Below are 144,179 nucleotides of genomic sequence, written 5' to 3'. Positions count from 1 at the left end.
ATGTGCATATGGTTGTTTGGACTGGAGTTGGGTTGAGGCGGGTCCTGCTTTGTACTGTAGGCCATGATACCCAGGGCGGACCGGTTGTCCCGAAGGCCCAGCGAGTGGTCCAGATAGGTTGTAGGCCCCAAGAGGGCGGACCAGACGTGCCGAGGCTTGGAGAGTGGACCAGGCCGACTGAAGGCCCGGTACGGGCGGACCAGGCTTACTGTAGACTCAGAGAGTGGACCAGGTGGATTGAAGGCCTGGTGCGGGCAGACCAACGACACTGCAGACTTGATGTATATGGCTAGACTCGGAGGTTGGACCAAGTGGACTGTTGGCCGGAGCGGCGGACCAGTCACACAGTAGACCCGAAGTGCATGGTTGTTCTGTGATCGGATATGTTATGGCATGTTATGCGTGTATGGTATATGTGGTTGGTATTTTGGGGATATCTCACTAAGCTTTCGGGCTTACAGTTGTGATTTAATGTTTTTAAGGTTCTTCAGGAGACCATGGCAAGGCGAAGTCGTGATCGTACCGCTCCTCATGTTTATGTTGTGATGTGATTCTGGGAATACTATAAATTAATTGTATTGAAAACCCTTTTGTAATAATTTAATGAAATCGGGTTGTTTTTGAAAAGTTTAAATTGGTTGGAATTTTTCGGTCGGTACAAGATGGTATCATAGCCTTGGTTTGAGTGAATTGGAGGAACACTTGTGTGACTCCTGTCTCAAATCAGGGAGAGTTTTTAAAAGAGAATTCAAAATGATTTTCAAAATGAGTTAAAGGAGGACGCGGAGGTACGATCAGCCGGAGCCAGTAAGTAACCCCAAAATACCATACGTGATATTTGTTTTTGAGCTTTGATAGAACATCATGCTAGTGCTAGGCTAGGGATCTTCAGGATTTCATGATAATGTTGCCCGATTTATGATGCATGTTAGCCTAGGGATTCCTTGAGGGATATTTCCAGTGTTCCTCTAGTAGTGAGGATTGAGCGCTTGTTAGGTTTGTTCTTCACTAGGGTGTTGTGGTGATAATTGATATAAATATGGGTAGGTGTGGAAGGTAGTATGGGCCCGTACTACTGAAAGCATAGGACCCATACGCGTATCAAGTAAGCCACAACCTCTAGGGTTGGTTCGGGGGGGGGGGGGGGGGGGGGGGTTGGCTCCCGGGTTTGTGGGAAGTATCTGAGTTATTGCTGTGTTTTTCAGTATGGAGATTCCGAGGCATGCAGGGAGTGGATCCGGGTCAGGATCGGGAGTAGGAGAGGGAGTTCCGGGCGGGTCAGTACCGCCCGAGGTTATTGGTCAGATGAGCTCAGGCAAGTTGGATGCTAGGATTCGTGAGATCCTGCATGATGAGGTTGCTGCGTTGTTCCGGGCCGAGTTGCCAGAACTGTTTGTGTCGATCAAGACCGCCATGGTTGAGTATTTTGATGAGCGCTATGCAGCTCTCACAGAGACGGCTGCCGCCGCGGCTACATCGGCTGTAGCAGCGGCAGGGGGAGGAGCTGGTCGGGGTTTTCAGTATCAGGACTTCGATAATACGAAGCCTCCTACCTTTGATGGAGTTCAGGACCCGATTGCTGCTATGAGATGGTTATCGGACGTGGAGGGGTGTTTCTTCACGTGTTCATGCCCTGCTGATCAGAGGGTGAGGTGTGCTCTGAACCTGTTGAGGCTCGGGGCGAAGGATTAGTGGAGATAGACCATGGGATCATATTCGGATGCGTAGAGGGTTGCGGTTTCATGGGATTAGTTCAGAGAGATGTTCAGCACTCGTTATGTTCCACGGGTTGAGAGGGAGAGATTGGCTCAGGAGTTCCTTGAGCTGAAGCAGGATTCGAAATCGGTGACGGAAATCACCATGATGTTCACTGAGAGGGCGATGTTTTGCCCTGAGTTCGCTTCGGAGCAAGCTCAGATGTCCCAATATCTGAGTATGCTCAAGAGGGATATCAGACAATTTGTGTCTACGCAGAGGTGCGAGACCTTGTTGGAGTTGCAGGAGGCCGCCAGTTAGAGATTGAGTTGCAGTTGCGTGAGCTGAGGCAGGCTCCGGTGCAGTCGCAGCCGACGCCGAAACGGTCCAAGACCGTTGATTCTAGGGTGGGAGATCAGAGTAGCCACGCTTGTGGGAAGTGTGGGAGGGGTCACACCGGAGTTTGTAGGTCCGGTGGTGCATGTCGCAAGTGCGGGAAGGAGGGGCACTATGCAAGGGATTGTCGGCAATCAATGCCAGTTCGGGATCTGAGGATTTGTTATCATTATCATCAGGTTGGGCACTTGAGGGTCAACTGTCCATAGCTTGTTGCGGGATCGGTGTAGGCTCTAGCACCGGCCACTTTGAGGATCACGGGTGGAGGTCAGGGTGGAGCGGAGCCCCCAAGGGCTCAGGTTCGTGCTTTTCAGCTTACAGCAGAGGAGGTCAGAGTAGTACCGAATGCAGCTGCGGGTATGTTTTGATGTCTTGTTTATCTTGTGATTTTTGTGGAGTATTGTTTATCTGCTAGTCTCATTGTGTGGTTTTCGATTTGGTATCCGTTGTTCCTTGAGGGTATGGTATGGTTATGGGTTAATGTTGCGAATTTCGTTAGTTATCATTCATGGGGATTATTAGTGGAAATATTGCGTCTGGTTTGAAGGTTGGGTAGCATCTGCATTCTGAGGAGTGGTTAGCTGCAAATTGATTTTATTTCGAGCTCGAGATGATCGGTGTTGTATGTGATTTTATGAAGGTTGTTTGTGTGTGTGGGACGCAGTTCGCGTGTAAGTGTTTATGTTGTGTAAGGTTGTTGAGGGAGGTCGGCGATGGCGACCGGTGATTGATAATCAGTGCTATAAGTGGCGGAGAATTGGAAAATTCTCCGGAAGATCGATGAGCATGTGAGGTTGTTTAGCTGTTTGGGATTCAGCAGTGTTTTGTCAGCCAATAGCATAGGCTGGTATGAGTAAGTGGTAGACATGCGGGGCGGAATACAGACCAAGGGTACTTGATTGTGGAGGGCCTGGAATCAGGCCGGGATTGAGTATGTGTGATGGAGATAGAGTTCGGAACCCCTAGAGGGCTAGAACAATATGCATGGGAGGATTTCCCGGAAAGATAACTCGGAATGTTGAATGCTAGTTGAGCGGTCCGGATATACTGAAGGCGGTAGGCGTACCAGTCAGGCCGAAGGCTCGGAGGACGGTCCAGCCAGGCTGAAGGCCCTGGAGGGCAGTCCAGATTGGCTGAAGGTTCTGAGAGTGGTCCAGATCGGCTAAAGGCCTGGTAAGGAGGTCAAGTCATGCTGAAGACTGTGCAGGTATTGTTAGATCGATTCGAGGAAATGGATTGAGTATGTTGCGATGTGTTAGCATTAGAGGGTCTGGCCCCGGGTATTGATCTTGGTTTGTGGAGATGGTGCATGGACTCGAGATTCCTTGCGAGCAGATTCAGAGCATGTGTTGCAGGGATAGCGATTATGCTATAAGGGAGTGGTGTAGCGTTGGGCGAGCACCGTGGCACTTGTCGCAGTGACAAGGCGGCCAAGTGGATTTCCTTGGTAAGGAAAGAGAAAGGAATGTAGCTCCGAGAGGGAGTGTAAATTCTCGGTAGTGAAAGCGGCAGTGCAGAGTTATAACTGGAGTGATCCGATTAAGGTCTTTGAGTAGCATGATTGTGGCAGTGGTATGGAATCACATCCGGATGGGATGTCTGCTGAGGTCGCGGAAGGGATTCCGTGGGTGTAGAGCCAAGAGGCTCGGAAGGGGTGCAGGGTTGGAGTTTTGGATTCCCAGTTTCATTCTGATCAAGGAATTGTGTATGTAGTGGTGATTCATCCTGGGGGATGTTGGAGGTGTCGTCAGTGTGACGGGTTTTCCTAACCCGAGGGTGCTAGAGCTAGTGCAACATGTGCATGCGGTTGCAAGAGGAGAACTCATGGGAGTTGCTCTGAGGCTGAAGAATGTGTCATTCTGTCAGCATAGGATGGATAGAGTTGGACTCGGATCGGGAACCCGGTGGTTCAGGGTTATATCTAGCTCGTAAGAGTCAAGTGATTGTTGTGATCAGGATCGAGGCAAGTGCCATGGTGTGGTACTCGGTTGATAAGTGGGGAGCCTAATAGGTGTGGTTATCAGAAGGTAAAGCCGGTGGCCGGCTTGAGACGGTGGTCAGGACACCGCAAGAAAGGAGAAAGTAAGTTTCGGGTTTCGATGGTTGTGTCTTGAGGAACCTGGTCTGGTTAATGCCAGGTGGTGCGATGCGAGAGTAATTCTGGAGTTGAGTTGACGCAGGCTTCGAGGGCGAAACCTAATTTAAGTGGGGGAGAATTGTAACATCCAGGAATATCAAGAGTAAAGTTGAAGGGCTAAAAGAGTAAATTGGAAAGGGCAACTCGGCGAGTCCATGGGTGGACTCGGCGAGTAGGGTCTTGATTTTGGTCGCGTGTTAAGTGGCCAACTCGGCGAGTCGGCGGCTGGACTCGGCGAGTTGGTGCTGAGTGGAGAAAACCCTAATTTCGGAGGATGAGCCCTATATAAAGGACATTATATCCTCTCCCCAGCCTCCTTACCTTCCCTTGAAGTCCAGAAAACCCTAGAAACGCGATTGTGAAGGATTTGAGTGCAATTGAGCCTTGGAGAAGAGATTTGGAGGAAGATCTTGGAGAGTTAGGAGGCTTGGAGCAAGGGGCTTTGCTTAGATTCGGATTTCTTTGCTGTTGGGGCTTTCTTTTGAGGTATAATTTCATTCTTGGGCTGTTATTCTTCTATATTCATTATTCTTGGAATGTGTGGGAGGTTTGGCTTGTGGTATCTTGAGTTTGAAGAGTAGATCTGAGGTTGCTACCTCAGATCTGGAGTGGAGGAAGTCTAAAGTGCATTAAAGTCCCTGTTCTTGAGTATTTGGTGAAGCCATCATGTCCTAAACCCTAGCCCTAGAGTGTAAATTGCCTAGATCTCTTTGGATTCACGTAAAGTTTGCCACTTTACGTGATGGATGGGTTGTAGGAGGCTAGATCTACATTTTGGATCAATTGCATGGCCTGGAAGGTTTCTGTTTGGGATGAGATCTAGAGGCACTCGGTGAGTCACAAAGGTGTACTCGACGAGTTGCTTGAAGATGGACTGGAACTCGGCGAGTTGGAAGAACAACTCGGCGAGTAGGTTGAAGATAGCCTTGGACTCGACGAGTCTGTTCTTGGACTCGGCGAGTCTGGTCGTGAGGTCCAAGTTTCTTCGGGTTGAGCTGTGACTCGGTGAGTCAGGGGACGACTCGGTGAGTCAAGTGAGTAAGGACTCAGAGTTGCTGGACTCGGCGAGTCTCGGGGTGACTCGGCGAGTTGAGTCGCGGTTTGGGGAAGTGCTATGCATGGGGACTCGGCGAGTCATTGGGTTGACTCGACGAGTAGACTCAGTCAGGGGTTGACTTTGACTTTGTCCAAGGGTTGACCAGTTGATTCCGGGGGCATTTTGGTAATTGTTGGCTTTTGTTTTGAGTACAGAGTTTTGGTGATTGGCTAGTGTTGGAGATCTTATCAGTGGTCGGAGCAGCTCGGGTTTATCTGTTCGGTCGGCAGTTGTGAGGTGAGTTATCCTCACTATATCAACAGGGTCTAAGGCACCAAGGCCGACTACCCTTTATCGGATTGAGATCCGGGTATCTGTTGTTATGTTATTGCTTTGATATGTTGCATCTTGGTAGTTAGGATGGTTTATGCTAGAGACCTGGTTGAGGTCGGTATCCTGTTATGTAAGGTGATGCTACGCTAGTGACCGGTTAGGTCGGTATGCTGGCTAGGATGATGATATGTTATGTGATCTGCTTGATCGGCTTGTTGACTGTGAATTGTTATATGATTGTATGTTTATGTGCACATGGTTGTTTGGACTGGAGTTGGGTTGAGGCGGGTCCTGCTTTGTGCTGTAGGCCAAGATACCCAGGGCGGACCGGTTGTACCGAAGGCCCAGCGAGCGGTCCGGATAGGCTGTAGGCCCCAAGAGGGCGGACCAGACGTGCCGAGGCTCGGAGAGTGGACCAGGCCGACTGAAGGCCCGGTGCGGGCGGACCAGTCATACTGTAGACTCAGAGAGTGGACCAGGTGGATTGAAGGCCCGGTGTGGGCCGACCAACCACACTGCAGACTCGATGTATATGGCTAGACTCGGAGGGTGGACCAGGTGGACTGTTGGCCGTAGCGGCGGACCAGTCGTACAGTAGACCCGAAGTGCATGGCTGTTCTGTGATCGGATATGTTATGGCATGTTATGCGTGTATGGTATATGTGGTTGGTATTTTGGGGATATCTCACTAAGCTTTCGGGCTTATAGTTGTGGTTTAATGTTTTTCAGGTTCTTTAGGAGACCGTGGCAAGGCGAAGGCGTGATCGTACCGCTCCTCATGTTTATGTTGTGATGTGATTCTGGGAATACTATAAATTAATTGTATTGAAAACCCTTTTGTAATAATTTAACGAAATTAGGTTGTTTTTGAAAAGTTTAAATTGGTTGGAATTTTTCGGTCGTTACACCTTGGGCTCCAAAGCACCAGCGAAACTCTCAGATCACCTAATCTACATTATCCACATCCAATAGGGGTCTAAATCTCTCTTTCCCCCAAGGCTCGAAGCCTTATGATAACTGATCTTTGGGTCACAACCCTAAATTATGAAATGATTCGAAATAGGGTGTTACACCTAATTTGGCAATGGCCTAAAAGTTTCGAGTTCAGTACCTCTACATAATACATAACCAACCCAAGTGCAACATTTTAAACCAATAAAATTTAAAACCAATAATAAGATAGAGTTAAATAAAACTAAAACCATAGTTAGACCTACAACAGTTAAAACCGACAATCATAAATAGTTAAAGAAAAATAATTGTTACAAGTATGTAAGGATCAAGATACATAACAAATAGAAATATTGAGAAATTAAGATATAGAACTTGAGTGGACTCAATGATTGATTTTGAAGAAACCCAACTAAAAAAATCAATTACGAACATGAAATCGAGGGGAATACCTTCTTAAAACATCACATATCTTCTCCTTCTTTTGTTTATTCCCATAGTACGTCCTTTTTCAAGAAATCGGAAATTGATGGAGAGGCATATGAAGCATTTAGCCAGAGACTGATTTACATCTTTTCCATAAATATTGAGTAGAGTAACAACCATGCATAGAGTACTTGAGAAGGAAAATAACTCCAGCTCAAACATGAGAACTTGGCAGGTCAATAGAAAAATCTTGGTTCAAAAGATAACAATGATATCTCATATACTAATATCGGTGATTATTATTGATAAATTGATGTGAATGCATTTTTTTCAGCTGATATGAGTGTCTCAGCATCGTCAGACACCCATTGCATGTAAAGTTGTCATCACTCTAAATGGAATTTAAGGTGCGACTACTAGAAATTTATTACAAGAATGGATTTGGTTTTCTTTCATAGTAGGTGACATTAAGTCTAATCAAGATTATGTTTATATTGCATAAAGTTAATGAAAGAAGTTGAAGTGATGAAGGGATTAGGTTTGAAGCACATCACTGACATCAATCTGCTTGAATAACAACTGGTACATAACAATCATCAATTCCTTAAAATATTATATTTATCGTATTTCTATAACGTTATGTGATTTGGCTACTCAAGATAAATCAAAACTACAAAACCGACAACATAGAAATAAGATTGATATTTTCGAGTCTGGATCAAAAATATGTTGGTTGTTCATGGTTGCCATGTCTGGATTCGTATTATCCATGTTATGATATTAGAATTCCCTTCACCCCAATGAATGTTGAAAAGACATGCATCAGGTATCGTGAATGTTGAAATGTACCATTTTTGTGATACAAAACCTATAGTTAATATTTTAATAAATAATAACAACTTCCATTTATTACATATTGTTAAAATTATTTATAACCATCATGTATTCATTGTATTTCGTTTTTAGAATTGTTGTTATAATTGAATTATCCGACTCAACAACTAACTAGTGAGTTTTAACACCACCTTTCTATATTGGAATATCCATGTTGCTGGTGCTTCAGTCAACAGCAATGTACTGTACTTTTTTTTGGGTTTCCTGTCACATTGTATATTTTGAGCATGAAAAGGCAATGTACTTTGACTTTTTTTTGGTGAAAGGGCAATGAGCTTTCATTTTTTTTTAATTCTTGTCACATGTTTAAGTAGTCAAAAGAGCAATGTGCTTTAAGCTTCTTTTCTTTTTTTTATAAATTAATTTTATTGTTCATACTTTTAGGATTAAATAAAAACATTCAAATTTTTACTGTTTATATTTCGGAGTTTCTCATGGTGAAAACATATTTAATCTGTGTATCTCCAACATCACCTACTAAACAAAACAATGCAAAAAAAACAAACAAGAAAAAAAATTGGAAAACACGGGTTTTTTCACTAGCTGAAATTATGAGATCTCGATTTTGTTTTTGCAATGCATCATGCATCATACATGTAATAACAAGAACGTCTCAAACTACCCAGCGAAAATAAACCATTGCTTCTTCTTAAAGAATGCAAGAAGAGATTACATAAACCCTTGTAAAGACAAGACTATTTCAAATTATTTATAAATCCTTTAGAATCTTTCAAACCAAAAAACACCTCAGTTGAAGTTATTTGTTACAAGTTAATCACATGCTTTAGGGGACGGAATTCAATGCCTTCAAGAATAAACAGACAGAATTGGGATGGGATAACAAAGGGACGCACAAATTGAATCCTAAAATTATGTTCCCTACAACTGCTTGTGAACTCGTATAGTTCCATCATTAGCCATCCGTCTTCTCTCACACGGGCAACAGAGGAAATTCGATAGTCTGTCTCATTGTCCAATTTGTATTTGAAGGGCGCATGTGTCCCATAATCAGGATCAAAATGTTTGAAGACAAGGTTCATGGTGTATGCAGTATCGGGTGATAAGAATTGGGTGCTCACATTCACTTTGAAACAACTGTTTATTGAGCTCAGCAACACTATGAAAAACCTGCAAACATCACACAGCCACGCCACTGTAGGATTAGATTTTTACATTCAACTCATTCATACATAAGAATCATAATATGCAAAACAGATAATTAGAAAAATAATAATAACAACTTAAAAGGATATCAGACATACTTTTAACTTTTGAAACTATAAGAATATCCATCCCTTAAATAAAGTGAGCGATCTAGAAGGAAACAAAACAAAACAAAACATTTGTCCACAATGGAACGTACTTCAGATGCCCTTTGGTATTTAAATAAGGATTTTGCGATATCGATATTCAATGCATTATAAATGTGAATGCATTTCTTCATGTGTAAAACAACTCTTTTGCATGTGAGTTTTGGTGTTTTATTTCATTTGTAGAATAGTATCTAAAATTGGCAAATTAAAGAGGTTGCTTCGTTTCATGTTCTCTTCTTGGGTTGTTTTGGTTTGGTTCTTGGGTCGCCTTATATATTATGATGACTCGATGCTAATTTCTGTTTCTAGATAATTAATTATTGATTGTACAGTTGAAAGCATATGTATGTATTTATTGACCTCTGGTATGAGGTTGAAGATGGCCATTCGAGTCCCACATGCATTTTTCTGAAGATATCATTTCGATAACTTCACCCTTGTCATTCATTGATATCCTCCGCCTAACAAAACAATTGAATTTTAGATAACTACGGTAAATGAATAACATAATTAAGCTCAATAAGTCAGCCTTGATTCTATTGTGGGTTGGAAGCATATGATATGATTACGGTTTTTCCATCAGCAATGGGGAATCCTTTCAAGAAAAGCCTGTAAAATTGACTTTGAGAATTGTAAGTTAGGGGAACTACCGCAAGATCTGAAATCCATTTCATTTCTTCGAAGTCCAAATATTTCTTTCCGAGATCATTGAAATCCTCCTGTATAATTATTATTATTATTATTATTATTATTATTATTATTATTATTATTATTATTATTATTATTATTTTTATTTCAAGAAAAAATGTTGGAACAATAGATGGTAGATGTATGGAACTTGATACCACACTTACTAGTTGCTCAATTGCAAACTCAAGTTCTTTCACTATTTCAGCCATCCTTGGTCGTTTTATAGAATCATTGATAAGCGACAGCTGCAAAACAATCCAAAGAACTCGATCCATGTTCTTGTTTTAAACCATGGAAGATAATCTCATCTAATTTATTCTCTTCATAACACCTTTTCCATTTAGGTACTAAAATTTCAGTTATCTCACGGTTAGAGTACACATAACACAGTATGCCACACATTACTTCAAACAACACCACTCCAAAAGAGTACACGTCCGATTCTTCGGAGAGGAAGCCCGTTTCAATAGCCAATGGATCGCAATACCCAGGTGTACCAACAACATTTGACAAAAGATGTGTTTTTGACATGCCAAAATTAGAGACCTTAGCAGTCCAGTTCTCATCCAGAAGGATGTTTGAACTTTTAAAGTCTTGATGAACAACTCTTTGTCGCGTATCAGTCTCAATGGGCTGAGCATAAAGAAAACTTAGGGCACATGCAGCTTCAACACATATATTTAAACGATGTCTCCATGTCAGACTACTGTCATTAATTTAGATAGCGATCAAGACTCCCAAGAGATGCATACTCATAGATAAGGATACTCTTATCCCCTTAAATGCAAAAGTGCATTAGAGGCACCAGATTTTCATGTCTGTATTTGGAAAGCATCATCACCTCTTTCCAAAACTCAATATTCCATTGCCCAATACTTCCATCTAAGCACTTAAAAGCAGCCATCATTTTTCCTTCCAGTTCTCCTTTGTACACAACTCCAAACCCACCACGTCCGATTCGCTTGTGGTAACTGAAATTGTCGGTGGCTGATATTATATCCTTCAGCACAATTTTGAGGTGATCAAACTCCTCCATGAAAGACATTATTTATTTATAGGGGGGTCAAATCAATTCAAATAAATCTGCTAAAAATAAGTCAAGCAAGCCATTATAAAAATAAACAACACTAGCTCTAATACCAACACAGTTTAACAATTTTAAACATTAATAACTCCATATGTTCATTAGCTTTAACTACTTGGTTTTTTCACAATTCTGAATAACCAACTTCCAACAGGTTCAACACTAATCAGTAACACACTTTACCAAATTTTAACCGCTCAAAACTCAAAAGCAAACACCCAAATCATCAGCACAGCATAGACAAGAATGGGATCAAATACTAAAATCTAAGACAACTAGGTGTGCGCAACATGTTATTACATGTTATCACACCCAAATTGTCCACCTCATCATCCTAGTCACAATTTGATGTTATAACACCAAAGATAGAAATGGACAACACCAAATAACATGGGATAACACATACTATTTTCTATTTCTTTTTTTATTTTTTTGGATGTTTTAATTTCTATTATTCTAATTTGTTTTATTTTTTTTTTACTTCATATATTTCTGATCTGTTTTATTTTTTTAATTTATGACATATATCTATAAAAAACATATAAATTAATAAAACATAATAATTTCATTAAATAGTAAATTAAAAATACAAAATTAAAAAAAAAACATTACAAAGCAAAAAAAAAAAAAAAACCGATAAACTATTCTTCGTCCAAGTATTTGCTCTCGATCTTTGCCTTCATCCTCTGTATCACTTCAGCTCGTCTCGATGGCAAAATTTCTTCGTTTGTCGTAAGAATTTCCAAATCCTTCGATATGCGATTTTGTTCGGCTTCTTGACGAAGGAAATCCAAATACTCCCGTTGCAATTCATATCTTTTTTTTAAGATTTCCGTGTGGGCCTTGAATTTTTTTTTCATTTCGTCGTGCTCTCGAAGCCGACTTTCATTCTCCTCTGCATGTTGTTGAGCGCGCTTCGCTTTGTCGCGCCCCATTGATCGTCGTGGCGGAGAGATTTCCTCGATGTCGTCAAACTTGTCCGGGATCTCATCGGTGTCCGCGTTGAGGTCGATGTTCGTGTGTCCGTAGGAAACGTCAATCGAACCCGAACCACGAGATATCTTTGATTGTTGCTCCGATGATGTTGTCATTTTCATCCATTTTGGATCTTTCCTTACGACCTCCCAAATTTTTTTGTACTCAAATATGTGACCATTTTGCACGTGATATTCCTCCCTCGCGGCTCTAAACACATCGAACTCATTGGCACCACTTTGACGTTGTGAAGAAAGTTTGTTGTATATGGAATTGAATTTGGTGCACTTTCGGCTAATTTGAGTCCATTTGCCACTAAGCATATCGTGATTGCGATATGTGTCATTCTTGTTCAAAATTGTACGGAATTTGACAATCACGACTTCCCAAAAAGCAACTCTCTTCATATCGTTCCACAAAGTTGGTTGTTTTGAAGTCCCGCACCAAGCCACCGCCAACGCATGCTTTTCCTCCGGCGTCCACCATGTTGGAGGTGCTTTTGTTTTCTTGTCCCTGACAACGACCTCTTTTCCTTTCTTTTTTGATCTCCCTTTTTTCCTGATGCTTTCTTACTACCCCCAGCTTGCGTCTCGACAATGGTTTCTTGCGTAGGTGGGGGTTGTGTGACTCTTTGTCGCATGGGACCGAATGTGTTAAAAAGGTTTTGTTGAATGTTTGCACTTTGTTGCGAGGTAGAGAATTGTAATGGGGGTGAGGCAGAGAATTGTAGTGGGGGTGAGGTGGGATTGAAAAAATTGCCAAAATATGGAAGTTGTGGTGAATTTTAGGAGTTTAGAAGGTTTATGTATCCCTCATATCCCGCAAAACCTAATGGAATGGATTTGTTTGTGTTCGGAGGAGGAGTATTCGGGTTTTGATCCATAGTGGTTTTTGTGTTTTGAATGATAAAAGAAATAGAGATGGATATAGAGAAATAGATGTCTAGAATGAGGTATGTATTGATATAGTTTTAAAAAAAATAATTAGTAATTTTTTTTGAATTTACCATTTTTAAAAGGTAATATTACCATTTTTTAATGGATAAGAAATTGAAACGGTCGAAATATATGGCGTTAACATCCGTTACCATGGTAACGCATCATCGCGTAACGCCTGATAACGGGAGGCGGGAGGCTGGGGCGGTGTTTCCGCGTTATGGCGTTGTTATGGGCACTGCCACATCAGCGTAACGCCATATGGCGTTGCCCATACCGCACGGTCTAATGGCTACAAAACACAACTAAAATAAAACATGCACACACAAATAATGAAAAACAAGTTATGAATGGACAAATGACAATTGTATAAATCATCAAAATTTGGTCCTCAAAATCAAACATACACACATAGTGACACCGATAGTGATAGACTGATAGTCAGATGATACACATACACATCCATTAACTTCAGTTGTGTCTTTAAATTTCTATAACAAGCTATGAATGACTAATGAGTACACATCTCGGTGGGTAAAACTGAGATGATCTCACATACGCACACACACACAAATAGCTTATACATCATCAATCCATCATAAGGAAATATAGCTGGAGTTGCTTAATGACTCGCAAATATTAGGACTCAAGCTTTCAATACTGAGATACACATATAGCTAAACTTGCTTAACGACTCACAATATACAAACTCATAACAAACCCTTTAAGAGATCAAGATATAAACTCATAAGAACTCTATAATCCTAAAATACGAAGAGAGGGCAAGGGCTTCAATGGAATACGTACCTCAACAATCGTGGAATCGCACTACTTGAATTGAAGTAATTAATTTTCTTCAACGGTTTCTCTATATGGAATGCGATCTTCGAGGTCTGCAGCGAGGGGATCGCGGGAACGACACGTTAAGGCTATGCGGTACCTCTTAACGAAAACAAAAAGTTGTACCTCCTATTTTCTCTACAAAAAAATAAAATAATAAAAAAAATTGAAATGGTCCGCATTTATACCCTACCCTTTCTTTTTTGTATTCAGTTCGTCCTTAGATTTTGATTTTGTTATGGTGTAGGTCCCTGCCCTATAGAAATGACTATAATGCCCTAAATTTTTAATTTTCAATTAACTTATTTTTTTAAATTATTTATAATTTAGAAGAAAAAAAACATGAGGGATCAACTATTCTAAAAAAATGTTCATATCTCCTTGCCTCTCACACACATGTTTCCTCTCTACCTTCTTCAAAGTCGGCATCATGTCACAGAAAATCTCTGACGACCACTCCGTGTCCGGCGACCCCATGAAGATCAAGGTCAATGACACTAAGGTGGTTGGATCTAGAATCAAAGCCTGAGGAAATTATTGAACGACGTTGGGGTGAAATTATTGATTGACATCAGATTTGCAACCTGGCCCTTGATGAGGACCTCTCCATGCCCGATGTCGAAAAATTGCACATCTAAATCCTCTTCTGCAACCTGTCTCTCACCATCGAAGTTGTAAGAACCTGAAATTTAGTGTAAGTTGAATTTTAGTCAAATATTGACCAAAACGACAATCTGGTCAATTATGAGAATTAATTGAAAATATGAAGTTGTGACTTCATGAAAATGGCCAATAAGAGTTTAAGTCACTTATAAGAGGTTATATGAATAAGTTCATGAGAAGAAATGCATGAGAAGAAATGCATGAGAAGATGCATTTTAGCCAAAATGGTAAAATTTGTATTTTTATACTTTTTGGGCCAATTTTGTGACTTAATAGATGTGTAGAGTATGTTCCCACTTTCGCGTCGATATAAAGAACATCGAAAATGGGTTAGTAATGAAGGAGATATGAAGGTTTAAGGATTGAAGGAAAAATATCTAAATGTTGGAATGGAATCGGCCAAGGGCTGCTGTCACAACAAGAACCGCGACGTGGCGTTTGAATCTCCATGGTACAGTGGGTATCTACGTAAGAAGTTAAGGCAATCCACTTTGACCTGCGGTGCGGTATATGGGTGCCAAGAAGCAGTGGCCAAAGTAGAGTGCCCTTGAGGAAGAATACCCATGACACGGCAAGTAGATGGCCACGGTGTGGAAACTAAATGAGAGCTAATGGCCTCATGTCAAAAGGTTGCCACGATGCGGTTACACACTTAAAACACAGGGTTTAAGCCTATTAAAGCTCATTCTCGGCCCATTACTCTTCCAATCCAATGGAGAGCTGATAAGGGGCAACTTTGCAGCTAAGAAGGTGTTAAGGAGAGCTAGTGATGGTGGATGATGGTGATTTTGATCATTTCCATAATAAGACCATGTACCTGAGCATGTATGTATAATCAAAGCATGCGGATTTGTATAAGGAAAGACATGGGTATTATGAGTAATACCTAAAGAATAGATGAAGAAAGAATAGGATTATCTGTAATATAATCTTATGTATGGTCAAAGATGGTAAGGGTAATTGCTAACAATACATAAGAGAAAATAGAAAGAGTTAGAAGATGATTATAAGTAGTATAATCATAAGAGTAATAATGTATGTCTAGATACAGTTAATATTATGTTGAATGTTATATGGTACTAGACATAGATATAGATTAACTAATTAATGTATTAAGTACTATATGAAAAATAGAAGATCTCTTAATGATATAAAGAGATAGATTGTCCAAGGGACATGTATTATATGGTAGGTCACATAACAAAGAGAGAGAAATAGAGAAAGATGTTCCTTCAGGGACAAAGGATAGAGGTTCCTATGGGAATCGGAGTATGGTTCCTTCGGGGGTAAGAGATAGAAGGTTCCTTCGAGGACAAAAGATAGAGAACGTTCCTTTGGAAACAAGATTATGATACCTTCGGGAATGTGATGGAGGTTCCTTCGGGGATGAGATTATGATTCCTTTGGGCATAAGAAAGAAGGTTCCTTCGGGGACAAAATAATGATTCTTTCGGGGATAAGATAGATGTTCCTTCGGAGACAAGATGATTATTCCAATGGGAATGTGATAAAGTGTCACACCCCGAAACCGAAGGCGGAAACGTTCCGGGGTGGAAGACATCATGAATATCGCAACCAATGTACATAGTAAGCATAGTAAACACAAAGCATTACATTACATAGATTTAATTACATTTGTTTGAAACCAAAGTGTTACAAGTGTCATACATAAATATCATATGAACAAAAGTAAAGACGTGACTTCTAATGTGGACCTGAGAATACAAGCAGTTTGAAAATCAGCATAAAGGATCGCTGGGTACCTGTCTAATGTGGACCTGAGAATACAAGCAGTTTGAAAATCAGCATAAAGCTGGTGAGTTCATAAGAGGTTGTTTTCTGAAAATGTACAAGTTTCCTTTGGTTTTCCGAAAAAGTTCATTATCCAAGAAAATCCCATATTTTCTTATAAGAATAGTTTAGTTATCCGTTTGTTACACAATCCGGTTATGTACAGTTTGTTAACCCAGGAAAAACCCTTATTTTCCTTAAAAGTAAAGTTTAGTTATCCATTAGTTTCATGGTCTAGTTAAGTACAGTTCATTTGTCTCAGGAAAAACCCTTATTTTCCTTAAAAGCAAAGTTTAGTTATCGGTTTCTGAAAGTAATGTACAAGTATCTACCATACTTTATGTGTTCGTGATGTTTCCCGAAAACCTGTTTATCCTTGAAAAGTACATTAGTTTTAACACGTATATAAAACTAATAAGTAAGTATAAAAATATTCATAATCTAAATGTAACAACTCAAATTTTCAAACTAATTTTTTTCATTTTTAAAACATAAATATTTCCATTAAAAACCAGGGCATAAACAGTTTAATTATTCAGTCAATACAATTATTCAAACTCCCAAGATCATGAAACATTCTTCAGTGTGTATCGATCATGCCAGCGCCTTCCCACGGTCCTCGCTAGTACCTGAAACACATACATACATAACAACTGTAAGCATAAATGCTTAGTGAGTTCCCCAAAATACAACTTACGCACATACGCCTTTCCAGGCCCGATCTTCCGGTCCATGTGTCTCAGGGGACTTCCGTCCCTGCTGGGTAAACCTTCCGGCCTTACCCACGCCGACCTTCCGGTCCATCACACATCCTCCGGTCCATGTGTCTCAGGGGACTTCCGTCCCTGCTGGGTAAACCTTCCGGCCTTACCCACGCCGACCTTCCGGTCCATCACACATCATATCGCCTTCCGGCCCATAATACATAGCACATATAACATATAACATACCACATATAGCATACATATCACATATCATATCCGACCTTCCGGTCACACAGTCAACCCTTCCGGGTACAGTATAGTGAGAAGACTCACCTCGTAGGTGCTGAAAGCTAGCAACTCCTGAAATCACTCGCGCACAAACCAACGAGCTACAACCCTCCTATAACATTACATAACTCATTATCACTCATATCATCTAAGTGTGACTATCCCTAAGAAGTCAGACTTGGGTCAACTCTGGTCAACGGTCAACGGTCAACTCGACTGGACTCGGCGAGTACCATGGCGACTCGGCGAGTCTAGTCGTCCTCACAAATTCCTGAACATTCCCTTTCTACTCGTCGAGTATTCCTCTTGACTCGACGAGGTCCTCATGGAAGAATCGCGGGGCCACCCCGACTCCACTCGCCGAGTCTGATGAACAACTCGGCGAGTCCCAACAAATCTTCAAGCTACTCGCCGAGTCTGAAGAACAACTCGGCGAGTCCATGCCATGCAGACGAGTAACTGCTTCCTGAGATAGGTCTCGTCCCAAAGTACACATGCATGGGACCTTCTGGACCTCTAAGGGTCCTAATACAAGACTATAATCGTGGGGTAACAAAGCATTACTTCATCAAATCACTAAATGGGTTCTATAAACCCTAATTTCATAAATACATCAAAATAACAGATTTGGTCCGAGTATTACCTGGAAACGCACTCTCTGTGTCCCCCAAATCTCAGGACTCAATCCTCCTTGATATTCCTTTAGCCAAAACCCTCTTCTTCTTGCCTAACCAAATCTTCCAAGTTCCAAAGCTTTCTCCCTTGCTCTAGGCGTCCACAGCGATTAGGGTTCCTCTTAATTGACCAAAAGACTGAAAATGACGGCCTAAGAGGCGTTAAATACGATCCCAATTGAACGGTTAGGGTTTCTGCTGAACAGCGTCGACTCGCCGAGTCCATATCTGGACTCGTCGAGTCCAGTCGCGGACCCGCGACCAAGTCCGCGATCCTACTCGGCGAGTCTAGGCTCCAACTCGCCGAGTCCCCTCTTAAACCACCCCAAAACATAATTTTAATAATACCTGAGATTCCGGGCTGTTACAACTCAGTTACTCGTCTGCATGGCATGGACTCGCCGAGTTGTTCTTCAGACTCGGCGAGTAGCTTGAAGATTTGTTGGGACTCGCCGAGTTGTTCATCAGACTCGGCGAGTGGAGTCGGGGTGGCCCCGCGATTCTTCCATGAGGACCTCGTCGAGTCAAGAGGAATACTCGACGAGTAGAAAGGGAATGTTCAGGAATTTGTGAGGACGACTAGACTCGCCGAGTCGCCATGGTACTCGCCGAGTCCAGTCGAGTTGACCGTTGACCGTTGACCAGAGTTGACCCAAGTCTGACTTCTTAGGGATAGTCACACTTAGATGATATGAGTGATAATGAGTTATGTAATGTTATAGGAGGGTTGTAGCTCGTTGGTTTGTGCGCGAGTGATTTCAGGAGTTGCTAGCTTTCAGCACCTACGAGGTGAGTCTTCTCACTATACTGTACCCGGAAGGGTTGACTGTGTGACCGGAAGGTCGGATATGATATGTGATATGTATGCTATATGTGGTATGTTATATGTTATATGTGCTATGTATTATGGGCCGGAAGGCGATATGATGTGTGATGGACCGGAAGGTCGGCGTGGGTAAGGCCGGAAGGTTTACCCAGCAGGGACGGAAGTCCCCTGAGACACATGGACCGGAGGATGTGTGATGGACCGGAAGGTCGGCGTGGGTAAGGCCGGAAGGTTTACCCAGCAGGGACGGAAGTCCCCTGAGACACATGGACCGGAAGATCGGGCCTGGAAAGGCGTATGTGCGTAAGTTGTATTTTGGGGAACTCACTAAGCATTTATGCTTACAGTTGTTATGTATGTATGTGTTTCAGGTACTAGCGAGGACCGTGGGAAGGCGCCGGCATGATCGATACACACTGAAGAATGTTTCATGATCTTGGGAGTTTGAATAATTGTATTGAGTGAATAATTAAACTGTTTATGCCCTGGTTTTTAATGGAAATATTTATGTTTTAAAAATGAAAAAAATTAGTTTGAAAATTTGAGTTGTTACAATGGGGGGTGAAAGTGGGTTAGATCTGATCCCACATCGGCTGGGAAGGAGAACTAAACATTCCTTATAAGGGGTGTGGATACCTTCCCTATCACAACGCGTTTTAAAGCCGTGAGGCCAGCAGATCCCATAAGAACTCTGCAGTTAAGCGTGCTCGGGCGGGAGTAGTACCAGGATGGGTGACCCCCTGGGAAGTCCTCGTGCCGAGTGGCCCAAAGCGGACAATATTGTGATACGTGCCAGAGGGGGATGTTACACTAAATTGCGAGTTCCATAACCATACCATAGACTGGATAAGGCTCGAAACAAGGGCCAATATCTTTTTATGACTTTTGTCACCCTTGAACCTTTCAGTTCGACTTTAGCTAGCAGCCAGGTGCGGGGTTGTCAATCCCGTATAGATCTGTACACTCAAGTCACGTTCTCCCTCCAAGAGATTCTGGTTACGGGGGTAGTCCAACACTCTCGTAACTAGGGGGAGTGTTACAAGGACGTGTCTCCAATCTTAAGATTAATGAATTAAAAGACAATAAAACGGGAAATTCTGATTAATTAGTCCTTCACTCTCGTAACTAGGGGGAGTGTTATCAAGGTCTTGTCTAAAGTTCTAAGTTTAATGTTAGTATTCCTCCACTCTCGTAACTAGGGGAAGTGGTAAGGTTCTAAGTTTAATGTTATTATTCCTTCACTCTCGAATCTACGGGGAGTGGTAAAGCTCTTCTAAGTTTAACGTTATTAGTCCTGCACTCTTGTATCTACGGGGAGTGATATCAAGAACGTTTTAAAGTTTTAAGGTCATGCTTTTAACAATAATGATATGGAAGTTCATTTGTGAAATATAAAATATAACATTTTAAAACGAATTTCACAAATAATATTACGGTTTACTCTACAAGTTGAACGATTGGTTAATAAAGTTTTCTAGTGTTAAAAGCATACGGAATATGAAACATTTAAAATGAAATCATAAGTTTGAGAACAAGATTTCCTTATACTTTTGCTTGTATTCCCCCCTAAAAACATTTAAAACTTGGAAAAAGTAGTGGTATGAACTCACCAAATCGCGGAATGTGTCAGTTTGGATGCTAAACGTCAGTTCAAGGCTTGAAAACACGCGAGGTTCCTATGTAATGTGAAATGATACACAATTGTATCTAATTAGACTTTGAAACACTAATTAGATGAGATTATACACTCCAAGACGCGAAAACACTTCAAAATAAGTGTTTGGAGTGACCCGGGTGACATCTAGGGACGTATATGGCTTGGATATGGGGTTTACTCTTCAAGAGTAAACTCATAAGAGGGTTTACGGACCTAATGACCCACTCCACATGAGTTTACGGCCGTAAACTCATGGTGGGGTGTTCTATGGTGCCAAATGGTCTTATATCACTTGGGAAAATTAGCTAGGATCAATTCTAGGGTAAAGGAATGGATTAAACCAACATATGGACCATCTAATGGAGTTTACGGAAGTAAACTAAGAGCCTACAGCCGTAAACTCCCCCACACACCTTCCTTTGATGTTTTGGTGGTCCTAGGTAAATTAAAAGTGTTTCTAGCTAATTCTACAAGCCATAGAATGAATTTAAGACATCATTTGACCATGTTTTAGGAGTTTACGGCCTAAGAACCCATTATTGAGGGGTTTACGGCCGTAAGCTCCTATGGGTGTAGTTTTAGCATGTTTAAGGCCCTTAACTTGATTGTCGTTGCTTCTAAACTTTATTCCAAGGCTTATGGTATGTTAAAGTGGCATCTTAACACTTAAAAATGAGTTTACTCCCTATGAATAGTTGTTTACGGTCCAAGCATGTGCTTGGGCCATAAACTCATGTTTACACCCTAAGTGAAGAGTTTAAGGTGATCTAAATCCATGCAAATAACTCCTTAGGTCATTTCCAAGCTCCAAGAGTGATTTGGGAGGGTTTTAAGGCTCAAAACCCCCCTTTTATGTGAGTTCATGGCCTAGGGATGTTCTAGGACTGTAAACTCATGCTAATGGTCCTATTTCATAGATTAAACACGAATTTGAAGGCTAAGGATGTTATACTAGGAGCTAGGATAGTTACCTTGATGATTTGAAGCTTTTTTTGGATGATTTTGGCTCAATTTCGAGTTTTAGAGAGAGAGTAGAGAGAGAAAGTAGAGAGAGTGGAAAAGGATTTAAATGAGGTTCTCTCAAATTTATATATGCTTAAAGTTTGGGAGACGGTGGAATTCTACCGGATACTAACGTTAAGTGAGGCTTTTTGGTCGTACCCGATTTAATTGTTTTATAACTTGACGGAATAAAACTAAAATTTTCCAAATAATTATTTGGGGCGTTTTCATGAGTTTCTAACGTGTTTGGATACTAATTAAGTCATAATGGCAAACTCAAAATTAATGACTTAATTTAGAAACGAAACGAACATAATTCAAGACGACGAAATTTTAATGACGGAACAGGTTACGACGACGGAACGAACTTCGGGTTGTCACATTATCCCCCCGTTAGAGGAAATTTCGTCCTGAAATTCAAACTTTAGATGCGACTCGTGGATTTGGAAAGAGAATACGAATACTTTTGTTCTATCGGATCTTCATGCTCCCAAGTGAATTCGGGTCCTCGCATGACATTCCAGGCAATCTTTCACTTATTGGGATACAGCTTGTTTCATATGTTAAATCTCTCGATCTATGATTTCGATTGGTTCTACCATGAGGTTCATACTTTCGTTGATTTCGGTCTCATCGAAGGGATTACTATGGTTTCATCGGGTAGGCACTTCTTAAGGACAGAGACATGAAATATCGGATGGATGCTGCTAAGTTGTGAGGGTAGTCGGAGTTTGTAGGCTACGGATCGATCCTAATGAGGATTTCGAAATGTTCTATGTACCTCGGGTTAAGTTTCTCACGCTTTCCAAAGCGTATTATGTCTTTTAGGGGTAAAACTTTCAACAGGACACGGTTTCCAACGGAAGAGTACACCTTACTGTGTCAGAGTGGCTAGGGGTTTGGCAATCTTCGAAAAGTTTTGAATGAATCAACGAGAGTAGTCGACGAGACCCAAAATTTTCATAATTCTGTGAGTGTCTTCGGTGCCGACTAATTCTCTATCGCCTGGGTTTTAGACGGTTCCACGTGTATGACTTCCTAGTTTACCACGTGACCAGGGTTTGTTTACGAGGGTAGCTCCAGGAATTTGGTCGATGCGAAACTCGACCTTGACGTTCGGGAGGAATTCCTGGAAGCTTTTCGGGAAAGACACCAGGAAAAATTGCAGACATCGGGGATGCAACTTCTTGTTTCTCGATGGTCATATAGGCTAGGAATTTATGGCACTCCCTTCGGAGAAGCCTTTTGAGCTTTGATGTACGAAATGATGCAATGGCTGAAGCTAAGTTTATCATCATAGATTATAAGAGTTTGACAAGAGGGAAGGTTGAGATGGATAGATTTTTTAGAACAAAGGATATCAACACGATTGAGACTCAATCAATCCATGCCAATGAATACTTCAAAGTTCTTAATTGCAAAACCAGCATAAGATCGATAGGAAAAGGATGATCGTCGAGAGTAAGGGTTCAGCCTATGAATATATCACTAACGTCCTCTCTCTCGTTGTTAGATATCTCGACGGTAAATGTTTCAGTTACTAGTTGGGACTATGTTTAAAAAGATGTTCGAATGTATAGCTAAAAGATTATCTTTCAGTACTAGAATTGAAAAGGATTGCAAGCATAAGGGCTGTCGAGGAAGAATATACCTGTGGCAACGGTAGGATCAGCAGCTACCTCAACTTGTCCTATAGCTAGGACTCTTCCAGTGCTACCAGTTGTTGCTGTCTTGGGGCAGTTTCGCTTGAAATGCCCGACTTTGCCGTAACCGTAGCAGGCCGGACTAATGCCCGCTCCGGAAGCTTGGTTAGTTGATTGGGTTAGTGTCTTACAAGTTTTTGCAGTGTGACCCTTTGTGCCACAACTGTTACAAAGTACCTCTCGACATGGGCTGGAAGTGAGGTGATGATAGTTGCACTTGTTACACGGAGGGAGGGTACCAGCATATCTACTGGTAGGAGTTTGAGCTGTGGATCCGACGGTAGAGACATCAGTAGGGGCAGTAGCAGTGCAGATTGCCACTATTTGCTGCTTCTTCGAGGACTCCTGCGAAGGCTAACTATTCTTCTTCCAAAACTTTCTTTTCTCACCACTTCTCTCTGTCGGCTCTGGAGTGGTGGCTGCTTCCTCTAGGTCATCACTATGGTCGATCAGGATTTGCGCTAGACATTTGGCGCTGTCATAGGTGTCTGGCTTCGCAGCCAAGACATTTCCTTTGGTTTGTTGGGTCAATCCCCGGATGAACCTTTCTATCTTTTTACTCTCCGGGGTAACCATTCCCGGACAGAGTAGCGCCAAGTCATCGAATCTTGAAGTGTAAGCTGTGATATCGGAAACCTTCATCTTCAGGTTCCAGAGTTCGTGTTCTAGGTTCTGCATTTCACCCCGAGGGCAGTACTCAGCAAGCAGAAGTTCCTTCATAGCCTCCCAACCCATGTCATTGGCTACAGGTAGGGTTAGGGATTTGACTCAGCTGTTCCACCAAGTCAGGGCTTTATCGGTGAAAGTGCAGGCGGCGAATTTCACCTTATCCGATTCAGAGCAAGAACAAATTTTGAAAATAGATTCGGTTTCTCGAACCATCGGGTTAAGGAAATGAAACTTCCAGTGCCATCGAAGGATGTGGGTTTCGCGTTCATAAAATCTTTATAGGTACACTCTTTCCGGTGTCCCTGGCTACCTTCCTGAGTTTGGGACTGGGGACCACCTCCTGAACCACCGGGGTTCATTTGAGACATGGCGGCTACCACTGCGGCAGTAACAGCTGCCTGGAACATTACGGGATCAAATTGAGGAGGAGGTGGTGGCGGAGGGTTGTTGTTGTTCTTTGAGCTGGGTCTCTTTCTTGGAGGCATCTTGATCTAAAAAGACCAGGAAAGGGAGGACGGTAAGTCCTCTGAATTGTATCAAGAGATATGGAACAGGGGACATCTCATTAAAACATATATAGCATTCTATTAAGCGATAAAGCAGGAAAGAGTTATCAAAGCAGATAAATTATTGCTAAAGGAATGATTGAGGAGCAAAGTTGGGATGTGAATTTCTATAATGGATTTGGCTCGAGAAATACTCCCATAGTATTTCATGTCTCGCTGCAATGACGGCTCGTTGTTTGGGTATTGGGTAAGTTTTAGGCATGTCGCATACCACAGTCACTCCCAAGCACATGTTGGCAGTGTCTCGAATGAATATAGTTGGCCAGGATATATTGATCCTAGACACGACTACATAACTGCCCAGGTTTAACCGCAGCGTACAGCACCCATTTTACTTATGTTTTGTTCTACTTGTAGTTATGGATTTCGACGGTTAGGTATACTTGTATACTTTTGAAAATACTTATATTTTAAAGTATACTTTTAGTTCAGAGCACTTAGGCCCCTTAGTGTTTATAGTCTTATACCATGTAAGGTTTGGTCTACTAGTTCACTATAAACAAGGGCTCTGATACCAATACGTCACACCCCGAAACCGAAGGCGGAAACATTCCGGGGTGGAAGACATCATGAATATTGCAACCAATGTACATAGTAAGCATAGTAAACACAAAGCATTACATTACATAGATTTAATTACATTGTTTGAAACCAAAGTGTTACAAGTGTCATACATAAATATCATATGAACAAAAGTAAAGACGTGACTTCTACACTCCGTCTTCGCCAAAAGGATCGCTGGGTACCTGTCTAATGTGGACCTGAGAATACAAGCAGTTTGAAAATCAGCCTTAAGTCATATGACCAAATCATAATCATCATGCCATAAGACTTTAATCCTTAAGTCATAAGCCCTAATATCCAAGTCATAAGCCCTAAGCTATAATTCATAAGCCTTAATCCCTAAAATATAATCCATAAGCCTTGATACTAAGGCATAAGCCATAATACCTAAACCATAAGCCTTAAGCCATAAGTCATAAGTCGTAAGTCATAATTCATAAGTCATTAGCCATTAGGCGTGCCCTAGGCTAACCTAAATCATAAGTTATGAGACATAAGCCCTAAACCCTAACTCCTAAGCCATAAGCCTTACATATTGTAACACCCAATTCAAAGTACTTTTTTAGCTTAGACCCTTGTTGTGTTAATTTTTGGCACTTTGGTTCAAACGCCAGACGTTTGGCATAGAACGTTGGGCGTTCAAACGCCAGGTGTTCTATGATAAATGCCCGACGTTTGCACGCAGAGACTAAACCCTAATTTTTAGGGTTTGCACCCTATTTAAAGAACATTATGGTCTCAAAACCCTTCACCACTCCAACCTACATCCTCATTTCTCAGCAGAAGCCCAATGGATAAATTTTGGGCCTTGGGCCATTCAGGGTTTTTGGCTTCCTTGACTTATTGACTCTTTGACCTTTGACCATTGACTAGAAGTTTGAATAGGGTTGACCAATGGATATTTTGAGCCTTTTAGGAAATTGGGACTTCTTGGATTAGGCCCATGATGGGTTTTGGGCCCAATTTGGATATTGGACCATATTTGGCTCTTGTTACTATTGTTTTGGGCTTTGGATTTTGGGCTAAGAGAGGAAAGGGTAAAATGGATTTTTACCCTGAGTATTGGACAGTCGGACAAGGTTTCTGGCTATGGGTGGAGGGCCAATCATTTATTTGGTGTTATTTGATGTTGTTAGCGCGTGGATTTTCAGGATCGGCAATTCGAGATTTTGGTTTATGTTATTCAACAGCTTGAGGTGAGTCTCCTCACTATACTATGGGTCAAAGGCACCAATTTCGGCCCATTGGCTTATGAGATATAGGAAGACCAGGGGGTGGCTCTTAGAGTTTGTATGAAAGACCCATAGGTGGCTCCACACAAATTATATGAAAGACCAGGGATCAGACCATAACAAATAAGTAGATAGTTTACGTGTATAAATAGTATGATAGTTCTCTTTCTAAAAAAAGATAATATTTCCAAGTTTTATCGATTTTGATCGATTTCTACTTTTTCCAATTATAACCAATTTTAACCGAATTCCATTGATTTTGACCGTTTTTTACAGATACCCCCTTTTCCCATGTTGTCGACACCATTCTCCCTCGTCTACCTTAAATTAAAATTTCAGTTCCCTCCCCACACATAATCTTTCCCGCTGTTTCTTCTTTTCCCATTCTTTTTTTATTTTCAAGTATCGAAGCTCTAATTGAAAGAAAAAGGGTATCAGGAACCCTTTCTCGTTTCCCACCCCTTAGGTCCCTTGTCCACCACCACTACTCCATCTCCCCCATGTTCGATCACAAGCTTAGCGGTGGTCTTGTTTTATGGCTTCAACCCTAATTTCATATCTTCCAATTACATGAGAACCCAACACCATGAAATCCCTTTGAAACCAATAAACCCCTTTCAAATCGTTGTCGCCGGTCCACCACCCCTATTTGTCGATTACAGCTCCACCACCCCTTTTCGCTGACCACTGCTCCACCACCCACTCCGCCTCAGTAGGATAGACTTAGTAAGACAAAGCTCAACAAAAACCTACCTACAACGAATGACGAAGACTGAGGAGGAAGAATACTGACATTCTCTGTAACGCCCGTAGATCAGGGCTAGTCAATTTAGAGACGATAGGCGTCAAAAAATGAATTTTTGATGAAATATTATTTAGAATGAATAATCTTAACTAAGTTGTAGTATATGTTATAAGGATTCCGTACATATAAAGAACGCCGAAATCCGAGCTATAACAAAGAAGTTATGACCTGTCGAAGTTTCGCGACAGAACCGGCACGACACAGCGCGACGTAAAAAGTGAATTTACGTTAGAGGGATATTTAGCCTTAACAATCTAAACGAAAGTCATAGATTTTGTTAAACCATGAGCATGCATAAAAAGAACGCCCAAATCTGACTTCGTATGAGGAAGTTATGATTTTTCGAAGTTTCGACTTAACGGTATGCAGCCCGAATACTCGATTTGAGACCGGGGCGGTTTTTAGCCGAAACAATCTAAACTAGAATCGAAGATCTCGTAAATTGTAGTGAAACGATGAAAAGATAGGCGAAAACAGACATTGGATAAAGAAGTTATGATTTTATAACGGAGTTTTCCTATCCCGGCCTACTAAAAATAAATAATATAAAGTCAAATTTAGCCAACGGAGTCTAAACGAAAGTTGTAGAGCGTAGTCTCATCTACGCGTGGACATAAAGAACGTCGAAAACAAAGTTCGTATGAAGAAGATATGAATTTTCAAAGTTTATTAAATAATTAATATTTAAATTTAATTACTAAATCCGACATTATCCGAAGGGGAGTCATCGGACTTATCTGAAGTACGCCCAGCGTACCGCGAAGCATGACACGCCTCGCACTCGAGTTCTTCGGATGACGCATGCAGTGAAGATTTCAGAGGCTTACGCCCCACGTAAGGCAGTACGCCCAGCGTACTGCGAGGCTTCAGCCTCCTATAAATAGGATGCGAGGGTTCCGGGCTTATTTGCTCATTTCTCCTCGTTTTTGTGCCAAAGCACTGTGTGTAAACCCCCAAAGCCATCCCGACACCCCGGATCTCATATCCAAGTTAAGAAGGAAGTTTTACGCTCCCGAGATCCCGAGAAGTGCGATTCCCGAGCCGAAGCTCTGCCCACGAGAAGTTCGATTTTTGTGGAGATCTTCCAGATCTACCGAAGAATACTACTTATGCAAGTCGTAGTGTTGTCAGATCATCTTCTAATCAAGTGAGTGTGTGGTTACTTTCTTCTAACACATAATTATGAAGTATTTTATACGAAATACATGTTATGTGTATAATTTTGTTGTTATGTGTGTGAATGTATATTCACTTTCTTCTATCTCATAGATCTTATTTATTCTCTATGAAATACATGTTATGTGGGTGTGCCTCATCTGTTATGTGGAATAGGTAATGAATGAAAACGCTATATAGGTTTTAAACTATGTATAAAAATATATATTTTTATCTACTGATATGTTGGGTAGAACATGGGTAGATAGGTGATGTGTGATAAACAGATGAGAGGCCCCGATGTTGTTGTTGTTGATCTAGTTAGTAGCGGAGTATAGATTAGACCAAGAGGTTAGTTTTAGATCCGGGAGTATGGATCAGGTAAAGAGATAAAAACTTGTTATTAGTCCAGGAGTATGGATTAAGACTAAGTTAATTGTCCCTAGTCCGGGAGTATGGATTTGGCACAGTTATTGATCCGGGAGTATGGATCAGATCAGGATTAAGGTATAGTTAATTGTCCCTAGTCCGGGAGTATGGATTGGGCATAGTTATTGATCCGGGAGTATGGATCAGATCAGGATTAGGGTATAGTTAATTGTCCTTATTCCGGGAGTATGGATTGGGTATAATTATTGATCCAGGAGTATGGATCAGATCAGGAGGTTAGTTTTAGATCCGTGAGTATGGATCAGGTAGTTTTAGATCCATAAGTATGGATCAGGGGAAAAGGTTAGTTTTAGATCCGTGAGTATGGATCAGGTTAAAAGGTTAGTTTTAGATCCGTGAGTATGGATCGGGTGAAGAGGATAGTTTTAGATCCGTGAATAGGGATCAGGTAAAGAGGTAAATTTTAGATACGAGAGTTTAGATCGTGTCGTTGTGAGGATCGATGGGGTGGGATAAGAGTTGCCTTTATATGGTGAAATTATACAAGTTTGAATGCTCTATATTTATAAATCTATGATATAATATTGTGGGAGGAAAACCCTATCTGCTCCCCAGGCTCCCAAGCCTGACCCACTCAGTTTTCTTTGTATCACAGGTATCAATACGAAGACATATTTCACAGAGAGATTTAAAGGAGATATAAATCATTAGTGTAATTGAATATAAGTTCTGTTTATGCTTATATGTCTGTATCGGAACATGACATCCCGAGGTTTTATTAATAAATGAAAATACATTCTCTTTGAGAAATGTTTTGATAAGTTATTATCATATCTTGTTTTGAGAACAAATTCCGCAACTGTTTTCTTTAAAAGATTACTCTGATTTTATAAAACAAAGCATAAACAAATCGGTCTTTTCTGTCCGTGAAAATAGGGATGTCACAGTTGGTATCAGCGCATTAGTTTAAGCGAACTAGGAATTTGTAGGAAATTTCTAGACTTAAACTTAGAATGCTAAGTAATGATTGTGAGGAGTGTGTCTAAAATATGTTAGGTAGTACACCTAAATTGACACAAGCATTAGTTTATTTTAGGAATGATGCCTAAAATGCTTTTATGTGCTAAATGTTTTGTGTGATAGCTATATTGATGCTATTATTTGTTCGGATCCATGGTCTGTTGCCGACCGGATCTAGAGACCTTATGTGTTTAGGATTCTAAGTGTACGACTACGATATTAGAACTAGCATGTAAAAGTTTCAGGGTAATAAGGATGATTTAATTATCTATCGTGATTAAGGATCTGAATTCACCTTATTTGGTGTGTAGATCAAAAATGGTAAGAACCAGAAGTGGAGTTGGAAATGTGAACGAAGACAAGAATCAACCACCTGTTGTAGCAGCAGCACCAGAGCCAATGACGATGGCTGGGGTGCAAGCGATGATACAGATGATGTTGGATCGCCAAATGGAGGAGACAAGGCAATTACTCCAACATAATCGTGAGGGAGTGTCACTTCAAGTGGAAGAGCCTGAAGTGAATGGAGGGCATTTGGAGGGAGGTAACTACAGTGGGATGGTTGGACGAGCAGAACCCCCAGTGGTAGAAAGGAATGACCTGGAAAGGGAAAGAAACAGGGATGGGTGTATGTATAAAAATTTCTTGGGCGCCAAGCCGCCAAGTCTTTCTGGAAGCCCAAATCCTGTTGAGATTATGGACTAGATCTCCGAAATGGAGATGGTGTTTGAGAGTTGCGATTGTAGCAACAAACAGAAGACTGTCTTTGCAGTTAGACAACTGAAGAATGGAGTCTTGAGCTGGTGGAAGTTACTGGCAGATATGAAGCCTCGAGGGGAAGCCCTGAAGATGCCTTGGGAATTATTCCCGGAGCAGTTAAAGATGCAGTACTGCTCAGAGATAAACCTGATTGCTCTGAACAATGAATTCCAGAACCTGAAGAAAGGTAAATTGAGCATTGATGATTATGCTACTGCATTTACCGAAAAGATGAAGTTATTTCCATACTTAGTGCCAACTGAACTCTCAAAAATTGAGAGGTTCGCAAATGGACTACCTGCCGACTTTGGCCCAACGGTCAAGATGGAAACTACTTTGAAGACAACAGTCCGAGCAGCTAAAAATGTGGAGACCCAGTTAAAGGAAAGGGGTCTGGAGAGAAACGAGGTGGGCGAGAAAAGAAAAATGAAAGGATCTTCAAGGTCCGATGAGAAGAGAAAATTTTCGAAGTCTGATTCGAAGAAGCTCGAAGAAGGAGCACAATGGTGTGACAAGTGCAAAAGGAAGCACATTGGGGAATGCTCTAAAGAAATGACCTGCTTTAAATGCGGGAAGACTGGTCATTACGCCAGCAAATGCCCAACCAAAAGAGAAGTCTGCTTTAAGTGTGGCGAAGAAGGGCACTTCAAGCAAAACTGCCTAAGAAGAGAAGAGGCTATAAGGCCAAATGCACCACCAAAGCCAAGAGCATTCCACATGATCCTCGACAAAGCAGAAAACAATGCGAGGATTCAAGGATGAAGACTTCATGTCAATATATAAAGTCTATATCAGGAAGTGTAGCCTACTAGAGGCGTAGTATAGGGTGAACTTGAACCTTTGTGTAATCGTTTCAAGAAATAATATAAACCCTAGTTTTGCTATCTGATGTGTTGAATGATTATGTGATTTTCTTGTATGGTGACTTGGTCGACTACGGGACAATACTTGGGACGAGAATGAGTAGGTGTGAAAGGTAGTAGATGCATATACTACCGGAAGCACAGGACTCGCACTTGGATCAGGGAAAGTCACAAGGTTACCAAGAAGCTAGTGATTGATTCCATTTTATTCTGGTATGTCATTACCATGTTTTCGGTAATGACTAGTAAGATGGTTCTTGTTCTGACCCTAGTGGTCATGTTTAAATTTGAGTTCGACTACGAGGAGTATGTTACGTGGTCTAGAGGACCAAGTTAGATGTATCATCTGACTTAAGTCAGAAGGTTGAAGTTAATACGATTGATAGTGTCGCGCTCGTTGTTAAAAGAAGTTTGTAGGTAGAAATGCTACATGCTAAAATGTGATTATATCACATTAGAATATGAAGGAAGGTATATTCCATTTTGGAATTTAACTCTAAGAGACCTGAGTCTAAGCATTGCATCATTCGATGAGAGGTCAGTAGAGCACGACCCATTGGTTTGTTACAATAGATAAAGGAAAGTATTTATCCTAAGAAGAAGAAGGAGTCCATAATAAGGACTTATTTGGTAACTCGAAGGTTACGATTGAAAGTACAGCATAGTACGATAAGCAGAGGCAAGATTGAGCATCGTCTGCGATCAAGAAATCCATAGAGTTAAATACTCTTTCGAGGAAACATAGAATTTATGGTTATTACCTAGGATGAAGAGATAGCATATGGAATCATTATACAAGTTCTATTTTCGTTGATGATTCTGGGACGTAATCATCCTAAGGGGGAGATAATTGTAACGCCCGTAGATCAGGGCTAGTCAATTTAGAAACGATAGGCTTCAAAAAATGAATTTTTGATGAAAGATTATTTAGAATGAATAATCTTAACTAAGTTGTAGTATATGTTATAAGGATTCCGTACATATAAAGAACGCCGAAATCCGAGCTATAACGAAGAAGTTATGACCTGTCGAAGTTTCGCGACAGAACCGGCACGACACAGCGCGACGTAAAAAGTGAATTTACGTTAGAGGGATATTTAGCCTTAGCAATCTAAATGAAAGTCGTAGAGTTCGTTAAACCATGAGCGTGCATAAAAAGAACGCCCAAATCTGACTACATATTAAGAAGTTATGATTTTTCGAAGTTTCGACTTAACGGTATGCAGCCCGAATACTCGATTTGAGACCGAGCGGTTTTTATCCGAAACAATCTAAATGAGAATCGAAGATATCATAAATTGTAGTGAAACGATGAAAAGATAGGCAAAAACGGACGTTGGATAAAGAAGTTATGATTTTATAACGAAGTTTTCCTATCTCGGCCTACTAAAAATAAATGATATAAAGTCAAATTTAGCCAACGGAGTCTAAACGAAAGTTGTAGAGCATAGTCTCACCTACGCGTGGATATAAAGAACGTCGAAAACGGAGTTCGTATGAAGAAGATATGAATTTTCAAAGTTTATTAAATAATTAATATTTAAATTTAATTACTAAATCCGACATTATCCGAAGGGGAGTCATCGGACTTATCTGAAGTACGCCCAGCATACCGGCATACGCCCAACGTACTGCGAAGCATGACACGCCTCGCACTCGAGTTCTTCGGATGACGCATGCAGTGACGATTTCGGAGGCTTAAGCCCCGCGTAAGGCAGTACGCCCAGCGTACTGCGAGGCTTCAGCCTCCTATAAATAGGATGCGAGGGTTCCGAGCTTATTTGCTCATTTCTCCTCGTTTTTGTGCCAAAGCTCTGCGTGTAAACCCCTGAAGCCATCCCGACACCCCGGATCTCGTATCCAAGTTAAGAAGGAAGTTTTACGCTCCCGAGATCCCGAGAAGTGCGATTCCCGAGCCGAAGCTCTACCCGCGAGAAGTTCGATTTTTGTGGAGATCTTACAGATCTACCGAAGAATACTACTTATGCAAGTCGTAGTGTTGTCAGATCATCTTTTAATCAAGTGAGTGTGTGGTTACTTTCTTCTAACACATAATTATGAAGTATTTTATACGAAATACGTGTTATGTGTATAATTTTGTTGTTATGTGTGTGAATGTATATTCACTTTCTTCTATCTCATAGACCTGATTTATTCTCTATGAAATACGTGTTATGTGGGTGTGCCTCATCTGTTATGTGGAATAGGTAATGAATGAAAACGCTATACAGGTTTTAAACTATGTATAAAAATATATATTTTTATCTAGTGATATGTTGGGTAGAACATGGGTAGATAGTTGATGTGTGATAAACAGATGAGAGGCCCCGATGTTGTTGTTGTTGATCTAGTTAGTAGCGGAGTATGGATTAGACCAAGAGGTTAGTTTTAGATCCGGGAGTATGGATCAGGTAAAGGGATAAAAACTTGTTATTAGTCCAGGAGTATGGATTAAGACTAAGTTAATTGTCCCTAGTCTGGAGGTTAGTTTTAGATCCGTGAGTATGGATCAGGTAGTTTTAGATCCATGAGTATGGATCAGGGGAAAAGGTTAGTTTTAGATCCGTGAGTATGGATCAGGTTAAAAGGTTAGTTTTAGATCCATGAGTATGGATCGGGTGAAGAGGATAGTTTTAGATTCGTGAATAGGGATCAGGTAAAGAGGTAAATTTTAGATACGAGAGTTTAGATCGTGTCGTTGTGAGGATCGATGGGGTGGGATAAGAGTTGCCTTTATATGGTGAAATTATACAAGTTTAAATGCTCTATATTTATAAATATATGATATAATATTGTGGGAGGAAAACCCTATATGCTCACCAGGCTCCCAAGCCTGACCCACTCAGTTTTCTTTGTATCACAGGTATCAATATGAAGACATATTTCACAGAGAGATTTAAAGGAGATATAAATCATTAGTGTAATTGAATGTAAGTTCTGTTTATGCTTATATGTCTGTATCGGAACATGACATCTCGATGTTTTATTAATAAATGAAAATACATTCTCCTTGAGAAATGTTTTGATAAGTTATTATCATATCTTGTTTTGGGAACAAATTCCGCAATCGTTTTCTTTAAAAGATTATTCTGATTTTATAAAACAAAGCATAAACAAATTGGTCTTTTCTGGCCGTGAAAATAGGGATGTCACACTCTCTCTCTTTTACGATATTACAGGGAATGAAAAAGACTGTTTCTGGTGTTGTTTCATCCTTTGTGTTCATTACATGAAAATTCATGATTTCTTAATTGAAAGACAAAAAGCAGTGAACCTCCCATATCGCCCACGTGGTTTTTTAATTTTTCTAAATTTAAAGCTTCTTGGTTGTTAAACTCTATTCTTACTTTGATGCAAATTCTATTTTTTTTTTACAATGTAATACAATTTTGATTTCGTAGACTGTTAACTTTGATTTTTTTTTTCAAATCCGATGTTGTCATTCCATTATTCTGATTTCTGATGCATTCAAATTTCTTATTCTTAAACATTTACACTATCTCATTCTTAGTTTTAGATTTCTGATAATACTAAATTTCCTACACATTTACAGCATCTTCGAGCAGATTACACTGTCTCACGTTTTTTTACAATGTCAATGTTATTGATGTGAGTGTTTTCCTATACCTAGACCATTTTACCCCTACATGGTGTTCATTGTGTGTTGCTTTGTTGGTGCCTTGAATTGCACATTTCATATAAACTTCATATTTCTAGTTAGTATGCTTTTGGTTTTTGTTTGATGTTGAGATTGTTATTGGGAGTGTGTTCCTATATCTTGACTATTTTGCCCTTGGATTTTCCGGTGTGCTACTATAATCTTTACTTCTGTTTGTATAAGGTAAAGGCCAAACCTTAATCCTAGAGTTTTGTCGTGAAAGGATTCTAAGTAGTATCTTATTTAAAGTTATTTTCAACCCACAAACATATAACCTCCTTCACCATTATGGTTAATTTAAAGTATTTTTTTTACTCTTTTAGTATGCTTATGGTAAAGATAAACCATTTCGATGCACGTATTGATCGATGCATAAAATAAATTGTGTTTCACTCTCGAGTGTTCAAAAAAGGATAGTTACTTCCATAAAAGATAAAAAATGTTGCGTGGAAGTTTGTTTGGAAGTTTGCGTTAGTATGCATACTAGTAACTACTCTGTATGGTGTTTCAGCCCTAAATTGACAATATTACCCTTATCATTTTTCTTAGTTTAAAAATTGGTGCTTAGATATATCTATAAGATTTTAGTATATGTTTCTATCCTTTTAATTGTACTATTTCCAGCACAATGCTACCAATTCATATTTAATGCAATTTATCTACTTAGTCATTCAATTTTTAATTGTTTTTTTGAATTGTGTGATCAGAAGTCGAAAAGGGGCATTTTAAAATTGAATGTTATTTTTGGTATTCTCTATAGGGAGTTGTTTTGGTTTGGATTTTCAACTCTAAAATGGAATATAATAAGAAAACTGGGACTATTTTACTACAAAAGGGCAATATGGTCTTTTACATTTTTTGTGGTTCTAGATGCAAAAATATATAGACCGTAGTAATAATTTATGTCCCCTTCTAGAGGGTATTTTGGTTGAATTAAACAAGCCTTGCAGATGCAACTTTAACCATTTATTGTTTACATGTTGACATCACTCCAACTGTTATATGACCAAAATAGGTTCCAAAAGTCAAACTGATTTATAACCAAAAATCATTTGATGTAGGTAATTCCAACAGTTTTTAAATGAAAATTATTACATTTTTTTTTGCAAAATATGTCCCAAATTCCAATAATAAGTTATACAGTTTGGGTTTGAGTCAATGGCTCTATATAAGTCACATGGTTGACTATTCAACAAAGGGTATTTTTATGAAGGCTATTCTTTAAAGTTATACACAAACTAGTACAAAAAGAATGACCATTACATAATTATAGTCACACATTCAATGACCATACTATAATTATACTGATCAGATTTTATATTTCTTCTAACTAAATTTACTTATAGAAACACATACTAATTGTAAACATAACGAAATGCAACTTACACTCATATTATTTGTTTTTTTTTTCAAAGTCAATTCATCATATTTTGACATGCACGCACAATAAAAAGAACATAACCATAAGCCACTAAAATTAACTTGTTTTCATGCTACTTCGTTACTGCTAAACGCCACCGTATGGACACAATAATATTTAATGTGGCCATATGTGTCCTCTCTTAGCTACATTGGATTTCATGTGTCAAAATAGCACCATGATACAGAAACATATATAATCATCTCATGTCACCAGATGTCTATGTATTGTCTCTTATATAAAAAAAATCATAATGTTAATCTATAAATGTGGTTGATAGTGAAATATGGACACAGTCGTCGAGTGTGGCTAATAACTGTCACATTTGGTATAATTAAGTGTGATTAAAGTTTTGATTTCTATACAATGGACACACAAACTAATTTAAATGTATCCAAAAACAGTCTCTAAATTTTTTTAGTGACCTTTTTAATAAAAAGTGTGACAAACCGTTTTTGGGAAAGTGTCACCGTAGGTCATTTTAGTACTAGTGGTTGTTATTGGGATGCATAATGTATATTTGTCATATAGTCATTGTAATCGTGTTGGGGAGGCAATGTTCATTCAAATGGTGGAAAGTGGGCATTAAGAATCACACCTATGAGCGATGAAGAGCTTATCTGTGTTAAGACTAGTGCACGTGTAGAGGCGCACAAAGGGTATGGGCCCTTTGGCCTGACCATGCAAGCTTGTATTGGCCTTGACCAGTCAAAGAGGTGTACACAGGATTAATCAAGTTGTACCCTTGCTTTTTTAGTGACTTTCTGGGCTATACACAGATTAAGACTTAGCGGCAAATCTTAATGCTTGTTTTCCTTCTTGTAACATTCCCAAAACCATGATAATTTTTTTCATTTTTATAGAATCATTCCACAAAACCATAAGACAAGAATCAATTGTTTTCAACACAAAACCATAGAATTAGAGTATTAAAATCACTTAAAACATAATCAATAAGGCAGATGTGTACGATTACACCTTCGCCTTGCCCCGGTCGTCTGATGTACTTGAAACCATGAAACCAATAACTGTAAGACAAAGCTTAGTAACTTTCCCCTAAAATACCACACATAAGAATACATATAATGCATGCACACAGGACACACAAAATCAGAATGGATTCCCTGTAAGCCTAAGAATGAGACTAGATAGACCCACCCTTGGCCCACAACTTATGACTGGCTTGCTGTCGAGCCCACAACATAAGAATGGATTGCCCTCCTGGCCCTCTGCTTATGATTGGATTGCTCATGGGTTTTATTCCATACTGAACAAAGTAGTACCACCTCAACCCAATTGTCATATGTCGACATATGCAAGAGATAAACGATAAATAGTAAATAAAGGTAATCATTATAAATATACCAATCTACAGATCACTACGGCATAGCAACACCTATACATAAGGGTAGATAACACAATCTAGTGGGTTGGCATTGGTGTCTTTGATTGACGAGTACAGTGAGGAAAAAATCACCTCTCAGTTTATAAGATAGTAGTGATGATCCTGATCCGATAACCAGCTCTATAGGCCACTTACACAAGAAATAGGGACCATGTCTCAATCTATAGCTCAACATACTTAATTAGCTAAAAAGTCAAACTTGGTCAAAGTCAATGATCAACGTTCAAAAAGTCAACAGTCGGTCGCCATGACCTGGACAAGCATATGCCATGACGTGGGATAATAATACAAATTGGTCGCGAATTTGCCAAATACCACGACGTGGCGACTAATCCCCCACGTTATGAGAACCTTCCAGACCAACCAAATCCATTAAGCTCTTAATCCTCCCCCCCCCCCCCCATTATAAAGCTTTATAGAATTCTTCTAAATCCTCAAAAGATCATATCTTTATAGAAATGCATGTCCAATGTATTTCTTGAGCTCAAGCTAGGTCAAAAAGTGTAAAAATGAGGCCAAGATCTCATACAGGAGTTCAAAACTCTATCAAACTTTAGATCCATAACTCTAAACTATAAAGGGACTTTGGGGAACCATAAGGTTTGCAACATTATACAAAAACCAACCTTCCAACTAACCTAAATATGAAGGATAACACAAGACAACCTAGATCTAAGCTCATGGAGTCATAAAGTATGGAACACGAGGACTTACAAAAGTACAGAAAACAAAAATAAAGAAGATAGTGAGGCTTTCAAGGTAAGATGATGTACTAAGACTTCTTCTCGTCTTCTACCTTCGGTTGGCCGAGTTTTCTTACAACAACAAACATCATGCTAGTAATTGCATGCCTCCCTTTAAGCTCTTGTATGGGAGGAAGTGTCGGACTCTTATTTTCCAGGGAGAGGGATAGAGAGTTTTGGGGAGCACTGAGATAGTGCTCAAGACGATAGAGCTTATCTAACAGGTCAAACAGAGGTTGCTGACGGTCTAGAGCCGCCAAAAGAGTTATGCGGATCGACAACGCTCTGAGTTAGATTTTCCGGGTGGAGATTTGGTATGAAGGTATCACCATGGAAAAGTGTTATCCGATTCAAGAAGTGGAGCAAACTGTACCCCATGTTTATTGGCCCTTTCAGAGTGGTAGCCCGACTGGGAAAGTGGAATACCGGTTAGAGCTGCCATAGGAGTTGAGTCAGATTCATGACACTTTCCATGTTTCCCACTTGAGGAAGTGTGTAGGTGATGAGAAAGTTGTGGTTCCTTTAGAGGACATTTAGGTCGATGTTCTCATGAATTACATCGAGAGGCCGATGACGATTCTAGATAGGAAGGTGAAGACCTTGAGGAACAAGGTAGTGAACTTAGTCAAAGTTTGGTGGCATCATCGGAAAGGGTTTGAGTGGACTTGGGTACACGAGGCTAAGATGAAGGAGCATTACCCTGATCTTTTTATAGTGGCTGACTTCAAGGATGAAGTATGATTCAATTGGAGAAGAATTGCAACACCCGTTTCCAGATATTTCCATTTTCAACCTTAAAATTTCAAATTTTTGCAAAGAAATTCCTTATGTTGGGCGTACATTGATTGTACATCGGTTGTAAGTCATTAATTGGATCTTGAACCTTCGTGAGTATGTTGGGCGTATTCGTGCTGTTCCCAAACCCTAAATTTTTAGGGTTGTGTCCCCTATTTAAGCATCCTATTCCCAATTGGACCTTCTTATGACCATCCTCCATCCCTCTTAGCCTTAATATCGAAACCCTAACCCTTGAGTGTGAGTTTTGAAGCCTTTGAGTGATTTTTTAGTGTTCTTGGTAGTGAAGGTAGATCAGTGAAGAAGTGGTGGTGCATTCAAGCTCTTGGATCTAAAATCTACACCTCATTGTTCATCTACAGAAGGTATAAAGTTCATACCCTAAGGCTTACTTTGCTAGATCTTGTTTAAGCTTAAGTTTATGTTTATTCACCATAAAACCTTGGTCTTTGTGAGTATGGAGTACTCCAGACCATTTGATCTATCCTTTCAGACGTTTTTGAGAGCATGGTGTCATAAAAATGCAAGCTTGGTCCTTTCCTTTCATCCATGCATGAGTTATGGGGGTTTTGGTGATGTTAGAAGTTAGGCTTTGGGGTTTGAGCTCTCTTTAGCCATGCAAAGGCATAAAGTTAGAGAGTTTATTGATTAGAATGCCTTTTAGGGTCAGATCGGAGGTTGCGGTAAAGTGGCTTAATGATTCAGAGCTTAAAAGTTGAGTTTTGAATTTAGGCCAAGTACGCTGAGCGTAAATCTGGCTACGCCCAACATAGTCAGCTAGGATCCCATTTTCTGGTTTTGTGCTCGCTGAGCGTAAATCTGGCTACGCCCAACATAGTCAGCTAGGAGCCCATTGTCTGGTTTTGTGCTCTATGCCCAACATAGATCCGAGTACGTCGCACGTAAAGATCAACTGTGTTGACCTTTAACTTTTTGACTTTTTGGCTAAGTGTGATTTTTGGGTCAATTTGTGAGGGTTTTGGTCTTGGAAGGGGCAAAATGGTCTTTTGGCCAAAGTTGTGGTTAGTTGAGTATGGAAAATTACCTTAATTGTTAGTTAGGGTTATTTGGTGCGATTAATAAGCGGAGTTTAGTTCGGCCAGTTCAGGTATGAGTTTTATCAGTCTTCAATGTGAGGTGAGTCTCCTCACTATTCTTACCTGTGTGGTAGAATATATGTGTTGACCAACTGTTTCTATTTGTTGTTCTGTGATATGTGTTACTGTGTGTGCTTACACTGTAGGTAGTCTCCAAGATTGTTGATAATCCACAGGGCATGTTGTTTGCCCACTGAGACTTCGGGTAGTCTCCAGCGTTGATGATGACCCATAATTGTTTATTTGTGTTGTGTTGTATGTGATACTTTGGGGAACTCATTAAACTTCGTGCTTACAATTATTGATTACATGTGTTTCAGGTACTTGTGATGATCACGAGAAGACGGAAATTTGATTGTACACATCCAACTACAGTTTATGATTCCGTGTATTTTGGGACACTCTAATATTACTATAATGATTTGTATTTTGTACTTGTGATTTTCTTGAGATGAGTTTTATGAAGAATTTTTTAGTTAATTAGAAATGAAAATTTTGAATGTTACAAAAAACTAGCTGTTAAGTGTAGTTTGGTTTTTTCATCTTTCTTTTATTTTTTTGAATGACAAGTTATGGTTAAAAGTTAGTATCACCAAGTTAGTTAAATTCTCCAATGCCTAGAATAAAAGAATAAAGTCTAAGACCTCCTTTCTAAACTTCTAACAAACAGTTTTTTATTTTTTTTATAAATTATGAATTTCCAAATATACCCTTCTGAAGGTTTTCTTTTTTTTTTTTTTTTGGGGGGGGGGGGGGGGGGGGGGGGGGGGTTGTAAATTTTTGTTAAATAAAAAATTGATCCGATGAATTGATAAATAACAAATGGGTAACTTGTAAGTATATTATTTATTTTACATCTTTTAATGTTGTTTCTTGAAAGTGATGAAGCAAAGTTTGATGAGGTGTTAGAAGGAGTTGTGACAGATGAGGAAGATTCCACGAAAAAGAAGGGTGATATTAACGTTCTTGCCTGCTAACCCCTGGTTAGCTTTGTTGCGATATTAAAGTTGTTGTTTCTAAATAATAATATGTGCTTATAGGAGCTAAACATGTGGGTATATATATGATCAAATTTCATGAAAACAAAGGAAATATGAACTACAACTTCCTTTATTTTTCATGAGATCCAAAATTTATCTTCTTCTATATTTCACGTGAATTTTATAGGAGAAATATTTATAACTTACTTATATTACATAAGAATATATTTTCTAATTAAAACTATAACTAAAAAACTTAATGATTTTTTTTTAAAGTTTTGAGTACTAATTAAGAACGTGATGAGCAACCAAGCTACTTCCGAAAATGCCCATAACAGCCCCGCATTTGAATTGGCGTTAAAGTAAAATCACTTGGTATACCTTTATTCTAAAGTCAAAGTCAACCCTTTATCTACAAATTAACCAGATACTATGTCGCTCTATATAAATACGCCACTACCATTGATCAAATTAACTCGACAAAACTAAACATGAAGAAGTGTAAACTTAGTTCTTCAGTTTTGCTCATGGTTGTAACTTTCTTGTTTTCTGTTTCATGGGCAACGTCCTTATCATCCTCAAGTTCTGGCGATCTAATAAGCTGCCTACTGTCCAAATCCAACAATGTGACTACCGTCTCTCAACTCATTTTCACCCCTGTCAATGCTTCCTTCCTACCCATTTGGCAAGTGGCAGTTCAAAACACCAGGTTCCTTAAGCCCTCCACACGTAGACCATCAGTGATCGTGACACCTATGGAGGAAACCCTTATACAAACATGTGTATACTGCGCCAAGAAACACGGGTACGAGATCAGGATCAGGAGTGGGGGCCATGACTACGAGGGCCTCTCATACACTGCTGATGTTCCCTTTGTTATGCTTGATTTCACCAACATGAGGTCTATAGACGTGGACGTAGCAAAAAGGACTGCTTGGGTCCAAGCAGGCGCTACGCTTGGTGAACTCTACTACAAAATTTCGCGAGAGACCGATACCTTGTATTTCCCGGCAGGTGTTTGCCCAACGGTGGGTGTTGGTGGTTACATGGGCGGTGGTGGCTACGGAAACCTGTTGAGGAAATACGGTACTGCTGCAGATAATGTTCTGGATGCTCGCTTCATGGATGTTGATGGGAATATTCTCGACAGGAAATCAATGGGAGAAGATTTGTTTTGGGCGATCCGAGGAGGTGGTTCTTCAAGTTTCGGAATTGTTCTTGCATGGAAGCTGAGCTTGGTTCCAGTTCCAAAAAAAGTAACCGTCTTTATACTGAATAAAACTTTGGAACAAGGGGCTACCGAAATCTTCCATAAATATCAATACGTTGCACCGAATATCGATAGAAATTTGCACATAAGAACTCAAGTTTTTGCCGAATATATCGGCAACACCACCAAGAAAACCATAAGAATTATGTTTGAAGGAATATATCAGGGCACAACCGACACATTGCTTCCGTTGCTTTACAGAAAATTTCCAGAGCTCGGTGTTACCCGAGAGATTTGTGAAGAAATTAGAATGGTGCAGTCGACCCTTGTGTTTTGGGGGTTGCCAAGCTCAACCCCGACCGAGATTCTGACGAACCGATCTGCCATTGCCAAGCTGAACAACAAAAGCAAATCAGACTACACCCGCGCACCCATCCCCATAAAAGGACTCAAGAAGATATGGAGAAAGCTTATGCAAAACGATGAATCGGCGCTTCTGATGATCAATCCATTTGGCGGAAGGATGGCTGATTTCTCAGAGACAGCAATTCCGTATCCTCATAGAGCGGGGGTGTTTTTACAAATTCTAAAGACTGTCAATTTTAACGGTCAACCTTCAGACACAACACCTACATCCCTCAGGAGGATAGCTTGGCTGCGAAGCTTGGATGCTTTAATGACGCCTTATGTGTCAAACAACCCCAGAGAGGCATACTCCAACTACAATGATCTGGATTTGGGTGTTGGAAGTGCTAACTACAAAGAAGCAAGTGTTTGGGGTGAGAGATACTGGAAGAGGGACAACTTCAAGAAGTTGATTCGAATCAAGGCCAAAGTCGATCCTCACAATTTCTTTAGGCGCCCACAGAGTATTCCTGTTTTCTAAAACCCCCGATCAGCTAAGCGGTTGCAGAAACACCCAACAGATGCATTTTATTAATTCTTTTAATTGTTTTCATGAAAAACTAGCAATAATGCTACTTTCTGTCAGTTTCTTTTCCTAGTGTATATGATCTCCATGCTAACAAAGATGTCTAAAAGCATAAAGTCTAATTCTAATTATGAATTTATCTAATAAATACACTGTCTTATTAAGACATTTTATATCATATTTCATTCTTATGCTTCCTCTTGTCTAACAATTATGTTTTTGATTAAAATAATTTGGGTCAATACAGCTTTAGACTTGGGATACGTAAAGGAGCAGAACACGGACCCTTTAACCGGAGGGGCTGAAACCATTGTTGATCGTTTTATCATTTTGATGTTGACTATGTAATATGATTTGCTAATAGTTAACAAAACTAGTAAAAGAGAATAACAATTTAATAATTATACTTAAATATAACTATTATTCTAACTATACTAAAATTACCTTTACAAAATTAGATATCTTATATTTTTGGCATTAGCAGATCGTTTCACTAACTTAATTTTCCTACAAACTACATTCTTTTCTCTAAATAAATATGAGCCTAGATCACACTAAAAGTAGCAAAACTTTATAATAATATAGCTAATTCTCTTAAAAGTGGTGCATCCATGTGTTTATCTTTAAAAGTAGTTATTTTAACATTACATATAAAAATAAATGTATATCATTAACTTGGGGGCCAAATCGTTAGTCAACAAATAAAACCAAACTTTTATATATAATATAGTATTAAGGAGGTAAAAAACAGGGGGGGCCATGGCCCCCCTAGCCATATAAAGGATCCGTGGATACGTGCTATGAAAAAAGTAAAAAAGGTTAAATGTATAATTTGGACGGCCTACACCAAACCCGTCATAGAGTTATCATATGGGGGTAAATCCCGAAATATTACGATCAATATTTTAGCAGAACAATAACGTTAAAACAATAACCTTATTTTTTGATTTTCACAGCTCAATCTTTCTAAATGTATAAAATCTATAAGATATTATATAAACTCTTATTTAGAATGGCTGGCCACCAAACTTTTAGTATGTGAGATTCAAACCCAAAACAACTTCATCTTGAATGCTTAATTCTCGAATAAGCAGTATATGTGTGATCCTGTATGGACGTTGATATAGAGTTCCCATATTGTATAAGACTATAATTTGGGGAACATACATGCATGGTATGGTGGTGCTAATGAAGCCAAACTATACATAACAATATGAGTAAATTACTTAGGGATAATGTCATAATAACCTTTAAGTTTGGCCAAAAATATCGGTTTTACTCTTTGACAAAATTTTGGTTCGTTTATACCGCAAACTTGTAACATTTTTTTCGGTTTTGCCCTTTTTACAGGATAAACCGGTCACCTGTACAAGTGGCATGCCACATGTTTGTGGAGTAGGCTGGAGTTGCTGATGTGTCTTGGTGGCATGCCACATGTTTGTGGAGTTGGTTGGAGTTGCTGATGTGTCTTGCTGACTGTGTTCTTTAATTCATTGAGTCACAAAGACACAATCTTACCACTAGGATGAGAGCCATGTTGCGTTTCTTATCCGAAATAATGATATATATTGTATACGACTAAAACAATTTGAATACACTTTTTATTTTGATTTTATTTATTATTATTATTATTATTATTATTATTATTATTATTATTATTATTTTCGAATTTTCAATCTAATTATGTATTTTTTTATTATAAATATAAAAACTTTTTTGAATATATTTTTCAATATTATTATTATTATTATTATTATTATTATTATTATTATTATTATTATTATTATTATTATTATTATTATTATTATTATTATCAGGGCCGACCAAGGGCAGGGAAAACTGAGCCACTGCCCAGGGCATCACTATAGGATAGAGCATCACATTTTTTTCAACTCTTACTGGTATATGTAAATTGGACCAAAGTTTTTCGCACAAAAGTAGTCCAATAAGAATGGCGTGATCTGAAACATGAAATTAGAAAGAAGACGGGCAATAGCGGCTAAAAAAGTGCACGCCTAAGAAGACGAGGAGACTAGCCGACTGGGAGAATTACCGAGGAATCCCTGAGAGTTAGTTTTTCTGATTCGATCTTGTATATATCAAGGAATCGGGTACTGAGTATTTCGTTTCAAGCAAAAAACATGAACACTATTTCCGATTCTTTCTTTCATATCGAAGGGCATTACGAAGGGCATTGTCTGAGGTTTTCTGTTTCTATCATTTACAATGAGGGGCAAAAATCGAGTTCCGTTTTTTTGTTATTTTCTTTCAAACAACACTAAAAATCGTCTCTTTCTTTCTTTGCTTAAGTTTTCTGATCGATATATGTGTTTCTTTTTAAAGTTATAAGTTTTCTTCGGTAGCACTTTTGTGAAGAGCACCAGAGAATGGTCAAGGTTTCCTTCTAGTCTTGAAAATTGAACTTTGAGCCTCCGAAGTTCTTAAACCTGCAGTTGGGTTTTTTGCCCCTTGGCTTGAAAGATGAATTTACCCAAGAGGAAAATGACCTAAGTTACTCTTTAGCTTAAAACACGAATCTGCCCTTTTGCAAGCTAGTTAATCCTTTTTTTTTTCTTTTTTTCTCTTTATATATATCACCCTTCCCATGTTTAAGGGTGTGGTTGTACTATTAATGGCTTTTTGATTATCTAATTCATAGTTCTAGTAATTATTTTTACCAAAAAGATTAGTAAATAAACTTAAAGTTGGAGTTATGTTTTGTTTTCAAAAAACATTGCATTTGTATTTGTTTAATTTCATAAATGAATGTTAGAATTATATTTTTGACTCGAGTCGATTTGATTATAAATGATTGAGCTATAACTTTGAAATTGAATTATTGTTTCTAAATTGAAGCCTCTTCTTATTGTTACTTGGTGTTTCTTGTTATGGATTTTTTTCATAAATATATGCATTCTGAATATATTTATGAGTAATTCATATCATTATATATATTAGTTGTTAAACATAGGGCATCATTAAGCTGTTTTGCCCGGAGCATTGAAAACATTTGGACCGGCCCTGATTATTATTATTATTATTATTTCTTCGAATTTTCAGTATAATTATTTATTTTTTTATTATCAATATAAAAACTTTATTTTGTTTTGCTTTTTTTTTTGTATTTTCACTATAAATGATTGAGCTATAACTTTGAAATTGAATTATTGTTTCTAAATTTAAACCTCTTCTTATTGTTACTTGGTGTTTCTTGTTATGGATTATTTTCATAAATATATGCATTCTGAATATATTTATGAGTAATTCATATCATTATATATATTAGTTGTTAAACATAGGGCATCATTAAGCTGTTTTGCCCGGGGCATTGAAAACCTTTGGACTGACCCTTATTATTATTATTATTATTATTATTATTATTATTATTATTATTATTATTATTATTATTATTATTTCTTCGAATTTTCAGTATAATTATTTATTTTTTTTATTATCAATATAAAAACTTTTTTTTGTTTTTGCTTTTTTTTTTGTATTTTCACTATAAATGCCTTTTTTTGTAGTATAAGTATTTTAATTTTCATACTTTCAATATAAATAGTTAAATACATACATTTTGTATTTTCAATATAAATAATTATATGCCTTATATCAATATAAGTGTCTTTTTTCATATTTTCAATATAAATACGTAGATTTTGTATATAATATATAAATATGTATTTTTTGTATTATTCATTTACTAAATACGCATTTGAATTATTCGGTCGAGAATACGTTTAATAATAATGCATCTAAAAATTATTTATACAATTATTAAATTTACATAATATATACGAAATCTACATATTTATATTGAAAATACGAATAAAGATAGTTATATTGATATATGACATATAGGTATTTATATTGAAAATACAAAATGAATGTATTTAACTAATTATATTGAAAATACGAAGAAAAAAAATATTTATATTGATAATACGAAAAAAATGAATTTATAGTGAAAATACGGAAAAAAAAACGTTTTTATATTGATAATAAAAAAAGTTACATAATTATATTGAAATTCAAAGAAATAATAATAATAATAATAATAATAATAATAATTGAAAGTGTATTCAGATTGTTTAGGTGGTATACAATATATACGATTTGCTTAGAAAGGAAACAAAAGAAGCCTTTCAGCTTAGTGGTAAGCGTGTGGCTTTGAGGAGGCAGGTTCGCTTTCTGCAAGCCTCATTTTGACTATTTTCTAGTTTTCCTTATAAAGGAATTAAAGAACACAGTCAGCAAGACACATCAGCAACTCTAGCCTACTCAGCGCACATGTGGGATGCCATTTGTACAGGTATCCGGTTTATCCTGTAAAAGGGCAAAACCGAAAAAAATATTGCAAGTTTACGGTATAAACGAACTAAAATCTTGTCAAAGGGTAAAACCGATATTTTCAACCAAACTTGAGGGTTATTATGACATTATCCCAATTACTTAACTATAATTATATGAGTATAATAATTTTTCAAAGCATAAATAATATGACTATTTTTGTTCGTTTGACATCTACTTTTAAATAAAAATTGATTTGATCAAAAGTGGCATCTTTGAACAAAAAGTTAGTTAAAGTATCCATAACTTTACGCGATCCATATTTACTTATTGTATTTTACTTTATTTAAATAAGAATTGACGTGACAGTCCAAATTATAACAACATTCTTTAGTCAACATTGTAGTTTTCAATTTGAACAAATTAAATTTAAATAGTAGAATGCATGCGACCTAGCATTTTGATTCCACTGGCTAGAAATAGTCAATTAGGCTCTACATATTATGCGCTCATTCCTTTTGATAGATTCCATTTCAATAGGAAAACTTGTGTCTTGAAGGTATGATATGAGTAATTATATTTTCGCTAAGATGGTCTCGTTAAATATTTTTGAATAGTCGTTAAAAGTATATTACTTTGTTAACGAGAAGCATCGTGTTACAATTACTAGTCATGCGGGCTAAGATCGATCGAAATCAAGAATCAGAACAGCAGATGTGTTTCTGTTTCTTGCCTGCCTAAAGATTTGGTAATTGTGGATCTTCTCCTCGATTTCTAAATCACATAATTACAAATATAATAACACTTTTACAAGAACAGGCTATACACTAACACCTACCGTAGTCTGATCAGGAGAGGAGACTTTCAAATGTTCAAACTTAATTAGAAACCAATGAATAGAGAATTCAAGACACCAATTTTGAAGATTTTTCGCCTATTTCGTGCTTGACGGAATGTACGTTAATGTGGCCGAGAATGCCTTTATCTAAAAAAAATGAATGCAAACTCTACGTATTTAGTGTATTTAGGGGTTGTTTGTTTACCTCTTAATTGAAAAATTAAGAGGCAACCTCTTACAAATTCAGATTCAACATGTTTGTTAGCATCTTATTTTTTACCTCTTAATTTTATAAAGGCCTCTTAAACTTTCAGATGTCAAATCATGTCTGAACTTTGAAAATAACACGTCTTCCCTTTGTGCCCTAAAATATCAACGCTCATTTCCTTCGCTCTATGCTTCACAAGACGAGCGCCACTTCTCCCTCTTCCTTACTATCTCCGAACTGCCTCCCTCCACCAGCTACGTCGCCGGTGGCAACCCATCCAACGTCGCCGCCTCCTTTATCGCCGTCTCCTTTCGTCAAAGTAATCAATTTTCCAGTTCCAGGTGAGAGTTTCTTCCTCTTTTTTCCCCCAAAACTCGATAATAAGAGTTGGAGACTTTTTTTTCTAGAATGTTTTGCTTCTATTTTCGACTGTTATTTTCTGCCTCCCTCTGAAAATCGAGTATCATATGCTATTTTTTTCATCTTCCTCTGAAAATCGAGTTCAAGATATTAAGGGTGTTTTGGTCTTTTTTTTCTGATGTGATTTGTTCTTCCTACGGAAATAGAGTTTTTTATGTTGAAATTGTATGTAATTTGTTCTGATGTACTTGAAAATCACAGTTGAATTATGTTCATTTCTTGTTATGTTGAAATGTTCGTTGAAATCAACTGGTCTTGATGTTATGCTGAAATCTAATATTGAAATAGAATGTTCTTGATCTTGTGCTGATGGTTTTTGCAAGTACTATCATTTTCTTCAAGTGCTGATGATTTTTGCAAGTTTATGTCTCCTTGAATTCAGTGATTTCATAGAAAACTTTTTTTTCTTCTTTTTTCTGAAATTAGATGCGGAGTATAGTTTTATGCAAATGCTGAATATAAATGCTATTTTTTTTTCAGATTTTGTATAACTGAAAATTGATATGTATAGCTAAAACTTGTTGTTGAACTTTGTTGATTTGATCTATTTTATTGAGAATGTGTTTGTAGTTGCTAATACAAGTTGTTGATTTTGTTCATTTGTTGAAATCTATTGCTAATCTTGTTGTTATGTGCTAAATTTTTGTTGAAATCTATTGTTGAGTGACCAGGGTTGGTGAATAGAAGTTGATGGTGTCATGAAGGCTGCGATGATGATGATAAAGTTCGATGACAGGTTTGTGCCCGGTGATGGTGTATGGTGGTAGCGTACGATGAAGAGGGTGACGGGTTGTTGCATGTTAATGGTGAAAATGTCCTCTGTGTGTGTTTCTGTAGATTAGCAACATTTTTCATTCACATGATCAAGAACCAAAAAGACCATATGCAGTATTTCATGTAAACCTTGTATGCGGTGTGATGCTGACCAAATTATTGTCCGATAATTGTAATAAAATATTGTGTTGTTTAGTTTACATTGTATTTTTTTGTAATATTCGGTGTAATGCTTATATTTATCAACCTACTTTGATGAAAAAAAAAAAATCACATGTATGATGTTTATTTCTAGCATCCTACTTTGATGTGTTTTTATCAAGGGCAGGCCTGTCCCAGAGGGTGGACGATAGGGGCGACCGTCCAGGGCCCATTTTTTAAAGGGACCCAAATTTTTTATGAAAATTGTTATATTTAGAAGATAATACAAATAATTTTCTTTTAATTATTGATTTATTATAAAAAACTTGATGACATTTGTGTTTTTTAAGGGCTCATTTTTTTCTCTCGTCCTGGGCCCAAAATATGTTTGGAACGGTCCTGATCAAGGGTATGGTGTTGTAGTTGAAAGAAATGATACAGAAGGGTAAAATGGTCATTTTTATCATTCAACACAAAAATTCAGAGCTTTCAACCAAACAACATGTTAAAATTCAGATCTTAAAAATTCAGACCCTCTTAGAAATTCAGACCTCTTAAAAATTCAGATCTTAAAATTTCAGATTCTACCAAACAGCCCCTTAGTGTGCTAGTGTTGAACTGAATTAGATGTAATGTATTAGTCAATAATGCTGCATCAATAAACAATTGTAGCCTCAGGAGGTGGGATGTAACGTCCTAATTCTAGTTAGAAATTCAGCAACCCAACATTAACTAATATTAATACTATTATAATTATGGATAAAAATTCTAAAGAACTTTCGGTGAAAACCGATGTTAGTCGCAGTTGATCAATTGGAAAGTACCATGCTTTCGGTGCCTATTTAAGACAACATAATAGTTTCTAAAGGTATCAAATATGATTCAGATATATATATATATATATATATATATATATATATATATATATATATATATATATATATATATATATATATATATATATATATATACTTGATATCCCCAAAAACATGGTGGTCGATGCAAGTACATTTCCGCCCTCATGTGGCCGTGTACAAATGGTTTCTTCACATCCGGCAGATAGATAGGTAGTTATGTTGATGATAATGTGTTTTTTTGTCGGCATTGGTGGATCCATAATGTATCCTGGGGTACTCCACAAAAAAATTTTAGTAGTGTTAGTTTTATGTTGCGGTTTTATATCGGGAAAAAAATTTGGTTACCTTAAAAAGTTTCAGTTTATTTATAAATGGACCAAAATAAAACTTAACCCAAGTGGTCCAAAATTTTTAAACCCACACCAATTAGTTTATTGAAACAAAGAGGTATAAAGCCCAATAGTCCAATTAAAAAAAGATGTAATCACAATTATCTGATCGTCACTTCGTGCGTCTTCAGGTCTTCTCAATTGCCGACTTCATAAATCGTTTTTTGCCTTGCTGCGTTCGTGGAGACTTGGACATCGGACTCGTAATCAAGCATTCTTAATTGCAAAATTTCGGGCACCTCCTCCGCTCCTCGAATATTCCATCACAATGAAACAAGTTAGTATAACCAAAATACTCATCTCTATTATGTTTTTAAGTTAATTCAAATTCAAATTTTTTGTTATTATCTTTGAAAAATTAGAAATTAACAATTAACTTTGTTAAATTACGGACTTAGGGTTAATACTTAATGATTATTTGTTGTTGAAACTTGAAATCAAGTTATAGTTGATATATTTTTATTGTAGATCACTATTTGTTCATTTGTTGTTGAAACTTGGAATCGAGATTATAGTTTATATATCTTGATAATTGATAATTTGACTGTAGGTTACTAGATTGTTATTTGTTGACTGTTGTTGAAACTCGAAATCAAGTTTATAGTTCATATATTTTTATTGTAGGTTGCTATTAAAAGTTTTTTCAAAAGACATTTAGATGTTGGAGGCAACAATGGTGAAGGAACTTCCAAAAAAATAGGGCTAATGAAAATAATCAAGTTTCACAAACTACTCAACCAATACCAAAACCACAAGAAACACAATCTAATGAACCTACTCAAGTTCCACAAACTAATCAATCAATGCCAAAACCAAAAGCGACACAATCTTTTGATTTGAATGATTTTCCTTCGGACCCGGGGGATAGGCCAAAGATTACATCTTATAATCCTAATCAAAGGGATGAAATAAAGAGGGCATATTTGATTAAAGGGTCTTGTCAACCAAAGGGGCATAGTTTTTAATATACATTATTTAGTAATAAGACAAGACGTTTTGTTGTGCAATGGTTTACTGATTTTCCATGGTTAGAGTATAGCATAAAAAATAAGAAGGCATATTGTTTTTATTGCTATTTGTTTGGAGATATGGTAGGGGAACAAGGTGGAAGAGATGAATTTATAAGCGAAGGCTTTCACTATTGGAGTAAAAAAGACTCATTCCGGAAACATATGGGTAATATTCAAAGTTATCACCATAAGGCCAAGAAAAGTGTGATTTGCTATTGAGAAAAAACCAATCTATTGGTGAAGTCTTGCATAAGCAAACAGAACTTGAGAAAAGTAATTATGAAATTCGATTGCTTGCTACAATATGTAGTTGTAGATTTTTATTGAAAAATGCATTACCATTTCGTGGACATGATGAGATGGAAAAGTCTAATAATAAAGGACTTTTCATTGAAGTATTATCTTTGATTAGAGAAGATAATGAGAAGATTTTTAAAGTTACTTTAGAAAATGCACCAAAAAATGAAAAGTTGACTTCTCCCACGATTAAAAAAGATATCGTCGATTGTTTTTCAAAAGAGATAATCAAGTCTATTTGTGATGAAATTGGTAAAGATATGTTTGCTATTTTAGTTGATGAGTCTAGAAATGTTTCCAAAAAAGAACAAATGGTTATAGTTTTGAGATATGTTGATAGACTTGGGATTGTAAAGGAAAGATTTATTGGAATTGTTCGCATGTTGGATACATCTTCTTTGACTCTTAAAGCCGTCATTGATACCATATTTTCTAACAATAACTTGAGTATGGCTTAGGTGAGAAATCATAAAATATTTATTCCATTAAATTTTAATACGGTATTAGTTTTATTTTAAATCTGAAAGTTTTTTTATTAATGTTTTTAAATATATACACCACTACAAAAAAAGCTTATAGGACCCAGTTATTTTAATTAAATAACCCGGTTTTGAACCGGGTCCTAAAGCCAGTGAGACCTATGCGAAAACCTAAATAGAACCTGGTTTTAAGACCGGCTCCTATCTAACACAAAAGAACCCGGTGGTTTATAAAACAAGGACATATAAGAGGAGCATAAAACCTAATATTTGATTATATATGAAGATTAGGGCGCGGTCCAACATATGAAACCGGGTCATATATGGCTAAAAGAGCCCGGTTCCAATCCCCAAACCGGGTCATATAAAGATTAAATATGGACTGGTTCCATTCAAATAACCGGGTCTTTTTCAGCCTTGCAAAAACCAACTATAGTTACAATACCAAAAAGCATAGTTATAACAATTAAATTGGTGACAACTTTATTCAAATAACCATATAAAAAGCACAAACTAATACTTGCATCCAAAGCACACATTCAAAACAAAACAAAAATTATGCATTGATGAACAAATTATATTAATATAAATATGCTAAATAACCAATCATTATAGTCATCGATAAAAACAAGCTTAAGTGTTGCTAAAAACTCATTGATTTGGTCATTTCATAGTACATAAAACTTACATAAATAAATTCAAAAATAAAATTGTTTTCCCATGCAGAAGTATTATCCAATAATCAAGTGTTGCAGCTATCCTCCAACCTCACTTAAAAGCAAAACACAAGAAGTATCCTTCATTCTCACTAAAAAAAACAAAACAAAATAAACAATTAGTTTTTTGTCTAGCATTTTAAAAGAATTGAATTTAGCAAACAATCATTAAACTAGAAGTAGGATGTTATAAAGATTAACAACTAACCTTATATGCACTTTTAGACAACCACATCATTCATAAAAATTTTCAGAAACTCTCTGGCCCATGTAGCAACAGTTGTAACCAACACCTTTTCCTCAAATGCAATTTTGTCATTCCAAAGGGTACCAAACTATATGAAAATAAAATTAAAACTACTAAAAAACGAAACAATTTGTTACTAGCTTTAGAATAAAAGATTTTTTTAAGTACTTACTCTACTCGGAAATCCATGTTGTCTGTTCAACACAAAGTCAAAGATCCAATTCATTACATAATGCTCACTAGCTCACGTTCCAATACACCGGCATGATTGTACTAAAATTGTGATAGAAGATAAACATAAATCATAAATGAAAGTATGAAACTACATCTAACTAGTAGATAAGTAATGAGATAAATTACCTCAGTGAGCTTCCATACAATTAGAATTGATGTGTTCTCTTTATAACTCTCAAAAGCCCTAAAAATATACAAGTAGCAGAGTTGTATTCAAACTTATAGAAAGAATGTTATTTTCATGCCATACTAAAAAATTTCTTACTTTTCCAAGAAGTTTAACCAAGTAGTAGTTGTCAACAAGATTTTTCATAGGCTCCATCAGAAAATCCAAAATGTATACAATATGATTTTAAAGGCAAATCACCAAGAGGACCCAATGCATACTAGTAACTTTTGAAATTTTAGTATAAATAAAAAAAACAAATAACTTCAAATTTGTCCCGACGTCCAGAGGCGGAACACAAAAGTTTTGACCGGAGGGGCTGAATAAAATATAAAACCAAAGTATATAATAAACATTCATCTGTGGCTACTCTAATACATAAAAAATAATAATGTTTTCTTTTTTGGAACGGTATTAGTTTATTGTTTCTTCATTTTGATGTCCTCTATGTAACATAACTTTTTAATAATTAACAAATACTCAAACACAATAAGAAGTTATAAATACATTTTGGCAAAATCAATTAACATGGCTGTCATATACTTAATAACAACTATTAAATAATAAAATTAATTAACAATCAACAAATACTTACACATTGGCTATATATAATAGCTTTCAAGATTTTGGTGTGGCTAATCGTTCATCATATTTACTCTAATTTCTAGACAAACTTAAAAAAAAAAGAGACATGAGCACATCATAAAAGTTGTGTACATAGAACAATAACAGAGTGAGGGCTTTTTATTTAAATATTTGGAAGCAAATTTTTACATTATAACTTTTAACTAATTAGGTGAAATTGTGTGATCTCTGTACAGCAACAAACCAAAACAAATTATAACGAGTATTTAAAAGTTGTTATTCCCTGTGAGTATGGCTCTTTGATTCTCTGTTTCTGTATGGGTATAGGGTTTGTGATTTTTAAAATGGAATCGTATTTAATGCAAAAGTGTAGTAGATTACTTGACTGGCTTCTATAGGCAGATTTAACATGCCTAGCATTGGGTGTAGAATTGATTGGTGGGGGAACCCTAAAGTAAACACCTTAAGACTTTTAATAGTGTTGATAAAGATTAAACTAACTAAAAACAATTGCAAATTTGAAGCAGCCAATAGCCCTTACAATTGCAAACTTAGGGAAGCTAATAACAAAATAGCAAAAAAAAAAAAAAAAAAAAAAAAAAAACGAAGATGATCTGCAGTAAAGACGTAAAGTTAAATCATGAAGATTAAGGTAAGAGAGACAAACTTACACCACATAGGTCGTCTACTGAAACGAAACAAATGCGAGAGGACAAGCGGCGATAATTTTTCTCCGGTGGTGATCGTCCGAAGGAGAGTAAATGGTGACCAGGCTTTCTCATAGTCGTTTTTCGTACCCTAGGAGATAATTATGGTGTGAAATGGCGCTACTTTTCAATTTTTTTCACGAATTTAGGCGGGCTGTAAATTGATTCATGTAACCTACTCCATCCCATTTATTGCTTGAATTATTGTCAGCTATTCCTCAATCGAAATGTATTGCAATTAATTAAAAAGTTATAGCTTTAATCATAAATAAAAATAATTTATTAATATTTATATAACTATTTTAAATTATGCAATTGTTTTTTTTTCTGGTTTAACGGTATCAGATGTTATTAACACTCCTTAAGGTTAACGGTTCAAGTTTCATCATGAAAATATATGAAATTAAAGAGTACTTTAGCATTAGATTATGTTTGTCGTTAAAAAAAAGTAATTGTTTTTCTTGAGGTTTCCATGGGTTGAAATTAAATAATTGATTAATCTACTAAAATATTTAGAATATAGTGAATTGGATTTTGAAGTAATTGAAATATTATTGTGTTTAGTTAATATATAATGGAATCGTATTTTTGTTTGATTTCAATATTTTACAAATTATTGGAAAGTAAATTTTTATAATATAACCAAAATACCCTTTTATTGATTTGTAATAACTTATTATTATTTTAAAAATGATAAACCTTCATTATCGTGCCTACTTGAAACCTATGTGGATTTGTTAATGTCAGCATGGATGTATGCATGTGGGGGTGGGCGTCGTCATTAGTGTAGGGTTGTTCGCATTGGCTTGCAAGTGTGCATGTAGGTGTGGATGGGTGTGGATACAGGTACAAGAGGGATATGTAGTGTAACATCCGTTTTTCGAGATGCCATGTGTTAGTATAAAATGATGAATTCTAAAATTGTGTTCCTACGTTGAGCATAGATGAGCTACGCCGAGTGTAGGGCTACATCGAGCGTAGGTATGTCTACACTAAGCGTAGCCCCATTGTTTGCACAAAACCTATATTTGGGGTGTGGGCTCTATTTAAGCACCTCTAACTTTTAGGGCTTCTATGGATCAACCTCTTTCCTCTAAAGAATGATACCTTATCCTCCATTTCTATAACAACCCAAAATTTCACAGAAAATTTTAACTTTTATACTTATCGAAAACAACCACAATTGTTTCCAAACTATCATCCTTTTCCTTTGAATCTTCTTAAAGATATTGCTAAGGATCATCTAGTGTTCTTAAATCTTCAAGATCATTAGGCCGTAAACTCAAGAACATTGAGTGTTCTTGGGCCGTGAACCCTTGCATCCTCACCATTTGTCAAGAACATCAAGTCGTGAACCCAAGATCATCAAGATCTTTGGGGCGTAAACACTTGCATCATCATCATTTCACAAAGAACACCAAGAACACACACTAGAGTGTAGGCCGTGAGACTCATCGAGTCCAACAGTCAGAGAGCAAAAATTGAAATCTTTCACCTTTGAAAATAATACAATGCATCAATATAACAGAAAACACCCTAGGTTATGATACCACTGAAGGGTTTTGAACACTATAATAATCTTATGGTGCACATACAACCCTAATGCTTTGGAGCTTAGTACCTATTTGTTGTAGCTTGTAGCTTGTAGCTTGTAGTTCTTAGACTTTCAAAGCTTAGTACCTCAAGTGTGATACCTCAAATAAGTCACAAACACCAAAAGCAATTGGAGGCTTATGAGAGAGGTTAGGAAGCATAAAAAATCGGCTAGGGTTTCACCTTAAAATAGAATGGCCGATTTTAGGGATGCTAGGGATTACTTTTATAGTGTGGAAATCCTACGGTTTCTTACATGTAAACCCTAATTCACCATGACTCTTCACATTTGATATGTCCTTTGAACTAAACCTTCATAGACTCTCATATAAGTTTAGTCCATCCCTAATAACCATAGATCATTATCCCAAAACTATAAGTATTACTGATTTACCTAATCAATCCCCATAAATTTAACCAGTCACTTTTGATCACTAAATTAATTCCAAATTAATTATTGATCAATACCAATTAAATAATATGATTTCTCAATTAATATATTATTCATATAATATATTAATAAATCACAAATAACCTCTTTCTCAAATATTCATCCTATCAAATTGCTACGGTGAAGGCAACCCAAAAGGATCATGCTACTATCGGGTCAAGTACATACCAATTATAGTTATGGGATTATACACCTAATCCAACAAAACTCCCAAGACATAGTCCCAAAAATGGTCAGGTCTAACATAACAACCCCCGTAACACTCAACTTCTTGGACAACCCAACTATGAGCCCGAAATCAAGATAAACCCCAAAACAAAGAGATCTAAATGATAGCAAAGCAATGTATAAACTTGATACCTCAAAGAGACTGCAATAGTGGGGAGATTATGGATTTATGTCTTCCCTCCAAGCTTTAAACCTCCAACTTTAAAGCTTCTGTAACACCCATAATCAGAAAGGCCAAGAAAGGAAAGGAAAACCCTAAGTCAAGGGGGGTCAACTCGCCAAGTCCACTCTCCGACTCGTCGAGTCGGTCACTTAACCTTGCACACGGATCCCGCTTCGACTCGCCGAGTCATTCCTTGGACTCGACGAGTTGACACCCCCCCCCCTTAACTTTTGGTTTTCCTTTCGTTTATTGGCCTTTATGATTATGGGTGTTACAACTCCCCCATTTAAACTAGACTTCGTTCTCGAAGTCCGCTACGACCAACTATCCCGCAATCCTCTCGTACCACCCTTGCCTAATGAATATAACTCCGGCCGACCACTTCCATCGACCTTCCGCCCGGTCACTCAGAATAAAACTAGTCCTTGTAGATAATAATCCTCAAGTGCACTCTAATCCCCAACAATCCTGCGAACACAACTGTAACGACCCATTTTTCACGTCCAAAAAAATTTCATTTTTCAATTAATAACTGGTAAAATCATTTGCAAATAAACATTGTCTGATCAAACCATTTCATAACATATACTATGTTTGAAAACCAAAACATGTGATTAATCAAAATGTCAGAGTACGATTCCTAGAACAATCCCATGAATGTGGAAAAACAATGTGTGTGTGTATGATGTGCCGATACCGCGCCATCTCCTTCCCCTTCGTCGAGTCTGTTCTAGCACTCGTTGAGTCCCATGATTTCCAGGTCCAAGGCAAACCCCTAGCAGGGTGAGCGTTACTTTCACTCAACCAAAACCATTCCATAAGACGTTTTTGGGGAAAAAGCATCTCGAATCGCCGAGTCACCCAAGTGACTCGCCGAGTCCCTCCTTGGCCAATACTATACAGTCAAATTTCAGTGGGACTTAACACAAGAAAACCATATATCTGGCCTCCTAATGTCCATTTTACATGTAAAGTTCCAAACTTAGTACGCATGCAAGGGGTCTTTGGCCCAAAAAGCCATAAAAGATGGCCTCCAAAGTGCATGGGGTGTTCATGGCAGCAAAATGGGCACCTTTGTGCCATAAAACCCCTCAATAGACCTGAATCTAAAGCATACACTGACTTCCAACACTTAATCCTGAATACAACCTCTCTAGGGCACTTAAATTGTCCGCAAATCTCGACTCTACTCGACGAGTTGGGCCTCCAACTCGTTGAGTCCCATAGAAAAACACAAGAAATGCTTGAATTAACTGCGTACCAGGAATCGGGTGTTACACCAGGATAGATAGGTGCCTTCGACCCACGAATACAACGAGAAAAAATCACACCACAGTCTGAAAAATCACCTCAACGGTCAACAATAAAAACTAAAAGGTTAGAGGTCCGTCAACATTTTTCCTTTTACTAACGCGTAGAGGCTATCTACGCCCTGTGTAGATCAAAACTAAATACTTACACTTAACAAATAAAGAAAGGAATTAATTGCAAGTATCGGGTGTTACAAACATTTTATGGGTCGTTCGTGAGAAGAGTTCGGCAGGATTATACACATGCATCGAAGATGTTTGTTTCCGCGCTTTTGTATATTTAACTCCGATTACACATGGTTTCAATCAATCAAATGTTACTTAGTGCTTTTTGAAGCAACAATTTAATTGGTTATTATATTACGCATTCATTATCATCTTCTTCTTGAATTCTCTTTATCTTTGATATTTAGACATAATTTTTTTTATTATTGTTTTGTTGTCATGAGTGGTTAAGTACTTCATTTGGTTGACTTCAGCTAAAACCCATGAATATTTTTGAGCTTTGAAGGATTCATGTATGTTTGTTATTTAGCTTATGTTTATGATTCCTAGTTCTTCATTTTTATGCTTATTTGATACTTTTCTTCGTGATCTTGGTGTTTGTTAAGCAATTGTTAATCTTTTTCTTTTATTAAGTAATGGATCGTTGAATTTGTATGTGATCTCTACGAGAAATTTGCAATCACTCAAAGTATGATTTTCATGAACACACGTAGGAAGGTTGAATGGTTGATCGATAAGAAGAGGATCCGTAACATTAGCAATCACTCATGAAAATAGTTTTTTCTTATTAGGTGTACTGTCATTTGAAAGTACAATACGTTAATTGAGAGCCGCAAAGCATGAACAACCCTAGTTACTAATAAATAGGCAAAATTAACAACATAAAAATAAAAATAATTTCATAAATAAGGTGAATTATCTCTAAATGAAATTACTAAGGCACAAAAATACCCTCTCAATATAAATGTTTATAATTTTTTTTAGACCTTTATGAATTCTTTAATTTGTCATTCTTTCCCTTTTAACTCAAGTTTTCTTCTTGAAGGAGGGAATACATTATTTTTCCCGCCACAAAACTTCATTTTATTCTATCATCGATTGACTAGGTATATACAACACTACACCTTTTTCAGCCCACTCCATGTCTCCATCTAGATTCAACATCGTCCGATTTCTTTTCTAATATACACAAACACCGATTCAATTGTTAATATACACAACAAAGAGAAAAAGAGAGATGTAGAGAAAAAAATGGAAGAAATCAAGAAGGGCTATTGTATGGAGAGACAACACAAAGGGTTATTATATGGAGAGACAACACAAATGGGAAGATGGATGTGATAGACAGATAGAGGACGTAAAAAGAGAGGAGAGAAGAAAACATTACACCCTCTACAATCTAAGAGATTCAGCCTCCATAGTTTGTATCCTGGTTTCTCATTCAACACTCACGATTTTTATTTCTTTAATTCTCTGTTTTTTCCTCTATCATGCCCTCACACCCTCACCGAATTACCCACCAGATTCACGCCGTTACTCCTTTCTTAATGTTTCAATAAGTCTGTCCTATCATTATTTGTGTTAAATCTGTTTCCCCTACTTCAGATATGTAGAAGCTTTTTATGTTTGTTTTTTATTCTCCTTTTGTACATCTCAATGTTTAATGTCCTTTTGAATTGGATTCAAGTATAGGATGCACCTTGCAATTATTTTGATGTTCTGTTTCTTTAGCAGATTGGCTACCACTAAGGGCAAAAACATCAAAATACAAAACTATGATGAAAAGACCGACAACACGAACTTCACCAGATGAGTTTTCTGGTGTATAAATTATATACTCCAGCAAGGAACCAGAGAGGAGGAATCAGCAGGCAAAAAAGACTCAAATTAGCACAAAGGGAAAAATGGTCAGAATATGAAGCAAATTAGAAAAATACCAGGGCACCAGGGATGGATAAATATGTTGCTAACGTTTATTATCTTTAGCTAATGGATGAATAAATAAAATACTAAATCGCAAGAAACTATTAGAAATTATCCTCAAATATCTTAATAGGCTGAGCCTAATAGTTAAATTTTGTTTCATGATTTGTTAAAAACCTTGTGCTTTATAAAATGCATCCCCTGGAAATATAACACGGTTTATTTACAAACTGGGCCATATGACTCTTTAGATAAAACATCCCGGTTTTATCAATGAGCCCGGGTTCTTTAACTTGATCATGTAGCCCGGTTCCTTACAGCAAACTGGGTCATATAGTTCTCCTTTTTATAAAACCCGGTTTCTATATAATACACCCCGGTTTTTTTAATAACTGGGTCTTATATGGCGGGTCCTATGTGGTTTTTTGTAGTAGTGATAGGTGAGGAGACAAGGTTATGATGGAGCAAGTAATATGAGCGGTGCATTCAATGGTTTGAAATCTTTGATTTTAAATAAAAATAGTTCTGCATATTATATACATTGTTTTGCACACCAACTTCAATTAGTGGTTGTGGCGGTTGCAAAGAAACATGATGATGTTGATGAATTCTTTGAACAAGTAGCTTTGTTGGTTACTATTGTTTGTGGGTATTGTAAGAGAAAAGATATGATACTAGAGATGCAAAAAGAAAGAGTGGCAGCTGAAATTGGTATTGGTGAAACAGAAACAGGAAAAAGGTTGAATCAAAAGATTTCTCTTGTTCGAGCTGGAGATACTAGATGGGGTTCACATTTTACAACAATTGTAAGTTTGGTGAATTTGTTTGCAGAAGTTGTTGCAGTACTTAAATATGTCAAAGAGGAGGGGTCTACTTTATCTAACCGTAATCAAGCAAAGAGTATTTTGTCATATTTCAAGACACTTGATTTTGTGTTTCTTCTAGACTTGATGTTGGAAATTCTATGCCTCACGGATACCTTGTCAAAGCATCTTAAAAAAAAAATCAAAATATTTTAGAAGCGGTATCGTTAGTAAAAAGGACAAAGAAAACATTGCTAGTTTTTAGAAAAGATGGGTTTCCACGAATTTGGAAGAATGTATGTGCTTTTTGTGAAAAGCATAGTATTGGAATTGTGGACATGTCGGAATATTATGTTACCCCACGCAAGCGTAGGACTAATAAGACTAATCAACATCATTTTGAAGTTGTGATTTTTAACACAATTTTAGTTATGCAAATTCAAGAATTTGAGGATAGATTTAGTGAAGTTGACACGGAATTGATGGAGTACATGGTGGCATTGAGTCCTTGTGACTCATTTTCTAGTTTTCATAAAGCAAAGTTGTTAAGGCTAAGCGGGATATACAAAAACGATTTTGACGATTCATAAAGGGCACAACTTAATGGACAACTTGATATCTATTATCACTCTTTGCTCCATGATGAAAGATTTTTTTAACTTTAAGAGAATTGTAGACCTCTCTCATTTGTTGGTGGGAACCCAAAGGACATCTCTTTTCCTTTGGTATATAGATTATTAAAACTAGATTTGGTTTTGCCCGTCGCAACCGCAACTGTTGAACAGTGTTTTTTTGCAATGAAGTTCCTCAAGACCGATTTATGTAATAGAATAGGTGACGATTTTATGAATGTTGCTTTGATTTGTTGGGTAGAAAAAGAAGCACTAGAGAATGTTAAGACTAAAAATGTAATTACTCGCTTTCGTAAAATGAAAGATCGAAAAGGTGAACTTTAAAATTTAATTTTGTTATGGAACTTGAACTTTATATCTAATGAAATTGCGGTTTTTTTCCTTATTCTATATTACACAAAAAAAAAAAATTGGGATGCCCCTTAAGTTTGACCCTGGCTCCGCGACTGTTTGTCGGTTTGACAACCGGGTTGAATGTCTCATCACAATCTACTCATTGACGTTGAAATGACCATCAGCAGCCAAACAGGTCTTGTATCCGGATAGAGAACCAATTGCATGAATTTCTCATTGTTTAATGCTCCAAACGGCCCTTGGCCGGGACCGTAGCTCGTAGCAACCAAACAGGCCTCGAGTGCATAGGCGATTTGCTGATGTTTGATACCCAAATTTCACCATAAAAGTCACCAAAATTTATTTTGCCTAATTTTCACACAATTTCTATTTTTATTTTATTCTATTGTAGTGATAGATTATGTGTTTTCATTACTTTCTGAATATTCTACTTTTATTCTACTTTTATTCAGTATCTTAATTAGGGGATTTTAAATGTCAATTTTAGTTGTTCTAAAGAAATCTATAACTTAATTATATTAAACAAGAATGTATTAAAAGTGTATAATTAAAAAACGTAATCATATTTTTTAGGTTGTGAGGAGCGTGAAGTCGGTTCCCAAAATGCATATATAACAGCCAAACATTTGAATTGATTTTAAAAGTAAAATCGCTTTGTAATTTGAATGCTTATAATCGAAAGTCAAAGTCAACCCTTTATCTACAAACTAGTCCTAGGACTTGGTATACGGCGCCAGGAAATTAAGCACATATATTTGTAAAAAATATTTTCAATTTATGTTAGAGAAAAATATACTTTTAATGAGATACGTTTTTTTTATAAGTTTGATAATTATTATAAAAACGTGTGTAGTTCAAACTTTAGCAAAGATTTCAATCAGAAAGTTAAAAGAAAACGGCTAAAAATCTGAAAATATGTAATGAATTTGTTCACTGCTTCATTGGTTTTTAGAATGCGAATTTAGTACCCTATAGGGAAATAGTCAACACGCCATATATCTTCAACGTTGCACCTGTATACCCTAAAATAGAATCAGTTGAACACCATCCTCCTTCCCGCATTTTTCAAACACCTTTGAATTGATCACCATCCTCCTTCCGAGGTTTTTCAAACACCTTAATTTGAACCGATCACATTTTTTATAACCCCATTTGAAGTCAACTATATGCTCTCTGCTCTATATAAATACGCCACTACCATTGATCAAATTAACTCACCAAATTAACTAATAACTAAACATGAAGAAGTGTCAACTTAGTTCTTCAGTTTTGCTCATGGTTGTAACTTTCTTGTTTTCTGTTTCATGGGCAACGTCCTTATCATCCTCAAGTTCTGGCTATCTAATAAGCTGCCTATTGTCCAACTCCAACAATGTCAGTACCATCTCTCAACTAATTTTCAGCCCTGTTGTAACGACCGAAAAATTCCAACCAATTTAAACTTTTCAAAAACAACCCGATTTCATTAAATTATTACAAAAAGGTTTTCAATACAATTAATTTAGAGTATTCCCAGAATCACATCACAACATAATCATGAGGAGCGGTACGATCACGTCTTCGCCTTGCCACGGTCTCCTGAAGAACCTGAAAAAAAAAAACATTAAACCACAACTGTAAGCCCGAAAGCTTAGTGAGATATCCCCAAAATACCAACCACATATACCATATACGCATAACATGCCATAACATATCCGATCACATAACAGCCATGCACTTCAGGTCTACTGTGTGACTGGTCCGCCACTCCGGCCAACAGTCCACCTGGTCCACCCTCCGAGTCAAGCCATATACATCGAGTCTGCAGTGTGATTGGTCCGCCCGCAACGGGCCTTCAATCCACCAGGTCCACTCTCTGAGTCTACAGTATGACTGGTCCGCCCGCACCGGGCCTTCAGTCGGCCTGGTCCACTCTCCAAGCCTCGGTACATCTGGTCCGCCCTCTTGGGGCCTACAGCCTATCCGGACCGCTCGCTGGGCCTTCGGGATAACCGGTCCGCCCAAGGTATTTTGGCCTACAACACAAAGCAGGACCCGCCTCAACCCAACTCCAGTCCAAACAACCATGTGCACATAAACATACAATCATATAACAATTCACAGTCAACAAGCCGATCAAGCAGATCACATAACATATCATCATCCTACCAAGATACCGACCTAACCGGTCACTAGCATAGCATCACCCTACATAACAAGATACCGACCTCAACCAGGTCTCTAGCATAACATCACCCTACATAACAGGATACCGACCTCAACCAGGTCTCTAACATATACCATCCTAACTACCAGGATGCAAACATAACAAAGCAATAACATAACAACAAATACCCGGATCTCAATCCGATAAAGGGCCGGCCTTGGTGCCTTAGACCCTGTTGATATAGTGAGGATAACTCACCTCGCACTGCCGAAACTCTGAACTGAAGAAGCAGATTCTCGAATCACCGCCTTACCGAAAATCCCGAACTAGCCAACATAGCACAAATAATCATTAGGCCAAATACAAAACTCTTTCAAGGGTAAATTGACCATTTTACCCTTAACTCAATCCGGCCCAACACTAGGTAAGCTCCCAAGCCCACCAATGGCCAAAAGTCCAAAAGTCCGAAGCAAAACCCACTATTGGCCCAATTTACTAAATTGGGCCCACCTCACCAAACGGGCCTAGACCCATGATCCATAACAACCAATGGGCCCACAACACTCTATCCATAATGTCCAGTCACGGACCAAAATCCAGCAGCCCAAATAACAGCCCAATCCCTAAGGCCCAAAATGAAAAACCCAACAGAGGGAGTACGCTAGGCGTACACGCTGACTCGTAACTGGGGATCGGGGCACTGACCCGCTACGCGGGGCGTACTACCAAGTTACGCAGGGCGTAACTTCGCTACTCATTGAGTCCTCATAACTTCTTAATGGCTTAAGCTCTTAAGCCCAAACTTCAGATCCCTAGGCCAAATATGCCTAAGATTCATAAAGTCTCAAACTTTGTCACTTGGGACGTCCATAAAGCTCTTAATCCAAGGTCTTAATCCATTAAGACCCACTTATCTCACACATAGAACAACCTCAACCCTTGGGACCTCATTTTTCTCACTCAAGACCTCTCTTAAGGTCTGAAAGGACAGATAATCTTGACCAACTCGACACATGCAACAAGATGAGGACTTTTGGGACAAGAATGGTGTCAAAGCTTCACATCACATAGATCTACACAATATGAATGTCAAGCAAGAAGCTTTATACCTCAAATAGGCTCCAAAGGATGATGTCTTCCCAGATCTATAAGCTCCAGCTATTCCTCTCCTTCTTTGACAACTTCTCGTTTCCTCCTTTATGCTCTCCTTTGCTAATCCAAGCTTTCCATGACCAAACACACCCAACCAAGGAGGTAGGACGACTATCTTAGGGTTTCTGAGGTTAAGAGAGTGATTATGGAGGCTAAGGAGGAAGCCTTTATGTTCTTTATATAGTGGTTGCCTTAAAATTAGGGTTTTGGGGATTCTGAGAGTACGCTGGGTGTACTCACACAAACACCCGCGTTTCTTTCGTCCACGACGTTGGGTGTACGTCTAGCTTACGCTGGGCGTACCCAGCATAACCTATTTTCCATGCATGGTCTTTCCTTTCCACTTTTCCCATAAAAGGACCAACATTACCCCTTCTCTTAAATCTCAGGGACTCATTCATAAATACTTTAAGAACGGGGCGTTACAATTCTCCCCCACTTAAATTAGGCTTCACCCTCGAAGCCTGTGACAACTCGACTCCAGAACTTCTCCCGCAACGCACCACCTGGCATTAACCAGACCAGGTTCCTCAAGACACAACCATCAAAACCCGAAACTCACTTTCTCCTTTCTTGCGGTGTCCTGACCACTGTCTCAAGCCGGCCACCGGCTTTACCCTCTAATAACCACACCTATCAGGCTCCACACTTATCAACCGAGTACCACTCGATGGCCCTTTTCTCGATCCTGATCACAACAAACACTTGACTTTTACCAGCTAGATATAACCCTGAACCACCGGGTTCCCGATCCGAGTCCAACTCTATCTATCCCATGCTGGCAGAATGACACATTCTTCAGTCTCAGAGCAACTCCCATGAGTTCTCCTCTCGCAATCGCATGCACATGTTGCACTAGCTCTAGCACCCTCGGGTTAATAAAACCCGTCACACTGACGACACCTCCAAACATCCCCCAGGATGAATCACCACTACATACACGATTCTTTGATCAGAATCAAACTGGGAAACCAAAACTCCATCCCTATACCCCTTCCGATCCTCTTGGCTCTACACCCGCGGAATCCCTTCCGCGACCTCAGCAGACATCCCATCCGGATGTGATTCCATACCACTGCCGCAATCATGCTGCTCAAAGACCTTAATTGGATCACTCCAATTATAACTCCGCACTACCACTTTCACTTCCGTGAACTTACACTCCCTCTCGGAGCTACATTCCTCTCTCTTTCCTTACCAAGGAAATCCACTTGACCGCCTTGTCACTACGACAAGTGCCACAGTGCTCGCCCAACGCTACACCACTCCTTTATGGCATAACCGCTATCCATGCAACACACATGCTCTGAATCAGCACCGCAAGGACTCTCGAGTCCATGCACCATCTCCACAAATCAAGATCAATATCCGGGGCCAGACCCTCTAATGCTAACTCATCGCAACATACTCAATCCATTCCCTCGAACCGATCGGACAATAGCTGCAGAGTCTTCAGCATGACTGGACTGCCTCACCAGGCCTTCAACCGATCTGGACCACTCTCAGAACCTTCAGCCAATCTGGACCGCCCTCTAGGGCCTTCAGTCTGGCTGGACCGCCTCCGAGCCTTCGGCCTGACTGGTACGCCTACCGGCCTCCAGTCTATCCGGACCGCTCAACTAGCATTCAACTTTCCGAGTTATCTCTCTGGGAAATCCTCCCATGCATACTGTTCTAGCCTTCTAGGGGTTCCGAACTCTATTTCCATCACACAAACTCAATCCCGGCCTGATCCCAGGCCCTCCACAAATCAAGTACCCTTGGTTTGTATCCTACCCCGCATGCCTGCCACTTACTCATACCAGCCTACGCTCTTGGCTGTCAGAACACTGCTGAATCCCAAACAGCTAAACAACCTCGCATGCTCATCGATCTTCCGGAGAATTTTCCAATTCTCCCCCACTTATAGCACTGATTATCAATCACCGGTCGCCATCACCGACCTCCCTCAACAACCTTACACAACACAAACACTTACACGCGAACTGTGTCCCGCAAGCACAATCAACCTTCACAAAATCACATATCAACACCGATCATCCCGAGCTCGAAAGAAACTCAATCTGCAGCTAACCACCCCTCAGAATGCAGATGCTACCCAACCTTCAAACCAGACGCAAGATTTCCACTAATAATCCCCATGAATGATAACCAACGAAATTCCCATCACTAACCCATAGCCATACCATAACCCTCAAAGAACAAAGAATACCATACCGAAAACCACACAATGAGACTAGCAGATAACAATACTCCGCAATAAACACAAGATAACAAGACATCAAGAAAGAAACATACCCGCAGCTGCATCCGACACTGCTCTGACCTCCTTTGCTGTAAGCTGAAAAGCACGACCCTGAGCCCTTGGGGGCTCCGCTCCACCCTGACCTCCACCCGTGATCCTCAAAGTGGCCGGTGCTGGAGCCTGCACCGGTCCTGCAGCAAGCTGTGGATAGTTGACCCTCAAGTGCCCAACTTGATGACAATGATAACAAATCCTCAAATCCCGAACCGGCGCTGACTACCGACAATCCCTCGCATAGTGCCCCTCCTTCCCACACTTGCGGCATGCACCACCGGACCTACAAACTCTTGTGTGACCGCTCCCACACTTCCCACAAGCGTGGCTACTCTGATCTCCCACCCTAGAATCAACGGTCTTGGACCGTTTCGACGCCGGATGCGACTGCACCGGAGCCTGCCTCAGCTCACGCAACTACAACTCAATCTCTAACTGACGCCGCCTGGCGGCCTTCTGCAACTCCAACAAAGTCTCGCACCTCTGCATAGACACAAACTGTCTGATATCTCTCTTGAGCATACTCAAATATTGGGACATCTGAGCCTGCTCCGAAGCGAACTCGGGGCAAAACATTGCCCTCTCAGTGAACATCCTGGTGATCTCAGTCACCGACTCTGAACCCTGCTTCAGCTCAAGGAACTCCTGAGCCAATCTCTCTCTCTCTCTCTCTCTCTCTCAACCTGCGGAACATAACGAGTGTTGAACATCTCTCTGAATTGATCCCATGAAACTGCAACCCTCTGCGCATCCGAATATGACCCCGTGGTCAATCTCCACCAATCCTTCGCCTCGAGTCTCAACAGGTTCAGAGCACACCTCACCCTCTGATCAGCAGGGCATGAACACGTGAAGAAACACCCCTCCACGTCCGATAACCATCTCATAGCAACAATCGGGTCATGAACTCCATCAAAGGTAGGAGGCTTCGTATTATTGAAGTCCCGATACTGAAAACCCCGACCAGCTCCTCCCCTACCGCTGCTACAGTACCTGTAGCTGCCGCGGCAGCCGTCTCTGTGAGAGCTGCATAGTGCTCATCAAAATACTTAACCATGGCGATCTTGATCGACCCAAACAGTTCCGGCAACTCAGCCTGGAACAACGCAGCAACCTCATCATGCAGGATCTCACGAATCCTCGCATCCAACTCGCACGTGCTCATCTGACCAATAACCTCGAGCGGTACTGACCTGCCCGAAACTCCCTCTCCTGCTCCCGATCCTGACCCAGATCCACTCCCAACATGCCTCAGAATCTCCATACTGAAAAACACAGCAAAATCTCAGACACTTTCCACTAACCCGGGAACCAACTCTCAGCCCAACCCTAGAGGTTGTGGCTTACTTGATACACGTATGGGTCCTATGCTTTCAGTAGTACGGGCCCATACTACCTTCCACACCTACCCATATTTATATCAATTATCACCACAACACCCTAGTGAAGAACAACATAACAAGAACTCAACCCTCACTCCTAGAGGAACACTGGAAATCTCTCACAGAAGAATCCCTAGGCTAGCAGGCATCATAAAACAGACAACATTATCATGAAATCCTGAAGATCCCTAGCCTAGCACTAGCATGCTGTTCTATCAAAGCTCAAAACAAATAACATGTATGGTATTTTGGGGTTACTTACTGGCTCCGGCTGATCGTACCTCCGCGTCCTCTTTTTTCTCATTTTGAAAACCATTTAAAATTCTATTTTAAAAAAAAACTCTCCCTGATTTGAGACTGGAGTCACACAAGTGTTCCTCCAATTCACTCAAACCAAGGCTCTGATACCAACTTGTAATGACCGAAAAATTCCAACCAATTTAAACTTTTCAAAAACAACCCGATTTCATTAAATTATTACAAAAAGGTTTTCAATACAATTAATTTAGAGTATTCCCAGAATCATATCACAACATAATCATGAGGAGCGGTATGATCACGCCTTCGCCTTGCCACGGTCTCCTGAAGAACCTGAAAAGAACATTAAACCACAACTGTAAGCCCGAAAGCTTAGTGAGATATCCCCAAAATACCAACCACATATACCATATATGCATAACATGCCATAACATATCCGATCACAGAACAGCCATGCACTTCGGGTCTACTGTGTGACTGGTCCGCCGCTCCGGCCAACAGTCCACCTGGTCCACCCTCCGAGTCTAGCCATATACATCGAGTCTGCAGTGTGATTGGTCCGCCCGCACAAGGCCTTCAATCCACCTGGTCCACTCTTTGAGTCTATAGTATGACTGGTCCGCCCGCACCGGGCCTTCAGTCGGCCTGGTCCACTCTCCGAGCCTCGGCACGTCTGGTCCGCCCTCTTGGGGCCTACAGCCTATACGGACCGCTCGCTGGGCCTTCGGGACAACCGGTCTGCCCAGGGTATCTTGGCCTACAGCACAAAGCAGGACCCGCCTCAACCCAACTCCAGTCCAAACAACCATGTGCACATAAACATACAATCATATAACAATTCACAGTCAACAAGCCGATCAAGCAGATCACATAACATATCATCATCCTACCAGGATACCGACCTAACCGGTCACTAGCATAGCATCACCCTACATAACAAGATACCGACCTCAACCAGGTCTCTAGCATAACACCACCCACATAACAGGATACCGACCTCAACCGGGTCTCTAACATATACCATCCTAACTACCAGGATGCAAACATAACAAAGCAATAACATAACAACAAATACCCGAATCTCAATCCGATAAAGGGCCGGCCTTAGTGCCTTAGACCCTGTTGATATAGTGAGGATAACTCACCTCGCACTGCCGAAACTCTGAACTGAAGAAGCAGATTCTCGAATCACCGCCTTACCGAAAATCCCGAACTAGCCAACATAGCACAAATAATCATTAGGCCAAATACAAAACTCTTTCAAGGGTAAATTGACCATTTTACCCTTAACTCAATCCGGCCCAACACTAGGCAAGCTCCAAAGCCCACCAATGGCCCAAAGTTCAAAAGTCCGAAGCAAAGCCCACTTTTAGCCCAATTTACTAAATTGGGCCCACCTCACCAAACGGGCCTAGACCCATGATCCATAACGACCAATGGCCCCACAACACTCTATACATAATGTCCAGTCACGGCCCAAATTCCAGCAGCCCAAATAACAGCCCAATCCCTAAGGCCCAAAATGAAAAACCTAACAAAGGGAGTACGCTGGGCGTACACGCTGACTCGCAACTGGGGATCGGGGCACTGACCCGCTATGCGGGGCGTAACTTCGCTACTCATTGAGTCCTCATAACTTCTTAATGGCTTAAGCTCTTAAGCCCAAACTTCAGATCCCTAGGCCAAATATGCCTAAGATTCATAAAGTCTCAAACTTTGTCACTTGGGACGTCCATAAAGCTCTTAATCCAAGGTCTTAATCCATTAAGACCCACTTATCTCACACATAGAACAACCTCAGCCCTTGGGACCTCATTTTTCTCACTCAAGACCTCTCTTAAGGTATGAAAGGACAAATAATCTTGACCGACTCGAAACATGCAACAAGATGAGGACTTTTGGGACAAGAATGGTGTCAAAGCTTCACAACACATAGATCTACACAATATGAATGTCAAGTAAGAAGCTTTATACCTCAAATCGGCTCCAAAGGATGATGTCTTCCCAGATCTATAACCTCCAGCCGTTCCTCTCCTTCTTTGACAACTTCTCCTTTCCTCCTTTATGCTCTCCTTTGCTAATCCAAGCTTTCCAAGACCAAAAACACCCAACCAAGGAGGTGGGACGACTATGTTAGGGTTTCTGAGGTTAAGAGAGTGATTATGGAGGCTAAGGAGGAAGCCTTTATGTTCTTTATATAGTGGTTGCCTTAAAATTAGGGTTTTGGGGATTCTGAGAGTACGCTGGGCGTACCACTAGTACGCTAGGCATACTCACACAAACACCCGCATTTCCTTCCTCCACTACGCTGGGCGTACGTCCAGCTTACGCTGGGCGTACCCAGCATAACCTCTTTTCCATGCATGGTCTTTCCTTTCCACTTTTTCCATAAAAGGACCAACAATACCCCTTCTCTTAAATCTCAGGGACTCATTCATAAATACTTTCAGAACGGGGCGTTACACCTGTCAATGCTTCCTTCCTACCCATTTGGCAAGTGGCAGTTCAAAACACCTGGTTCCTTAAGCCCTCCACGCCTAGACCATCAGTGATCGTGACACCTATGGATGAAATCCTTATAAAAACATGTGTATACACTACAAGAAACCTTGGAATTACCGGCGACGCCTTTAGCAGCGACATGTAATTGACGCGTTACATGTCGCCGCTATTGCTAGGTATTGCCGCTAATGCTTTGTACAACGATCTGCGTCATTTTAACCCCAACTGTCTGATTTCTTTTCAATCCAACGACTGTAGAGGAAAGCGAAAAGACGCGCTGACTTTTCCCTCCACTTGTCGCCGCTATTGCCCTAGTGTCGCCGCTATTGCCCTAGCGTCGCCGCTATTGCCCTAGCGTTGCCGCTATTGCCGGTCGCCACTAATGCTTTACGCAGTTATCCCTTCCCAGTTAACCTTTCTACCATTTTTTTTTCTGCACTACCCTTTCTTTCTCTTATTTTTCTCTCTGTCTTTCTTCAATCTCGCGAATTTTTTCCAACTTGGTGGACTAGGAATTGCTTGTTGGACCGGTGCTAGCCCCTCCTTCCCCCAAGACCGCCACAGCCCCAAAAACCGGCGACCTTTAGCTACATTCCGAAATTGCCCCCAATCAAGGTCAAATTCCTCCTCTTTTTTATGAGTTTTTTGTTTTGGTGTTCATTTAGATGATAAATTGTGAGTAATTTTCAATTTTGTTGAGTGATGATGTTATTATTTTGAGATATGAAGTGGTTGTGCATTTTGTTGGATTGTATGCATTATGTTGGATTGTGTGTTTTTTCAGATTTGCGGGAATTTTATTATGCATTTTGTGTATGTTTTGTAATTTATGTTTAGATTACATTGGTTTAAAAATGAAATTTGGCATGAATATATACATTTGTTGGATTGTAATTTTTGTTTATACCACATTGCCTTAAAATGAAAATTAGATGTATAAATTTGTACGAAGTTGGATGAAATTGGATGTATACATTTGGCTTAATTGTATGAAATTGGATGAAATTGGAATATGTAAAGTGGATGAAATTGGAATATGCAAATTGTATGAAATTGGATGTATACATTTGGCTTAATTGTATGAAATTGGAATATGCAAATTGGATGTATACATTGGCTTAATTAGGTTATTAATAGCAACTTACTTCTAGTAATGTATTGTATATGGTTTCAAAGTGCTTAATTTTGTTAGTGACTTAATGTTTGGCTTTAATTGGATGAAATTGGCTTTATTGTAATTTATGTATACATTTGGCTTAATTGTATGAAATTGGAATATGCAAATTGGATGTATACATTTGGCTTAATTTAAAAAAAACATTAAAAAATAATAAATTAATTGTAAAATCAACTTAAAGTAGTTTTAAAATCAAGTTAATTAGAAAATAAAATTAATTTACCTCTAGAATCAAATTAAGTTACCTTTACAAAATCAAATTAAATCAATTATAAAACCAACTTAATAGCAACATACTTTTAGTGACTTAATGTTGGTCATTACAACTTTAGCTTTAATTAGGTTATTAATACCAACGTACTTCTAGTAATTTTAATTTAATTATAGAATACAATTAAATTAATTTAAAAAAACATTAAAATAATAATAAATTAATTGTAATATGAACTTAAAGTAGTTTTAAAATCAAGTTAATCTTAATATTAAAATAAAATAAAATTACTTTAAAAAATTAAACTAATAACAAAAAATAAAATATTAAATTAATTAGAAAATAAAATAAATTTACCTTTATAATCAAATTAATGTTAATATTAAAATAAAATAAAATTACTTTTTTAATTAATTATAAAATCAACTTAAAGTAGTTTTAAAATCAAGTTAATGTTAATATTAAAATAAAATAAAATTACTTTAAAAAAATAAACTAATAACAAAAAATAAAATATTAAATTAATTAGAAAATAACATACTTTTAGTGACTTAATGTTGGTCATTACAACTTTAGCTTTAATTAGGTTATTAATAGCAACGTATTTTAGCTTTAATTAGGTTATCCCGTGTTGGAATACTTTTTGAATCATCAACTTTATGAATACTCTACTTGATTTTTGTTTCCCGTAAAGTAAACCTTAAACACTAAATTATGTTTCAGTTGCATCATGTCTATTGATAAAAGTTGGAGTACTAATCCACATCGTCAATCTCCTGAGTTCCAACTAGGATTCGACGCTTTTGTCGAGAGATCCATGTTACACCGAGATTGTAAAGGTGAAACCAGATTTCCATGTGAGAAATGTGATAATCGTTACTTCATGAGTCCCAAAGCAATGAGACGTCATGTTCGTATATATGGTTTCAGTCAATCATACAAAACATGGATATATCACGGTGAATCTTTAATCCCTCCGGTTGTAGATGCCGTATCGCCAACGAGATGGCTGATGTTATTGACGATGTTATGTGGGAGTCAAGAGAAAATGATATAAACCTCGATGAAGGAACATCGAATACAGGGGGTAGTGGTGTCGATGATCATTTTGAAGAGTTGTTAGAGGCAGTCGAAACCAAGTTATATCCTGGTTGTACGTTTTCATTCCTTGATTTTTTAGCAAAGCTGATGCATATGAGGTCAACAACAAATGGACTGACAGTTCATTTGATCAACGCCTTGAGTTGTTGCATTCGACATTTCCACCAGACAACAAGGTTCCCCGTTCATATTATTTAGCAAAAAAGAAACTGAAGAAGTTAGGTTTTGGAGTACGAGTCAATTCATGTGTGCAAAAATGATTGTTTTCTCTTCTGGAAGGAACACAAGTCATTGCAAGTTTGTCCCATTTGTAAAGAGAGTTGGTGGATTGATAAAAACACTAAGGGTAAGAAAGTGGCTCATAAGGTGTTACAGTACTTTCCAGTGGCCCCTAGACTACGCCGTTTGTATTGTTCACGATACACTTCCAAAAATATGATATGGCATAGTACTGGGAGATCAGAAGATGGTGTGATGCGTCATCCCGTTGATGGAGAGTCTTGGCAAAAATTTGATGTAGATTACCCTGACTTCTCGAGTGAACCTCGCAACGTACGACTAGGGCTGGCAACTGATGGCTTTAATCCATTTGGTAACATGTGTAATCTGCATAGTACGTGGTCGGATGTACTCACCACTTACAGTCTGCCACCATGGCTTTGTATGAAAGAGTCATCATTCATGTTGGCTTTGTTGCTTCCCAGCCCTAAGCGTCTGGAAAGGACATAGATGTTTTCCTTAGGCCGTTATTGGAAGAGCTTAAGTTTTTATGGCAATCAGGCGTACGCATTAAAGATGCATCGACAAACACATTCTTCACAATGAAAGCTATGTTGTTTTGGGCAATAAAAGACTTTCCGGCTCGTAGTAGTTTATCGGGCTGGAGCGGACAAGGGTATAAAGCATGCCCGACTTGCAATAAAGACACTCCATCGTACCGTGCAGTAAATAAATTCGTTTATATCAGTCATCGTTGGTTCTTAGATGTTGAGGATCCATTAAGAATGAGTTTGAAATTTAATGGGCAACCAGAGACAAGACCCGCTCCGAGACACTTTACTAATGAAGACATACAAGAGCAACTAGGTCGTCTAATACTTCGTAAACAGGGTAAACTTCCTAACACTCTCAAAGAAAACATGGATTGGCAAGGATTCGAGTTGAACTGGTCGAAACGTAGCATATTTTTCGAGCTCGAGTATTGGTCTTCTCTGCAGCTGAAGCACAACATAGATTTGATGCATGTCGAGAAAAATGTGGGTGAGAGTCTTTTGGGTACTTCTACGATGAATGATAAGAGTAAAGACACATCAAATGCACGTGAGGACTTGAAAAATCTGAATATCCGGCATAATCAATGGTTGCAAAAAAAGGGTAACAAGTTCACTAGACCACATGCAAGCTACTCATTCAAGAAACCTGACCGCAAAATCTTGTGTCAATTTATAAGAGATGTTAAATTTCCTGATGGGTTTGGATCGAACATCAGTAAGAAAGTGGTGGATAATGATACTAAAATTATTGGGTTGAAATCTCATGACTATCACATTCTTATGCAACGTTTGATACCGATTGGAGTTAGAGCGTTATTGGACAAAGAAACTTCTACACCAATTGTAGATCTTTGTATGTTTTTCAAGCAAATTTGCTCCAGAACACTAAAGGTGGAGGATATGAGGAAAGCAAAAGAAGACATTATTAGAGTCTTGTGCAAGTTAGAGTTGATTTATCCACCAACGTTTTTCGACATTATGATTCATTTAGCTTTGCATTTACCTAATGAAGCGATTGCCGGAGGCCCGGTATGTATGAGATGGATGTATCCATTTGAAAGGTATATGAAACAACTAAAAAGCTATGTCAGAAATAAGGCGAGGCCGGAAGGTTGTATAGCTGAAGGTTATATTGCTGATGAAGCTTTGACATTTTGTTAGATGTACCTTCAAGATGTCAATCGCCTTAAAATAAACGAAGACGTTGTCATTGAAAAAAAAAAATTTTGGATGTTTAAGTCTAAGTGTCGACCGACGAGCGCAACGCAAATCAAACATCTTGATATAACGGAGAAACATAATGTAGAATGGTTTGTATTGAATAGTTGTCAAAAAGTCAGACAATACATCGAGTAAGTGTTCTTACTTTTAATTATCTTTCATTATTTATTGTTACTTTTTTCCATTCATCAATTATATATATATATATATATATATATATATATATATATATATATATATATATATATATATATATTCATCAATATAGAAAATTCAAATCTGAACATCTTGAAAGTGACGAAAAGACCGAATTTCCCAACTGGTTTCTTAAAAAGGTAATAATAATTAACAAACAAATATCTTTCATAAATTTAACGAATCAAGAATATATAACATCAACATATGTTTAATAGGTTTATCAGATGGAAAAAGAAAACACTCCTGAATTCCACAAAGAGTTGTCAGCCCTTTCAATGGGTTCACAAATGGATGTTTATACTTACACTGCGTGCATAGTCAACGGTGTTAGGTTTATGGTACTTAGTCGTAATGCACAACGCAAAACGCAAAACTCCGGGGTTCTAGCGGTTGGTGAGAATGGAGAGAAATATTATGGCCAGTTAGAAGAGATTATGGAGGTGCAATATCCATATGATTATTCGACTGTAATATTTCGGTGCAAGTGGTTCAATACGGGAGATATTCCTGATGATAATTTCATAAGTATCGACACAGAAAAAGAAGCATACCAAGATGATCAACTCATATATGCTTCGCAAGCCAAATAAGTGTTGTACATCCGCGAGCCTATTAATCATCGAAGAAACCAAAACAACAACCCTCGTTGTGTCGTCGAGTATGTTAATCATCGAAATATTTGGGATCTACCATCCGACAATGCTCGTGTCCAAAATGCTTACAGTGACTTTGTCCAAGATGTCGACAATGTGGAGGCCGAAAATGTTGACATAGTTCAAAACAACTCCTCATCTGGAGCTAGAATTTTTATCGACTTCTCACAATAATTTCAAAGCAATGTTGACGTAGCTCAAAACAATGATGATTATGACGATGAAGACGAGACTGAAGTACCTCCGCCAATGGGTAGAATCGATAATGTTTCCGATGAAGAGACTGATTATGATGATGGCGATTCTGATTATGATACGGATAAAGAAGACACTGAAGTATATGATGAAGATTCTGATTAAAAAAATCAAATTTCTTTTTTAATAGAAACTTTATTTGAAATGTACCTTTAATTCATATTGTTTGTCTAACTTTTATTTATGTTGTTTGTCTATATTGTATATCTTAAAATTTCGCAGGGTAACTAACTTTTATTCATATTGCATTTCTATATTATACATCTTGTAATTTACATGCTGCAGATGAGGGTTACTTGGGAGATACTCTTGGCCATGATGACCGATGTTATGGGGCTTGGACATGGAGGTGATGGAGCAGGGGATCCACCACCTCCAGGAGGCTTTAATCGTGGTCGGCACGAACAGGATGGTGAGTTTTATTATGATATATTTATTAACTATTTTTATTATTTTATAATAAGTTATCGTCACTAATATTTTTAATTGTATTTTTTCAGCCGAGCTTCCAAAAAAAAGAAGGGGCATGTCAAAATATATCGAGTTGGGAAAGTTGATAAGGTCAAATAAGGGAAAGCCCGTGGATTTGGATTTCGACAAGGAGATCACATAATCCCCTGTCAGGAAGCGTGGTAATTGGTTCACACATGAAATTGGGAGGTATTTGTGGAACAATGTCCCTTTCAACGTATCTGGTTGGGAAAATGTTTCCCCCGCCTTAAGGAACGCAACAGTTGTACATCTAAAGGTAACTTGGATACAATTTTAAGTTTAGTTGTAATTGTTATTTAATTAACCAAATTTTTTGTGTTTTGCAGAATAAATTTGATTTGGATAAGGTTAACATGGATCCGGAGCGTGCTCAATTGTTGCGGAGCATTGATTCGAGTCTTGCAAAAGTTTACAGAGGCCGAAAACGTAAAGCTCATTCTTATTTTAAGGAAATCGGGGGGCCTACAGATGTCCAAGCCGCATTAAACAACCCCCCTAACAGTATGTCACATGAAAATTGGGCGAAGGTAGTCGAACATTTTCAAACGCCAGAATTTATAAGGCGTTCGGTGTTAAACAAAGAATGTCATGCAAAAAAAGTAGTTGTAATCAGAGGGGGGTCGAGCTCATACAACAATGCATGTTTCAAAGAAGTAAGTTATGATATATTTAAATATTTATTTAAAGTATAAGTAATCTAAATTTTAATGTTAAATAGGATATCAGTCGAATCGAAGCTTTTCATAAGGCTAATTCCAATCGCGAAGGGGTATTTTATAGTCCTGCAGTTGAGCAACAATACGTAAGTGGTTAATTTGTATTTTTCATATAAGTGTTTATATCGTCAAAGGTATTTAGTAATCTAATTTTTATGATTTTTATTATTTTTAAAAAATACAGAATGCTTTACTCGAGGAGATAAACCAACGAACCCAAGCTACTTCTGAGGCAAGCGGTCTAGCACCAACTGATATAAAAGATTGTTTTGAAAGAATATTGGGTGTTCGACGCGGACATATTAGAGACATTGGGCGTAAACCCCCTACCGTTGTGTCCATGTACGACCAGGAACAACCAATGACACAAGAACAACCACAATCACAGCTAATTGTTAGTAAATGCTATAATGGAAAGTAGATGTATGTTTAAGTGTATTTGATATGTTGATATTTTGTAGAATGGTATAATTAATTATAATGTTATTCTGATATGTTGTTAATATATTTAGTTTTCTTTATAGTTGCAAATGCTGCAGATAATACTACAGGACCCGGCCTGTTCTGCAGCATTGCAAGAGTGGTTTCGTTCATTGCCGCCACCAGATAATGAAGGAGATGGTGATGAGGACGAGTAGTTACTTTAGGATTTTATGAAACGTTTTGTAATTTGGAAGAATACTTAATGTGGTATGGATTAATATTTTGGATTGATTGTATAATATGGATTAATATGGTATGGATTTATAAAAACTTATCAGATTTTTCAAATGCTATATGGATTAATATTTGGATTGATTATAAATTTAATGTTAAATAAATAAACTAAAAAAAAATAAAAAAAATCAAAAGAGTATTAGCGGCGACAGCTTTTGTGGCCACACACACGTATTAGCGGCGACGCATGGCATTAGCGACGATACGTAGTATTAGCGGCGACTGTGAATATTAGCGGCGACAACAAGCATATTAGCGACGAAACAATACCGACGACGCATTTGCAGCGACACGTCGCCGCTAAAGGTATTAGCGGCGACCCGCCTAACCTTTAGCGGGGACACGTGTCGCCGCTGTTGCCCAATCTTCTTGTAGTGATACTGCGCCAAGAAACACGGCTACGAGATTAGGATCAGGAGTGGGGGCCATGACTACGAGGGCCTCTCATACACTGCTGATATTCCCTTTGTTATGCTTGATTTCACCAACATGAGGTCTATAGACATGGACGTAGCAAAAAGGACTGCTTGGGTCCAAGCAGGCGCTACACTTGGTGAACTCTACTACAAAATTTCACGAGAGACCGATACCTTGTATTTCCCGGCAGGTGTTTGCCCAACGATGGGTGTTGGTGGTTACATGGGCGGTGGTGGCTACGGAAAGTTGTTGAGGAAATACGGTACTGCAGCCGATAATGTTCTGGATGCTCGCTTCATGGATGTTGATGGGAATATTCTTGACAGGAAATCAATGGGACAAGATTTGTTTTGGGCGATCCTAGGAGGTGGTTCTTCAAGTTTTGGAATTGTTCTTGCATGGAAGCTTAGCTTGGTTCCAGTTCCGAAAAAAGTAACCGTCTTTATATTGAATAAAACTTTGGAACAAGGGGCAACCGAAATCTTCCATAAATATCATTACGTTGCACGAAATATCGATAGAAATTTGCACATAAGAACTCAAGTTTTTGTCGAATATATCGGCAACACCACCAAGAAAAACATAAGAATTATGTTTGAAGGAATATATCAGGGCACAACAGACGCATTACTTCCGTTGCTTTATAGAAAATATCCAGAGCTCGGTGTTACCTGAGAGATTTGTGAAGAAATTAGAATGGTCCAGTAGACCATTGTGTTTTGGGGCTTACCAAGCTCAACCCCGACCGAGATTCTTACGAACCGATCTGCCATTGCCAAGCTGAACAACAAAAGCAAATCAGACTACACCCGGGCACCCATCCCCATAAGAGGACTCAAGAAGATATGGAGAAAGCTTATCCAAAACGATGAATCGGCACTTCTGATGATCAATCCATTTGGCGGAAGGATGGCTAATTTCTTCGAGACAGCAATTCCGTATCCTCATAGAGCGGGGGTGTTGTTACAAATTCTAAAGACTGTCAATTTTAACGGTCAACCTTCATACACAACCCCTACGTCCCTCAGGAGGATAGCTTGGCTGCGAAGCTTGGATGCGTTAATGACGCCTTATGTGTCAAATTAACAACCACAGAGAGGCATATTCCAACTACAATGATCTGGATTTGGGTGTTGGAAGTGCTAACTACCAAGAAGCAAGTGTTTGGGGTGAGAGATACTGGAAGAGGGACAACTTCAAGAAGTTGATTCGAATCAAGGCCAAATTCGATCCTTGCAATTTCTTTAGGCGCCCACAGAGTATCCCTGTTTTCTAAAACCCTGATCAGCTAAGCGGTTGAAGAAAGACCCAACAGATGCATTTTATTCTTTTAATTGTTTTCATGAAAAACTAGCAACAATGCTACTTTCTGTCAGTTTCTTTTCCTAGTGTATATGATCTCCATGCTAACAAAGATGTCTAAAAGCATGTAGTCAAATTCTAATTATGAATTTATCTAATAAATACATTGTCTTATTAAGACATTGTATATCATATTTCTTTCTTATACTTCCTCTTGTCTATATATTATGTTTTTGATTAAAATAGTTTGGGTCAATACAACCTTAGACTTGGGATACGTGCTATGAAAAAAAAACAGGTTAGCTGTATCATTTGAATGGCCTACACCGAACCCGTCATAGAGTTAGCCTGTGGGGATAAACCTGAAACATTATGATCAATATTTTGGCAGAAAAATAACGTTAAAACATTAAGCTTTACTTTTGGATTTTCACAGCTCAATCTATCTAAACGTATAAAATCTATAAGATATTATATAAACTTTTATTTAGAATGGCGGGCCACCAAATTTTTAGTATGTGAGATTCAAACCCAAAACAACTTCGTTTGAATGCTTAATTCTAGAATAATCATGATGTGGGATCCTGCATGGACGTTGATATAGACTTCCCATATGATATAAGACTGTAAGTTGGGGAACATACATGCATGGGATGGTGGTGCTAATGAAGCCAAATTATACATAACAATATGAATAAATTACTTAATTAAGTAAGTATAATAATTTTTTAAAGCATAAATAATATGAGTATGTTTGTTCGTTTGACATCTACTCTTAAATAAAAATTGATTTGATCAAAAGTGGCATCTTTGAACAAAAAGTTAGTTTAGCCTATTTACTCATTATATATTATTTTACTTTATTTAAATAAGAATTCACGCGACTATCCAAATAACAACATTCTATAGTCAAAATTGTAGTTGTTAATTTGAACAAATTAAATTTTAATAGTAGAATGATCTAGCATTCTGATTCCACTAGCTTGAAATAGTCAATTAGGCTGTACATATTATGCGCTCATTCCTTTTAATATATTTCATTTTAATAGGAAAACTTGTGTCTTGAAGGTATGATATGACTAATTATATTTTGGTTAAGTTGGTCTCGTTAAATGTTTTTGAATAATCATTGAAAGTATATTACTTTCATGTTACAATTACTAGTCATGTGGGCTACTGTCGATCGGAATCAAGAATCAGAACAACAGATGTGTTTCTGTTTCTTGCCTCCCTAAAGATTTGGTAATTGCGGATCTTCTCCTTGATTTCTAAATCACATAATTACAAATATAATAACACTTTTACAAGAACCGGCCATGGCAGGCTATACACTAGCACCTGCCGTAGTTTGATGAGAAGAGGAGACTTTCAAATGTTCAAACTGAATTAGATATCAATGAATAGAGAATTCAATACACCAATCTGAAGATTTCTGCCTGTTTGGTACTTGACAATATAAACGTTAATGTGGCCGAATGCCTTTGTCTAAAAAAAAAAATGAATGCAAACTCTACGTATTTAGTGTGTTGTTGAACCGAATTAGATGTAATGTACTAGTCAATAATGATCCATCATAAACAATTGTAGCTTCATGAGTTGGGATGTAACGTCCTAAATCTAGTTAGAAATTCAGGAAACGAGCATTAACTAATATTAATAACATTATAATTATGGATGAAAATTCTAAAGAACTTTTGGTGTATAAAATGAATAAAAGGCATTGGATAAATTTTAAGAAATAAAATAATAAATATGGAAATAAAATAATAATAATAATAATAATAATAATAATAATAATAATAATAATAATAATAACGATGATGATGATGATGATGATGATCATAATAATAATAATAATAATAATAATAATAATAATAATAATAATAATAATAATAATAATAATAAAAGATTTAAGGTAAGGGGCTGAAAGTGACAAGTTTTAAATATGTCTTTTGTCAAGAAATTGGTTTTCAGGGTAGATAGTGTCGTTATGGGAGAGTTGGGGTTGAAATTGTAAAACCTGTATTTCTCTCTTGGAGATCGATGGGGGAGAGTTGGGCTCTTTTCTTAAGGCCGAATACAACTTATGTATGCCCTTAGGAGCTCCACTTAACCCTAAATTGCCTTAGCTTTTGAATGTTTGTGCCAAGGATCACTATCGAGAAAAAAGAGAAATAAAAATAATAATAGAAGGCAACGACGAGATATTGAAGAATAGTTAGTCAAAATCTTCGTTGGTGATTGTTACTGGAGGAGGAAGGTAGTGGCAAGTAAAGATTGTAATCTAACCCTATTAAGTACCGAATCATCTCATTTGCACTTTCTTTTCTTTTTCTTCGGGCAACCAGGAATAGCCACCACTACTTCTGCAACCACGATCGTCGGCTTGTTCCTTCTGCCACTACCAGCCACCAAAGGGTAGGCATGTTTGGGTGGTGTGTTTACTTCCTGCCACAGCACCTTCGATTTCTGAGGTTTTGTAAAGTTGGTGGTCGATTCTCGCCCTTAACCACGAGCAACCTCCAGCTGCCAGTAAGTGACAGTGTGTGTGTGTGTGTGCATGTAACACTCCAAATCAGGTATTACCTTTGAAGCCCTTGAAATTATAAACATTTCATAATGGTCCCTAAAGTACGATGGGCGTATTACATGAGTACGCTTAGCGTACCATGCATGGATGATCGCGGAGGGCCAGCACGTACGCTGGGCGTACATGACAAATGCTCAAACCCTAATTTCCAGACTTAAGAACTATATAAGCATCCTTATCTCATTTGAGCTTCACCCTAACCAGCCTCCTTCACCCTCAAACATCCCTGAAAACCCTAAAATCATTAGAGAGTGTGTTCTTGAGCTTGTGAGTGTTTAAACATCATCTGTTTGGTGTGTTAGCTACAAGGAAGAGGAGGAATCAAGCTTGAACGAGGAAGAGCTTCTGGATCTTACATTTTGAGCTGCTTAGGGAGCTTGAGGAGGTAAAAAGCTTTCACCTTGGTCATCATTTTCATTCCTAGAGCTAGGGTTTTTTCATTAGTCCCTTTTTGTGTTCTTGAACCACCTCTTGAGAGTTTGAGCAACTCCAGAGCTTAGGGAGGATAGATCCGAAGTCCTTTGGTCCATTCATTGCATAAAAATGGAGTTTTGATGGGTGCTTTGACCTCATGCATGGATTAAAACTCTTGGAAAGGTCTTAATGGGTTGTTGGGAGTATATGGGACATGAAAAGGCATAAGGTTGCCAGCTTTATGCCTTTGGACATCTTAATGGACTCAGATCTAAAGATTGGATGTTGGAACATCAAGTATTAAGCACTTAATAAAAAATGTGCTTAAGTTGTTTGTACGTTGGGCGTAGTATAGCATACGTAACGCGTACAACATAAAGACCCAGTACACTAAGCGTATAGGAGTGGTACGCAGGGTGTACGCACTCAGATGGGATTGGACTTGTTTTCAGCTTGTAAGCCCTTTGGGCCCTAATCAGTCATTAGGCCTGGTCACGTTTTGAGTTAGTGGGCTAATTTATCTGTTTTGGGCCATGAATGCTATGGTTTGGCTTTATTGGTCCATGAGGCCTATTAATGATTTTTGGACATAGACTTTAGGCCCATTAGCAATGGGAGACTTTTGGGCCATAAGGAAAGGACTTGGGGCTTAGGTCCTTTAATTGGATTATGTTCAACCCTAACCTTGGGTTAATGGTATTATTGTGCAGCACGGGTGGTCACACACTATTAGGAGAGCGGCTTTCGGATTCAGCAGACAGAGGTGAGGCTCCTCACCATACCAATGCCATACCAATGGGTCCAAGGCACCAAGGCCGGCCAATTACGTATTATGTGGAATGCTAGTTGATATAGTGATATGTGGTAAATTATTTAGTTATATGCTATGTGGTATGTTAGTTATTTATGTATATTGCATGAAAGACCATGGGGTTGCCCATGGCACTTGGTTGTAAGACCATGTGGGGTGCCCATGGCATTCCAGGTAAAGACCATGGGGGTGCCCATGACACTTGGCTATAAGACCATGTGGGGGTGCCCATGGCATTCCATGTAAGACCATGGGGGTGCCTATGGCACATAGGTGTAAGACCATGTGGTGGTGCCCATGACATCCTGGAGTAAGACCCTGGAGGGTGTTCAAGACATCCTTAAATGTTTATATGCATGACTTATGTGATTGTTATGGATTATATGGTTATGTGGATTATGTGGGGTATGCTCGGGGGAAATCACTAAGCATTAGCTTATAGTTTTTTGATTGTTTCAGGTACTTCAGATCCTAGAGGCGAAGGCAATGTTTGATGGCACGGCGTGCACTCTCCGGCATTTTATATGGGGACACTCTGATATTTAAAATAAAATGTTGATGTTATGGATTTTGAAAAAAGTTGTCATTGATAATTTATATTTTATGGAAATGTTTGATTAATTAAAAAGATATATTTGGAAATTTTGGTCATTACAATGCATGTTTTTCCTCCATCACAGGCTACCCTGCAAATGTGCTTATGGTTGTGTTACTTGTGATGGTGCACTAATGAATGTAAAAAGCATTATTTTCCAATTATTCCACGAACACTTAATCTACACCGTACTTTTTTTAGGGTGCTTTGATCATTATTAACCACCACAACACAACCATCCAACCACCAATAGGTGTTGGTTTTAAGAATGACTTTATTTCTCAGCCATTTGGTATCATAAAGACCATAACTGGTTGTAACTTAACCCTAATACGATGATTTTAACGTAAAGTTCCTAACTCTAAATCCTCATTAAGCTAAGTATCATGACCTTTAGGCTATGTTGAATTACATATATTGACAGCCTATTGAGTAACCACTAATTATGATAAAAGTTTTAAAGTGAAAGCTTAATCACTAAGTACTTCATGGGACACCTAAAGTGACCTAAAGGTTAATTTGATCAATTTCACTAAATATGTCCTCGAACTTCTAGAAATCATACAAGACTATCAGAAGCTCCAAAAATCATTAAGGTTAGTTTTCTAGAAAATTTGATGAGTCTAGTTTCTCTAAACTTTGAATCAAATTACCAAATTCCAACTCCTTGAAAGGTATAATTCACAATCTTCTTAAACTAGTATGTATTGTCACATATTTCATATGTTGTGTTTCAAAAATTATTATAAATTCAATAGAACTCCAAATGTCAAAATTCAAGGGTCTGTAGTTAGATATGGATGTCTAGTTTCCTCCATCTCATGGGCTTGATGAAATTCATAGTGCTACTAACATTAGTTTTAACCATAACCAAACCGATCCATCTATGTTTATCTAAGAATCATTTTATGCTACCGTATATCGACTTCTCTATGCATATAAACTTATTTTCACAATATCTTCCATCGACCTTCTGTAAGTTCAGTAGTGAATTTGCTATGATAGACCAGGCTATCACATACCGAATAAGCTACGATATAAACTAGGATAATCTATCGGGATGCCTATCGAATCCAATTTCAGAACTTATTCGAATGGTGTTATGGGATTTTAGTGTAGTATAATAACACACATAGAATCTTAGTTTCGTGCTTTTGTTGATATAAAAATAGTCGTTTAAGATAATAAACAGGAGATGCCTAAAATATATTTAAGTGTACCAAGGGCTACTATAGCAAATTCACTACTAAATTGACTATTATAGAAGCTTGATGGAAAGCATTGTGAAAATAATGTAATGCATATAGAAGGTTGTATGTGATGAAATTGAATGATTGTTAGATAAAAATAAATGAATCAGTTAGTGTAACACCGATTCCATGTATGCCTCTAAATTTCAATGATTTATGTTTCTGGGTGGCCACGACATAGTAGAGTTCCATCACGGTGTGGTAATTCTTTTTAGGTCGCAGGTTTTTGAAGGACCACCACGACATGGCAATAGGTGCCACGGTGTGGTGGTCGCTGTTGGAGAAACCCTAATTTTTAGGGTTTGCACCCTCTTTAAGAATCATTAACCCTGAAGACCTTTTACCCTCATCAGCCTCCATTGCCCACTCCATTCCTTTCAAACCCTAATCTCCATTGGTGGTGTTTTGCGCTCATTTTGGTTTTTGGTGTCTATTTTAGAGGGAAGGAAGCCATTGGAAAGCAAAAAGGGAGCTCCAAGCCTTGTAGATCTGAGTTGTACACTTCTTGAGCAACCCCCAAGAGATATAAAGTTTTGAACATGATGATTATCTCTTTAGATCTTGCTGATGTTAGAAAGTATGTGCTTTTAGTCCCATATTTTTTTAGTCTATATGAGTATGGACTACTCAAGATCAAATGAGTTGCCTTTTTGGATGTTTTTGGGTGTTTAGATTTATAAAAATAGAATCTTGACCCTTTCTTTTCCTCCATGCATGCATTTGATGACTTGTTGCATTTTGAAATGTTATGGTTTATGATTTGGACACTTTACAGCCATGAAAGATCATCAAGTTTGAAACTTTATGAATTAGAATGTTATTTGGGATCAAAAATGTGTTTTAGAGGAAAGGACTTCAAGGATTAGGAGCTTAATGTTTAAGCCATGTTGAGAGTTTGCTCTTTTGAACATAGAATTTAAGATCCTTATTCGTTGGAGAGACTTAAGGAATAAAGTTGGAACTTTATCCATTTAGACCCTATAATAGACCAGATTTAGGCTTTGGAGCCCCAGAGACGGAAGAAATCGGCTTATTCCATTAAGAGGTTCGAGGAACAGTGACCATGGTGTTGTTTGGACAACAACGGCGTGGCGATTGGGTTAAGGCCCGTCTGTTTTGGCATTTTATGGCCACGACATGGCCAAGGAAGGCCACGATGTGGCGGTCAATTGCACGTTGACTTTTGGACTTTGACCAGTTTTAGCCAAGTTGACCTAAGTGTATTTTGGGTATTTTGAGTTGTATTTGAGATTGGTCCGTATCTATTGTATAGGTGACATGTAGAGCTGATATTCGTAGTAGAGATCTATTCAACTTTTTGTTCAGACTAAGAGGTGAGTTTTCCTCACTGTACTTGTGAGTCGAAGGCACCAAGGTCTGCCCATTAAAGTTGATTTACTGATATATATTGATTAATGATATGTTGATTATGTGGTAGACATGTATGATTATATGATGGCTGCTGATATGCGTTAGACTGGTAGATCTGCAGGATTACCTGTGATTCCTGGCTATATGATTATATTTATGTTGAATATGTTTGTTATCTATTATAGGTGGACATGTTATATTTGGGTTGAGACTACTGCTTTGTGCTGTCAGTCCATAGACCGCGGCAATCCAACTAGGAGGTTGTGGGCCAGAGCAATCCAACCGAGAGGTGATGGGCCAGGGTAATCCAACCGGGAGGTTGTGGAACCAATACGTTATATATAGGGCAATCCAACACGGATTTTGTCGGTCAGGGTAAGCCAACCAGGAGGTTATGGACCCAGCATGCAAAATTGCATATAATATTGTTTGTGTTGTGGTACTTTGGGGGAACTCAGTAAGCCTTGGCTTATAGTTTCAGTTTATTGTTTCATGTACTTTTGATGATCAAGGAAAAATGAAGGCGTGATCGTACATATTTTCCTATTTTTATGATATTGGATCTTGGGAAAAGCTCTGATTGTATTTATACTTTTGAAATTATGGTTTCGTAAATACCTTATGGTTGAAATGGGTTATTTTTTGAAGATTTTAAATTTTATGATTTTTGGGATGTTACGGTTTAGTTATGTTGAAAGCCGATATAGTAGCACGTTGATCAAATCAAATGTACGATGCTTTCGGCATTTATTAAGACAACATAATAGTTTCTAAAGGTATCAAATATGATTAAGATATATACTTGATATCCAAAAAACATGTTGGTCGATGCGTGCACATTGCCTCCTTCATGTGGCCGTGTACAAATGGTTTCTTCATATCTAGTGGATAGATAGGCAGTTATGCTGATAATAATGCGTTTTTTTTTTTTTTTTTTTTTTTTTTCAGTTTGACAACCGACATGAATGCCTCATCACAATCTTCTCATTGACATTGAAACGACTGTTAGCAGCAAAACAGGTCTTGTATTCGGATAGAGAACCAACTGCATAAATGTCTCATTGTTTAATCCTCCAAACGACCCTTGGCCGGGACCGTAGGCGTTGGCAACCAAACAGGCCCGGGTGAGTAGGCAACTTGCCGATGTTTGATCCCCAAATTTCACCATATAAGTCTCTGAATTTTATTTTGCCTAATTATCACACAATTTCTATTTTAGATTATGTATTTTCATTATTTTCTGAATATTCTAACTTTATTTAGGGGATTTTAAATGTTAATTTTAGTTTTTCTAAAGAAATCTATAACTTACTTATATTAAATAATAATGTATTAAAAGTGTATAATTAAAAAACTTAATCATATTTTTTAGGTTTTGAGTACTAATTAAGAACGGTGAGGAGCGTGAAGCCGGTTCCCAAAATGCCTATATAACAGCGCAGCATTTGAATTGATGTTAAAAGTAAAATCGTTTTGTAATTTGTATGCTTATATTCCAAAGTCAAAGTCAACCCTTTATCTACAAACTAGCTAGTCCCAGGACTTGGTATACGGCGGCAGGAAATTAAGCACATATATTTGTAAGAAATATTTTCAATTTATGTTTGAGAAAAATATATTTTTCATGAGATACGTTTTATTTATAAGTTTGATAATTATTATAAAAACATGTGCAGTTCAAATTTTAGTTAAGATTTCAATCAGAAAGCTAAAAGAAAAAGGCTAAAAATCTGAACATATGTAATATCAATTTGTTCATTGTTTCATTGGTTTTTAGAATGCGAAATTGCGAATTAAGTACTCTATAGGGAATAAGTCAACACGCCATATATCTTCAACGCTGCACCTGTATACACTAAAATAGAATCAGTTGAACACCATCCTCCTTCCCGCATTTTTCAAACATCTTTGAATTGATCACCATCCTCCTTCCGAGGTTTTTCAAACACCTTAATTTGAACCGATCACAATTTTTATAACCCCATTTGAAGTCAACTGTATGCTCTCTGCTGTATATAAATACGCCATTGCTATTGATCAAGCTCACCAAATTAACTAAACATGAAGAAGTCTCAACTTAGTTCTTCAGTTTTGCTCATGGTTCTAACTTTCTTGCTTTCTGTTTCATGGGCAACGTCCTTATCATCCTCAAGTTCTGGCGATCTAATAAGCTGCCTACTGTCCAAATCCAACAATGTGACTACCGTCTCTCAACTCATTTTCACCCCTGTCAATGCTTCCTTCCTACCCATTTGGCAAGTGGCAGTTCAAAACACCAGGTTCCTTAAGCCCTCCACACGTAGACCATCAGTGATCGTGACACCTATGGAGGAAACCCTTATACAAACATGTGTATACTGCGCCAAGAAACACGGGTACGAGATCAGGATCAGGAGTGGGGGCCATGACTACGAGGGCCTCTCATACACTGCTGATGTTCCCTTTGTTATGCTTGATTTCACCAACATGAGGTCTATAGACGTGGACGTAGCAAAAAGGACTGCTTGGGTCCAAGCAGGCGCTACGCTTGGTGAACTCTACTACAAAATTTCGCGAGAGACCGATACCTTGTATTTCCCGGCAGGTGTTTGCCCAACGGTGGGTGTTGGTGGTTACATGGGCGGTGGTGGCTACGGAAACCTGTTGAGGAAATACGGTACTGCTGCAGATAATGTTCTGGATGCTCGCTTCATGGATGTTGATGGGAATATTCTCGACAGGAAATCAATGGGAGAAGATTTGTTTTGGGCGATCCGAGGAGGTGGTTCTTCAAGTTTCGGAATTGTTCTTGCATGGAAGCTGAGCTTGGTTCCAGTTCCAAAAAAAGTAACCGTCTTTATACTGAATAAAACTTTGGAACAAGGGGCTACCGAAATCTTCCATAAATATCAATACGTTGCACCGAATATCGATAGAAATTTGCACATAAGAACTCAAGTTTTTGCCGAATATATCGGCAACACCACCAAGAAAACCATAAGAATTATGTTTGAAGGAATATATCAGGGCACAACCGACACATTGCTTCCGTTGCTTTACAGAAAATTTCCAGAGCTCGGTGTTACCCGAGAGATTTGTGAAGAAATTAGAATGGTGCAGTCGACCCTTGTGTTTTGGGGGTTGCCAAGCTCAACCCCGACCGAGATTCTGACGAACCGATCTGCCATTGCCAAGCTGAACAACAAAAGCAAATCAGACTACACCCGCGCACCCATCCCCATAAAAGGACTCAAGAAGATATGGAGAAAGCTTATGCAAAACGATGAATCGGCGCTTCTGATGATCAATCCATTTGGCGGAAGGATGGCTGATTTCTCAGAGACAGCAATTCCGTATCCTCATAGAGCGGGGGTGTTTTTACAAATTCTAAAGACTGTCAATTTTAACGGTCAACCTTCAGACACAACACCTACATCCCTCAGGAGGATAGCTTGGCTGCGAAGCTTGGATGCTTTAATGACGCCTTATGTGTCAAACAACCCCAGAGAGGCATACTCCAACTACAATGATCTGGATTTGGGTGTTGGAAGTGCTAACTACAAAGAAGCAAGTGTTTGGGGTGAGAGATACTGGAAGAGGGACAACTTCAAGAAGTTGATTCGAATCAAGGCCAAAGTCGATCCTCACAATTTCTTTAGGCGCCCACAGAGTATTCCTGTTTTCTAAAACCCCCGATCAGCTAAGCGGTTGCAGAAACACCCAACAGATGCATTTTATTAATTCTTTTAATTGTTTTCATGAAAAACTAGCAATAATGCTACTTTCTGTCAGTTTCTTTTCCTAGTGTATATGATCTCCATGCTAACAAAGATGTCTAAAAGCATAAAGTCTAATTCTAATTATGAATTTATCTAATAAATACATTGTCTTATTAAGACATTTTATATCATATTTCTTCCTTATGCTTCCTCTTGTCTATATATTATGTTTTTGATTAAAATAGTTTGGGTCAATTCAACCTTAGACTTGAGATACGTGCTATGAAAAAAAAAAAGAGGTTAGCTGTATGACTACACCGAACCTGTCATAGAGTTATCCTGTGGGGGCAAACCTAAAACATTATGATCAATATTTTGGCAGAAAATAACGTTAAAACATTAAGCTTATTATTATTTTTTTTTCACAGGTCAATCTATCTAAACGTATAAAATCTATAAGATATTATATAAACTTTTATTTAGAATGGCGCGGGCCACCAAATTTTTAGTATGTGAGATTCAAACCCAAAACAAGTTCGTTTGAATGCTTAATTCTAGAATAATCAATATATGTGGTACTAATGAAACCAAATTATACATAATAATATGAATAAATTACTTAATTAAATAAGTATAATAATTTTTCACAGCATAAATAATATGAGTATGTTTGTTTGTTCGACATCTACTTTTAAATACAAACTGATTTGATCAAAAGTGGCAGCTTTGAACAAAAAGTTAGTTAAATTATCCGTAACTTTACGCGATCCATATTTACTTATTATACATTCTTTTACTTTATTTAAATAAGAATTGACGTGACTATCCGAATACAACATTCTTCAGTCAACATTGTAGTTGTTAATTTGAACAAATTAAATTTAAATAGTAAAATGCATGCGACCTAGCATTCTGATTCCACTAGCTAGAAATAGTCAATTAGGCTATACATATGATGTGCTCCTTCCTTTTAATAGATTCCATTTCAATAGGAAAACTTGTGTCTTGAAGGTATGAGAAGACTAATTATATCTTGGTTAAGTTGGCCTCGTTAAATATTTTTGAATAAACATTAAAACTATATTACTTTGTTAACGAGAACCATCATGTTGCAATTACTAGTCATGTGGGATGAGATCTATCGGAATCAAGAATCAGAAGACTAAATGTTTTTCTATTTCATGCGTGCCTAAATATTTGGTAATTGTGGATCTTCTCCTCGATATCACAAAATTACAAATATTATAACACTTTTAAAAGAACCGGCCATAGGCATGCTATACACTAACACCTGCCACAGTTTGATCAGGAGAGGAGACTTTTTCAAATGGTCAAACTTAACTAGAAATCAGTTAATAGAGAATTCAATACACCACTCATGAAGATTTCCTCCTATTTTGAGCTTGACGGAATGTACGTTAATGTGGTCGAGAACGCCTTTTCTCGAAAAAATAAATGCAGTCTCTATGTATTTAGAGTATTTAGTGTGCGATTGTTGAACCGAATTAGATGTAATGTACATGTCAATAATATTGCCTCAATAAACAATTGTAAGCTTTAGGAGGTGGGATGTAATGTTCTAATTCTGGTTAGAAATTACTAGCATCAATTAATATTAATAATATTATAATTAGGGATAAAAATTCTAAAGAACTTTTAGTGAATAGAACGAATGAAAGGCATTCGATAAATTTTAAGAAAGAAAATAATAAATGTGGAAATAAACACTACAAGAAGATTGGGCAACAGCGGCGACACACGTCGCCGCTAAAGGTTAGGCTTGTCGCCGCTAATACCTTTAGCGGCGACATGTCGCTGCAAATACGTCGCCGGTATTGATTCGTCGCTAATACGCTCAATGTCGCCGCAAATATTTGGTGTCGCCGCTAATACTCCCGTCGTCGCTAATGCTGTCCGTCGCTGCTAATCTGTTGTCGCCGCTAATAGGACGCCGTCGCCACTATTCCCGTCGCTGCTAATGCTCTTTTGATTTTTTTTTGTTTATTTATTTCACATTAAATTTATAATCAATCCAAATATTAATCCATATAGCATTTGAAAAATCTGATAATTTTATATAGAAATATTAATACATAAAATCAATCCAAAATATTAATACATAAAATCAATCCAAAATATTAATCCATATATATATATATATATATATATATATATATATATATATATATATATATATATATATATATATATATATATATACCACATTTAGTATTGTTTCGAATTACAAAACGTTTCATAAAATCCTAAAATAACTACTCGTCCTCATCATCATCTCCATTATTTGGTGGCGGCAATGAGCGAAACCACTCTTCCAATGCTGCAGAACAAGCCGGGTCCTGTAGTATTGTTTGGAGCATTTGCAACTATAAAAAAAACAAAATATATTAACAATATATCAGAATAACATTATAATTAATTATACCATTCCATTATAGCATTTACTAACAATTACCTGTGATTGTGGTTGTTCTTGTGTCATTGGTTGTTGTTGATCGTACATAGACACAACGGTAGGGGGTTTACGCCCAATGCCTCTGATATGTCCGCGTCGAACACCCAATATTCTTTCAAAACAATCTTTTATATCAGTTGGTGCTAGACCGCTTGCCTCAGAAGTAGCTTGGGTTCGTTGGTTTATCTCTTCGAGTAAAGCATTCTGTATTTTTTAAAAACAATAAAAATCATAAAAATTAGATTACTAAATACCTTTGACGATATAAACACTTATATGAAAAATACAAATTAACCACTTACGTATTGTTGCTCGACTGCAGGACTATAAAATACCCCTTGGCAATTGGAATTAGCTTTACGAAAAGCTTCGATTCGACTGATATCCTATTTAACATTAAAATTTAGATTAGTTATACTTTAAATAAATATTTAAATATATCATAACTTACCTCTTTAAAACATGCATTGTTGTATGAGCTCGACCCCCCTCTGTTTACAACTACTTGTTTTGCACGACATTCCTTGTTTGACGCCGAACGCCTTAAAAATTCTGGCGTTTGAAAATGTTCGACTGTCTTCGCCCAATTTTCATGTGACATTCCGTTAGGGGGGTTGTTTAATGCAGCTTGGATATCTACAGGCCCCCGATTTCCTTAAAATAAGCATGAGCTTTACTTTTTCGACCTCTGTAAACTTTTGCAAGACTTGAATCAATGCTCCGCAACAATTGAGCACGCTCCGGATCCATGTTAACCTTATCCAAATCAAATTTATTCTGCAAAACACAAAAAGTTTAGTTAATTAAATAACAATCACAACTAAAATTAAAATTGTATCCAAGTTACCTTTAGATGAACAACTGCTGCGTTCCTTAAAGCGGGGGAAACATTGTCCCAATCAGATACGTTGAAAGGGACATTGTTCCACAAATACCTCCCAATTTCATGGGTGAACCAATTACCACGCTTCCCGACAGGGGAATATGTGATCTCCCTGTCGAAATCCAAATCTATGGGCTTTCCCTTATTTGCCCTTATCAACTTTCCCAACTCAATATTTTTTGACATGCCTCTCCTTTTTTTAGGAAGCTCGGCTGCAAAAATACAATTAAACCTATTAGTCATGATAACTTATTATAAAATAATAAAAATAGTTAATAAATATATCAGAATAAAACTCACCATCTTGTTCGTGCTGACCACGACCAAAGCCTCCTGGAGGTGGTGGATCCCCGGCTCCATCACCTCCGTGTCCAAGCCCCATAACATCGGCCATCATGGCCAAGAGTATTGCCCAAGTAAACCTCATATGCAATATGAATAAAAGTTAGTTACCCTGCGAAATTGTAAGATATACAATATAGACAAACAACATAAATAAAACATAAACAAACAATATGAATTAAAGTTACATTTCAAATAAAGTTTCTATTACCAAAAAAAATTGATTTTTTAATCAGAATCTTGATCATATAATTCAATGTCTTCTTCATCCGTATCATAATCAGAATCGCCATCATCATAATCAGTCTCTTCATCGGAAACATTATCGATTCTACCCGTTGGCGGAGGTACTTCAGTCTCGTCTTCATCATCATAATCAGCATTGTTTTGAGCTACATCAACATTGTTTTGAAAGTATTGTGAGAAGTCAATAAAAAGTCTAGCTCCAGATGAAGAGTTGTTTTGAACTATGTCAACATTTTCGGCCTCCACATTGTCGACATCTTGGATAGAGTCACTGTAAGCATTTTGGACACGAGGATTGTCGGATGGTAGATCCCAAATATTTCGATGATTAACATGCTCGACGATACAACGAGGGTTGTTGTTTTGGTTTCTTCGATGATTAACAGGCTGGCGGATGTAGAACACTTGTTTGGCTTGCGAAGCATATATGAGTTGATCATCTTGGTACGCTTCTTTTTCTGTGTCGATACTTATGAAATTATCATCAGGAATATCTCCCGTATCAAACCACTTGCACCGAAATATTACAGTCGAATAATCATATGGATATTGCACCTCCATAATCTCTTCTAACTGGCCATAATATTTCTCTCCATTCTCACCAACCGCTAGAACCCCAGAGTTTTGCGTTTTGCGTTGTGCATCACGACTAAGTACCATAAACCTAACACCGTTGACTATGCACGCAGTGTAAGTATAAACATCCATTTGTGAACCCAATGAAAGGGCTGACAACTCTTTGTGGAATTCAGGAGAGTTTTCTTTTTCCAGCTGATAAACCTATTAAACATATGTTGATGTGTTATGTATTCTTGATTCATTAAATTTATGAAAGATATTTGTTTGTTAATTATGATTACCTTTTCAAGAAACCAGCTGGGAAATTCGGTCTTTTCGTCACTTTCAGGATGTTCAGATTTGAGTTTTCTATATTGATGAAATATATATATATATATATATATATTAAATTAATGAATGGAAAAAAGTAACAATAAATAATTAAAGATAATTAAAAGTAAGAACACTTACTCGATGTATTGTCTGACTTTTTGACAACTATTCAATACAAACCATTCTACATTATGTTTCTCCGTTATATCAAGATGTTTGATTTGCGTTGCGCTCGTCGGTCGACACTTAGACTTAAACATCCAAAATTTTTTTTTTCAATGACAACGTCTTCGTTTATTTTAAGGCGATTGACATCTTGAAGGTACATCTAACAAAATGTCAAAGCTTCATCAGCAATATAACCTTCAGCTATACAACCTTCCGGCCTCGCCTTATTTCTGACATAGCTTTTTAGTTGTTTCATATACCTTTCAAATGGATACATCCATCTCATACATACCGGGCCTCCGGCAATCGCTTCATTAGGTAAATGCAAAGCTAAATGAATCATAATGTCGAAAAACGTTGGTGGATAAATCAACTCTAACTTGCACAAGACTCTAATAATGTCTTCTTTTGCTTTCCTCATATCCTCCACCTTTAGTGTTCTGGAGCAAATTTGCTTGAAAAACATACAAAGATCTACAATTGGTGTAGAAGTTTCTTTGTCCAATAACGCTCTAACTCCAATCGGTATCAAACGTTGCATAAGAATGTGATAGTCATGAGATTTCAACCCAATAATGTTAGTATCATTATCTACCACTTTCTTACTAATGTTAGATCCAAACCCATCAGGAAATTTAACATCTCTTATAAATTGACAAAAGATTTTGCGGTCAGCTTTCTTGAATGAGTAGCTTGCATGTGGTCTAGTGAACTTGTTACCCTTTTTTTGCAACCATTGATTACGCCGGATATTCAGATTTTTCAAGTCCTCACGTGCATTTGATGTGTCTTTACTCTTATCATTCATCATAGAAGTACCCAAAAGACTCTCACCCACATTTTTCTCGACATGCATCAAATCTATGTTGTGTTTCAGCTGTAGAGAAGACCAATATTCGAGCTCGAAAAATATGCTACGTTTCGACCAGTTCAACTCGAATCCTTGCCGATCCATGTTTTCTTTGAGAGTGTTAGGATGTTTACCCGGTTTACGAAGTGTTAGACAACCTAGTTGATCTTGTATGTCTTCATTAGTAAAGTGTCTCGGAGGGGGTCTTGTCTCTGGTTGCCCATTAAATTTCAAATTCATCCTTAATGGATCATCAGCATCTAAGAACCGACGATGACCGATATAAACGACTTTATTTATTGCACGGTACGAAGGAGTGTCTTCATTGCAAGTCGGGCATGCTCTATACCCTTGTCCGCTCCAGCCCGATAAACTACTACGAGCTGGAAAGTCGTTTATTGTCCATAACAACATAGCTTTCATCGTGAAGAATGTGTTTGTCGCTGCGTCTTTAATGCGTATGCCTGATTGCCATAAAAACTTAAGCTCTTCCACTAATGGCCTAAGGAAAACATCTATGTCCTTTCCAGGCGCTTTAGGGCCGGGAATCAACAAGGCCAACATTAATGATGACTCTTTCATACAAAGCCATGGTGGCAGATTGTAAGTGGTGAGTACAACCGGCCACGTACTATGCGGATTACACATGTTACCAAATGGATTAAAGCCATCAGCTGCCAGCCCTAATCGTACGTTGCGAGGTTCACTCGAGAAGTCAGGGAAATCTACATCAAATTTTTGCCAAGACTCTCCATCAACGGGATGACGCATCACATAATCTTCTGATCTCCCAGTACTATGCCATATCATATTTTTGGAAGTGTATCGTGAACAATACAAACGGCGTAGTCTAGGGGCCACTGGAAAGTACCGTAACACCTTATGAGCCACTTTCTTGCCCTTGGTGTTTTTATCAATCCACCGACTCTCTTTACAAACGGGACAAACTTGCAATGACTTGTGTTCCTTCTAGAAGAGAAAACAATCGTTTTTGCACACATGAATTGACTCGTACCCTAAACCCAAGTTCTTCGGTTTCTTTTTTGCTAAATAATATGAACGGGGAACCTTGTTGCCCGGTGGAAATGCCGAATGCAACAACTCAAGGAGTTGATCAAATGAACTATCAGTCCATTTGTTGTTGACCTTCATATGCATCAGCTTTGCTAAAAAATCAAGGAATGAAAACGAACAACCAGGATATAACTTGGTTTCGACTGCCTCTAACAACTCTTCAAAATCATCATCGACACCACTACCCCCTGTATTCGAGGTTCCTTCATCGAGGTTTATATCATTTTCTCTCGACTCCCACATAACATCGTCAATAACATCGGCCATCTCGTTGCTTGGCGATACGACATCTACAACTGGAGGGATTAAAGGTTCACCGTGATATATCCATGTTTTGTATGATTGACTGAAACCATATATACGAACATGACGTCTCATTGCTTTCGGATTCATGAAGTAACGATTATCACATTTCTCACACGGACATCTGGTTTCACCTTTACAATCTAGGTGTAACATGGATCTCTCGACAAAAGTGTCGAGCCCTAGCTGGAACTCGGGAGATTGACGATGTGGATTAGTAGTCCAGCTTTTATCAATAGACATGATGCAACTGAAACATAATTTAGTGTTTAAGGTTTACTTTATGGGAAACAAAAATCAAGTAGAGTATTCATAAAGTTGACGATTCAAAAAGTATTCTAACACGGGATAACCTAATTAAAGCTAATTTTAAAGTTTTAATGACCAACATTAAGTCACTAAAAGTATGTTGCTATTAAGTTGGTTTTATAAGTGATTTAATTTGATTTTACAAAGGTAACTTAATTTGATTCTAAAAGTAAATTAATTAGATTTTATAATTAATTTAATATTTTCTTTTTTGTTATTAGTTTAATTTATTTATTAAACTAATTTTATTTTATTTTAATATTAACATTAACTTGATTTTAAAACTACTTTAAGTTGATTTTACAATTAATTTATTATTTTTTTAATGTTTTTTTTAAATTAATTTAATTTTATTCTATTTAAATTAAAATTACAAGAAGTACGTTGCTATTAAGTTAGTTTTATAATTAATGTAATTTGATTTTACAAAGGTAACTTAATTTGATTCTAAAAGTAAATTAATTAGATTTTATAATTAATTTAATATTTTCTTTTTTGTTATTTGTTTAATTTATTTTTTAAACTAATTTTATTTTATTTTAATATTAACATTAACTTGATTTTAAAACTACTTTAAGTTGATTTTACAATTAATTTATTATTTTTAATGTTTTTTAAATTAATTTAATTTTATTCTATTTAAATTAAAATTACAAGAAGTACGTTGCTATTAAGTTAGTTTTATAATTAATATAATTTGATTTAGTTTTATAATTAATATAATTTGATTTTACAAAGGTAACTTAATTTGATTCTAAAAGTAAATTAATTAGGATTTTATAATTAATTTAATATTTTCTTTTTTGTTATTAGTTTAATTTATTTATTAAACTAGTTTTATTTTATTTTAATATTAACATTAACTTGATTTTAAAACTACTTTAAGTTGATTTTACAATTATTTTATTATTTTTTAATGTTTTTTTTAACTTAATTTAATTTTATTCTATTTAAATTAAAATTACAAGAAGTCACTAAAAGTATGTTGCTATTAAGTTGGTTTTATAAGTGATTTAATTTGATTTTATAAAGGTAACTTAATTTGATTCTAAACGTAAATTAATTAGATTTCATAATTAATTTAATATTTTCTATTAAGTTAGTTTTATAATTAATATAATTTGATTTTATAAATGTAACTTAATTTGATTCTAAACGTAAATTAATTAGATTTTATAATTAATTTAATATTTTTTTTATTAGTTTAATTTATTAAACTAACTTTATTTTAATTTTAATTTATTAAACTAACTTTATTTTATTTTAATTTTAACATTAACTTGATTTACAACTAATTTATTATTTTTTTAATGTTTTTTTTAAATTAATTTAAATTTATTAATAGCCTAATTAAGCTAAATGCATATTTCAATTTCATCCAATTTCATACAATTAAGCCAAATGTATATATTCAATTTCATACAATTTGCATATTCCAATTTAATCCAATTTGCATATTCCAATTTCATACAAATATATACATCTAAGTTTCATGTTAAGGCAATGTGGTATAACTTCAATGTAATCTAAACATAAATTTCAACAAAATACATACAATCCAACAAAATTCCCACAAATGTGAACAAAACACACATAATAATTCAACAATCCAACAAAATGCATAACCAACAAAATACATACAATCCAACAAAATGCATAACCAATTCATATATCAAAATACAAACATAATCACTCAACAAACTTGAAAAATACTCACTATTTATCATCTAAAACAGAAAAATCATAAAGAAGATGAGAAATTTGACCTTGGTTGGGGGCAATTTCGGAATTTTGGCTAAATGTCGACCTTGGTTGGGGTTGTGGCGGTATTGTGGCTGCCTTGAGGGAAGGAGAAGCTAGCTAGCACCGGTCCAAGAAGCAATGCGTCCACCAAGTTGAAAAATTGCGAGATATTGAAGAAAAAACGAGAGAGAAGGTATCAGCTGTGAATGGCAGAAAGGTAAACTGTGAAGGGTATATGCGTTTAGCATTAGCGGCGACGGCTATTAGCGGCGACGTAGGGCAATAGCGGCGACATTAGGGCATTAGCGGCGACACACGGAGGGAAAACTCAGCGCGCCTTTCCGCTTTCCTTAACAACCGTTAGATTGAAAACAAATCGGACGGCTGGGGTGAAAATGATGCGGATCGCTAAAAGAAAGCATTAGCGGCGATGCCTTTAGCGGCGACAGCCAGCAATAGCGGCGACAAGTAACGCATCTTTTACGTGTCGCCGCTATTGCTGGCTGTCGCCGCTAATGCTTTCTTTTCTTGTAGTGAAAATAATAATAATTATAATAACATGAATAATAATAATAATAATAATAATAATAATAATAATAATAATAATAATAATAATAATAATAATAATAATAATAAATTTAAAGTAAGGGGCTGAATGTGACAAGTTGTAAATATGTCTTTAGTCAAGAAATTTGTTTTCTGGGTAGATAGTGTCGTTATGGGAGAGTTAGTGATGAAATTTTAAAGCCTATATTTCACTCTTGGAGATCGTCGGGTGAGAGTTGGGCACTTTTCTTGTGGCCGACTCCAATTTAAGTACGCCCTTACAGATCGTAATCTACCCGTATTAAGTATCAAATAATCTCATTTCCACTTTCTTTTCTTTTTCTTTTGGCTACCGGGAATAGCCACCACTACTTCCGCAACCACGATCGCCAGCATGTTCCTTCCGCCACCAATGGTCCCCAAAGAATGGGTGTGTTTAGGTGGTGCGTTTATTTCCTGTCATTGGCCCTTCGATTTCTATGGTTTTGTGAATTTGAAGGTCAATTGTCTCCCTTAACCACCAGCTCCTCCTGTTGTCGTTGTGTGTGTATATGTGTGTGTGTGTGTTTGTTTCAGCCACCGTAGGCCACCTTGCAAATGCGCTTATAGTTTTATTACTTGTGATGATTCACAAATGAATGTAAAGGCATTATTTTCCAATTATTCCACTTATACTTAATCAGCATCATACTTTGTTTTAGAGTAGTTTGACAATTATTGACCACCACAACACCACCATCCGACCACCAATAGGTGATAGTTTTCTAAGAGACTCGATTTTTAAGACATTTAGTGTCATAAGGAGTGTAATGGGTTGTAACTTAACCCTAATAAGATGATTTTTTATGTCAAGTTCCTAACTCTAAATGCTCATTAAGCCAAGAATCAAGACGTTCGGGTTAAGTTGAATTACATATAATGATAGCTAATAAGTAACCATTAATTATGATAAAAGTTTTAAAGTTAAATCTTAATCATTAAGTCTTTCATGGGACACCTAAGGCCATGACCTTAAGGTTAATATGATCAATTTCACTGAATCTATCTTCAAACTTCTAAACCTCAAACTTATAAAAATCTTACAAGAATATTGAAAGCTCCAAAAATCATAAATTTTAGTCTTGTGGAAAGGTTTATGAGTCTAGTTTCACTAAACTTTGAATCAAATTACCAAATTCCAACTCCTTGTAGGGTATAATTCACAATCTTCTTAAACTGGTATGTATTGTCACATATTTCTTACGTTGTCTTTCAAAAATTATAATAAATTTATTAGAACTCCGAAAGTCAAAATTTCATGATGTGGTTAGATATCATGGGCAAGATGAAATTCCTATTGCTACTAACATCTGTTTTCACCCTAACCAAACGGATCCCTCTATGAATATCTAAGAATCATTTCATGCTACCATATCCTGACTTTTATATGCATGTGACATTATTTTCACAATGTCTTCCGTTGACCTTCTTTAATAGTAAGTTAAATAGTGAATTTGTTATGATAGACCTTGCAATGATATACTGACTAAGCTTCGATATAAACTAGGATAATCTATTGGGGTGCCTATTGAATCAATTTTTTGAACTGGTTCGGATGGAGTTATGGGATTTTAGTGAAGTATAATAACAGACAGAATCTCTCTTCCATACTTTTGTTGATATAAAAATAGCCGTTTAGGTGAATAAACAGGAGACGCCTAAAATATAATTTAAGTCTACCAAGGTCTATTATAGCAAATTCACTACTGAACTAACACTACTACAAAAAAGAGCATTACCGACGGCCAAAACCGTCGGTAATCCGTCGCTAATGCTCTTTACCGACGGAATTGTAACGAACCAAAATCCGTCGGTATATTCTTGTCGCTAATTGTTTGTAACGGATTTTCGACGGATATGGCAAATTTTTAGTGACAGATTTTTCCGTCGGTAATAGTAACGGATCACCAACAGAATATTATTTGCAACGGATTACCGACAGAAAAATTTACTAACGGATTACCAACGGAATGTGAAATAATTTACTAACGGATTACCGACGGAATTCAGAATAACTTACTGACAGATTACCGATAGAATCTCGAAATGACTACCAATTTTTTTTGTGACAGATTAGCGACGGATTTTGGCATTATAAAAAAATTTACAAATTAATGAAGAAATTAAAAACTAAAAATAATTACATATTCAACACATAAACTTTTTAAACATACATCAAATCTATATTTTAAAACCAACAACTATAAAAGTAAATCCATAAATTTCAATCATTTGACATACATTAAATCTATAAATTTCAATCCATGTTATCAAATACCATAAATTTCAATCCATATTGTAAAATATTGTCAACAACCAATAGAGAATTCCTTCTTGATTAGCTCGTGGATTCCACACCTGTCATTGAGAGTTGTTAGCTAGAGAGATATTTATATATTGCCCTCCAATGTTTACAATAAAGGGGGATAAAATAGTAAAAATGAATGTTATTAAGAAGTAGCAATTATGATAATACGTAAGAATATGTGATTTTAAGTACAATATTCCTCCATCTGAAGTTTGAATAAAAAAGAGTTAATGATGAGAAATAGCAACGTACCTTTCTGAAATTCCTCATTATAGTTACATACTTTCAAATAATTATAATAGGAAACCATTTTAGATTTTTTCATGATTATACTAAGTTTTTACTCGTAATGGCAGCCTATTTTTAATAGTAATAGCAATGTACTTTGCTATAATCACAAACAAAATGAAAGTAGATTGCTATTATGAATGAACTTTAATGTATGATACCATAATCGAGAACTCTGGTAAAGGACGTTGCTATTTCTCACTATTAACCCTTAAAAATGTCAAATTATTTCAAATAAAAGGCAGCCGCTTATCATCTCAAGAAATCTAAAAGGTATAAAGCTTCCCTAGAATTGAGTCACCTTTACAACTTTTAGCAAATGTTCAATAACATTTTTTGGAGACTTTTGTGAGTAAAGTAGTTTCACAAATGACCCATTGTGAAATAACTGTTCAAAAGGCTAAAAAGATGGCTAATTTGATAAATGAGACCACCCACTTTGATACATGTACCATACCTTTTGTCATGTTTCCATTTCAATTACATTTGCTTTAAACTCGACAAAGCCAAGACGGTTGCCAAATATGTCAACTCCTATATCAACAACTATAGTATCAAATTGTTAGAAGAAATTGACCGATAAGGTACTTATTACTGATTAACAAGAAGCTTGAAGAAAATACCTGAATGTGTACTTGTTTTAGAGACAAAAATCCATCCACAGGGAGTCCTTTTTCACTTTGAATTTTCTTTATCCACTACTTAAACAAAGATGAACCAATAGCTAACCTGCAACAAAAGGTGAAGCATATAAGAAGCTGAACATGAAACTAGAAACAATTGAAGAGGAAAGCATGGATTTAAGTTCGCTAAGATATAGGACATGTACATAATTTGGTGTATTACAGTAGCATTGAGAGATTGATGAGGATGCTAAATTGCTAATTATTATAACAACATGGCTGATGAAATGGCCATATACTAATTATACTCGATCCACAATAACAAAAGGTGGCCACTACTTGTTAAAATCAAATGGATTATCGTTAAACAAGTAAAGTATGTTGACAATATTGGTAGTGAGAGTAAAGTAAGTTGCTATTTATGGACATTTGCTCTAACTTTATTTAAAAAATAAATAGATTAACTTGAGCAAGACAGTTTGAAACATTTGATATCACACAAAAATAACATATATATATATATATATATATATATATATATATATATATATATATATATATATATATATATATATATATATCATTTGAACTTACTTTCACAAGTGGCAGGCCTACTAAAAAAATGGTGCCATTTCCTTTTACCATGACACTTCATCAGCAACATAACCTCACCAACAAAAACATAACATAATGCTAAGAGACAACAAATCCTAAAACTGTAATGCAATGTTTTGATACTAGCAGTGATAAAGTGAAAGATATACCTTGATATCATAGAAGGGAGTACTCCATAGAGATACTTCAAGGCTCTTTATGTCTCTCAATTTTTCTTTAACCTTATCAATTACCAATTGTAAGTCATATTCCACCTCTTCTTGTGTGTATTTTGTTTGCAGCTCTAACCTGTTTCAACCCCAGGTGATGAATTAACTATGAGTTGTTTGGGTAATGAAAGATGTCCCTTTTCTTGTTCAGTCTAAAACATTCTTAGCAAGCAAACCTCTTTTACAAGATCTTGGGTTACAAATTATGTCCTTAAAGCGGATCAAGATAAGCATATGATTGGTTGGTTGGCATAGATGACTTGTGCATTTGTACCTTTCAATTGAAAATGAAAAATAAAAGAAGAAATCAAAAAAATGTTAAGAGAAGAATATTCTTGGAGTTGAGAAGGAAGGATATCGGGACTCAATTTAATTTAGTAGCTATCTATCTGTATAATGCCACGTCGCATCCGATATTCATTACTGATTGCCAATGAAATATTCCCAAACATAGAACCACCAAGTACTACTGATTCTACCATACAGAAATTAGAATTGTTTTATAGATAAAAACTTGTCTAAACTCTAAAGCACAATGTACCAGTTGCTTAGAAGAAAGACAAGTAAACTAAAACTTATGCACACACAATAATACCTCAACTAAGCAGATAGACTTATGACAGTGTTTGGAATTTTTGTAGATGAAGTTTATTGATAACATCAACACCAATTCATATAAGAAATCATACATACCTGAGGTAAGTTGTATAGTGAGCAAAAGAATTATCCGCTCCTTGATCCAATGCAGAAATCGTTGATGACTCAAATCCCAAATCAGAAGTCTCTTCTAAATCGTCTAATTTCTCCATTCTTAATAGTCTCTGGTTCTAGAAACTTTGGATTAGTGGTAGAAATTCAGTCCTGCATTTATACAAACAGTCGGCGTGCATTAAAAAGGATAACGGAAAGAAACACCACGAAAATACTTGAATTGCAAGAATCTTCGTAAAGGACAAGCAAAAAACAAAAATAAATCTCGAAACGTTGAGTAAATCGCTAGCAAAAAGTTAATATTTCAAAAAAACTAAAATCAACGGTTAGATCATTCAAAATACCAATATCAACATAAAAAGGAGATTAAGAATCTTTACAGAGACTTATTACCTTTGTAAGAATTCGAAACTGTTTCCTCTTTAACCACAATAACAGCAAATACTAAACAATCTTGATTTCATTTTTCTCTTTCTTCAATTTTTGGTCGATTGAGGTCGAAGATTGAACTATGAATGTATAGATGTCGGAAGTCGGAAGTCTGAGCTGTAGATGGAAGGATTGAACACGATGTTGTCGACTGATTTCGGTGAAGATGGAAGGATTGAACACGGTTGAAGGTCCACGTCTCTACACCTGGAACAAAGATTTACAGGTTGCCGGTGTTCACAGAGAATGGGGAGGGGCTTTGTTGGTTTAGGATAAGTGATGCGTAGCCCCGCTCAAGTGAAACAGTAGCCCTAAATTGTAATCGACCAAATTGCCCTCATGTTTATAAATAAGAAGACTTAATTTACCGACGGATTACTAACAAAACTAAAACTTTCTTCAATTCTGCCGGTAAACAGTCGGTATATACCGACGCTAGTGTACTTTGTTGCAAATCCGTCGCAAAAAACGTTACTAAGTATCCCAATACTTTCGTTTTCTTATTCGTCGGAAATCCGTCGGTAATCTGTAGCTGTTTGCGACGGATTTTTTCCGTCGCTAAAATCTGTCGCTAATGCTCGGTTTTCTAGTAGTGTAATTATTAAAGAAGCTCGATGGAAGACATTGTGAAAATAATGTCATATGCATATAGAAGTTGGTAAGTGATGGAATTAAATGATTGTTAGATACATATAGATGAATCGGTTTGGTTATGGTGAAAACCGAAGTTAGTAGCACGTTGATCAAATCAAACGTACCATGCTTTCGGGGTCTATTTAAGACAACATAATAGTTTCTAAAGGTATCAAATATGATTCAGATAGTTATTTGATATCCCTAAAAACATGGTGGTCGATGCATGTACATTGCCACCTTCATGTGGTCGTGTACAAATGGTTTCTTCACATCTAGCAGACTGTTATACTGCTGATAATGTATTTTTTTTTGGTTTGACAACCGGTCTGGATGTCTCATCACAATCTACTCATTGATGTTAAAAATAGCCAAACAGGTCTTATATCTCAATAGAGAAGCAACTGTATGAGTGTCTCATTGTTTAATCCTCCAAACGACCCTTGGCCGGGACCGTAGGCGGTAGCAACCAAACAGGCCTTGAGTGTGTAGGCAATTTGCCGATCTTTGATCCCAAATTTCACCATGTAAGTCTCCAAATTTAATTTTGCATAATTATCACACAATTTCTATTTTTATTTTATTCTATTTTAGTGATAGATTATGTGTTTTCATTACTTTATGAATATTCTGCCTTTATTTAGGGGATTATAAATGTTAATTTTAGTTGTTCTAAAGAAATCTATAACTTATATTAAATAAGAATGTATTAAAAGTGTATAATTAAAAAACATAATCATATTTTGTAGGTTTTGAATATTAATTAAGAACGGTGAGGAGCCCATCATTTGAATTGATGTTAAAAGTAAAATCGCTTTGTAATTTGTATGCTTATATTCCACAGTCAAAGTCAACCCTTTATCTACAAACTAGTCCCAGGACTTGGTATACGGCGCCAGCAAATTAAGCACATACATTGTAAGAAATATTTTCAATTTATGTTTGAGAAAAATATACTTTTGATGAGATAACGTTTACTTATAAGTTTGATAATTATTATAAAAACGTGTGTAGTTAAAATTTTAGCAAAGATTTTAATCAGAAAGTTTAAATAAAAACGCTAAAAATCTGAACATATGTAATATCAATTTGTTCATTGCTCCATTGGTTTTTAGAATGCGAATTAAGTACTCTATAGGGAATAAGTCAACACGCCATATATCTTCAACGCTGCACCTGTATACACTAAAATAGAATCAGTTGAACACCATCCTCCTTCCCGCATTTTTCAAACATCTTTGAATTGATCACCATCCTCCTTCCGAGGTTTTTCAAACACCTTAATTTGAACCGATCACAATTTTTATAACCCCATTTGAAGTCAACTGTATGCTCTCTGCTGTATATAAATACGCCATTGCTATTGATCAAGCTCACCAAATTAACTAAACATGAAGAAGTCTCAACTTAGTTCTTCAGTTTTGCTCATGGTTCTAACTTTCTTGCTTTCTGTTTCATGGGCAACGTCCTTATCATCCTCAAGTTCTGGCGATCTAATAAGCTGCCTACTGTCCAAATCCAACAATGTGACTACCGTCTCTCAACTCATTTTCACCCCTGTCAATGCTTCCTTCCTACCCATTTGGCAAGTGGCAGTTCAAAACACCAGGTTCCTTAAGCCCTCCACACGTAGACCATCAGTGATCGTGACACCTATGGAGGAAACCCTTATACAAACATGTGTATACTGCGCCAAGAAACACGGGTACGAGATCAGGATCAGGAGTGGGGGCCATGACTACGAGGGCCTCTCATACACTGCTGATGTTCCCTTTGTTATGCTTGATTTCACCAACATGAGGTCTATAGACGTGGACGTAGCAAAAAGGACTGCTTGGGTCCAAGCAGGCGCTACGCTTGGTGAACTCTACTACAAAATTTCGCGAGAGACCGATACCTTGTATTTCCCGGCAGGTGTTTGCCCAACGGTGGGTGTTGGTGGTTACATGGGCGGTGGTGGCTACGGAAACCTGTTGAGGAAATACGGTACTGCTGCAGATAATGTTCTGGATGCTCGCTTCATGGATGTTGATGGGAATATTCTCGACAGGAAATCAATGGGAGAAGATTTGTTTTGGGCGATCCGAGGAGGTGGTTCTTCAAGTTTCGGAATTGTTCTTGCATGGAAGCTGAGCTTGGTTCCAGTTCCAAAAAAAGTAACCGTCTTTATACTGAATAAAACTTTGGAACAAGGGGCTACCGAAATCTTCCATAAATATCAATACGTTGCACCGAATATCGATAGAAATTTGCACATAAGAACTCAAGTTTTTGCCGAATATATCGGCAACACCACCAAGAAAACCATAAGAATTATGTTTGAAGGAATATATCAGGGCACAACCGACACATTGCTTCCGTTGCTTTACAGAAAATTTCCAGAGCTCGGTGTTACCCGAGAGATTTGTGAAGAAATTAGAATGGTGCAGTCGACCCTTGTGTTTTGGGGGTTGCCAAGCTCAACCCCGACCGAGATTCTGACGAACCGATCTGCCATTGCCAAGCTGAACAACAAAAGCAAATCAGACTACACCCGCGCACCCATCCCCATAAAAGGACTCAAGAAGATATGGAGAAAGCTTATGCAAAACGATGAATCGGCGCTTCTGATGATCAATCCATTTGGCGGAAGGATGGCTGATTTCTCAGAGACAGCAATTCCGTATCCTCATAGAGCGGGGGTGTTTTTACAAATTCTAAAGACTGTCAATTTTAACGGTCAACCTTCAGACACAACACCTACATCCCTCAGGAGGATAGCTTGGCTGCGAAGCTTGGATGCTTTAATGACGCCTTATGTGTCAAACAACCCCAGAGAGGCATACTCCAACTACAATGATCTGGATTTGGGTGTTGGAAGTGCTAACTACAAAGAAGCAAGTGTTTGGGGTGAGAGATACTGGAAGAGGGACAACTTCAAGAAGTTGATTCGAATCAAGGCCAAAGTCGATCCTCACAATTTCTTTAGGCGCCCACAGAGTATTCCTGTTTTCTAAAACCCCCGATCAGCTAAGCGGTTGCAGAAACACCCAACAGATGCATTTTATTAATTCTTTTAATTGTTTTCATGAAAAACTAGCAATAATGCTACTTTCTGTCAGTTTCTTTTCCTAGTGTATATGATCTCCATGCTAACAAAGATGTCTAAAAGCATGTGGTCAAATTCTAATTATGAATTTATCTAATAAATACATTGTCTTATTAAGACATTTTATATCATATTTCTTCCTTATGCTTCCTCTTGTCTATATATTATGTTTTTGATTAAAATAGTTTGGGTCAATTCAACCTTAGACTTGAGATACGTGCTATGAAAAAAAAAAAAGAGGTTAGCTGTATGACTACACCGAACCTGTCATAGAGTCATCCTGTGGGGGCAAACCTAAAACATTATGATCAATATTTTGGCAGAAAATAACGTTAAAACATTAAGCTTATTAATATTTTTTTTTCACAGGTCAATCTATGTAAACGTATAAAATCTATAAGATATTATATAAACTTTTATTTAGAATGGCGCGGGCCACCAAATTTTTAGTATGTGAGATTCAAACCCAAAACAAGTTCGTTTGAATGCTTAATTCTAGAATAATCAGTATATGTGGTACTAATGAAACCAAATTATACATAATAATATGAATAAATTACTTAATTAAGTAAGTATAATAATTTTTCACAGCATAAATAATATGAGTATGTTTGTTTGTTCGACATCTACTTTTAAATAAAAACTGATTTGATCAAAAGTGGCAGCTTTGAACAAAAAGTTAGTTAAATTATCCGTAACTTTACGCGATCCATATTTACTTATTATACATTCTTTTACTTTATTTAAATAAGAATTGACGTGACTATCCGAATACAACATTCTTCAGTCAACATTGTAGTTGTTAATTTGAACAAATTAAATTTAAATAGTAAAATGCATGCGAACTAGCATTCTGATTCCACTAGCTAGAAATAGTCAATTAGGTTATACATATGATGTGCTCATTCCTTTTAATAGATTCCATTTCAATAGGAAAACTTGTGTCTTGAAGGTATGAGATTACTAATTATATCTTGGTTAAGTTGGCCTTGTTAAATATTTTTCAATAAACATTAAAACTATATTACTTTGTTAACGAGAACCATCATGTTGCAATTACTAGTCATGTGGGATGAGATCTATCGGAATCAAGAATCAGAAGACTAAACGTTTTTCTGTTTCATGCGTGCCTAAATATTTGGTAATTGTGGAGCTTCTCCTCGATATCTAAATCACATAATTACAAATATTATAACACTTTTAAAAGAACCGGCCATAGGCAGGTTATACACTAACACCTGCCACAGTTTGATCAGGAGAGGAGACTTTTTCAAATGTTCAAACTTAATTAGAAATCAGTTAATAGAGAATTCAATACACCAATCATGAAGATTTCCGCCTATTTTGAGCTTGACGGAATGTACGTTAATGTGGTCGAGAACGCCTTTTCTTGAAAAAATAAATGCAGTCTCTATGAATTTAGAGTATTTAGTGTGCGATTGTTGAACCGAATTAGATGTAATGTTCATGTCAATAATATTGCCTCAATAAACAATTGTAGCTTTAGGAGGTGGGATGTAATGTTCTAATTCTGGTTAGAAATTACTAACATCAATTAATATTAATAATATTATAATTAGGGATAAAAATTCTAAAGAACTTTAATTAGTGAATAGAAGGAATGAAAGACATTCGATAAATTTTAAGAAACAAAATAATAAATATGGAAATAAAATAATAATAATTATAATAACATGAATAATAATAATAATAATAATAATAATAATAATAATAATAATAATAATAATAATAATAATAATAATTTAAAGTAAGGGGCTGAATGTGACAAGTTGTAAATATGTCTTTAGTCAAGAAATTTGTTTTCTGGGCAGATAGTGTCGTTATGGGAGAGTTAGTGATGAAACTTTAAAGCCTATATTTCTCTCTTGGAGATCGTCGGGAGAGAGTTGGGCACTTTTCTTGTGGCCGACTCCAATTTAAGTACGCCCTTACAGATCGTAATCTACCCTTATTAAGTATCAAATTATCTCATTTACACTTTCTTTTCTTTTTCTTTTGGCTACCGGGAATAGCCACCACTACTTCCACAACCACGATCGTCGGCATGTTCCTTCCGCCACCAACAGTCCCCAAAGAATGGATGTGTTTGGGTGGTGCGTTTATTTCCTGTCATTGGCCCTTCGATTTCTATGGTTTTGTGAATTTGGAGGTCGATTGTCTCCCTTAACCACCAGCTCCTCCTGTTGTTGCTGTGTGTGTATATATGTGTGTGTGTGTTTGTGTTTGTTTCAGCCACGGTAGGCCACCTTGCAAATGCGCTTATAGTTGTATTACTTGTGATGATTCACAAATGAATGTAAAAGCATTATTTTCCAATTATTCCACTTATACTTAATCAACATCATACTTTGTTTTAGAGTATTTTGACAATTATTGACCACCACAACACCACCATCCGACCACCAATAGGTGATAGTTTTCTAAGGGACTCGATTTTTAAGACATTTAGTGTCATAAGGAGCGTAATGGGTTGTAACTTAACCCTAATAAGATGATTTTTTATGTCAAGTTCCTAACACTAAATGCTCATTAAGCAGAGAATCAAGACGTTCGGGTTAAGTTGAATTACATATATTGATAGCCTAATAAGTAACCATTAATTATGATAAAAGTTTTAAAGTTAAATCTTAATCATTAAGTCTTTCATGGGACACCTAAGGTCATGACCTTAAGGTTAATATGATCAATTTCACTGAGCCTATCCTCAAACTTCTAAAATCTTACAAGAATATTGAAAGCTCCAAAATCATAAATTTTAGTCTTGTGGAAAGGTTTATGAGTCTAGTTTCGCTAAACTTTGAATCAAATTACCAAATTCCAACTCCTTGTAGGGTATAATTCACAATCTTCTTAAACAGGTATGTATTGTCACGTATTTCTTACATTGTCTTTCAAAAATTATAATAAATTTATTAGAACTCCGAAAGTCAAAATTTCATGATGTGGTTAGATATAGATGTCTAGTTTGCTCCATATCATGGGCAAGATGAAATTCCTATTGCTACTAACATCGTTTTTCACCCAAACCAAACTGATCCCTCTATGAATATCTAAGAATCATTCCATGCTACCATATCCTAACTTTTATATGCATGTGACATTATTTTCACAATGTCTTCCGTTGACCTTCTTTAATAGTAAGTTCAATAGTGAATTTGCTATGATAGACCTTGCAATGATATACTGACTAAGCTACGATATAAACTAGGATAATCTATCGGGGTGCCTATTGAATCAATTTTTTGAACTAGTTCGGATGGAGTTATAAGATTTTAGTGAAGTATAATAACAGACATAGAATCTCTCTTCCATACTTTTGTTGATATAAAAATAGCCGTTTAGGTGAATAAACAGGAGACGCCTAAAATATAATTTAAGTTTACCAAGGTCTATTATAGCAAATTCACTACTGAACTAATTATTAAAGAAGCTCGATGGAAGACATTGTGAAAATAATGTCATATGCATATAGAAGTTGGTAAGTGATGGAATTAAATGATTGTTAGATACATATAGATGAATCGGTTTGGTTATGGTGAAAACCGAAATTAGTAGCTCGTTGATCAAATCAAACGTACCATGCTTTCGGGGCCTATTTAAGACAACATAATAGTTTCTAAAGGTATCAAATATGATTCAGATAGATATTTGATATCCCTAAATACATGGTGGTCGATGCATGTACATTGCCACCTTCATGCGGTCGTGTACAAATGGTTTCTTCACATCTAGCAGATAGACAGGCTGTTATACTGTTGATAATGTATTTTTTTTTTTTTTGTTTTGGTTTGACAACCGGCATGGATGTCTCATCACAATCTACTCATTGATGTTAAAAACAGTCAAACAGGTCTTATATCTCGATAGAGAAGCGACTGTATGAGTGTCTCATTGTTTAATCCTCCAAACGACCCTTGGCCGGGACCGTAGGCGGTAGCAACCAAACAGGCCTTGAGTGCGTAGGCAATTTGCCGATCTTTGATCCCAAATTTCACCATATAAGTCTCCAAATTTAATTTTGCATAATTATCACACAATTTCTATTTTTATTTTATTCTATTTTAGTGATAGATTATGTGTTTTCATTACTTTATGAATATTCTGCCTTTATTTAGGGGATTTTAAATGTTAATTTTAGTTGTTCTAAAGAAATCTATAACTTATATTAAATAAGAATGTATTAAAAGTGTATAATTAAAAAACATAATCATATTTTGTAGGTTTTGAATATTAATTAAGAACGGTGAGGAGCCCATCATTTGAATTGATGTTAAAAGTAAAATCGCTTTGTAATTTGTATGCTTATATTCCACAGTCAAAGTCAACCCTTTATCTACAAACTAGTCCCAGGACTTGGTATACGGCGCCAGCAAATTAAGCACATACATTGTAAGAAATATTTTCAATTTATGTTTGAGAAAAATATACTTTTGATGAGATAACGTTTACTTATAAGTTTGATAATTATTATAAAAACGTGTGTAGTTAAAATTTTAGCAAAGATTTTAATCAGAAAGTTTAAATAAAAACGCTAAAAATCTGAACATATGTAATATCAATTTGTTCATTGCTCCATTGGTTTTTAGAATGCGAATTAAGTACTCTATAGGGAATAAGTCAACACGCCATATATCTTCAACGCTGCACCTGTATACACTAAAATAGAATCAGTTGAACACCATCCTCCTTCCCGCATTTTTCAAACATCTTTGAATTGATCACCATCCTCCTTCCGAGGTTTTTCAAACACCTTAATTTGAACCGATCACAATTTTTATAACCCCATTTGAAGTCAACTGTATGCTCTCTGCTGTATATAAATACGCCATTGCTATTGATCAAGCTCACCAAATTAACTAAACATGAAGAAGTCTCAACTTAGTTCTTCAGTTTTGCTCATGGTTCTAACTTTCTTGCTTTCTGTTTCATGGGCAACGTCCTTATCATCCTCAAGTTCTGGCGATCTAATAAGCTGCCTACTGTCCAAATCCAACAATGTGACTACCGTCTCTCAACTCATTTTCACCCCTGTCAATGCTTCCTTCCTACCCATTTGGCAAGTGGCAGTTCAAAACACCAGGTTCCTTAAGCCCTCCACACGTAGACCATCAGTGATCGTGACACCTATGGAGGAAACCCTTATACAAACATGTGTATACTGCGCCAAGAAACACGGGTACGAGATCAGGATCAGGAGTGGGGGCCATGACTACGAGGGCCTCTCATACACTGCTGATGTTCCCTTTGTTATGCTTGATTTCACCAACATGAGGTCTATAGACGTGGACGTAGCAAAAAGGACTGCTTGGGTCCAAGCAGGCGCTACGCTTGGTGAACTCTACTACAAAATTTCGCGAGAGACCGATACCTTGTATTTCCCGGCAGGTGTTTGCCCAACGGTGGGTGTTGGTGGTTACATGGGCGGTGGTGGCTACGGAAACCTGTTGAGGAAATACGGTACTGCTGCAGATAATGTTCTGGATGCTCGCTTCATGGATGTTGATGGGAATATTCTCGACAGGAAATCAATGGGAGAAGATTTGTTTTGGGCGATCCGAGGAGGTGGTTCTTCAAGTTTCGGAATTGTTCTTGCATGGAAGCTGAGCTTGGTTCCAGTTCCAAAAAAAGTAACCGTCTTTATACTGAATAAAACTTTGGAACAAGGGGCTACCGAAATCTTCCATAAATATCAATACGTTGCACCGAATATCGATAGAAATTTGCACATAAGAACTCAAGTTTTTGCCGAATATATCGGCAACACCACCAAGAAAACCATAAGAATTATGTTTGAAGGAATATATCAGGGCACAACCGACACATTGCTTCCGTTGCTTTACAGAAAATTTCCAGAGCTCGGTGTTACCCGAGAGATTTGTGAAGAAATTAGAATGGTGCAGTCGACCCTTGTGTTTTGGGGGTTGCCAAGCTCAACCCCGACCGAGATTCTGACGAACCGATCTGCCATTGCCAAGCTGAACAACAAAAGCAAATCAGACTACACCCGTGCACCCATCCCCATAAAAGGACTCAAGAAGATATGGAGAAAGCTTATGCAAAACGATGAATCGGCGCTTCTGATGATCAATCCATTTGGCGGAAGGATGGCTGATTTCTCAGAGACAGCAATTCCGTATCCTCATAGAGCGGGGGTGTTTTTACAAATTCTAAAGACTGTCAATTTTAACGGTCAACCTTCAGACACAACACCTACATCCCTCAGGAGGATAGCTTGGCTGCGAAGCTTGGATGCTTTAATGACGCCTTATGTGTCAAACAACCCCAGAGAGGCATACTCCAACTACAATGATCTGGATTTGGGTGTTGGAAGTGCTAACTACAAAGAAGCAAGTGTTTGGGGTGAGAGATACTGGAAGAGGGACAACTTCAAGAAGTTGATTCGAATCAAGGCCAAAGTCGATCCTCACAATTTCTTTAGGCGCCCACAGAGTATTCCTGTTTTCTAAAACCCCCGATCAGCTAAGCGGTTGCAGAAACACCCAACAGATGCATTTTATTAATTCTTTTAATTGTTTTCATGAAAAACTAGCAATAATGCTACTTTCTGTCAGTTTCTTTTCCTAGTGTATATGATCTCCATGCTAACAAAGATGTCTAAAAGCATAAAGTCTAATTCTAATTATGAATTTATCTAATAAATACACTGTCTTATTAAGACATTTTATATCATATTTCATTCTTATGCTTCCTCTTGTCTATATATTATGTTTTTGATTAAAATAGTTTGGGTCAATTCAACCTTAGACTTGAGATACGTGCTATGAAAAAAAAAAAAGAGGTTAGCTGTATGACTACACCGAACCTGTCATAGAGTCATCCTGTGGGGGCAAACCTAAAACATTATGATCAATATTTTGGCAGAAAATAACGTTAAAACATTAAGCTTATTAATATTTTTTTTTCACAGGTCAATCTATGTAAACGTATAAAATCTATAAGATATTATATAAACTTTTATTTAGAATGGCGCGGGCCACCAAATTTTTAGTATGTGAGATTCAAACCCAAAACAAGTTCGTTTGAATGCTTAATTCTAGAATAATCAGTATATGTGGTACTAATGAAACCAAATTATACATAATAATATGAATAAATTACTTAATTAAGTAAGTATAATAATTTTTCACAGCATAAATAATATGAGTATGTTTGTTTGTTCGACATCTACTTTTAAATAAAAACTGATTTGATCAAAAGTGGCAGCTTTGAACAAAAAGTTAGTTAAATTATCCGTAACTTTACGCGATCCATATTTACTTATTATACATTCTTTTACTTTATTTAAATAAGAATTGACGTGACTATCCGAATACAACATTCTTCAGTCAACATTGTAGTTGTTAATTTGAACAAATTAAATTTAAATAGTAAAATGCATGCGAACTAGCATTCTGATTCCACTAGCTAGAAATAGTCAATTAGGTTATACATATGATGTGCTCATTCCTTTTAATAGATTCCATTTCAATAGGAAAACTTGTGTCTTGAAGGTATGAGATTACTAATTATATCTTGGTTAAGTTGGCCTTGTTAAATATTTTTCAATAAACATTAAAACTATATTACTTTGTTAACGAGAACCATCATGTTGCAATTACTAGTCATGTGGGATGAGATCTATCGGAATCAAGAATCAGAAGACTAAACGTTTTTCTGTTTCATGCGTGCCTAAATATTTGGTAATTGTGGAGCTTCTCCTCGATATCTAAATCACATAATTACAAATATTATAACACTTTTAAAAGAACCGGCCATAGGCAGGTTATACACTAACACCTGCCACAGTTTGATCAGGAGAGGAGACTTTTTCAAATGTTCAAACTTAATTAGAAATCAGTTAATAGAGAATTCAATACACCAATCATGAAGATTTCCGCCTATTTTGAGCTTGACGGAATGTACGTTAATGTGGTCGAGAACGCCTTTTCTTGAAAAAATAAATGCAGTCTCTATGAATTTAGAGTATTTAGTGTGCGATTGTTGAACCGAATTAGATGTAATGTTCATGTCAATAATATTGCCTCAATAAACAATTGTAGCTTTAGGAGGTGGGATGTAATGTTCTAATTCTGGTTAGAAATTACTAACATCAATTAATATTAATAATATTATAATTAGGGATAAAAATTCTAAAGAACTTTAATTAGTGAATAGAAGGAATGAAAGACATTCGATAAATTTTAAGAAACAAAATAATAAATATGGAAATAAAATAATAATAATTATAATAACATGAATAATAATAATAATAATAATAATAATAATAATAATAATAATAATAATAATAATTTAAAGTAAGGGGCTGAATGTGACAAGTTGTAAATATGTCTTTAGTCAAGAAATTTGTTTTCTGGGCAGATAGTGTCGTTATGGGAGAGTTAGTGATGAAACTTTAAAGCCTATATTTCTCTCTTGGAGATCGTCGGGAGAGAGTTGGGCACTTTTCTTGTGGCCGACTCCAATTTAAGTACGCCCTTACAGATCGTAATCTACCCTTATTAAGTATCAAATTATCTCATTTACACTTTCTTTTCTTTTTCTTTTGGCTACCGGGAATAGCCACCACTACTTCCACAACCACGATCGTCGGCATGTTCCTTCCGCCACCAACAGTCCCCAAAGAATGGATGTGTTTGGGTGGTGCGTTTATTTCCTGTCATTGGCCCTTCGATTTCTATGGTTTTGTGAATTTGGAGGTCGATTGTCTCCCTTAACCACCAGCTCCTCCTGTTGTTGCTGTGTGTGTATATATGTGTGTGTGTGTTTGTGTTTGTTTCAGCCACGGTAGGCCACCTTGCAAATGCGCTTATAGTTGTATTACTTGTGATGATTCACAAATGAATGTAAAAGCATTATTTTCCAATTATTCCACTTATACTTAATCAACATCATACTTTGTTTTAGAGTATTTTGACAATTATTGACCACCACAACACCACCATCCGACCACCAATAGGTGATAGTTTTCTAAGGGACTCGATTTTTAAGACATTTAGTGTCATAAGGAGCGTAATGGGTTGTAACTTAACCCTAATAAGATGATTTTTTATGTCAAGTTCCTAACACTAAATGCTCATTAAGCAGAGAATCAAGACGTTCGGGTTAAGTTGAATTACATATATTGATAGCCTAATAAGTAACCATTAATTATGATAAAAGTTTTAAAGTTAAATCTTAATCATTAAGTCTTTCATGGGACACCTAAGGTCATGACCTTAAGGTTAATATGATCAATTTCACTGAGCCTATCCTCAAACTTCTAAAATCTTACAAGAATATTGAAAGCTCCAAAATCATAAATTTTAGTCTTGTGGAAAGGTTTATGAGTCTAGTTTCGCTAAACTTTGAATCAAATTACCAAATTCCAACTCCTTGTAGGGTATAATTCACAATCTTCTTAAACAGGTATGTATTGTCACGTATTTCTTACATTGTCTTTCAAAAATTATAATAAATTTATTAGAACTCCGAAAGTCAAAATTTCATGATGTGGTTAGATATAGATGTCTAGTTTGCTCCATATCATGGGCAAGATGAAATTCCTATTGCTACTAACATCGTTTTTCACCCAAACCAAACTGATCCCTCTATGAATATCTAAGAATCATTCCATGCTACCATATCCTAACTTTTATATGCATGTGACATTATTTTCACAATGTCTTCCGTTGACCTTCTTTAATAGTAAGTTCAATAGTGAATTTGCTATGATAGACCTTGCAATGATATACTGACTAAGCTACGATATAAACTAGGATAATCTATCGGGGTGCCTATTGAATCAATTTTTTGAACTAGTTCGGATGGAGTTATAAGATTTTAGTGAAGTATAATAACAGACATAGAATCTCTCTTCCATACTTTTGTTGATATAAAAATAGCCGTTTAGGTGAATAAACAGGAGACGCCTAAAATATAATTTAAGTTTACCAAGGTCTATTATAGCAAATTCACTACTGAACTAATTATTAAAGAAGCTCGATGGAAGACATTGTGAAAATAATGTCATATGCATATAGAAGTTGGTAAGTGATGGAATTAAATGATTGTTAGATACATATAGATGAATCGGTTTGGTTATGGTGAAAACCGAAATTAGTAGCTCGTTGATCAAATCAAACGTACCATGCTTTCGGGGCCTATTTAAGACAACATAATAGTTTCTAAAGGTATCAAATATGATTCAGATAGATATTTGATATCCCTAAAAACATGGTGGTCGATGCATGTACATTGCCACCTTCATGCGGTCGTGTACAAATGGTTTCTTCACATCTAGCAGATAGACAGGCTGTTATACTGTTGATAATGTATTTTTTTTTTTTGTTTTGGTTTGACAACCGGTCTGGATGTCTCATCACAATCTTCTCATTGATGTTAAAAATAGCCAAACAGGTCTTATATCTCAATAGTGAAGCAACTGTATGAGTGTCTCATTGTTTAATCCTCCAAACGACCCTTGGCCGGGACCGTAGGCGGTAGCAACCAAAGAGGCCTTGAGTGTGTAGGCAATTTGCCGATCTTTGATCCCAAATTTCACCATGTAAGTCTCCAAATTTAATTTTGCATAATTATCACACAATTTCTATTTTTATTTTATTCTATTTTAGTGATAGATTATGTGTTTTCATTACTTTATGAATATTCTGCCTTTATTTAGGGGATTATAAATGTTAATTTTAGTTGTTCTAAAGAAATCTATAACTTATATTAAATAAGAATGTATTAAAAGTGTATAATTAAAAAACATAATCATATTTTGTAGGTTTTGAATATTAATTAAGAACGGTGAGGAGCCCATCATTTGAATTGATGTTAAAAGTAAAATCGCTTTGTAATTTGTATGCTTATATTCCACAGTCAAAGTCAACCCTTTATCTACAAACTAGTCCCAGGACTTGGTATACGGCGCCAGCAAATTAAGCACATACATTGTAAGAAATATTTTCAATTTATGTTTGAGAAAAATATACTTTTGATGAGATAACGTTTACTTATAAGTTTGATAATTATTATAAAAACGTGTGTAGTTAAAATTTTAGCAAAGATTTTAATCAGAAAGTTTAAATAAAAACGCTAAAAATCTGAACATATGTAATATCAATTTGTTCATTGCTCCATTGGTTTTTAGAATGCGAATTAAGTACTCTATAGGGAATAAGTCAACACGCCATATATCTTCAACGCTGCACCTGTATACACTAAAATAGAATCAGTTGAACACCATCCTCCTTCCCGCATTTTTCAAACATCTTTGAATTGATCACCATCCTCCTTCCGAGGTTTTTCAAACACCTTAATTTGAACCGATCACAATTTTTATAACCCCATTTGAAGTCAACTGTATGCTCTCTGCTGTATATAAATACGCCATTGCTATTGATCAAGCTCACCAAATTAACTAAACATGAAGAAGTCTCAACTTAGTTCTTCAGTTTTGCTCATGGTTCTAACTTTCTTGCTTTCTGTTTCATGGGCAACGTCCTTATCATCCTCAAGTTCTGGCGATCTAATAAGCTGCCTACTGTCCAAATCCAACAATGTGACTACCGTCTCTCAACTCATTTTCACCCCTGTCAATGCTTCCTTCCTACCCATTTGGCAAGTGGCAGTTCAAAACACCAGGTTCCTTAAGCCCTCCACACGTAGACCATCAGTGATCGTGACACCTATGGAGGAAACCCTTATACAAACATGTGTATACTGCGCCAAGAAACACGGGTACGAGATCAGGATCAGGAGTGGGGGCCATGACTACGAGGGCCTCTCATACACTGCTGATGTTCCCTTTGTTATGCTTGATTTCACCAACATGAGGTCTATAGACGTGGACGTAGCAAAAAGGACTGCTTGGGTCCAAGCAGGCGCTACGCTTGGTGAACTCTACTACAAAATTTCGCGAGAGACCGATACCTTGTATTTCCCGGCAGGTGTTTGCCCAACGGTGGGTGTTGGTGGTTACATGGGCGGTGGTGGCTACGGAAACCTGTTGAGGAAATACGGTACTGCTGCAGATAATGTTCTGGATGCTCGCTTCATGGATGTTGATGGGAATATTCTCGACAGGAAATCAATGGGAGAAGATTTGTTTTGGGCGATCCGAGGAGGTGGTTCTTCAAGTTTCGGAATTGTTCTTGCATGGAAGCTGAGCTTGGTTCCAGTTCCAAAAAAAGTAACCGTCTTTATACTGAATAAAACTTTGGAACAAGGGGCTACCGAAATCTTCCATAAATATCAATACGTTGCACCGAATATCGATAGAAATTTGCACATAAGAACTCAAGTTTTTGCCGAATATATCGGCAACACCACCAAGAAAACCATAAGAATTATGTTTGAAGGAATATATCAGGGCACAACCGACACATTGCTTCCGTTGCTTTACAGAAAATTTCCAGAGCTCGGTGTTACCCGAGAGATTTGTGAAGAAATTAGAATGGTGCAGTCGACCCTTGTGTTTTGGGGGTTGCCAAGCTCAACCCCGACCGAGATTCTGACGAACCGATCTGCCATTGCCAAGCTGAACAACAAAAGCAAATCAGACTACACCCGCGCACCCATCCCCATAAAAGGACTCAAGAAGATATGGAGAAAGCTTATGCAAAACGATGAATCGGCGCTTCTGATGATCAATCCATTTGGCGGAAGGATGGCTGATTTCTCAGAGACAGCAATTCCGTATCCTCATAGAGCGGGGGTGTTTTTACAAATTCTAAAGACTGTCAATTTTAACGGTCAACCTTCAGACACAACACCTACATCCCTCAGGAGGATAGCTTGGCTGCGAAGCTTGGATGCTTTAATGACGCCTTATGTGTCAAACAACCCCAGAGAGGCATACTCCAACTACAATGATCTGGATTTGGGTGTTGGAAGTGCTAACTACAAAGAAGCAAGTGTTTGGGGTGAGAGATACTGGAAGAGGGACAACTTCAAGAAGTTGATTCGAATCAAGGCCAAAGTCGATCCTCACAATTTCTTTAGGCGCCCACAGAGTATTCCTGTTTTCTAAAACCCCCGATCAGCTAAGCGGTTGCAGAAACACCCAACAGATGCATTTTATTAATTCTTTTAATTGTTTTCATGAAAAACTAGCAATAATGCTACTTTCTGTCAGTTTCTTTTCCTAGTGTATATGATCTCCATGCTAACAAAGATGTCTAAAAGCATAAAGTCTAATTCTAATTATGAATTTATCTAATAAATACACTGTCTTATTAAGACATTTTATATCATATTTCATTCTTATGCTTCCTCTTGTCTATATATTATGTTTTTGATTAAAATAGTTTGGGTCAATTCAACCTTAGACTTGAGATACGTGCTATGAAAAAAAAAAAAGAGGTTAGCTGTATGACTACACCGAACCTGTCATAGAGTCATCCTGTGGGGGCAAACCTAAAACATTATGATCAATATTTTGGCAGAAAATAACGTTAAAACATTAAGCTTATTAATATTTTTTTTTCACAGGTCAATCTATGTAAACGTATAAAATCTATAAGATATTATATAAACTTTTATTTAGAATGGCGCGGGCCACCAAATTTTTAGTATGTGAGATTCAAACCCAAAACAAGTTCGTTTGAATGCTTAATTCTAGAATAATCAGTATATGTGGTACTAATGAAACCAAATTATACATAATAATATGAATAAATTACTTAATTAAGTAAGTATAATAATTTTTCACAGCATAAATAATATGAGTATGTTTGTTTGTTCGACATCTACTTTTAAATACAAACTGATTTGATCAAAAGTGGCAGCTTTGAACAAAAAGTTAGTTAAATTATCCGTAACTTTACGCGATCCATATTTACTTATTATACATTCTTTTACTTTATTTAAATAAGAATTGACGTGACTATCCGAATACAACATTCTTCAGTCAACATTGTAGTTGTTAATTTGAACAAATTAAATTTAAATAGTAAAATGCATGCGACCTAGCATTCTGATTCCACTAGCTAGAAATAGTCAATTAGGCTATACATATGATGTGCTCCTTCCTTTTAATAGATTCCATTTCAATAGGAAAACTTGTGTCTTGAAGGTATGAGAAGACTAATTATATCTTGGTTAAGTTGGCCTCGTTAAATATTTTTGAATAAACATTAAAACTATATTACTTTGTTAACGAGAACCATCATGTTGCAATTACTAGTCATGTGGGATGAGATCTATCGGAATCAAGAATCAGAAGACTAAATGTTTTTCTATTTCATGCGTGCCTAAATATTTGGTAATTGTGGATCTTCTCCTCGATATCACAAAATTACAAATATTATAACACTTTTAAAAGAACCGGCCATAGGCATGCTATACACTAACACCTGCCACAGTTTGATCAGGAGAGGAGACTTTTTCAAATGGTCAAACTTAACTAGAAATCAGTTAATAGAGAATTCAATACACCACTCATGAAGATTTCCTCCTATTTTGAGCTTGACGGAATGTACGTTAATGTGGTCGAGAACGCCTTTTCTCGAAAAAATAAATGCAGTCTCTATGTATTTAGAGTATTTAGTGTGCGATTGTTGAACCGAATTAGATGTAATGTACATGTCAATAATATTGCCTCAATAAACAATTGTAAGCTTTAGGAGGTGGGATGTAATGTTCTAATTCTGGTTAGAAATTACTAGCATCAATTAATATTAATAATATTATAATTAGGGATAAAAATTCTAAAGAACTTTTAGTGAATAGAACGAATGAAAGGCATTCGATAAATTTTAAGAAAGAAAATAATAAATGTGGAAATAAACACTACAAGAAGATTGGGCAACAGCGGCGACACACGTCGCCACTAAAGGTTAGGCTTGTCGCCGCTAATACCTTTAGCGGCGACATGTCGCTGCAAATACGTCGCCGGTATCGATTCGTCGCTAATACGCTCAATGTCGCCGCAAATATTTGGTGTCGCCGCTAATACTCCCGTCGTCGCTAATGCTGCCCGTCGCTGCTAATATGTTGTCGCCGCTAATAGGACGCCGTCGCCACTATTCCCGTCGCTGCTAATGCTCTTTTGATTTTTTTTTGTTTATTTATTTCACATTAAATTTATAATCAATCCAAATATTAATCCATATAGCATTTGAAAAATCTGATAATTTTATATAGAAATATTAATACATAAAATCAATCCAAAATATTAATACATAAAATCAATCCAAAATATTAATCCATATATATATATATATATATATATATATATATATATATATATATATATATATATATATATATATATATATATATATATATATATACCACATTTAGTATTGTTTCGAATTACAAAACGTTTCATAAAATCCTAAAATAACTACTCGTCCTCATCATCATCTCCATTATTTGGTGGCGGCAATGAGCGAAACCACTCTTCCAATGCTGCAGAACAAGCCGGGTCCTGTAGTATTGTTTGGAGCATTTGCAACTATAAAAAAAACAAAATATATTAACAATATATCAGAATAACATTATAATTAATTATACCATTCCATTATAGCATTTACTAACAATTACCTGTGATTGTGGTTGTTCTTGTGTCATTGGTTGTTGTTGATCGTACATAGACACAACGGTAGGGGGTTTACGCCCAATGCCTCTGATATGTCCGCGTCGAACACCCAATATTCTTTCAAAACAATCTTTTATATCAGTTGGTGCTAGACCGCTTGCCTCAGAAGTAGCTTGGGTTCGTTGGTTTATCTCTTCGAGTAAAGCATTATGTATTTTTTAAAAACAATAAAAATCATAAAAATTAGATTACTAAATACCTTTGACGATATAAACACTTATATGAAAAATACAAATTAACCACTTACGTATTGTTGCTCGACTGCAGGACTATAAAATACCCCTTGGCAATTGGAATTAGCTTTACGAAAAGCTTCGATTCGACTGATATCCTATTTAACATTAAAATTTAGATTAGTTATACTTTAAATAAATATTTAAATATATCATAACTTACCTCTTTAAAACATGCATTGTTGTATGAGCTCGACCCCCCTCTGTTTACAACTACTTGTTTTGCACGACATTCCTTGTTTGACGCCGAACGCCTTAAAAATTCTGGCGTTTGAAAATGTTCGACTGTCTTCGCCCAATTTTCATGTGACATTCCGTTAGGGGGGTTGTTTAATGCAGCTTGGATATCTACAGGCCCCCGATTTCCTTAAAATAAGCATGAGCTTTACTTTTTCGACCTCTGTAAACTTTTGCAAGACTTGAATCAATGCTCCGCAACAATTGAGCACGCTCCGGATCCATGTTAACCTTATCCAAATCAAATTTATTCTGCAAAACACAAAAAGTTTAGTTAATTAAATAACAATCACAACTAAAATTAAAATTGTATCCAAGTTACCTTTAGATGAACAACTGCTGCGTTCCTTAAAGCGGGGGAAAAATTGTCCCAATCAGATACGTTGAAAGGGACATTGTTCCACAAATACCTCCCAATTTCATGGGTGAACCAATTACCACGCTTCCCGACAGGGGAATATGTGATCTCCCTGTCGAAATCCAAATCTATGGGCTTTCCCTTATTTGCCCTTATCAACTTTCCCAACTCAATATTTTTTGACATGCCTCTCCTTTTTTTAGGAAGCTCGGCTGCAAAAATACAATTAAACCTATTAGTCATGATAACTTATTATAAAATAATAAAAATAGTTAATAAATATATCAGAATAAAACTCACCATCTTGTTCGTGCTGACCACGACCAAAGCCTCCTGGAGGTGGTGGATCCCCGGCTCCATCACCTCCGTGTCCAAGCCCCATAACATCGGCCATCATGGCCAAGAGTATTGCCCAAGTAAACCTCATATGCAATATGAATAAAAGTTAGTTACCCTGCGAAATTGTAAGATATACAATATAGACAAACAACATAAATAAAACATAAACAAACAATATGAATTAAAGTTACATTTCAAATAAAGTTTCTATTACCAAAAAAAATTGATTTTTTAATCAGAATCTTGATCATATAATTCAATGTCTTCTTCATCCGTATCATAATCAGAATCGCCATCATCATAATCAGTCTCTTCATCGGAAACATTATCGATTCTACCCGTTGGCGGAGGTACTTCAGTCTCGTCTTCATCATCATAATCAGCATTGTTTTGAGCTACATCAACATTGTTTTGAAAGTATTGTGAGAAGTCAATAAAAAGTCTAGCTCCAGATGAAGAGTTGTTTTGAACTATGTCAACATTTTCGGCCTCCACATTGTCGACATCTTGGATAGAGTCACTGTAAGCATTTTGGACACGAGGATTGTCGGATGGTAGATCCCAAATATTTCGATGATTAACATGCTCGACGATACAACGAGGGTTGTTGTTTTGGTTTCTTCGATGATTAACAGGCTGGCGGATGTAGAACACTTGTTTGGCTTGCGAAGCATATATGAGTTGATCATCTTGGTACGCTTCTTTTTCTGTGTCGATACTTATGAAATTATCATCAGGAATATCTCCCGTATCAAACCACTTGCACCGAAATATTACAGTCGAATAATCATATGGATATTGCACCTCCATAATCTCTTCTAACTGGCCATAATATTTCTCTCCATTCTCACCAACCGCTAGAACCCCAGAGTTTTGCGTTTTGCGTTGTGCATCACGACTAAGTACCATAAACCTAACACCGTTGACTATGCACGCAGTGTAAGTATAAACATCCATTTGTGAACCCAATGAAAGGGCTGACAACTCTTTGTGGAATTCAGGAGAGTTTTCTTTTTCCAGCTGATAAACCTATTAAACATATGTTGATGTGTTATGTATTCTTGATTCATTAAATTTATGAAAGATATTTGTTTGTTAATTATGATTACCTTTTCAAGAAACCAGCTGGGAAATTCGGTCTTTTCGTCACTTTCAGGATGTTCAGATTTGAATTTTCTATATTGATGAAATATATATATATATATATATATATATATATATATATATATATATATATATATATATTAAATTAATGAATGGAAAAAAGTAACAATAAATAATTAAAGATAATTAAAAGTAAGAACACTTACTCGATGTATTGTCTGACTTTTTGACAACTATTCAATACAAACCATTCTACATTATGTTTCTCCGTTATATCAAGATGTTTGATTTGCGTTGCGCTCGTCGGTCGACACTTAGACTTAAACATCCAAATTTTTTTTTTCAATGACAACGTCTTCGTTTATTTTAAGGCGATTGACATCTTGAAGGTACATCTAACAAAATGTCAAAACTTCATCAGCAATATAACCTTCAGCTATACAACCTTCCGGCCTCGCCTTATTTCTAACATAGCTTTTTAGTTGTTTCATATACCTTTCAAATGGATACATCCATCTCATACATACCGGGCCTCCGGCAATCGCTTCATTAGGTAAATGCAAAGCTAAATGAATCATAATGTCGAAAAACGTTGGTGGATAAATCAACTCTAACTTGCACAAGACTCTAATAATGTCTTCTTTTGCTTTCCTCATATCCTCCACCTTTAGTGTTCTGGAGCAAATTTGCTTGAAAAACATACAAAGATCTACAATTGGTGTAGAAGTTTCTTTGTCCAATAACGCTCTAACTCCAATCGGTATCAAACGTTGCATAAGAATGTGATAGTCATGAGATTTCAACCCAATAATGTTAGTATCATTATCTACCACTTTCTTACTAATGTTAGATCCAAACCCATCAGGAAATTTAACATCTCTTATAAATTGACAAAAGATTTTGCGGTCAGCTTTCTTGAATGAGTAGCTTGCATGTGGTCTAGTGAACTTGTTACCCTTTTTTTGCAACCATTGATTACGCCGGATATTCAGATTTTTCAAGTCCTCACGTGCATTTGATGTGTCTTTACTCTTATCATTCATCATAGAAGTACCCAAAAGACTCTCACCCACATTTTTCTCGACATGCATCAAATCTATGTTGTGTTTCAGCTGTAGAGAAGACCAATATTCGAGCTCGAAAAATATGCTACGTTTCGACCAGTTCAACTCGAATCCTTGCCGATCCATGTTTTCTTTGAGAGTGTTAGGATGTTTACCCGGTTTACGAAGTGTTAGACGACCTAGTTGATCTTGTATGTCTTCATTAGTAAAGTGTCTCGGAGGGGGTCTTGTCTCTGGTTGCCCATTAAATTTCAAATTCATCCTTAATGGATCATCAGCATCTAAGAACCGACGATGACCGATATAAACGACTTTATTTATTGCACGGTACGAAGGAGTGTCTTCATTGCAAGTCGGGCATGCTCTATACCCTTGTCCACTCCAGCCCGATAAACTACTACGAGCTGGAAAGTCGTTTATTGTCCATAACAACATAGCTTTCATCGTGAAGAATGTGTTTGTCGCTGCGTCTTTAATGCGTATGCCTGATTGCCATAAAAACTTAAGCTCTTCCACTAATGGCCTAAGGAAAACATCTATGTCCTTTCCAGGCGCTTTAGGGCCGGGAATCAACAAGGCCAACATGAATGATGACTCTTTCATACAAAGCCATGGTGGCAGATTGTAAGTGGTGAGTACAACCGGCCACGTACTATGCGGATTACACATGTTACCAAATGGATTAAAGCCATCAGCTGCCAGCCCTAATCGTACGTTGCGAGGTTCACTCGAGAAGTCAGGGAAATCTACATCAAATTTTTGCCAAGACTCTCCATCAACGGGATGACGCATCACATAATCTTCTGATCTCCCAGTACTATGCCATATCATATTTTTGGAAGTGTATCGTGAACAATACAAACGGCGTAGTCTAGGGGCCACTGGAAAGTACCGTAACACCTTATGAGCCACTTTCTTGCCCTTGGTGTTTTTATCAATCCACCGACTCTCTTTACAAACGGGACAAACTTGCAATGACTTGTGTTCCTTCCAGAAGAGAAAACAATCGTTTTTGCACACATGAATTGACTCGTACCCTAAACCCAACTTCTTCGGTTTCTTTTTTGCTAAATAATATGAACGGGGAACCTTGTTGCCCGGTGGAAATGCCGAATGCAACAACTCAAGGAGTTGATCAAATGAACTATCAGTCCATTTGTTGTTGACCTTCATATGCATCAGCTTTGCTAAAAAATCAAGGAATGAAAACGAACAACCAGGATATAACTTGGTTTCGACTGCCTCTAACAACTCTTCAAAATCATCATCGACACCACTACCCCCTGTATTCGAGGTTCCTTCATCGAGGTTTATATCATTTTCTCTCGACTCCCACATAACATCGTCAATAACATCGGCCATCTCGTTGCTTGGCGATACGACATCTACAACTGGAGGGATTAAAGGTTCACCGTGATATATCCATGTTTTGTATGATTGACTGAAACCATATATACGAACATGACGTCTCATTGCTTTCGGATTCATGAAGTAACGATTATCACATTTCTCACACGGACATCTGGTTTCACCTTTACAATCTAGGTGTAACATGGATCTCTCGACAAAAGTGTCGAGCCCTAGCTGGAACTCGGGAGATTGACGATGTGGATTAGTAGTCCAGCTTTTATCAATAGACATGATGCAACTGAAACATAATTTAGTGTTTAAGGTTTACTTTATGGGAAACAAAAATCAAGTAGAGTATTCATAAAGTTGACGATTCAAAAAGTATTCTAACACGGGATAACCTAATTAAAGCTAATTTTAAAGTTTTAATGACCAACATTAAGTCACTAAAAGTATGTTGCTATTAAGTTGGTTTTATAAGTGATTTAATTTGATTTTACAAAGGTAACTTAATTTGATTCTAAAAGTAAATTAATTAGATTTTATAATTAATTTAATATTTTCTTTTTTGTTATTAGTTTAATTTATTTATTAAACTAATTTTATTTTATTTTAATATTAACATTAACTTGATTTTAAAACTACTTTAAGTTGATTTTACAATTAATTTATTATTTTTTTAATGTTTTTTTTAAATTAATTTAATTTTATTCTATTTAAATTAAAATTACAAGAAGTACGTTGCTATTAAGTTAGTTTTATAATTAATGTAATTTGATTTTACAAAGGTAACTTAATTTGATTCTAAAAGTAAATTAATTAGATTTTATAATTAATTTAATATTTTCTTTTTTGTTATTAGTTTAATTTATTTTTTAAACTAATTTTATTTTATTTTAATATTAACATTAACTTGATTTTAAAACTACTTTAAGTTGATTTTACAATTAATTTATTATTTTTAATGTTTTTTAAATTAATTTAATTTTATTCTATTTAAATTAAAATTACAAGAAGTACGTTGCTATTAAGTTAGTTTTATAATTAATATAATTTGATTTAGTTTTATAATTAATATAATTTGATTTTACAAAGGTAACTTAATTTGATTCTAAAAGTAAATTAATTAGGATTTTATAATTAATTTAATATTTTCTTTTTTGTTATTAGTTTAATTTATTTATTAAACTAGTTTTATTTTATTTTAATATTAACATTAACTTGATTTTAAAACTACTTTAAGTTGATTTTACAATTATTTTATTATTTTTTAATGTTTTTTTTAACTTAATTTAATTTTATTCTATTTAAATTAAAATTACAAGAAGTCACTAAAAGTATGTTGCTATTAAGTTGGTTTTATAAGTGATTTAATTTGATTTTATAAAGGTAACTTAATTTGATTCTAAACGTAAATTAATTAGATTTCATAATTAATTTAATATTTTCTATTAAGTTAGTTTTATAATTAATATAATTTGATTTTATAAATGTAACTTAATTTGATTCTAAACGTAAATTAATTAGATTTTATAATTAATTTAATATTTTTTTTATTAGTTTAATTTATTAAACTAACTTTATTTTAATTTTAATTTATTAAACTAACTTTATTTTATTTTAATTTTAACATTAACTTGATTTACAACTAATTTATTATTTTTTTAATGTTTTTTTTAAATTAATTTAAATTTATTCTATAATTAAATTAAAATTACTAGAAATACATTGCTATTAATAACCTAATTAAAGCTAAAGTTGTAATGACCAACATTAAGTCACTAAAAGTATGTTGCTATTAAGTTGGCCAAACATTAAGTCACTAACAAAATTAAGCACTTTCAAACCATATACAATACATTACTAGAAGTAAGTTGCTATTAATAGCCTAATTAAGCTAAATGTATACATCCAATTTCATATTTCAATAACCTAATTAAGCTAAATGCATATTTCAATTTCATCCAATTTCATACAATTAAGCCAAATGTATATATTCAATTTCATACAATTTGCATATTCCAATTTAATCCAATTTGCATATTCCAATTTCATACAAATATATACATCTAAGTTTCATGTTAAGGCAATGTGGTATAACTTCAATGTAATCTAAACATAAATTTCAACAAAATACATACAATCCAACAAAATTCCCACAAATGTGAACAAAACACACATAATAATTCAACAATCCAACAAAATGCATAACCAACAAAATACATACAATCCAACAAAATGCATAACCAATTCATATATCAAAATACAAACATAATCACTCAACAAACTTGAAAAATACTCACTATTTATCATCTAAAACAGAAAAATCATAAAGAAGATGAGAAATTTGACCTTGGTTGGGGGCAATTTCGGAATTTTGGCTAAATGTCGACCTTGGTTGGGGTTGTGGCGGTATTGTGGCTGCCTTGAGGGAAGGAGAAGCTAGCTAGCACCGGTCCAAGAAGCAATGCGTCCACCAAGTTGAAAAATTGCGAGATATTGAAGAAAAAACGAGAGAGAAGGTATCAGCTGTGAATGGCAGAAAGGTAAACTGTGAAGGGTATATGCGTTTAGCATTAGCGGCGACGGCTATTAGCGGCGACGTAGGGCAATAGCGGCGACATTAGGGCATTAGCGGCGACACACGGAGGGAAAACTCAGCGCGCCTTTCCGCTTTCCTTAACAACCGTTAGATTGAAAACAAATCGGACGGCTGGGGTGAAAATGATGCGGATCGCTAAAAGAAAGCATTAGCGGCGATGCCTTTAGCGGCGACAGCCAGCAATAGCGGCGACAAGTAACGCATCTTTTACGTGTCGCCGCTATTGCTGGCTGTCGCCGCTAATGCTTTCTTTTCTTGTAGTGAAAATAATAATAATTATAATAACATAATAATAATAATAATAATAATAATAATAATAATAATAATAATAATAATAATAATAAATTTAAAGTAAGGGGCTGAATGTGACAAGTTGTAAATATGTCTTTAGTCAAGAAATTTGTTTTCTGGGTAGATAGTGTCGTTATGGAAGAGTTAGTGATGAAATTTTAAAGCCTATATTTCTCTCTTGGAGATCGTCGGGAGAGAGTTGGGCACTTTTCTTGTGGCCGACTCCAATTTAAGTACGCCCTTACAGATCGTAATCTACCCGTATTAAGTATCAAATAATCTCATTTCCACTTTCTTTTCTTTTTCTTTTGGCTACCGGGAATAGCCACCACTACTTCCGCAACCACGATCGCCGGCATGTTCCTTCCGCCACCAATGGTCCCCAAAGAATGGGTGTGTTTAGGTGGTGCGTTTATTTCCTGTCATTGGCCCTTCGATTTCTATGGTTTTGTGAATTTGGAGGTCAATTGTCTCCCTTAACCACCAGCTCCTCCTGTTGTCGTTGTGTGTGTATATGTGTGTGTGTGTGTTTGTTTCAGCCACCGTAGGCCACCTTGCAAATGCGCTTATAGTTTTATTACTTGTGATGATTCACAAATGAATGTAAAGGCATTATTTTCCAATTATTCCACTTATACTTAATCAGCATCATACTTTGTTTTAGAGTAGTTTGACAATTATTGACCACCACAACACCACCATCCGACCACCAATAGGTGATAGTTTTCTAAGAGACTCGATTTTTAAGACATTTAGTGTCATAAGGAGTGTAATGGGTTGTAACTTAACCCTAATAAGATGATTTTTTATGTCAAGTTCCTAACTCTAAATGCTCATTAAGCCAAGAATCAAGACGTTCGGGTTAAGTTGAATTACATATAATGATAGCTAATAAGTAACCATTAATTATGATAAAAGTTTTAAAGTTAAATCTTAATCATTAAGTCTTTCATGGGACACCTAAGGCCATGACCTTAAGGTTAATATGATCAATTTCACTGAATCTATCTTCAAACTTCTAAACCTCAAACTTATAAAAATCTTACAAGAATATTGAAAGCTCCAAAAATCATAAATTTTAGTCTTGTGGAAAGGTTTATGAGTCTAGTTTCGCTAAACTTTGAATCAAATTACCAAATTCCAACTCCTTGTAGGGTATAATTCACAATCTTCTTAAACTGGTATGTATTGTCACATATTTCTTACGTTGTCTTTCAAAAATTATAATAAATTTATTAGAACTCCGAAAGTCAAAATTTCATGATGTGGTTAGATATCATGGGCAAGATGAAATTCCTATTGCTACTAACATCTGTTTTCACCCTAACCAAACGGATCCCTCTATGAATATCTAAGAATCATTTCATGCTACCATATCCTGACTTTTATATGCATGTGACATTATTTTCACAATGTCTTCCGTTGACCTTCTTTAATAGTAAGTTAAATAGTGAATTTGTTATGATAGACCTTGCAATGATATACTGACTAAGCTTCGATATAAACTAGGATAATCTATTGGGGTGCCTATTGAATCAATTTTTTGAACTGGTTCGGATGGAGTTATGGGATTTTAGTGAAGTATAATAACAGACAGAATCTCTCTTCCATACTTTTGTTGATATAAAAATAGCCGTTTAGGTGAATAAACAGGAGACGCCTAAAATATAATTTAAGTCTACCAAGGTCTATTATAGCAAATTCACTACTGAACTAACACTACTACAAAAAAGAGCATTACCGACGGCCAAAACCGTCGGTAATCCGTCGCTAATGCTCTTTACCGACGGAATTGTAACGAACCAAAATCCGTCGGTATATTCTTGTCGCTAATTGTTTGTAACGGATTTTCGACGGATATGGCAAATTTTTAGTGACAGATTTTTCCGTCGGTAATAGTAACGGATCACCAACAGAATATTATTTGCAACGGATTACCGACAGAAAAATTTACTAACGGATTACCAACGGAATGTGAAATAATTTACTAACGGATTACCGACGGAATTCAGAATAACTTACTGACAGATTACCGATAGAATCTCGAAATGACTACCAATTTTTTTTGTGACAGATTAGCGACGGATTTTGGCATTATAAAAAAATTTACAAATTAATGAAGAAATTAAAAACTAAAAATAATTACATATTCAACACATAAACTTTTTAAACATACATCAAATCTATATTTTAAAACCAACAACTATAAAAGTAAATCCATAAATTTCAATCATTTGACATACATTAAATCTATAAATTTCAATCCATGTTATCAAATACCATAAATTTCAATCCATATTGTAAAATATTGTCAACAACCAATAGAGAATTCCTTCTTGATTAGCTCGTGGATTCCACACCTGTCATTGAGAGTTGTTAGCTAGAGAGATATTTATATATTGCCCTCCAATGTTTACAATAAAGGGGGATAAAATAGTAAAAATGAATGTTATTAAGAAGTAGCAATTATGATAATACGTAAGAATATGTGATTTTAAGTACAATATTCCTCCATCTGAAGTTTGAATAAAAAAGAGTTAATGATGAGAAATAGCAACGTACCTTTCTGAAATTCCTCATTATAGTTACATACTTTCAAATAATTATAATAGGAAACCATTTTAGATTTTTTCATGATTATACTAAGTTTTTACTCGTAATGGCAGCCTATTTTTAATAGTAATAGCAATGTACTTTGCTATAATCACAAACAAAATGAAAGTAGATTGCTATTATGAATGAACTTTAATGTATGATACCATAATCGAGAACTCTGGTAAAGGACGTTGCTATTTCTCACTATTAACCCTTAAAAATGTCAAATTATTTCAAATAAAAGGCAGCCGCTTATCATCTCAAGAAATCTAAAAGGTATAAAGCTTCCCTAGAATTGAGTCACCTTTACAACTTTTAGCAAATGTTCAATAACATTTTTTGGAGACTTTTGTGAGTAAAGTAGTTTCACAAATGACCCATTGTGAAATAACTGTTCAAAAGGCTAAAAAGATGGCTAATTTGATAAATGAGACCACCCACTTTGATACATGTACCATACCTTTTGTCATGTTTCCATTTCAATTACATTTGCTTTAAACTCGACAAAGCCAAGACGGTTGCCAAATATGTCAACTCCTATATCAACAACTATAGTATCAAATTGTTAGAAGAAATTGACCGATAAGGTACTTATTACTGATTAACAAGAAGCTTGAAGAAAATACCTGAATGTGTACTTGTTTTAGAGACAAAAATCCATCCACAGGGAGTCCTTTTTCACTTTGAATTTTCTTTATCCACTACTTAAACAAAGATGAACCAATAGCTAACCTGCAACAAAAGGTGAAGCATATAAGAAGCTGAACATGAAACTAGAAACAATTGAAGAGGAAAGCATGGATTTAAGTTCGCTAAGATATAGGACATGTACATAATTTGGTGTATTACAGTAGCATTGAGAGATTGATGAGGATGCTAAATTGCTAATTATTATAACAACATGGCTGATGAAATGGCCATATACTAATTATACTCGATCCACAATAACAAAAGGTGGCCACTACTTGTTAAAATCAAATGGATTATCGTTAAACAAGTAAAGTATGTTGACAATATTGGTAGTGAGAGTAAAGTAAGTTGCTATTTATGGACATTTGCTCTAACTTTATTTAAAAAATAAATAGATTAACTTGAGCAAGACAGTTTGAAACATTTGATATCACACAAAAATAACATATATATATATATATATATATATATATATATATATATATATATATATATATATATATATATATATATATCATTTGAACTTACTTTCACAAGTGGCAGGCCTACTAAAAAAATGGTGCCATTTCCTTTTACCATGACACTTCATCAGCAACATAACCTCACCAACAAAAACATAACATAATGCTAAGAGACAACAAATCCTAAAACTGTAATGCAATGTTTTGATACTAGCAGTGATAAAGTGAAAGATATACCTTGATATCATAGAAGGGAGTACTCCATAGAGATACTTCAAGGCTCTTTATGTCTCTCAATTTTTCTTTAACCTTATCAATTACCAATTGTAAGTCATATTCCACCTCTTCTTGTGTGTATTTTGTTTGCAGCTCTAACCTGTTTCAACCCCAGGTGATGAATTAACTATGAGTTGTTTGGGTAATGAAAGATGTCCCTTTTCTTGTTCAGTCTAAAACATTCTTAGCAAGCAAACCTCTTTTACAAGATCTTGGGTTACAAATTATGTCCTTAAAGCGGATCAAGATAAGCATATGATTGGTTGGTTGGCATAGATGACTTGTGCATTTGTACCTTTCAATTGAAAATGAAAAATAAAAGAAGAAATCAAAAAAATGTTAAGAGAAGAATATTCTTGGAGTTGAGAAGGAAGGATATCGGGACTCAATTTAATTTAGTAGCTATCTATCTGTATAATGCCACGTCGCATCCGATATTCATTACTGATTGCCAATGAAATATTCCCAAACATAGAACCACCAAGTACTACTGATTCTACCATACAGAAATTAGAATTGTTTTATAGATAAAAACTTGTCTAAACTCTAAAGCACAATGTACCAGTTGCTTAGAAGAAAGACAAGTAAACTAAAACTTATGCACACACAATAATACCTCAACTAAGCAGATAGACTTATGACAGTGTTTGGAATTTTTGTAGATGAAGTTTATTGATAACATCAACACCAATTCATATAAGAAATCATACATACCTGAGGTAAGTTGTATAGTGAGCAAAAGAATTATCCGCTCCTTGATCCAATGCAGAAATCGTTGATGACTCAAATCCCAAATCAGAAGTCTCTTCTAAATCGTCTAATTTCTCCATTCTTAATAGTCTCTGGTTCTAGAAACTTTGGATTAGTGGTAGAAATTCAGTCCTGCATTTATACAAACAGTCGGCGTGCATTAAAAAGGATAACGGAAAGAAACACCACGAAAATACTTGAATTGCAAGAATCTTCGTAAAGGACAAGCAAAAAACAAAAATAAATCTCGAAACGTTGAGTAAATCGCTAGCAAAAAGTTAATATTTCAAAAAAACTAAAATCAACGGTTAGATCATTCAAAATACCAATATCAACATAAAAAGGAGATTAAGAATCTTTACAGAGACTTATTACCTTTGTAAGAATTCGAAACTGTTTCCTCTTTAACCACAATAACAGCAAATACTAAACAATCTTGATTTCATTTTTCTCTTTCTTCAATTTTTGGTCGATTGAGGTCGAAGATTGAACTATGAATGTATAGATGTCGGAAGTCGGAAGTCTGAGCTGTAGATGGAAGGATTGAACACGATGTTGTCGACTGATTTCGGTGAAGATGGAAGGATTGAACACGGTTGAAGGTCCACGTCTCTACACCTGGAACAAAGATTTACAGGTTGCCGGTGTTCACAGAGAATGGGGAGGGGCTTTGTTGGTTTAGGATAAGTGATGCGTAGCCCCGCTCAAGTGAAACAGTAGCCCTAAATTGTAATCGACCAAATTGCCCTCATGTTTATAAATAAGAAGACTTAATTTACCGACGGATTACTAACAAAACTAAAACTTTCTTCAATTCTGCCGGTAAACAGTCGGTATATACCGACGCTAGTGTACTTTGTTGCAAATCCGTCGCAAAAAACGTTACTAAGTATCCCAATACTTTCGTTTTCTTATTCGTCGGAAATCCGTCGGTAATCTGTAGCTGTTTGCGACGGATTTTTTCCGTCGCTAAAATCTGTCGCTAATGCTCGGTTTTCTAGTAGTGTAATTATTAAAGAAGCTCGATGGAAGACATTGTGAAAATAATGTCATATGCATATAGAAGTTGGTAAGTGATGGAATTAAATGATTGTTAGATACATATAGATGAATCGGTTTGGTTATGGTGAAAACCGAAGTTAGTAGCACGTTGATCAAATCAAACGTACCATGCTTTCGGGGTCTATTTAAGACAACATAATAGTTTCTAAAGGTATCAAATATGATTCAGATAGTTATTTGATATCCCTAAAAACATGGTGGTCGATGCATGTACATTGCCACCTTCATGTGGTCGTGTACAAATGGTTTCTTCACATCTAGCAGACTGTTATACTGCTGATAATGTATTTTTTTTTGGTTTGACAACCGGTCTGGATGTCTCATCACAATCTACTCATTGATGTTAAAAATAGCCAAACAGGTCTTATATCTCAATAGAGAAGCAACTGTATGAGTGTCTCATTGTTTAATCCTCCAAACGACCCTTGGCCGGGACCGTAGGCGGTAGCAACCAAACAGGCCTTGAGTGTGTAGGCAATTTGCCGATCTTTGATCCCAAATTTCACCATGTAAGTCTCCAAATTTAATTTTGCATAATTATCACACAATTTCTATTTTTATTTTATTCTATTTTAGTGATAGATTATGTGTTTTCATTACTTTATGAATATTCTGCCTTTATTTAGGGGATTATAAATGTTAATTTTAGTTGTTCTAAAGAAATCTATAACTTATATTAAATAAGAATGTATTAAAAGTGTATAATTAAAAAACATAATCATATTTTGTAGGTTTTGAATATTAATTAAGAACGGTGAGGAGCCCATCATTTGAATTGATGTTAAAAGTAAAATCGCTTTGTAATTTGTATGCTTATATTCCACAGTCAAAGTCAACCCTTTATCTACAAACTAGTCCCAGGACTTGGTATACGGCGCCAGCAAATTAAGCACATACATTGTAAGAAATATTTTCAATTTATGTTTGAGAAAAATATACTTTTGATGAGATAACGTTTACTTATAAGTTTGATAATTATTATAAAAACGTGTGTAGTTAAAATTTTAGCAAAGATTTTAATCAGAAAGTTTAAATAAAAACGCTAAAAATCTGAACATATGTAATATCAATTTGTTCATTGCTCCATTGGTTTTTAGAATGCGAATTAAGTACTCTATAGGGAATAAGTCAACACGCCATATATCTTCAACGCTGCACCTGTATACACTAAAATAGAATCAGTTGAACACCATCCTCCTTCCCGCATTTTTCAAACATCTTTGAATTGATCACCATCCTCCTTCCGAGGTTTTTCAAACACCTTAATTTGAACCGATCACAATTTTTATAACCCCATTTGAAGTCAACTGTATGCTCTCTGCTGTATATAAATACGCCATTGCTATTGATCAAGCTCACCAAATTAACTAAACATGAAGAAGTCTCAACTTAGTTCTTCAGTTTTGCTCATGGTTCTAACTTTCTTGCTTTCTGTTTCATGGGCAACGTCCTTATCATCCTCAAGTTCTGGCGATCTAATAAGCTGCCTACTGTCCAAATCCAACAATGTGACTACCGTCTCTCAACTCATTTTCACCCCTGTCAATGCTTCCTTCCTACCCATTTGGCAAGTGGCAGTTCAAAACACCAGGTTCCTTAAGCCCTCCACACGTAGACCATCAGTGATCGTGACACCTATGGAGGAAACCCTTATACAAACATGTGTATACTGCGCCAAGAAACACGGGTACGAGATCAGGATCAGGAGTGGGGGCCATGACTACGAGGGCCTCTCATACACTGCTGATGTTCCCTTTGTTATGCTTGATTTCACCAACATGAGGTCTATAGACGTGGACGTAGCAAAAAGGACTGCTTGGGTCCAAGCAGGCGCTACGCTTGGTGAACTCTACTACAAAATTTCGCGAGAGACCGATACCTTGTATTTCCCGGCAGGTGTTTGCCCAACGGTGGGTGTTGGTGGTTACATGGGCGGTGGTGGCTACGGAAACCTGTTGAGGAAATACGGTACTGCTGCAGATAATGTTCTGGATGCTCGCTTCATGGATGTTGATGGGAATATTCTCGACAGGAAATCAATGGGAGAAGATTTGTTTTGGGCGATCCGAGGAGGTGGTTCTTCAAGTTTCGGAATTGTTCTTGCATGGAAGCTGAGCTTGGTTCCAGTTCCAAAAAAAGTAACCGTCTTTATACTGAATAAAACTTTGGAACAAGGGGCTACCGAAATCTTCCATAAATATCAATACGTTGCACCGAATATCGATAGAAATTTGCACATAAGAACTCAAGTTTTTGCCGAATATATCGGCAACACCACCAAGAAAACCATAAGAATTATGTTTGAAGGAATATATCAGGGCACAACCGACACATTGCTTCCGTTGCTTTACAGAAAATTTCCAGAGCTCGGTGTTACCCGAGAGATTTGTGAAGAAATTAGAATGGTGCAGTCGACCCTTGTGTTTTGGGGGTTGCCAAGCTCAACCCCGACCGAGATTCTGACGAACCGATCTGCCATTGCCAAGCTGAACAACAAAAGCAAATCAGACTACACCCGCGCACCCATCCCCATAAAAGGACTCAAGAAGATATGGAGAAAGCTTATGCAAAACGATGAATCGGCGCTTCTGATGATCAATCCATTTGGCGGAAGGATGGCTGATTTCTCAGAGACAGCAATTCCGTATCCTCATAGAGCGGGGGTGTTTTTACAAATTCTAAAGACTGTCAATTTTAACGGTCAACCTTCAGACACAACACCTACATCCCTCAGGAGGATAGCTTGGCTGCGAAGCTTGGATGCTTTAATGACGCCTTATGTGTCAAACAACCCCAGAGAGGCATACTCCAACTACAATGATCTGGATTTGGGTGTTGGAAGTGCTAACTACAAAGAAGCAAGTGTTTGGGGTGAGAGATACTGGAAGAGGGACAACTTCAAGAAGTTGATTCGAATCAAGGCCAAAGTCGATCCTCACAATTTCTTTAGGCGCCCACAGAGTATTCCTGTTTTCTAAAACCCCCGATCAGCTAAGCGGTTGCAGAAACACCCAACAGATGCATTTTATTAATTCTTTTAATTGTTTTCATGAAAAACTAGCAATAATGCTACTTTCTGTCAGTTTCTTTTCCTAGTGTATATGATCTCCATGCTAACAAAGATGTCTAAAAGCATGTGGTCAAATTCTAATTATGAATTTATCTAATAAATACATTGTCTTATTAAGACATTTTATATCATATTTCTTCCTTATGCTTCCTCTTGTCTATATATTATGTTTTTGATTAAAATAGTTTGGGTCAATTCAACCTTAGACTTGAGATACGTGCTATGAAAAAAAAAAAAGAGGTTAGCTGTATGACTACACCGAACCTGTCATAGAGTCATCCTGTGGGGGCAAACCTAAAACATTATGATCAATATTTTGGCAGAAAATAACGTTAAAACATTAAGCTTATTAATATTTTTTTTTCACAGGTCAATCTATGTAAACGTATAAAATCTATAAGATATTATATAAACTTTTATTTAGAATGGCGCGGGCCACCAAATTTTTAGTATGTGAGATTCAAACCCAAAACAAGTTCGTTTGAATGCTTAATTCTAGAATAA

General features: G+C 36.7%; 7 protein-coding genes, 1 long non-coding RNA gene and 7 pseudogenes across 23 annotated transcripts; 9 read left to right on the top strand and 6 right to left on the bottom strand.

Annotated features, from left to right (window-relative positions):
- Window positions 1-9,621: 9,621 nt before the first annotated feature.
- On the bottom strand, window positions 9,622-10,916 carry LOC145095211 (putative serine/threonine-protein kinase PBL23). Its single transcript, XM_079033133.1, has 5 exons — window positions 10,677-10,916; window positions 10,277-10,504; window positions 10,036-10,116; window positions 9,751-9,900; window positions 9,622-9,642 (listed from the first exon to the last, which is right to left on the bottom strand). Exons 1-5 carry the CDS (start codon window positions 10,914-10,916, stop codon window positions 9,622-9,624), a joined length of 720 nt encoding a protein of 239 aa, XP_078889259.1.
- Window positions 10,917-41,625: 30,709 nt separating this feature from the next.
- LOC145092143 (tetrahydroberberine oxidase pseudogene) lies at window positions 41,626-43,389 on the top strand (annotated as a pseudogene).
- An 8,891-nt stretch (window positions 43,390-52,280) lies between these two features.
- Window positions 52,281-52,957, top strand: LOC145095210 (uncharacterized). The gene is made up of 2 exons (XM_079033132.1): window positions 52,281-52,368; window positions 52,464-52,957. Exons 1-2 carry the CDS (start codon window positions 52,281-52,283, stop codon window positions 52,955-52,957), a joined length of 582 nt encoding a protein of 193 aa, XP_078889258.1.
- A 577-nt stretch (window positions 52,958-53,534) lies between these two features.
- On the bottom strand, window positions 53,535-55,719 carry LOC145094398 (uncharacterized). The gene is made up of 5 exons (XR_013703328.1): window positions 55,598-55,719; window positions 54,302-54,359; window positions 54,114-54,214; window positions 53,903-54,029; window positions 53,535-53,786 (listed from the first exon to the last, which is right to left on the bottom strand). It is a non-coding gene; the product is annotated as an uncharacterized LOC145094398 (long non-coding RNA).
- Window positions 55,720-61,780: 6,061 nt separating this feature from the next.
- Window positions 61,781-62,700, top strand: LOC145095209 (uncharacterized). Its single transcript, XM_079033131.1, has 2 exons — window positions 61,781-62,207; window positions 62,327-62,700. Exons 1-2 carry the CDS (start codon window positions 61,781-61,783, stop codon window positions 62,698-62,700), a joined length of 801 nt encoding a protein of 266 aa, XP_078889257.1.
- A 1,635-nt stretch (window positions 62,701-64,335) lies between these two features.
- On the top strand, window positions 64,336-82,042 carry LOC145095208 (tetrahydroberberine oxidase pseudogene; annotated as a pseudogene).
- A 9,084-nt stretch (window positions 82,043-91,126) lies between these two features.
- Window positions 91,127-92,929, top strand: LOC145092142 (tetrahydroberberine oxidase pseudogene; annotated as a pseudogene).
- Window positions 92,930-96,723: 3,794 nt separating this feature from the next.
- On the bottom strand, window positions 96,724-100,270 carry LOC145095207 (uncharacterized). The gene is made up of 3 exons (XM_079033129.1): window positions 99,719-100,270; window positions 98,093-99,619; window positions 96,724-97,521 (listed from the first exon to the last, which is right to left on the bottom strand). The coding sequence occupies exons 1-3, from the start codon at window positions 100,268-100,270 to the stop codon at window positions 96,724-96,726; spliced, it is 2,877 nt and encodes a 958-aa protein (XP_078889255.1).
- A 4,596-nt stretch (window positions 100,271-104,866) lies between these two features.
- LOC145092140 (uncharacterized) lies at window positions 104,867-108,289 on the bottom strand. Of its 9 annotated transcripts, none has more exons than XR_013702435.1 (7): window positions 107,401-108,281; window positions 106,884-106,981; window positions 106,648-106,786; window positions 106,478-106,550; window positions 105,884-105,989; window positions 105,718-105,806; window positions 104,867-105,022 (listed from the first exon to the last, which is right to left on the bottom strand). XR_013702435.1 is itself a non-coding variant. In XM_079030050.1 (7 exons), the coding sequence occupies exons 2-5, from the start codon at window positions 107,514-107,516 to the stop codon at window positions 105,985-105,987; spliced, it is 333 nt and encodes a 110-aa protein (XP_078886176.1). In that variant the 5' UTR covers window positions 107,517-107,568; window positions 107,812-108,288; the 3' UTR covers window positions 104,867-105,022; window positions 105,718-105,806; window positions 105,884-105,984. The 9 variants fall into 9 exon arrangements, 8 of the variants coding, with proteins under 8 accessions (XP_078886176.1, XP_078886177.1, XP_078886175.1 ...); XM_079030050.1 differs by lacking the exon at window positions 106,884-106,981 and having other exon boundaries at window positions 107,401-107,568; window positions 107,812-108,288; XM_079030051.1 differs by lacking the exon at window positions 106,884-106,981 and having other exon boundaries at window positions 105,713-105,806; window positions 107,401-108,289.
- A 1,548-nt stretch (window positions 108,290-109,837) lies between these two features.
- LOC145092139 (tetrahydroberberine oxidase pseudogene) lies at window positions 109,838-111,699 on the top strand (annotated as a pseudogene).
- A 4,714-nt stretch (window positions 111,700-116,413) lies between these two features.
- LOC145092138 (tetrahydroberberine oxidase pseudogene) lies at window positions 116,414-118,218 on the top strand (annotated as a pseudogene).
- Window positions 118,219-122,983: 4,765 nt separating this feature from the next.
- LOC145092137 (tetrahydroberberine oxidase pseudogene) lies at window positions 122,984-124,784 on the top strand (annotated as a pseudogene).
- A 5,075-nt stretch (window positions 124,785-129,859) lies between these two features.
- On the bottom strand, window positions 129,860-132,169 carry LOC145095206 (uncharacterized). The gene has a single exon (XM_079033128.1). It carries the CDS (start codon window positions 132,167-132,169, stop codon window positions 129,860-129,862), a length of 2,310 nt encoding a protein of 769 aa, XP_078889254.1.
- A 4,806-nt stretch (window positions 132,170-136,975) lies between these two features.
- LOC145092136 (uncharacterized) lies at window positions 136,976-140,397 on the bottom strand. 8 transcript variants are annotated; one of them, XR_013702433.1, is made up of 7 exons: window positions 139,508-140,388; window positions 138,991-139,088; window positions 138,755-138,893; window positions 138,585-138,657; window positions 137,993-138,098; window positions 137,827-137,915; window positions 136,976-137,131 (listed from the first exon to the last, which is right to left on the bottom strand). XR_013702433.1 is itself a non-coding variant. In XM_079030041.1 (7 exons), exons 2-5 carry the CDS (start codon window positions 139,621-139,623, stop codon window positions 138,094-138,096), a joined length of 333 nt encoding a protein of 110 aa, XP_078886167.1. In that variant the 5' UTR covers window positions 139,624-139,675; window positions 139,919-140,395; the 3' UTR covers window positions 136,976-137,131; window positions 137,827-137,915; window positions 137,993-138,093. The 8 variants fall into 8 exon arrangements, 7 of the variants coding, with proteins under 7 accessions (XP_078886167.1, XP_078886170.1, XP_078886169.1 ...); XM_079030041.1 differs by lacking the exon at window positions 138,991-139,088 and having other exon boundaries at window positions 139,508-139,675; window positions 139,919-140,395; XM_079030044.1 differs by lacking the exon at window positions 138,991-139,088 and having other exon boundaries at window positions 137,822-137,903; window positions 139,508-140,397.
- Window positions 140,398-141,944: 1,547 nt separating this feature from the next.
- LOC145092134 (tetrahydroberberine oxidase pseudogene) lies at window positions 141,945-143,806 on the top strand (annotated as a pseudogene).
- Window positions 143,807-144,179: the final 373 nt, after the last annotated feature.

Source organism: Lactuca serriola, chromosome 3 (assembly GCF_051521515.1).
Source record: "Lactuca serriola cultivar US96UC23 chromosome 3, Lser_US96UC23_V15, whole genome shotgun sequence".
Taxonomy (NCBI): Eukaryota; Viridiplantae; Streptophyta; class Magnoliopsida; order Asterales; family Asteraceae; genus Lactuca; species Lactuca serriola.
The sequence above is the reverse complement of the archived record's forward strand: the minus strand, read 5'-3'. Positions and strand labels throughout refer to the sequence as shown.

Bases quoted from the DNA above. Each gene is read 5' to 3' on its own strand.
- LOC145095207 (XM_079033129.1), bottom strand. From the start codon at position 100,270: ATGTCTATTGATAAAAGCTGGACTACTAATCCACATCGTCAATCTCCC. The intron at 99,620-99,718 runs GTTCCCCGTTCA...TTTCTCTTCTAG, and splicing joins CATTTCCACCGGGCAACAAG to AAGGAACACAAGTCATTGCA. The intron at 97,522-98,092 runs GTATGTATGAGA...TATGTTTAATAG, and splicing joins AAGCGATTGCCGGAGGCCCG to GTTTATCAGCTGGAAAAAGA.
- LOC145095211 (XM_079033133.1), bottom strand. From the start codon at position 10,916: ATGTCTTTCATGGAGGAGTTTGATCACCTCAAAATTGTGCTGAAGGAT. The intron at 10,505-10,676 runs GTGCCTCTAATG...CTTTATGCTCAG, and splicing joins AATACAGACATGAAAATCTG to CCCATTGAGACTGATACGCG. The intron at 9,901-10,035 runs GTAAGTGTGGTA...ATAATTATACAG, and splicing joins AGTTTGCAATTGAGCAACTA to GAGGATTTCAATGATCTCGG.
- LOC145095210 (XM_079033132.1), top strand. From the start codon at position 52,281: ATGGTAGGGGAACAAGGTGGAAGAGATGAATTTATAAGCGAAGGCTTT. The intron at 52,369-52,463 runs GTAATATTCAAA...ATAAGCAAACAG, and splicing joins CTCATTCCGGAAACATATGG to AACTTGAGAAAAGTAATTAT.
- LOC145092140 (XM_079030051.1), bottom strand. From the start codon at position 107,516: ATGGAGAAATTAGACGATTTAGAAGAGACTTCTGATTTGGGATTTGAG. The intron at 106,787-107,400 runs GTATGTATGATT...GGGTTGAAACAG, and splicing joins CACTATACAACTTACCTCAG to GTTAGAGCTGCAAACAAAAT. The intron at 106,551-106,647 runs GTATATCTTTCA...TTTGTTGGTGAG, and splicing joins CTCCCTTCTATGATATCAAG to GTTATGTTGCTGATGAAGTG.
- LOC145092136 (XM_079030044.1), bottom strand. From the start codon at position 139,623: ATGGAGAAATTAGACGATTTAGAAGAGACTTCTGATTTGGGATTTGAG. The intron at 138,894-139,507 runs GTATGTATGATT...GGGTTGAAACAG, and splicing joins CACTATACAACTTACCTCAG to GTTAGAGCTGCAAACAAAAT. The intron at 138,658-138,754 runs GTATATCTTTCA...TTTGTTGGTGAG, and splicing joins CTCCCTTCTATGATATCAAG to GTTATGTTGCTGATGAAGTG.
- LOC145095206 (XM_079033128.1), bottom strand. From the start codon at position 132,169: ATGTCTATTGATAAAAGCTGGACTACTAATCCACATCGTCAATCTCCC.
- LOC145095209 (XM_079033131.1), top strand. From the start codon at position 61,781: ATGAGCGGTGCATTCAATGGTTTGAAATCTTTGATTTTAAATAAAAAT. The intron at 62,208-62,326 runs GTATTTTGTCAT...AAAATATTTTAG, and splicing joins TAACCGTAATCAAGCAAAGA to AAGCGGTATCGTTAGTAAAA.